The following is a 121,896-nucleotide window of genomic DNA, read 5'->3' as shown; positions in this document are numbered from 1 at the left end:
AGTTTTCGAAGTTATATAAAGTTAAATGCATACAATGATTAGATAACTATTCCTCTGGGATTACTATCTTCACCTACATTTTTTTGGTTTTAGGAAAAAACCAATAAGCCTCCGGCTTTCTTTTTGGTTAAATGAAAGACACTAGACAAACAGATTCCATTCCTGACCCCACTAAACAGCACTTAGTAGCCAAATCGCCCTCTCTGGTAGGCACAGAGTGGGGACTCAAAATTGGTTCTATTTTTAGTGAGCATTATACAAATGTAAACATGTAAAAGTTTGCCTGGTATTTCATGGGGTTGCTGCTATGCCTCTAACAGTTCAATTGCATGTAGTTTTAAGACCAGATTTGTGGCAGTATGTGTGTCATTAACATTTTTCCTGCCAAGGTTAAAACAACCAAATATAAATGAAAACAAAAAGCAAGGTCTCCTTTGCATTCAATCACAATGATATTCGACATAAGAGAACATGTCACTAGGCAAATCATTCAAACTACAGTTGGGAGACACTTTCTAAACACTGTGGATTTGAGAACAAGAAATTTAACAGTAGTGCAAACCTCTCTGTTCACTGGAGGATCAGAGAAGATGGATCCTCACAACAGGATCCATCTTCTCATGAATTAAAGTCATTGAATTTTTTTTTTTAATGGGAAAGCAGTTTCGAGATAAAGTATTGCTATAAATTATGACGAATATAAGTATCTCTGACTTCAACCCTTTCCCACCAGTGTGAAAAGTGAATAAAGACAGCAAGAGTTTTTAGAAAGTTAACTTATATTAAAAAAGCATATAAACAATTTTAATACTACAAAGTAGTATTTCAATACAAAGCAGTTCAAATATTAACTGTTCTTTAAACTGTTAAACTTTATTATAAATTAAAATTTCTTTACAAAAAAATTGCACATAATATTTGACCACTCTTAGGTTCTGATGCACTGGGCATTTGCAATAGTTTCTTTAATCTTCAAGTTAAACAGTCTCGGCAAGGAGTCCAGAACGTAGAAAGGGCAATAAACAACCCTGATAGAGCATTCAAGTGCAACTAGCAGACTTGTGGCCATGGCAGTTACACTTTCCTTAAGATGGACTGCTATAGTTTTAAATCCTGAAATGAAGAATCTCAAAAAAATTTTAAAAGCAAAAAACTAAAAGGGACTGCCTGCTTTTTTACTGTAAACACAGCCCTGGATATTGTAATCCCAAACAGGAATCTCTCAGGCATCAGAGAGTGTCAAGTGAATCAGGAATAAAACAATATAAAGGAAGAGGGGAGAAAATAAAAAACAAAAACAAAGCAAAATTAAAATAAATGTCAGTCACTTTGAGGAACTATACTTACGTATATGATGTTATGAGAATCTGGCAGGGCCTAGAAGCAGGCCAAACAGGAAGTTCATTTATCCAACCGAAGAGGATCATGTTCATTGCTTCCGGTTTTGAGGACAGGATATTGTAGGGAACTTGATATGATCAATAATGCTTGTCTGCCTTACAGACCTTAGCCAGGGATCAGCCTAATCTTGAAGAATCATTCAAATAATTTTGGCAATTATTATAAGGACTTAGAACTGACTGCACCCAGTGTTCAGTGATTCTTGCTTTCTGTTTTGTTACTGTTTAAATTTAAGAGCTCATTTAGGCTGACTCCAATCTCTTGGCACTTGGAAACTAGTTTTCTCAGGTTATCAGTTTTACCTCCTTCTGATGCTTCAAACAAGAGTTGCTGTAAAAGACAGGGAAGCATAGAAGTAAGACTTAGCTAGAGTCTGAGCATTACCACATCAATGGATATGGCACATGCAGAAAATTTACAGGAAAACATCGAGATAAAATAAAAGATAAAAAGCATTACATCTTTCCACAGTGATGCACAAAGAGGTAACTTCTGTAAGGCTCTCTGATACAAACGGTGGACCTGTAAGATATACACACAATTCCATCAGAAAACATGATGAAAAACAGCTTCATAATTCTATCTGTTTAAAGAATGGTACTTCACAGTAACATTTGAGACAAAATGGTTATGTTGAGTTTTGAAGTTTTCCAAATATTTAGTGCTCTTAAAATGTCAACTACTTTTTTTCCCCACCTGATTCTTAGTGTGTGTGAAATGTTAACTTCTGTGCTTTAATTCTTTGAAATTGAGAAGTAATAAAAGGGACAGAAAAACTTTTTTAAAGTGACCCATCTGAGATTTAACCATGGCTTACCTCTCTTTGTCCCTTTAGAACAATCTCAGCAGCAATGGCTCTAAGAAAAAAAAAAGGAATATAGAAAAAGGAAAAGAAAAATTTATATATCTTTGAACAAAATGAAACACCACCACTGGCAGAATACTGACTGTGGGAATCTGAGTACAAAACTTCCTGAAAGTTAACAGCCTAAACTTCCAAGAAGGAAAACCTACAGTGAAAAGAAAAATTCAACAATTTTTATCAACTTTACAAGAATAAAGCAGACCAGTGATTTGAACATAAACAACGTTCACAGGGAAAAAAAAAAAACTCTCATAATTACTAGTCAAAGACTAGTTACTAGAACTAACACCTTTAAAAGAAAGAAGAAATCAGACTATAACAGGGTAGACACACCACATTTCAAAAGAGGCAGTTTTAAAATGTCTGTAACAGATTTGTTTGACAACGGTATTTTTACCTAAATGTTCTCCTTCAAAGAAAATTAGAAGTCTACACTTTTTGCTTTTACAGGTAATACTTAATGGGCACTCACTCTCATTAAACTTCAGTTTGTAAGTGCCAAAAATAATCTAAACTAGAGTAGCAATCTGTCTAGGAAAAAAAGAAAAAATATACATATATGTAGATGTCATTTCAGATTTACCTGTCTGGAGCAACCCTTATAAATAAAAGCAATAGCTATAAAAACATGTACATGATTGTTGCATTACATTTTCCAGGTGGCCAGGCATGTTGGGATATTATATGTAAACATCTTGGCTTGAAGTTTCAGAATCTGAACATTGCTTTCTTCCCATTCATGCTGAAGTAACCTGTAAAGTACATTCAGGAAAATGAACAAAGCATTGCAAGTGTAGGGAACCCCAAATGTGCTCTATGAGTAGAATGATGGAAGTATAAATTTTGATTAAATTCCATAAAGGCTACCTGGCAAATATTATAGAATGCCTCTTACAAAAATTGACCTGAGACTGGAATGTGCAAACTACCAAAAGGTCAAGTAAAAGTCTATGCTCACCTTACCAAACTACAATAAGTTCCATGTATTTCTATAGGACATGAAAGCATTCCCTCCAAATAACAGTCCCTGTTTCCCACCCCAAATTTTGTTAAAGTAATGGCTTGATATATACTAATGCAATTTCCTGGTATTTTTCTTTCTTAGAGTATAATCAATCTTGACTGTTTCTTGAACTAAAATGTATGTATAGTAACTATTAAAGTTCTCTACTTTCCTGGAAAAAAAGAACAGGGATGACCAGAGAAAATAAGTAACAAAACACAAAGGTAGGGATTTACCAACAAAATCAACAAGTAAACTACTTATATTCTAAACTGCCTATCACAATAGAAAATTATGCTAAAATATGACATTTTCTATTTCACATGTTTTATCAAAGGTGTTTCATAACTAAGATTTCTGTAATGAGCTACTACACATTGGCATGCTTGCTAAGAAAATTATAAAACACTACTGTCATGTTTGTCTCAATTTTAGCTTTTAAACTTTTAAACAATTTTCCTCACATACATGCTAAATACAATGTAAATCCTTTAAAACATAAGGGAACATTTCATAAATACTTTAGGCATCTTACGATCCATAAAATGATTATGAGCTACAACTGATGCAGTGGCAATGACTGCACAAGTGGAAGCCAATACATTAGCGTGCAGCATACCTTTTTGAATTAAAAAGCATAATCCTTATGGATGAAAATGTTTTTGCTATATCAGGGCAGAGAAACTACAAAGAAAGGCTCAGAAATCTACTTCTGATTGAATACATGAAATCCCTAATCAAAAATGTGGTATGAGGGCTCAAGGTCAGGAATCTCCATTTTAAATGAGCAACCCAGGATTCTAATGTTTGCCAATATTTGAGAGCAACTGACCTACGTGAAAATATGAAAACTTCTTAAATAGTATTCCCTTGCCATGGAAAACAAGCTTACTGCTTATAATGCACATGCTAAGGACAGATGGTGTGTGTTTAGGGAACACAGATGAACTTTACTTGAAAGGAATTATTTTCCCCCTTGTAACCTGAAGTTTCCTGAAGCGACCAGAATTTTTACACTGACTTTTGAATCAATAGCTAAATACTGACTTAACAACTCTGAAATTATGAGGACATAGTGGAACAACAGACTACTTTTATCAAGTTTTCAAGAATAATTTTATTTGAAGAGCCTATACCATTAGGCAGAGGATCAAAAAATTGTTACTTTTCCTTACCTCAGTGCAAGTCCAGAATTAGCTGGCATAATTGAACAAAACCGTTCCAAGGTTTTGGAATGCTGGGTCTTTGGAACACAGCTCAAATAAAAGAAAATAACCTGTAAAGGTTGAGGGGGAGGAAAAATGAATGCAACCAAAATGTGAAATCTAATTACCTATGTGTTTTAATGTGAAAACCAAAATGGTCTTTAAGATATGAATGTATAAATTATAATAATGTATGATGTGAGTTACAGTTCCTACCATTAATTTTTATTAGTGACTTTCCAAATGTGAATTAGGAAATATGGTCTAGTGATGAGAGCCATGGGCAGAACACTGACAAGAAGCCAGGAGTCCGGGTTTGCATTCCTGAGTCTACCTTTACTTGCTGTATAGCTCGGCAAGTCATAGGGCTAATAATACCTGCCACATCTTGCTCATGGAATGCCCGTGTGTAAATGACTTAATGTCCATAAAGTGGTTTGAGATCCTGGGATAAAGAATGGCATAGAAGTACAAAGCATAATAATTGATTATCCTGATTAGCAAAAAAAACCACCCCACCAAAAATAAATAAAACACATGTATGTTTTTGGTCTACAATGAGCTTTAGCAAGGAACTTTTTAGCCTATAATGCACTGAATGAAAGTGGTCTCTGAAAAAAAATTTTTTTAAAGATAATCATATAACTATATCATTAATTAGATTCTACTTTTAGAATTCTAAGCAGTACCTAATTTTAAGCTTTCTTATGCCTTGTGTATAGCTATATTTGCTTGACAAAATATTAACAAAAAGAGCTACAATGTATAAGTCCATTGTTACTTATTTTGAAGTTACTAAATTTTTCATTCAGTAGAATTTTCAACTACTCAAGCAAAACATTACAGATATCACAACAGAATCTTTGATGTATTTTTTTCATTAATATATATTACACCTTAACATTCCTTCAATTTTGCTTCAATGTTAAATTTTCATAAGTATAACATAATTAATGCACATTTTATTTCAATTGAGCCTTTACGGGCTCTACTGCTAGTCTCTGAATAGATAAATAAGAAACATGGTCAAGAGTAATAGTAAACGTTAGGAAAGTCGTCCTAGGAAAAGCTCTCTTGATATATAAAATGGGAGTTTTGCTATCATTTTTAAAGTCCCTCTGTTTTGTACAAACATCTAAAGAAAAAAGTTTTAAGTTCTTACCCTATTATGAAATTCATAGTTGGACCAGTAATCGGCTCTGCTAAAAGGAATGGGGTATCGGGCAGGGACTGTAACCAAACATCTATTCACTAAATCAGTAAAAAATTTGAATTCTTGAACTTTGTTTCTGGATCCAGCAGCTCTATTATTGGCAAAGACAAGATAACTGCCAAAAGAAAAATATTACAATTTAGAATATCTAAGCCAGTAGTTCTCTCACCAAGAAAGCTGGTCACCCCTTTCCCAACCATACCTCTTTATCCCCAAATCCCATTCTTAAGAAAAACTAAACTTACTCCATCCAAATCTTCTGTACTATATCACATTTCATGGCCACCCCTAATGCTGCCTCATATGCTTCCACTGTCTCCTTAACACTTGATTGAAGAGGATGACAAAGGCTGTTTAAAAAATGAAGGAAAACATACGTCTACCATTCAATTCTATCAAGTGAACGAATGACAAAGTATTTTAAACATTACAGATATTATTACAATAGAATCCTCCTCTTGACCTTTCTTCTCTAGTATGTATTAAACCTTAGCATCTCTTCAATTGTGCTTCAATGACTTTAACATCAAGTTAATTATAACACAGTGTAATTCAATAATAAATAGCAAATGCAGGCCTAGTATGCAATATCTCTCCACAGTGGATGTCTCACCAGTAAATCAGCCACAAATAAGGAACTTGGTGGTTAAACATATCATCATCAAAATTCCCTTTACATAAACGTGATGGAATGTCAACTGGTCCTGGAATATTTAAGAGATATCTGAAAAAAAATCCAAATATTGTTTTAAATTACACCTACACACACAAACTACATTTTTGTTTCGTAATCCTTAGTTTCAAGTTAAATTTCATTGAAATATTTTTTTTAGAAAGCAATGAGACTTCCTTTTCATATGCATACCATACCTAGGATCACACACTTACTCAAAATGGTTTTGTTTGTTTGTTTTTCGAGACAAGAGCCTTGCTCTGTCACTCAGGCTGGACTGCAGTGGCACAATCTCAGCTCAGGGCAACCTCCACCTCCCAGGTTCAAGTGATTCTTCTGTCTCAGCTTCCCGAGTAGCTGGGACTATAGGCATGCATCACCACACCCAGCTAATTTTTGTATTTGTAACAGAGATAAGGTTTCACCATGTTGGCCCAGCTGGTCTTGAACTCCTGGCCTCAATTAATCCGCCTGCCTCAGCCTCCCAAAGTGCTGAAATTACAGGCATGAGCCACTGCGCCTGGCCACAATTTTATTATTTTATACCTACATGACAAACTCTCCTCCTACAAAGATTTTTTTTTTTTTTGAAATGGAGTTTCGCTCTTGTTGCCCAGGCTGGAGTGCAATGGCACGATCTCAGCTCACCACAACCTCTGCCTCCTGGGTTCAAGGGATTCTCCTGCCTCAGCCTCCCAAGTAGCTGGGATTACAGGCATGCGCCACCACACCTGGCTAATTTTGTATTTTTAGTAGAGGTGGGGTTTCTCCACGATGGTCAGGCTGGTCTTGAACTCCTGACCTCAGGTGATCCTCCCGCCCGCCTCCTAAAGTGCTGGGATTACAGGTGTGACCCACTGTGCCTGGCCCTAAAATGATTTTTTATTCTATCCCCAAGATTAAACAAAACATCATAATCTTCTAATTAAACCTAGTTTAAAAAGAACAAATGAGTCTACCAAGTATTTGAAATTTTCCCATAAAATCTGTACTTCCTTCTTAAAAAAAAAAAAAAGATTTACAGGGCCTGGCACTGTGGCTCACACCTATAGCATTTTGGGAGGCTGAGGCAGGTGGATCATTTGAGGTCAGGAGTTTAAGACCAGCCTGGCAAACATTTTAGGTGAAACCCCATCTCTACAAAAAATAGAAAAAATTAGCCAGGTGTGGTGGCGCATGCCTGTAGTCCCAGCTACTCGGGAGGCTGAGGTGGTAGAATAGCTTGAACCCAGGAGGTGGAGGTTGTAGTGAGCTGAGATTGCACCACTGTGCTCCAGCCTGTGTGACAGAGTGAGACCCTGTCTCAAAAAAAAAAAAAAAGATTTACGAAGCCTTGTATCTGAAAGTAATCTCTCTCACATACAGCCATACACACATAAAACTCATTTAATTCTAGACGTGTCATCAAAGTATATTCTATAACACATTAGCCCATAAGGTACCTGTCAAAAGAGATCTATGATCAAATAAGGTTGGGAAATACTACAAACTATAGCCCTTTCTTGAAAAGCCACAATATTTGTTAGGATATTAAAGACTTGAAGAAGCCAATCAATAAAGAATTCTACCAGACTAAGTCCATTCTCCTCCCAATGTATTTTAATCTGTGTGTATAATACTTACCACTATCTTTTTTTTTTTTTTTGAGATGGAGTCTCATTCTGTTACCCAGGCTGGAATGCAGTGGTGTGATGTTGGCTCACTGCAACCTCCGCCTACTGGTTCAAGCAATTCTCCTGCCTCAGCCTCCTAGTAGCTGGGATTACAGGCATGCGCCACGACACCCGGCTAATTTTTGTATTTTTAGTAGAGACAGGGTTTCACCATGTTGGTCAGGTTGGTCTTCAACTCCTGACCTGGTGATCCACCCACCAAGGCCTCCCAATGTGCTGGGATTACAGGCGTGAGCCACTGCGCCCGGCCTACTTACCACCATCTTTAAGAACAGTATTTTTAAAGGAAATACATTGATCCCAAAAATGACAATCTGTCTTGAATTTTAAAATAATAATTGTAAGGGAACAAGTTTTAATAAATTGGACAGGCCGTATGGGGGACAAACACCAGAAAGAGAAGAAATAGAACATCTAGAAGTCAGGTTCTCATCCTGACTTTGCCAAGAAAAGCTACATTACCACAATTCCTTAACTTTAAAGAATTTTAGTTTCCTCAACTGAAAACTGAGATGGTCAGAAGAGATTACTTCAAATCTAATCTAAGTAAATGAAATCCCCAAATTAATTTTTCTGGCTATCTACTTAATCTTCAAATTGACTTGAAACACATGAAAATTACCCTATCTAGTTCTTTTGCCTGTCATCTTTACACTAAATGTCATGTAGAGAGTTGACGGAATTCAACTCCAGGTAAAAATTACAGTGCTAAGTATTTTGCTTCACAATTTCTACTTACAAAATTTTAAAAATATTTTGAACCAATTAAGAACAGATTTCTCCTATTAATAAACATTGACAATTTATAAATTTTAAAAACTTGTATCAATATACAGTAAGTATGGCAATGCCAAAAATTATCTCATCTACCATTATTTTCCTAATATCTAATAAAAAAGACTTTCTAAATTAACAGAAATGTACAATCTTTGTGTAAACAAAAGTTTCACTATTGCCTAAATAAACTATAAACAGGACACCTTTTTCTCTTAATTTTCAGTGAATTATGACTATTTCCACAAAAGAATTTAATAAAGTTGACTAAATAATATTTAGAGCCAATTCAGTTTCAAATTTTCATTGACATTTATTTATTCTGCTTAATTAAGCTGGCATCGAGATCTGATCTTTGATTAGTTACCAAGACAGAAATTGGCAGCATTTTCTTTCAAACTAAACCAATTACTTCTGTGCCCAAGGGAAGATCAGAACCAGCAAGTCTCTAGATTTGCCTGAGCCTTGAATTAGTCCTTTCCCTGAGCTTGAGATGTTAAACCAAACTAATTTAAATGAGGAAGAAATTGAGTATGGAGAAGCTGAAAAAATCTCTAAATTCCTTATAGAAGTTTAACTGTTTTCTATCAATTTGCATTTAAAATTATTTCATTTGTAATTATTTGTAAATATTAATCTAGATGTTACAGAGCAGAAAGAAGGGCCCTTCGAAGGGCACTAAAATTGCTATGTCAATAAACTGGCTACCATAAGAGGACATATATAAAGATTCAAGTCTGGGAAGAAATAGTGTCCCCAAATGCCAAATAAAACTACCATATTCACAAAAAGTTCTAGGGTGGGCCAGCCGTGGTGGCTCACGTCTGTAATCCTAGCACTTTGGGACGCTGAGGCGGGCTGATTGCCTGAGCTCAGGAGTTCAAGACCAGCCTGGGCAACACAGTGAAACCTCGTCTCTACTAAAATACAAAAAATTAGCCAGGCATGGCAGCATGCGCCTGTAATCCCAGCTACTCAGGAGGCTGACGCAGAATTGCTTGGAACCGGGTGAGAGCTTGCAGTGAGCCAAGATCACGCCACTGTACTCCAGCCTAGGAGACAGAGCAAGACTCAACTTTTTAAAAAAAAGTTCTAGGGTGGATGGACCACTTAACAAAATTTGGGCTTTAAGATTCTATTTTCACTCATCTGCATTTTCCATAAGAAATTTTTTCAGGAGATATTCAGCTTAGGTCTTTTCTTCTCTCAGTTCTTCCTAATACAAAATAATAGAGTATGTCGTGATAAAATATTTTCCTTTTGATGCTGTTTTACTTAGGATGAGCAAACCATGCCTATTTTTGTAAACAGTTTTACTGAAACACAGCCATAACCATTCATTTACATTTCATCTATGGATGCTTTCTCAATAAAACATAGTAGAATAGTGGTAATAGACCACATGGCCTGCTAACCTAAAATATTTACTTTCTGGATCTGAAGAAAAAAGTTTGCTAACCTCTATAAAGAGATGAGGAGGACAAAGGAAAGAGAATTTTAAAAGTCTCCTCCCAAAAATCATTATTCATAATCTGCCATGACTCTGTTGGAATAGGAACTCTCAGTGAAGACAGTAAATACAGCTCTATATGAGCTATTAAGAAATTAATGATTGAGAAATTAATCCACTGAGACTTCTTACTCCCTAACATTTCAGAGGCTAGAGCAGTTCTCTTTAGAATTAAAAAAAGAAAAAGGTACATTATTTATATCCACTTTATATGACCAATCAAATAAATAAAAATACAGTTTGTGAAAAAATCACTGAGATTGCCTTGGGATAATTAAATACTATAATATTAAGTGCTAAAATTAACAACAATAACAATAAAGTAAAAGTATGAGTTACTATGGTTTTAATATATGCCTTACTTTGTATAGTGTGTTTTAAAGAATTTTACATCTTGCCTCCATTTTTATTGTTCTATTTATTCTGTTTCGAGTATTCTGTTAAGTGGGTATTCAAGTACTAAAATGTCAGTTTAAAATGTAATCATGTAAGAACAAACTGTAATCTTTCTACTGAACTGTGCTATCTCTCATTCCTCTATAAACTAAGAATTCTACAACTTACCGAAACAGATCCAAGTTATTATACTTCTCAAACCCCGGTTTAAAGAAGGATGCAATAAATTTCCGCAAAAATGGAAGAAGATTATCGCCTCGATTCTATTTTAAAAAGAGGGAGGGGGATATATATATGTCAGGCTTACAATGTTTAATTAAAATGTCACAAGGGAGAAAAAAGCCTTTAAAAAGTACTTATTAGATTACGTTTCTTGGGAGGGTGAGGGGTGAAGGGGATAAGTTTCAGACATACTCAGAAAACTTTTATTATATTTTACTCTCTGAATTTAATTAAACTAACGATTTAAACAGCTTAACCTCTAATACTACCATAGGCTCACATTTCATCCACCAATTATGTATTAGCCATCTAGCACTGTGGTAGGCGTTGGGCTCTAAATATGAGTAAACATGTTCCTTGCCTTCAAGAATTTTAGTATAGTATACATAAAGCAATTAGAAATAAAATTACAAAGCACTGTAATAAGTGTTATGATGCAACTATGGCAGTGAGAGAAGGAACACCTAACATAGCTTGCAAAGGGTAAAAGGACCAGGAAACACTTCCTGGTGAGGCTGACAGGGAAATCTGAAATATAAAAACATCATATTTAAGAATTATGCATCATTTTTTACCTGTAAGATGAAGAATTTGCACATATGATAAAAAACCTCTGCATTCTGAGGATTTTTTTCAAATGCAGTAAGCCACACTGCTCTCGCTTTGTCAAGCTGATTTGTTTGCAAATATAATGCAACGAGGGCTTCCAGCAACTGGCAGTTAATGGGACATGATTCCAATAAACATTTACAAAGCTCCATTGCAGCCTCATACCTTAACAAGAAAAAAAAATGGCTAAAGACATAAAAAGATCACTTTTTAACACAAGGTTAGCTACTTGGCAATTAAGTTGTACCTCTCCAGGAGTTGGTGCAGAGCAATCATGTTTGTGTAAAGTGGAAGGCAGGCCTCTATTCTTTCCTCAATAGTAAGGCTCTCATCTGTGCAAGCTTTCACTGCATCTACCCAAAAACATCACAACAACATGAATCATGTCAATTATAAAATGAAATATTTGACTGTGTTACTTCAACTCTGAGAGACCAATGCGAAAAGATGACCCATTCCTTTGATTAACCACTCATCATCTTATTCATCTTTACTGAGCTTCTGGCTTTTATTCAAAGGAAGTACTTCAGGCAATCTCCAAAATCCTAAAATTCAATTCTTTATCCTCAACTTTCCTGCTAAGAATAAAGCCATCCCATATGAGCTTTTGCATCTATCAGTGTTTTCATTTAAACAAGTATCTCTGAAATTATCCTAAATTCTTTAAAACCCATCTCAAAAAACTTACAGAGTAAATTATCTTTTCATCTTTCCATGACCACTGCAAAAGGTCTTGCTCTGCTGCCCCACAGCCATTTGAATGTCTCTCCCTAAACTAGATCCTTTCCTTACTCCGTCAAAACACACTTTTCCCCTTGTAAAGAGTTCTTTCTTGATCTTGTTGCTTCTTATTAAATCGTACGATGTTTTAATTTGTACAGCTATCACCATTTCCTCCTTACCCAATGTTACCATGACTTCCAAGATCTGTGGAGTTTAAAAGTGAATGCAATCACTGTGAAACTGCGCTCCTGAAGTTCATTTGTAAGCACTAATATCTAACCAAACATAAAAGCTCACCTCTACCTTCATTTTATTTGATTAACATTTGACAGTGTTCTTCCCCTTCTTTCTAATTTCTTCTTGCCTCTGCTTCCAAGAAATTGTTTATATTTCCTCTCAGCCCCATTTTAATGACTCTACTCTCTCTTTTACTCTTTACTGTTATGCTCTTAAATCTCATTTCCGCAGAGAAAATATCTCAGTTTCAACTACTACATAATTCACTTCAAAAGCACATATAAAAACTGTAAAGCACACTGTAACACAGTAACTTCTATGTGAATAACACTCAAATCCACTTATGTCTTGGTAATTGTCCACTTAAGATCCACTGGTCCACTTCCTTTTTTTTTTTTTTTGACACAAAATCTTGCTCTGTCGCCCAGGCTGGAGTGCAGTGGCAGGATCTCAGCTCACTGCAAACTCCGCCTCCCAGATTCAAATGATTCTCTTGCCTCAGCCTCCTGAGTAGCTGGAACTACAGGCACATGCCACCATGCCCACCCAATTTTCTGTATTTTTAGTAGAGACAGGGTTTCACCCTGTTAGCCATCTATCTCCTGACCTTATGATCCACCCGCCTTGGCCTCCCAAAGTGCTGGGATTATAGGTATGAGCCACCATGCCACCCCCACTCCTTTTTTTTTTGAAACGGAGTCTCACTCTATTGCCCAGGCTGAAGTGCAGTGGAGCCATCTTGGCTCACTGTAACCTCCACCTCCTGGGTTCAAGCAATTCTCCTGCCTCAGCCTCCTGAGTAGCTGGGATTACAGGCACGAGCCATCATGCCCAGCTAATTTTTGTATCTTTAGTAGAGACAGGGTTTCACCATGTTGGCCAGGTTGTTCTCAAATTCCTGACCTCAGATGATCCGCCTGCCTTGGCCTCTCAAAGTGCTGGGATTACAGGTATGAGCCACCGTGCACGGCCAATGTTCACTTCCTTATTTCCTACCACCAACAATCATTTCCACTTGCATGATCAATTACAATCACAAAAACTACTCCTACCATCAAAATCAGTCTTCCCAACTGACCAGTTTTCTGTTAATGACACTTTCCTTTTCCCAGTCTCAAAACCCTGAAATCTTTGATTATTCCTCTCCTCTTCCCTGACATTTAATCTGCCCCCTATATTTCTATGGGATAACTTAAAATGTCTCTAACAAATAGTCTCCTTCCCAGGATACTTTACTTGTACTTCAGTTACTGCCATTCAGTTTCCAGTTGGTTTTCCTACCATTGGTATAACTTCTCTCCAAGCATATTCTTTCTTAAAGAACCTCTACTGCCATCAAGTCTACTACATTTGTTTATTTAGCTCCCATAACAGTAATGTCCTTTCTTTTCTTTCCTTCCTTCATGAGGTATTTAACAAGCATTTACTAAGCACTTAATATTTTGCCAGACATCCTTATAGGCCCTTAGGAGTAAAATGATAAATAAGGGTCTTACTCTGTTGCCCAAGCTGGAGTACAGTGGCATGATCCCAGCTCACTGCACCCTCAGCCTCCCAGATTCAAGCAATTCTTGTGCCTGAGCCTCCCCAGTATCTGGAACTACAGGTGTGGATCACCACATCTGGCTAATTTTTGCATTTTTAGTAGAGATGGTGTTTCACCATCTTGGCCAGGCTGGTCTCGAACTCCTGACCTCAGGTGATCCATCCGTCTGGCCCTCTCAAAGTGCTGGGGTTACAGGCGTGAGAAACTGTGCCCGGCCCTAATCTCTTTTATGTAGCATACAGTTTAGACTATATACTAGCACACAGTTTTACGGCCTTGTATGTATAATAATTATGACAAATATATAGATTTTATCTTCTGACTAGGCCATTATACTTCTTTTAGGAATAGGCTTTACATCTTGTATGTATTCCACAACAGGCATATTGTTTAATATAGAGAAGCAACCAAACTCAATGATTGATGGAGAAAATATTAATTGGTTGAAAAGATACAAATCTTTAAACTTCTACCTTAATGGATTGCCAAAAAAAAAAAAAGTACCTAGTTCTCTGATTCAACCAATTCATCAAATCTATATAATCTATATTCTCTATACATTTAACAGATACCTTCTGTTACCCATAATCAGAAAGATAAATAATGTAAGATAGTGCAGTTATTGGTTTTCAAAGATGCCAGTGTCCATCTTCTCTGATTCAATACTTAATTTGGCTAATAAATTGTGAAACTAAAACTTGCAATATAGAGGTATAAATTTGTTCCACTTAATTATGAAGAATCACAATGGGTAGTTAATGTTCTAAACATTGATGTTATAATATAATAACTGATATTATAATTTATAAACATTTATACTTACCTTCAAAAACTGCTAGCAACATGTCAGGATTAGTCTTTACATCTTGAACTGCTTGCCATGGCATTACAAATGATTCTGTGTTAACAATTCTTGAAGGATTATCATTAGATGGATCATAAAATTTTGAAGGGAGAATGTTGAATTCAATAAGATGTATGTAGGCCAACCATGCCAAACATCGATCGCTTGTTTTAAGGTATTCAGCTACTATTCCATCATTAGCCGATTTCAATGCATTCTAGGTAAAATTTAAAATTTTTTCATAAAAATATTATTTAGAGATGTCAATAACAGATTAACATAATTTTAACATACTTTGCTAAAGTTTATGAAATAATAAAACGATCACATTTATTTGTACATTTTAAGTGTCATGATACTTAAAATCTAATAAGATAAAAATAAAAGAGTAAAAACAAAAAAAATTTTTTAAACCACACCCATATGTATTATTTTCATCAGAATGATTTTTTTCCCTTACGGTTTGAATCTTGAAGTTTATCTGTGGGTACTTAACATAAAATATTTTCATTGAAACTTATAAAAACTCTAAAGAAGATATTATACCCATCAGGCAAATGAGGAAATAAAGTCATAAACTTACCCAATGTCACTTGACTTATAGTAAGTGGAAAAACAAGGATTCAAATCCAAATCCTGCGCTTTCAACCATTAAATAATGCTATGGATAACGCAGACCTTTTAAACTTTTCCTACAAAATGCAATTAAATGCTGTAACAAATGCTTACCTGTAAAATTGCCAGTGCACTTTGGCATCTTCCAGTAAATATATGCAGCTGAACTCTAAACAAAAGAGCCTCTAAAAGCCGAAAGGACAAAGTATCGGATGTTTCCCGCTTGGCTGCTCCCATCAGAAACTCCAACATTCTCTCACATACGTAATCCTTTTCTTCAAAGGTGCTTTCTAGGTGTAGAAACTGCCCAAAGGGGCTTTATGTTATTAATCTTGCCTTATAGAAATAAACGAAAACTGTAGACTTTTCACACTTCCTAGGAAACCATCTTTTAGCAAATCTGCAACTTCTGCAAAAAGGATAAGTGCAAAAATGTATAAATCCATCTTCCAGTATGATAACCTAGACTCAGACTCCCTCTTCTATCATATATCGGAAAGTGGAATCAGATGAAAACTAAAACAATACAGATGTACTCTTAAGAGTCATTACTAAAGCAATTTCATTTCTTTTCTCCCTGATTTAAAGGGTAAATCACAGCAAGATCATTCATCACATTTATTATCACATATAATTTGTGTTGCTTACTGTATAAAAGTTTTGAGAAAGATTTATATTAGAAATGTGCTGGGCACAGTGGTTCACCCCTGTAATCCCAGCACTTAGGGAGGCTGAGGTGGGTGGATCACGTGAGTTTGAAAGCAGCTTGACCAACATGGTGAAGACCTGTCTGTACTAAAAATACAAAACTTAGCCAAGCGTGGTGGTGCATGTCTATAGTACCAGCTACTCAGGAGGCTGAGGAGCTACTCAGAACTGCTTCAACCTGAGAGGCGCAGGTTGCAGTGAGCCAAGATTATGCCATTGCACTCCAGCCTGGGTGACAGAGGGAGACTCCATCTCAAAAAAGATTTAAAAAAAAAAAAAGAAAAGAAAAGAAATGCATGGCAAAACATATTAAAGACCAAACAACTTCTAAGAAAAACATTATATCTTTTGAATATTCCACACCCTATAAAATCTTGTGGTGATCAATGGCATTCACTTTGGTACAATGTTCTAGGTTAAAAAAAAAAAAAAAAGAAAAATCAAGCATCCTTTACTATCCAAATCTGTTCAGTATCTAAGTTCAGAGGGTAAGAAATAGAGTAGCAAGCTTATTAAGGGGTATCACATTATCCTAATCTATTTGGTTCACAACTTCAGCTGATAAGTAAATGATGAATCTGATGGCAAAAGATTTATTTAAAAATTTATCTGAAACTAATGGCTCCCAAGTTCAGATGATAAAAGTTCAGATAAATACTTTATTTCACAAGTGGATCAATTATAATTTTAAGTCTGGGTAAAAAAACATCCCATTCTTGGCTGGACATAGTGGCTCACATCTACAGTCCCATGATTTTGGGAGGCCCCGGCAGGAGGATTGCTTAAGCTCAAGAGTTCAAGACCAACCTGGGAAACACAGCAAGAGCCCATCTCTACAAAAAAATTAAAAACTAGCCAGGCATGGTAGCACACACATGTGGCTCCAGCTACTCAGGAGGCTGAGGTAGGAGGATCACTTGGGTTTGGGAGGTCAAAGCTGCAGTAAGCCATGACTGCACCACTGCACTCCAGCCTGAGTGACATAGTGAGACCCTGCCTCAAAAAATGACAACCAAAAAACCATCCCATTCTCTTGGGAGAAAGAGGAAGAGGCCATTTTTTCTCAATCAAATGTTTTTAGCTTGGCAAGGTTTGATATTAGTGTTAATTACAGGTTGGGATTATTTCCATAAGCAAGGGAAAGAAATAATAAAAAGACAAAACTATTTCCTGGCATTCATTATAATCTTACAGAGGCAATTTAAGAAAAATTAAAAAGAAACATTTTTTTTAGGTGTCTTACAAAAGCTACACTTAACTGTGCCCAATCTAAAACTGTGTAAGAACAGGTAAGTGTGACATTTTTAATAAGTTTACATTTTTTCTTTACCAATGAAGTTAACAACAACAACAACAAAAATCACCTCTTCGCTAAATATTTTCTTCTTGCTTAGTCTAAATCTTGATCCAGAAGAAGTGGCTTTGAGGTTATTAGAAACTGAAAGTAACATTATTATATCTATATTCAGATAAGGCATATGCTCTATTAAGCTACATATTTAAGATGATCCAAAGGATTATACACACACACAGACACTCACACACACGTTATCTTTTCTACTCACAGTCCAAAAGCTTTGATAATCTGGAGCATATTCAACGGCTGTTTCACACATTTCCTGCACCTCGTCCTTGGTTCCTCTTTTTGAGAACAATCTGAGGTAATGGCACCAAATTTCTGGATTGTCTTTGTTATTTTCCAATGCTCGTGCCAGAACATTTAAAGCAGAATCCAAGGATTCTGAGCACTCGCTGTATATATAAAAGAAAAGGCAGGAGTGCTTTTTAGAACCTGCTTGAAAATTTAAATAGGGCTAATTCAATGAGTCAATTTAAAAATTCCACTTTCTATTAGAATTTACCAAGAAGCCAGGATCGCTTATGGAAAAGGGTACTAGATTAAGATTTTAAATCCTGTGCCTAAAAAAGTTTCTGATTTTCCACAGACCCAACAATTTTTTTAAGTCAATGTTCAGTAAGCATTTACCACAGATAAAAGTATAGTGTTATAAAACCACTATTATCAACTTCAAATATGCTTTATGTCCATATTCAGCAATACCTTTTATGATTTACACTGCTCAGGAATGGGAAAAGTTAAACAACTCTCTCTCAAGGCCAGCTACTGCAAGTACAAAATATCAAAGCTTTCAATATAATAGTTCTTTTCAACGGTCAAGGGCTTGCTATCTCTTGGAGAAGATAATTCTTTCTCATGATCCTATTCATAAAATAATGTACGGTTCTTTTGGCCTTCACTCACTAAATGAGTCAGAAAAGAAAACACTGTAACTTATCCCATTAACATGGAAATGACACAGGAAAGTTAAATAAGCACCACATCCAGGCATGCGTGGTTTGTTAGCACTCTGCAGCATTGCCTTATTTAAAAGCTTTTAAGATAGTCAAATATGTTCTAGAAATGTGTAAAGAAAAAAAAAAAAAAACCCTTGAATTATTATAACTATAAAGTTAAAATTATGGGAAGATTATTCTTGGCTAATTCCTACTATCAAGAAGTTAGAAGATGCCATTTGCAATAGGAACTATTGGTTGTATAAGATATTACTATTTACCTTACTCAAATACATGTAATTTAATACAACACAGACAAAAAGAAAATTCACAATTTGGAGGTTCTCAAATAAGCTTTAAATATCCATTACAAATCAACAAAATTTAACCTGTTCTGCCATTATTTTACCATAGTTTTATTAAGACTATGACTACTATGATTTTTAAAAAAAACAATAATCAATCATTCCACCACTCAGAATTTACTGTTTTAACTAATCCTACTTTGAAATAAAGGCATACTGGAGTAAAAAACTTTGGTATAATTTATTACCCATACACTGACCCATGCACACAAACTCAAGATCTAATCTTAAACTTGTCTAATAGCTTTTAAACAATAAAATGCTTTTGGCTTTGTCAAAAAACAAAGACTCCATTGATACTAAGAAAGAAACCTGACTGATTACCATAGGCGAAAAAAACCTCAAACATAAAAATATAAATGTGCAACTGTTTACACAAAGATTTGAAGCTGACCTACCCCTCATTTTGATTTAAGTACTTGTACGCGAGCTTGAGCCAAAGTTGTACATGAGAAGGATTTTCAAGCACACTTGCTTCTAAATTAGCAATGTCATCAGTCTCATTTGTAAAGTATCTGACATCATCTGGAGTGACAACTGTATCGAGAGCTGGAACATTTATTTGGTTCTCTGGCTGGAAAGCTATTAAAAAAAAGTATCATTAGCTTCATATTTTCTTTAGTCTACAGACACAAGAAGAAAAAACAATTGGTCTCATCTTTAAAATAACTTAAACACCTAAAGATTCTAATGACATACATTAGCTTATAGCTTTACGGTAGAGCTATCACATAATTTATCATTCTAACCAGGACCCCTCTGAGTGGAAAGAGGTGCTATTAAAAATTACACCAGAACAAAAGGAGTAATTAGGACTCTGCTATTTTAAGGCTAAGTGACATCATCTTTTCAGTCCACTTATCGGCAACTATGATTCAATTGCTTTTTCATTATTATCAAATGAATTCACATTCGTTAAACTGCAAATTATAATTAAGAAATTAAATGTAGTTTATAAAGATATCTAAACTAGAAAAAAAGTGTTACATTAATGTAAATAAGCACATAATAGTATATATCTCTTGGATACTTGCTAATTCACAAATAATGCAAACTTGAAATTAGAAAGTAAAATGTGCCTAATATACAGGCACTCATTCATACATTATTTTGTTCATCAGTTCAGTCATTTGTCCATTCTCATTTTATGAGCCTTCTGCATGTCAGAAAACATATTCAAAGATGAAGTAAAATAGAACACCTGCCCTTAAGGAGAACATAGGCTAGGCAGTGGTTCTCAAATGAGAGCTACTCTCCCTGCCAACTTATGTATGTTTGGAAATATCTTAAGCAGTCATAATTATTAACTAAGCAGTGCTCCCTGCATTTACTGGAGAGAAGCCATGAACACAAATATCCTGCAATTTTGGAGGCAATCCTGTATAGTGAATAACTATGTTGCCTAAAACACCAATAGCATCGTTTAAAAAAAAAAAAAAATTTAAACTAGGCAAGCTGATTCACCAAAGGATTGGCAGATAAAGATGGAACACCACAATTTAATAATTCTGGATCTTAAATTGCATAACTTCTTACTTCTTACCATACTTAATTGGTCCTGTAGACTGTTCCTCATCACTACTGAAACTATTCTCTGAAACAGGTTTTCTCCAAAACTTTGGCTTCCACTTCCTTTTATCTTTGTAGGTTGTAAATGGAGGAGCTAAAGTAGACAGAAGATTGGTAATTGATTTATAACTAGGTTTGTTTTTTTTTTTTAACATTTTGAAGGATACCCAACAATATTTGAAAAGAACTACATTCACTCCAACTTAGAAATAATAATTTTTTTTTTTGAGATGGAGTCTCATTCTATCGCCCAGGCTGGAGTGCAGTGGTGTTATCACAGCTCACTGAAACCTCTACCTCTCAGGTTCAAGTGATTCTCCTGCCTCAGCCTTCCGAGTAGCTGAGACTGCAGGCACATGCCACTACCCCCGGCTAATTTTTGTATTTCTAGTAGAGATGGAGTTTTGCCATGTTGGCCAGGCTGCTCTTGAACTCCTAATCTCAGGTGATTCGCCCTCCCTGGCCTCCCAAAGTTCTGGGATTACAGGTGTGAGCCATCATGCCCAGCCTGAAATGATATGTATTTTATATTAAGAACATAATACCAAAAAAATTTGTCATACAGAAACTAAAAAGTCCTTTTCAGAAAGAGATACAATACAGACACACACACTTATATATATACATATACATATATATATATACTTACTATGACCTTTACTTTCATTGATATTGCTAACAAGGAGAACAGCCATCTGGTCCATTGACATTCGATCTTTATTTACTCCAAAAAGTTTCTCAACATATTTTTCTGAAATAAAAGCAATGCAATCTTCATGACAAACATCAATTACAGAGACTAGGATAATTAAAATGTATGACATGAACTAATTTAAGAATTAAAGGTAAGCATATGGTACTAGTCAATAACACCTACAGCCTTTGAGAGGGCAAAGCCTGTATTATCTTAACTACTATGGCAAATCTACCACATCATATACCTGATTCAGGCAAGAAAAAAAAAAGTAGTTCCCAAAATGAACTAAATTAAGTTAAAGTCCCAAATTGGGAAAAATAAAATAGATTCAGTGACATTGCAATCACTCTGGGCTGTGACAACACCAAATTTAGTAATTATTATTTCCTTTACTTCCAAAAGATTTGTAGCTTACAGTTTATTATTTGGCACCAAATCTGAGAAAAAGCTTAATAATATTTGCTCACGATGTGTCACAGTAATCTCTGCTTTCTACAATGTCAAAGTGTATAAAGGCTTATTTCATTATAGAATTAGAAACAACAGCCATCATGATTTCCAGCCTTCCTCTATTTTTAAAAACAGTTAAGTAAAAATAGAGTCCTACGTTAAAATCAATAATAAAGTTTCTATAAAAATAGCTTAATATTTTCTTTTAAATAAATGGAACTAAATACTTAAATGAGCTCTGTCCAAAGAATTTTCTGTAATGTTGGAAATGTCCTAAATCTGTGCTGTCCTATTGGCAAGCACTTGCCACATGTGGCCCTTGGGTACTTGAAATGTGGCTAGTACAACAGGAAGTAAATTTTTACCTTAATTTTTAAGGTAAAAGGTATTTAGTGGCTATTACACTGGAAACAGCAAATCTAGATAAAGATCATAGGTATATGTACTGAATTACAGTATTTTACAATGTCAACAACTAAATATAAAATTTTTAAGTTGCCTAATTTTTATTTGGGAGAGAGTAAGAAGTCTTTAAAAACCTGCTGACGCAGTAACTTCGTCATCAGTACTTGTCTCTGAACAACCAATCAAAGACAGATTATATGACAGAATGTCCTGGAATAACTGTTTTCGGCTAAGCGTATAGTCTTGTATATGTTGCCTAAAATTAAAAAAAACACACACACACAGAAAAGATTATCATGTATGTATCAAAATTAAGCAACTAAGACCATTTTTCAAATAACAAAATGTTTACAAAAACTACTCACCACTGACAATCATCATCATTACATGTTCCTGTTAAATCAAAACGGCAAAAACACTGATCTGGTTCAATCATGTTACTGTATGATATTGAGCTCAGGGGAAGTTTTTCCTTGGTTCGATAGTATGGACTAAATCTAAGGAGAAGAGAGTAAACAGGTATATTATGCCCCATAAACATTCCTCAGAAAACTAAGAAAATATTAGTTTTTCTTTCTCAAGTTAAAATTTCCATACTTACTATTTATGAGCTTACTATTTATCTAATTAAATTAATGTCAAAATTAATTCAAGAAAACAGCCAGGATGTCGTGACAGAAACAAGCCATTTTTTAAACCAAGAACACAAAATAGTTGAAATAGAAAAAACCTTGTATTCTAAGTCGTTTCTCACCACATGATAAAATACTATATAATAATAGTAGTTCTTACACACATTATCAGCCAAGACAAGAAAACTGGGAAAAAGTCTATACTACCTGGAAGGTGCTTTACAATTTTAAGATAAAATTATGCAACCCTTTTAATATTCTCACAACTTCTAGAAGTCTAAAAACTTTGGAGGACCCACAAAGTTATTAATTTGAAAATGTCTAAATAAATTTTATGGGCCGGGCGCGGTGGCTCAAGCCTGTAATCCCAGCACTTTGGGAGGCCGAGACGGGTGGATCACGAGGTCAAGAGATCGAGACCATCCTGGTCAACATGGTGAAACCCCGTCTCTACTAATACAAAAAATTAGCTGGGCACGGTGGCGCGTGCCTGTAATCCCAGCTACTCAGGAGGCTGAGGCAGGAGAATTGCCTGAACCCAGGAGGCGGAGGTTGCGGTGAGCCGAGATCGCGCCATTGCACTCCAGCCTGGGTATCAAGAGCGAAACTCCGCCTCAAAAAAAAAAAAAAAAAAAATTTTATGAAGGCTGGCCAGTGCACTTTAGACTGAATAGTAGTAAAATTATAAATCAAAAATTAAAAAAAACCTCTGAAACTCCAACTATTTTTCCTAAAATCCCTAACGAACAGAAATCCAAAATTCTCCATGTATCTACCAATAGCCAGAAACTGGAATTTGATAAGAATTGACAGATTCAAGAGTGTGATTTGACGGGAGGCGGAGGTTGCAGTGAGCCGAGACTGTACTCCAGCCTGGCTACAGAGCAAGACTCCATCACAAAAAAAAAAAAAAACACCATAGAGTGTGGTTTGAGTCCAACAGCAGAACACTTAATTTTTATGTTCCTTAAAAAGATGTGTCTGGTTATCAGTAACAACGATTCAACTGCTTTTTCATTATCATCAAGTATCCAAGGTAAAACGCTGAAAACCAAAGAGAAAATCCTGAAATTTAAGCTTACTGAATTTTTCTTTTATATTTTATACCTGTAGGACTTAAAAACTAGAAGAGGACTATGGTAGGGTCTAAAAGGACATGGCTTCACTTCCATTGTTTTACTCTGTGCTGTGACAAAATCCACATCTACAGAAATCTCCTGCAAAAGAAAGTAATTCTGTAAGTCAAATGAGGCTGTGGTGAATTTCATTTCAAATTTTATAGAAAATACAAAATGTTCCATTACCTGACCATGCAAAACCTCTGTAATGCCTGTGGTAGTTTTTAAAATCAGTTGTTTTAGGCTATCAGCTTTTGAATATAATTTTTGCAATTCACCAATTTTTAGCCCTAGAAAAAGTTCTGGTTTTTCTACTGTATTTTTATTAAGTTTATTTATGCATTCTTTGTTAGTGGTGTCAGTGTGCTTAAGGTTAGGTTTAGTAAAATAATTGGATTCTAAAAAGGATCTTCTTCGCTCTCTATTTGAACCAGACAAAATTTCATCATCAACATAATTTTCTTCAGTGTCCAGGGTTAATTTATCTTGTGTCAGATCATGAAGTGAAGGTTGAGGTAAAGAAAATTCAGGTTCCTCTTCCACAACTGGAGAGATATTTTGTTGTTCCTTTGCTTTAAGGGCCCGGGCTTCTTTTAATTTTTGAATTTTCAGGGCATATTCATATTCCAGCTTTTGTAACCGTCTTTTCTCCATAGCAATTAGTTCTGCTGAATGCTTTCTTGGACTTGATACTGGAGAACTGTCCAGTCTCATCATTTTGTTTGGCTAAGGGAGAAAAATGATATAAATATTTTATATCACTGTGATTTTATAAACTTTTGGTAAAATAATTGTGCTATCCCCACCATACAATGCCAACATTACAAAACTAAATCAATATAGAGAATAAAACAGAGTTGAACATAAATAAGTAGCCAACAGTTTTGCCAGCTAATCTATGACTTATGAAAAAAACAAAGTCAAGACAAAATAAAAAAGCAGGCATCCAAAAATGTGGATGCCATTTAAAAACAAAGCTTTAATCTTAATCTGTTGGAATTTACGGTAAAGAGTTACTTGACATATACATCTTACTCTCAAAACTATCATAAAAACTTTCTGCTTTCCAAAAGTAAAACATTTCTATAAAAACCTCACCCCAAGGCGATCTTGTTCCAGCTTATGTTTTCCTATTTCTTTACTAGCCACTGCCTTTGCCCGAGCAAGCTCTTCTCCATATTTTAGAGTCAAAGCTTTCTTAATTGTAACACGCTGTTGAACTCTGTGAATCTGAAAATACAGAATAATCCTGAAAATGTAAATGAAAACCTTAAAGCAGGAAATTTCTTCTTCTCAAACACTGCAGCTTCAGAGCATTCGACTGAAAATAAAAATACTCCAATATTATTTCTCAATGAGAACTATAGGTTACACATATTTTGCTGGCTTTAGTATATGGAGGTTTCTTTGTCTTACAGAAAATTCAGCCTATAAAAATGTGTAGTGAATGGAAGACTACGGTATTTTAATTTAAAATAATTACTTGTTCCTGAAGCTTCTTCAAAAACATTCTGTTAACATTCAGAATTTTTTCAGTTGCTTGAAGCTGTTCAGTAAGTTTTGTAATCTTTGCTTCAGCATTTCTAACAGATTCTTTCTTCTTAGCTTCTTGCTGCACTAGATTCTTTAAAACAGATTCATCTTTCATCAAGAGAATCCTAAACAAGAAATAAGAAAATTCTTAATGTTTCCCTACAAGGGCAGACTGACACTGTCAGAATAAAAAAATTTTCAAAGTATTAGCATAATTTTTAAAACTGCATCTATGATGAGACACAGATAAGAATTTAAAGGGATGAATATTTTTATATTAATTACAAAGCTTTTTAAATTGATACTGCTATATTAATAACAGTAACTATGTGTCTGATTTTTTCAAAAAATATTTAAGCTTGAGGTAATGTGAATTACTATTGAAAACTTACAGTAAATATTCATGTTGAGCCAGGCGCAATGGGAGCCAATCTCCCCAGTTCAAGCGATTCTCCTGCCTCAACCTCCCAAGTAGTTAGGATTACAGGCATGCAATACCATGCCCAGCTAATTTTTTTTTGTATTTTTAGTAGATACGGGGTTTCACCAGTTGGCCAGGGTGGTATCGAACTCCTGATCTCAAGGGATCCACCCGCCTCGGCCTCCCAAAGTGCTGTGATTACAGGAGTGAGCCAACGAGTCTGGTTGGTGTTTTTATTTAAACATTAATTTCATTACTTTATGTAAATATGCCATTCAACAAAATGATAAAAACTCGACAGTTCGTAAAAGTTTAAGTGAGAAAATATATAATCCTATAGTATGCTTATTAATGACATACACCACAAATATATATTTCTCTACCACAGGAACAATTAGATATGTGAAGATAACGAGACTCACCTATGTTTTTTCAGTTTTGCTTCTGCATCTGTAACCTGCTTAGTAACCATTGCTATCCTACCAATACCATCAATTTCCACATCAGAGTTTGCTGGGGATGATGAACTTGTCTTCAGCTGATCTGATTTAATCAAACGCTGTTTCTCACGACTAAAATAATCAAAAAGGATATACACATTACACCCAAGAATAAACTTAAACTATTTTTAAAGTATATTCTATTTCATGCAGTAACAACATTAAGCACACCAACTAATAGTAAAGATAATGACTAATGTGCATGAGCCAAGTTAGCATTCAAAGTTGATAGTGGAGTTCCTCTCTTTGAGTGTTTTCATCTTTTTTCTGAGCTGGTTATGTCTCAGCACATCACTCTATTCAAGTCTATATATGACCATCCAGCTCCCTCTTCTGTGTGAGTTATAAAACATTAACTCTGTATCTTGGATAAAACTCACTTCCCAGTGCCAATAAACTCTATTAGAGAAGTTTTGAACACATCACATACCTTTAATGTTAATTAAATAAAATTACACTTACTTGGCAATCTCTTCCTTTAACAATCTATATTCAATCTTCTTTTCTTCAGGCAAAGCCTCGGGTGTTCGCAAAGGATCATTTTCTTTTTCAGATTTTGGAGGTACTTTTGGTTTTGAAGCTTGCTAAAAAAATACATTTGAAGTCAACTAGATCATCTGCTTTCAAAAATTCCCATACTAAGATTTATATTTTACATTGCAACCCAGTATATACTGAATTTATTTAGAAATACCTGAATGTCATCATTTTCTATTCTTTTTTCCTAAAACAATGCTGGTTGATAACTATTAAATTGTATACACCACCAAGGAGTCAAGATCTATAGTCTGAAAATCACCGAATTAAATCATAGCTAAACAAGTATTATAATAGGGAAAAAAGGATAAAAGTTGTATTTATTACATATTTTAATAAAAATTGTTTTCTGGTAACATAACACAATTCTAAAACAACAGTCTCCTCATTACACAGAACAATTATCCAACTAATGTTACTATTTTGAATAAGGGAATACTTAATACGAAACAAATAATGGCAACTTTTAATAGTAAAATCAATCTACATTGACACATGCTTCATTATATAAAGTCCTAATAGCACAAATACTTAAAATATTTCCACAAATCAATGTTATTAAACATCTATAACTCTATCGTTTAATTTTTCAGAAAAAAACTTTAATGACTGTCAACAGGTCATCTTTCTTTCCACCGTTAATTACTGTACTTACCTCAGCAGTTCGTCTTGCTTCTTTAATCATGGACTCTAATCCACCAAAAACACTATTTGTTGACTTGGAAGCCTCTCCATCAGATTCACTATCATCTGAATCATTTAGTGTTACAACCACTGATTTATGCTTTGGAAGCTGCAAAGACAATATATTTATTACTCGTGATAACAAAAGGATGTCATTTAACCTCTTTGAATTTCAATCCACAAAAATAATGGGCTCCAAGTAGACAGTCTATGGCTCCTTCTAGTTGCATTACATAATTCATTGTGTCCACCAATACTGGTTATATGCCAGAGACATAATATGTGGTCTATTCTTTAAGTCTTCCTATGCCATAATTACTCTCCTCATTAAAATTTTGTTTTCTCTAACTTTCTATATAAAGAACCATAATACGATTTCAATTAACTCTTTTAAAACTAAAGAAAAATTATTTTGTTAATTTTATGTAATAATTATCAAATTTCTGTACTTTGTGAATACATATAGAGGGTAAATTGCCAAAACTGGCTTATCTAACAGAGGCAAGATTTCAACTTGGCTTTGTTCTATTTATTTTCTTTGAGGTCATTAGAAAACTAGAAAGAAACTACCATTTCAACTGCCTTAATAAACATCATAATTTCTTCCATCATAGTGTAGTCATTGATTGGAAAACATACACAAAGTATACAAAGAGATGGAAGAAATAAACATACAATTTGTTAAAATTCTTACTCCAAACAAAGATAGAAAATCTGAATGAGCCAATTTCTATAGGAAAAAAGTTGAAAAGTACATCACTCTGATGAAGACAATACCTCCTCCAACACATTATCACCAAATTCTACCAGTTTTCAAGTGAAGGTGTTGCTCTTTTACCATTAACACATTAAAAAAATAAATTTTTTGCATTTATATGTGAATATATGTGTGTATATAAATAAACCAAGGCATAGGAAACAGGACAGCAAAACTTTATAGAAATTTCTCACAACTGTTTGAATAAAAGTAGCATTAAATTTTTGTTTTTACCGAGATCACAGTTCGTGGAAGACGAGGTCCTCTGTGAAACTTTGGATTCTGTATCCTAGGCTGAGACACTGTGTTAATACTGACTATTGATAGATTGCTTCTTGGCACAGGATGTGAATTGTTCAGAACTGGAGGTGAAGGTGGGTCACTATTACTGGATGTTTCCTATATAAGGAAGAGACACATATGAAACATTCCTAATAAAAATAAACTTCTGCCACCTTTAAAAATCTTGAGAATGTTAGAATTATCCCTACTTTGCTGAAAAGCTCAATGAATCCCAAGTAACCAGAAAAAAGTAGGACTACCCTAAGCTAAGCTCAAGAGCACCACCTAGAGGTTCAGGTACCTAAATTACCTCTGGCTTAAAAGCTCTTTTATTTGCTAGAGATTTAAGTAGCTCTTCTCGAAGCAGCATTTCTTCCTCCTCTTCTTCATCTGCAAAAGGTGGTTTTGGAGGCTGTTCTGGATCTTCAGGTGGAAGAGGTGGTAATGGTGGTAGAGGAGGTAGAGGTTCAAGAGAAACACACAAGCCTTCCACATAAGGCTGGCTCAAGGGTGGCAGAGACTATTTTTTTTAAAAAAGAAATAATTACAACACAAATTTTATCAACTCAAATGTTTATTTCTGCAGTAATATTAAACAAAAAAATAAACTTTATATTAAGATTTTAGCTGTAAGTATAGTAATCTAAGTATATGTTAACCTCAAAACAAACCCAGAAATCAATAACCACGAAGTGCTAATTTTGCAATTAAAAAAATCAACAATATTTGAAACATTTATTAACTTCAAGGAAAATTATAGAAAATTCTCTGTTCCCATTCTTACATCTATTTAGCATTCTAGAAGATATAGATATCAAACTATACAGGGTCTTTCCTTCTAGATGACTACCTGAAAGCAAGCAGAGATACTGAAACCCAAGACATAATATTTCAGTAAAAAATAAAAAGTAGCAATCAAGGGATTCTGCGAATAACAGTTCAGAGTACCAGAGATACCTAATTAAGTATCAAGAAGAATCACCACTACTCTCTTAAATGGCTTCTTAGAGAGTATCTGTAAAGGAAACTAATTTTACACAAATCCCTGAATTTGGGTATGTGTTTGCATCAAAGATCTTCCAGTATTTCTCTCCAAATTTAGTTCATTTATCCATTTCCCGAAAGAAAACATTACAACAAAGAAAATGTTTTTTCTCTCACCATTGGCTCTAACATTCCCCTCACCATATATGTTCTAGAAGGACACTAGACATCTTTCCTGAAACGGAAAGATTCCCTCTTACAATTACTAACAGATACTCAATTTGATCTTTAGGCCCTCTCAATCTAAAAATAACTTCAAAATTTTTAATGTGTGATCCCCTACTTCCTTTTCCTTTTATTGTTTTTATGTCTTTGTTTTGTTTTGTTTTGTTTTGTTTTTAGTGGGAAGATTGATACTTCTTTTAAGAAGACAGGGAAAAATAACTTCATAGGCAATGCTTTTCTTTTGCTGGATTGTCAAGTTAAAAATAACCATTTTTATGAAAAGAGGAGAAAGAAGAGTATTAACTTTTAGAAGCACCCTAACACATGTAAATCCCAATTCCTTAAAAAAGAGATAGTCCAAAACAGTAGATAACATGTTTTTGAATATATTTTCTAGATAGCTACTAGTTGAGAGTAAAGAGAAGAAGGAAACATGATAGGTACTGAAAAGTCAGCATGAAATTAAAAACTGGCTATGAAAAAAATCTACCAAATGGATAGCTTGCTGGTGTAATCACCTGTTTATTCTACATATTTCACTGCTATTAATTCTGATAAGCAATTCTGATTTTTTAAGCCCTCTTCAAACCTAACCATTCATTTGTTTCTAAAAACAAATTAGAAAAGATCAGACAAAATAATTTTCTTGGAAATCAACTATGACTTACAGAAACCTGAGGTGGTGGAGGCAAAGAAAGAGATGTGGCTGGAGAAAAATATCCCAATGAACATTCAGAGAAAAATGATGATTGCACTGGTGAAGGAGCTATAAAAAAAATTTTTGTTAAGAGTTTAGTAACAGAAATACGCCATCAGGAATATATTAAATTTATGTTATGTTTAAAGAAATACATCTAGGTGGAATGCAAATTAGACCTTATCAACCTCTGATAAAATCTTTAACCCTTATGAGTCCATCTACAGCCTTTTAAATTGTCGTATCATCATAAAGTCAGCCATTCACTTTAAACAATCAGTCCCTCAAAACTCTCACTTTGTTCCACTTTTAACCCAATGATGGTATCAGTGAAGACAGCAGGAAAGGCTAAAAGCATACTTTAAAAAACAAAAACACAAGCATACTTTTTAAGAAATAATGAAACAAAAAATTCCCCTGAATCCTGCCAAAATGCCTTAGCCAAAGGAAAACAATGATGTGGTGACTTCATTGTTCCCTTCTTGTGGAGCAAAAGAAAGTTGAGGAAATGGACTATATAAGCTGTGTAGAAAGCAAATAAAACTAGGAATAAGAAGAATTAATTAGTGTATTTAATAAGGTGCACATTTTTTCACATTTTAATTTAAAATAATTAAAATTGACGCATCTCAGCATTTTTCTTCCTTGGTGGCAGATAAAAATAACTGTGTATTTTATCGTCAATGACTTATTAGCCTCACTGAAATATAGCAGTTTCAAAGACTACTCTTACTACCCTATCCACTAACTATATAATCTTAGAAAACATCTCACATTTCTTCTTTATCCCAGGTCTCACAAGTAAATATAGATATTACTCACATGCCTTATATGGGGTTGACTTGAGGCCCAAAGGAGATCATCTGAATATACACTAATCTTTGGAACATTTTACACAACTCTGTGGATGTGGCTGCTGTGTCACCTTTGTGTCATTAGGTGGCAGAGAGAAGAGGCCATGTTTATTCAGTGTTCTGCCCCATGAACGTTTGAATGTTTAATAGTCTGACACTTGATGGTGCTCTTATTTTGTGGACTTAGCATGTTTTCCCTTCCTAGTTACTGGGAGAGAAGGTGGACCTAATGAGTGCAGTGGTCTCTGAGGAAAGTCCATCAGGCTACATTGTCCTCATCCAGATTTATCCAGTCCTGATTCACTGCCAGGTGCCAGAAGCAGCTTCTCAGAACTTTCTAACCTTTGTGTTGGGCTGGCCAATAGGGGGTCTGAAAGGATAGTGGGAAGGTAGAGGGTGCCCTCAGCAAGAGCAGCCTTCATTCATGAGTTTTAGAAACTAGTGGTAGGAAAGACAGAAGACCATTACGTACTGGTTCATGCTACCCACCATGTCAGGACCAACCAGGAGGACAAAGGACTAGGGAAGGGTTTGCTGGTGTTTGATTCAGTTAATAGTAGTAACAGTAGACACCTTTATTGTGCTCCTGATTTGGTGTCAAGATTTCTTGTTATTTACTTATTTTTGAGATGGCATCTAGCTCAGTGCCCAGGCTAGAGTGGAGTGGCATGATCTCAGCTCACTGCATCCTCCACCTTCTAGGTTCAAGTGATTCTCCTGCCTCAGGCGCTTGAGTAGGTGGGACTACAGGAGCAAGCCAACACTCCTGGCTAATTTTTGTATTTTTAGTAGAGATGGGGTTTCACCATGTTGCCCAGGCTGGTTTCAAACTGTTGACTTCAGGTGATCATCCCACCTCAGCCTCCCAAAGTGCTGGGATTACAGGTGTGAGCCACCACGTCCGGCCATTCTTGTTTTTAACACAGGAAAGAAGTTGACACAACCTGTAATTGGCTTACAGTGTGAGCACTGGCCAGAATGACCAGGTGGACGGGCCCCAGCCCAGATCAAGATGCAGAGACCAGAATGCAGGTCTAGCCCTGTGCCAGGTGGCTGGTTGGAAGAGAGATGCGGATACAGGCTCCACCTGCTCTAGGACCACCAGTGGTCCTCAAGGTGTTTGCAGCCTCAGAGCCTGGCTTTCCACAAGTCCACCCGCCCCCAAGGCCATGCAGCTGCAGTTCCTGCTCGGCTTTCATTACAGGGATGGACAGGCTGGCACTGGGACACCCACTGCCTCTGGTCCTGGCCTCTGCCTTGGTGGCACTGTGTGCTTCTGCTAGCCAGGGGCAGCTACTGGGACCACTCCATCATTTTAGTATTCTAATTTTTAAGTTATTCTGCCATTGTGGCATCCTGATGAAAAAAAAAATCTTTTGGCAATTTTTGAACTGCCTAACACCTAAGATCCTAAACTGGTTCTTCACTGTATTTGAATTATCTTGTTATTGTTTTTTTGTTCCCCTCTAAGGGAAAAACTCTATATGAAAAACATTTTTTTTTAAATATAGGATAAAGTGAATTAAAAGATTGTTTAATGCACATTTCTTCAAGTATAATATGTCTGTGTTGGCAAAATTTGAGAATAAAATGGAAAAAAACATATGTATCTGCAGTTAATGTGGCAAAAAATTAAAATTTGACAAAGCTGCATACCGAACATGTTCTCTATATAATGTTTTACAAGATCATTTAAAAAGCATAGATCATAAAGTTATTTTATAGAAACAGAGTATTAATAATATTGTCAATATTTGGGAATTACAATGAATCATCTCCAAGAATCTGAAAATAAGAAAATTCAAGATTGACAAAAGCAAACTAAATTATGATCTCAAAACATAATATAATGTAAGACTATCAAACACCAGCTTAAAACAACCTGAAAAATGAGCATTTTCATAAACACTAGCCAAATAACACATATTTCGTTTAGTCTCTAGATACACCAATGTAGGATTCTAGTTTTGATTTGGTCTCACCACGTGACTACAGGGAGAAATACACTGATCATGTGTTCTTCCAAATTCTCCAGTTCCTGGAATGCCAACTGCATTCCATTTTCGCCTCAGTATTATGTTTTAAATTATTTGTGAAGGAATAGGTCTTTCACAGCCAATCACCCCTGAACATCAACAAAATCAAGCCTCTAGCCCTCAACGTTAAGTCAGATTCTAGAGTATGAAACCTAAAGAAGAGTACATCCCTGACCAGTTCTAATCAGTCTTTCATGAGATGCCACTAGTATCACTTTCTACCTCAAAATTCCTAACAAATTATCACACTAGAAAGAGACCAGAAGCCAAATAGCAAAAAAGGTCTTTTGTTCTTTTTTTTTTTTTTTGAGACGGAGTTTCGCTCTTGATACCCAGGCTGGAGTGCAATGGCGCGATCTCAGCTCACCGCAACCTCCGCCTCCTGGGTTCAGGCAATTCTCCTGCCTCAGCCTCCTGAGTAGCTGGGATTACAGGCACGCGCCACCATGCCCAGCTAATTTTTTGTATTAGTAGAGACGGGGTTTCACCATGTTGACCAGGATGGTCTCGATCTCTTGACCTCGTGATCCACCCGCCTCGGCCTCCCAAAGTGCTGGGATTACAGGCTTGAGCCACCACGCCCGGCAGTCTTTTGTTCTCTAAAGCAGAAAGAATCTTGGATATAAAGATCAAAAGTTTGTTGTTTTTCTAAAAGTAGTGTTCTCATCTTTCCCATTCTTCACTTTTTATATTTTGAGACAAAATCTTGCTCTGTCACTCAGGCTGGAGTGCAGTGGTACTATGTCAGCTCACTGCAACTTCCTCCTGAGTTCAAGCAATTCTTATGCCTTAGCCTCCCAAGAAGCTGGGATTTCAGGCGCACACCACCACACCCAGCTAATTTTTGTATTTTTAGTAGAGACAAGGTTTCGCCATGTTGGCCAGGCTGGTCTCCAACTCCTGGCCTCAAGCAATCTGCCACCTCAGCATTCCAAAGTACCGGGATTACAGGAGTGAACCACTGCATTTGGCCCAATCTTCACTTTCTAGAGCAAATAATTAACAGAGTTTAAACAATTATTTACCTCTTTATTTAATTTACAGGCTATCTAGAAACACTCTGAAATAAAGGTTAATATTACTTACTTGAGGTTTGCTCTCTAAATATTTACAGCAACAAATAATGTCTATCATCATACAGTTCATCAGCAAATCTCAATTTCATTACACATTTCTTTCAAGGTTTTGAGTAGCGTAATGACCATTCTCTATTTAATACATGTAAATACACAAAGGTTTCAAGTTTGGGCTCATACCTGGAGAATTGGTTTCACTATCTGTATCCATAGCAACTTCTTCATAGTTATCATACTGATAAATGCCTCCTCCACTATCAGTAGGTTGCTTATCTAAGGATCGCCTCAGGTCAGGATCTGAAGACTAAGTATACAACATTTTTTTTTAGTTTCAAACCATTTTCTGTCTTAGGTCATATATCACAAAGGAACTGATAGTTATCTTCTGGGGAACAGTATCAAAAATCATGGTGATTGAGTTAGATGTGCCTATCACATCTTTGGGAAATTCCATTTAAATGACAGCTACACTGGTTGACATTTTATAACTGTATCACCAGATAGAAAATGGAATTTCCAAAGTACTAGCTATACAGATGAAATCCCTCATTGTTAGCTCAGCCACTAAATAATTAGCTCTCCCTGTATAAAAATTAGCTCTCCCTGTACAAACTCTTATACACTTATGACTTCTGCATGATTAAGAAACTAGAGGAATATATTCAAGTTTTATGTTATCAAGAATATATACAGAATATTTCCCAAAAAATTCAAAAACATTTAAATTATGAGTAAATGATACCTGAAAACTATAAATTCTGGCTAAATGTGTTTATCTATTGTATGTCGTTCTTTTTTGTGTTGTTCTTTTTTTAGTTCTATGTTTCACTCGGAGACAGTTTATAATAAACTAAAAACTAGCAAAACCTCTCGAGAAGGAGGTAAAGAGTAATGTGCATATAATACCATGTTTATCTCTAGAAAAAGATTCTATTGGCTGGGCGTGGTGGCTCACGCTGTCAGGAGTTCAAGGCCAGTCTGGTCAACATGGCAAACCCCCATCTGTACTAAAAATGCAAACAAATTAGCCAGGTGAGGTGGCGGACGCCTGTAATCCCAGCAACTCAGGAGGCTGAGGCAGGAGTATCGCTTGAACCCAGGAGATGGAGGTTGCAGTGAGCCGAGATAGTGCCACTGCACTCCAGCCTGGGAGACGAGCAAGATTCTGTCTCAAAAAAAAAAGAAGAAAAGTTCAATAGTTCAATGTATAAATATTTATAATATTCCTTGCTTAAGCAAATCTAATTCCACTTAAATAATTTACTCTTTAACATCTCTCTACTCTTCATTAATACATTCTCAAGTGTACTGCTTTTGGGTGGAGAGGGTAAAAGAAGGGAGAGAGAAAAAGAGATTATGAGTGTGTTCATATACAGAGTAAATGTTCAACAAATGCTTGACCACTAAATACAAAATAGCCACATGCACTAAGGTTATTACTATATGATTTAAAATTTATTAAAATAGTCCAGTCATGACACACTCCTAAATCTACATTACTAACAATGAAAAACTAATGAAATTCTACTCTTGCACTTAAGAAATAGCCATTTTCAGAATAAGTTTTCACCACAATTTAGTAATCCTACTTTCACCTAAACAGAAAATGATAAGCTAAAAGCAGTCTCTGTTTATCATAATTTTAGCCTTCATTTCTTCTACTTCTAATACCTACAACTACAAAAGACGCTTTCCCAATTATAACCTACCTTCCTTTTTTCCTTGAGTTATTTATATAATAAGCTCTCTTATTTGACTGAATCTATGAAATAAGACTTTAAGGACCCTTAAGAGTAATGTTTTGATTTTATATTTTTGCATTTCTTACTTTACTTCTTGATCTCCTCTTGCCACCAACCAATTTCATGAATCGATTGTATTGTTCTTCCTGATTTGAGAGATCTCGAATTTTTCTGATTTCTTCCTCTCTTTTCCGTCTCTCTTCTTCTTCAGCTTGTTTCCGCTGATCCTCTTCTTTCTGTCTTTCCTGTTCTTTTTGCTGTTGTAGTTTCTTCCATGCCTTTGTTTGCTGCTTCCTCAATGCTTGTTTAGCTTTAAATGAAAAATACATAAACATCAGTATCTATTAGGAGATAAAAGAAAAAGAGTCTTAAAAAATATTTTCATTATTGATTCATCAATGATGATGCTCCTCTTAAGTTGTTTATACAAGATTGTCCTCCATTTTAGGGCCCTATAATTCCCCAAACTCAAAATACTGAATTAAAATCTCAAAACTATACTTATACATGAATTCAACCAAGAGAATTTAATAGGCTGGGTGCGGTGGCTCACGACTGTAAACCCAGCACTTTAGGAGGCTGAGGTGGGCAGATCACCTGAGGTCAGGAGTTAGAGACCAGCCTGGCCAACATGGTGAAACGCCATCTCTACTAAAAATACAAACATTAGCCGGGCTTGGTGCCAGGCACCTGTAATCCCAGCTACTCAGGAGGCTGAGGCAGGAGAATTGTGAGACTCCGTTTCAAAAAAAAAAAAAAAGAATTTAACAGAAATAGCAAAAATGATCACCTGTAGTGCTAACTTTTTTGGTCGAATGTGTTTTTGTACTTGTTTTAACTTTCTGCTGCACAGTTTTCGTCTTAGTCAACTTTTCTTTGCTTTCTTTCATCACCTGCTGTTCTTTTTGTTGCCATTTTTTACTGGCTGACTGAAGAGCCAAAAGGCGAAGCTGTAATTCAGATAACTCCTCTTCATCGTCACCAAGTTTCTTTAAAGAAAAAAGAAAGAGTTTACATTTTTAAATTCTATTACGTATCTTATACATTTCATCAAGTCAAATCCTTTATAAGATAAAAATTTAAAGTTTGGCAGCAAATAGGACAAGGCAAATACAGATAAAGTAAGTAATTTACTTCCCATAGCCCAAGACTCCTAATATATGAATAGAAGATCAGTGTGCAGAAGGTATGTGTATATATGTAATGTAGGATTGGCAAGGTAGTACAACTGATAGAATAGGATAATGCAAAAAATAAAAGAGTTATTAACTAATATTTAAAGGGGCTTCCCAAACCTAAAGGAATAAACGTCTGATGGCAACAAATGCAAGGAAGAAATTAAGATCCAGGAGAGGTAAGGAAAGCAGAAGTGGTTCCATGGTCATGTGATTTGCTAGTCTCTCAAGTAATAGAAAACAGACACACTGAATGTCAAGAATCAAACTTACAGATTTTCTTTTACTGTGTATATTTTTTAATTCTATAAATTACTATTGAAGGGAAAAATCTATAGAGATTTGTTAACAGCTGACTGCTATGTGTTCTAAGGCTACAGATATTTATCTGAATATTTTAAATATTTTTGAACACAGAATTTTCTTCAGCAAAGCTAAAACAGGACAATAATGTTAAAAGCAGATGTCTGGTAACTTTTTTCCAATTAGATAACTTAATTTCTGCATTTCATTTTTGAAATAGTTTTAAAAATTAATCTATTATCTACATTATAGCAAAAATAGAAATGAAAAATGTCAGGCTCCCTAGAGGTTCTTAATTAAATTGAGTCCATGGATTTTAATAAAGGGTAGGGTGATTCCTTTGGCTTCCCCACCCTTGAAGTTAAACATAAAACACTGTTTTTTCTTTATGTGTGTGCATAGAAGGGAAAGGAAGAGTCGAAAAAGATTCCAAAAGGTTAAGGCCCACTTATCTAATAACTTTTTCTTATAGGCAAACTGTAATTATATTTTCTCCTCAAATCCAATTAAATTATTTCTATTGTTAAACATAAAGAAAATATGGATACTAACTAATGATTTCACCTGAATATGAACTACTATAAGCCCTAAACTACTATCATACACTTCAGTACTTCGGTTTAACCAAACCAGGATAGTTACCCTTTCCACTGTTGATAAGTACAAGTAAGCAATAATTTTAAAATTATCATGATTCTTTTTTTAAATTTTAAGTCATTTAAACATATCAAATTCTATTGCTTAATACTGAAATTCTAGAGCTGTGCTGTTCAACATGGTAGCAATGAGCCACATGTGGTTATTTGAATTTAAGTCGACTAAAACTAAATTAAAAAATTTGTACCTAAGGCACGCTAATTACGTTTCAAGTTCTTCATAGCCACATGTAGCTAATAGCTACCATATTGGAGAATACAGCTATAAAATATTTCCATTAATGTAGAAAATTCTATTAAACAGTACTCATCTAGAGAGTTTAACTAAAATAAAGCTATCCTCACTATTCCATTGAGATAAAATCTTGTTTGTTTGTTTGTTTTTTAATTATTTACTTTTTTTCGACTTGGGATCTCACTATGTTGCCCAGGCTGGCCTCAAACTCCCAAGCTAAAGAGATCCTCCCACCTCAGGCTTCCAGAGTGCTGTGATTACAGGCATAAGCCACCCCACCCAGTGAGGCTTTTGATTACTTTTTGCAACTACTCCCTTAGGAATGAAAGAAACCACTGATTCTGTCACCCACCTATATGCTATGTGAGGTAGCTATTTGAACAGCAAGAGCACAGAACTAAGCTCATTAGTTCTCAATAGTCAGACAACCTCATTTACTTGCTCTGACACTTAGTTCCTATGTAACTTTAGGCAAGTCACTTAATCTACTCATATGATTCTTACTTCATCTCTGAAATGTATATATATCGACTTGATTCACAGGGTTATTGTGAGGGTATTAAAAATATGTATGTGTGTGTTACATATTATCATTCCTAAATTCAGGGCCATCTTTTTCCTAAAGCTCCTAGGCTACTTAAATCATTTCAATTTATGCAGAAAAACCAACGGAAATCTCAAAAGAAAAAACTACAGCTATTTCAGGTCTCTAATTCAACAAACTGAAAAGGCTTGGGTTATTGAGTGCCTGTTATACGTCAAATACAGTGCTTGATGTTTCTGTACTTCATTCTACTGAAGCCTCACAACAACCCAGATAACAGAAGACATTAAGTTCATTTTATAGAAAAGAATGCAGAAGCAAGAAAAAGCTAAATAGTTTATACAAGGTCACTCAGCTAATAAGAAGCGGAGGTAGAATTTGATATCAGGTGAAGGTCTACCTAACTCCAAAGCTTACCCACACAGGATAACCCACAAGAAATAGAGAAAATATCTGGATCAAAATTAAGTTTCAAAAAACAAATGATAAAAAAAAGGTCCTGCATGAATATACACAACACTTTAATGACACATAATTTGCAGAACCCAGGGAAAAGAGACTACAAGATGTAGCTCCAGAATTTCTTATCTTTAAGGCTTATGTCCAAATGGAGTTACAGGAATGATGAAAGAAAACGAGTGAAAAATAAGACAGAATTTCCCTTACAAAAGAACAAATTAAAGCAATGCAAAAATGGGTGTTACACAGATGATCCAGTCTCACAAAGCAGTATCTTACCTTTTCAGACAGAATATCTGAGGTACTAATTCTTCTTGTTAAATTTTGTTCTTTATCTTGCAATCCTTTAAAATAAAATAATTTCTTTTGAATACTCTAAAAGATAGCTACAATCTAAAATAAAATAATCCTAAATAATATCTGGTAATTATTTTAAAGGATATCATTAAAGGGTCTCATTTTCTCAGTCTCTCAACCAAAAGAAAATACTATGAAAGAGAATGAAAATCTGAATAAACTTCTTAGCCTCAATACTGAAAGTTATAAGGCAAAATGATTCAAAATATTAAAATAAAACCACACTTTAATAAAATGACTTCTGGACTAGAAATAGTCATTTCAAATAATAACAGAATTTATAAAGCAGAGAAACAAGCAGCCACACTTCATTAGCAAGCGGATTATCCACACTGACAGAATATAATGATGACTAAATTAATCCAATCCTCTATATTGGGATGAATTGAAAGTTTGCAGACTGTATTGGATTTATGCATTAGAGAACTGGTCTTTTATTTATTCAATCTAGAAAAGCATCAGTAGAGGCAGCTTAAATATCAATAAAATTGAGTCCATCCATACATTTTTTTCCAGTAACCTAGCTTTGGGCCCAGATGACTGACGAAACAATGTACAAAATCTTACATTTGTAAATTAGCTAATCTATAACATCTTTACACATCACATAATAAAGATATACAACATTTACAATCCTGTTGAAATACTTTCATAGCTAAACTGGATTATGTTAAAAATTCAGAAATCTTTCCTTAAGAGATGACAAAACTGAAGTTGCAAAGCTAGGATTTAAACTAGATCTTAACTCCAAGCCTAGTGTTTTTACCATAATACCACACCTGTCAGTGTTCCAAACATCCTAATTTGACTGCTCAAGTGAACCTACTGGTGAAAGAATATTCAACATTCAATAAATAGAGAAATGACTAATCAAGCACCTCAGTCAACAAAAAGAGAAGGCAATGACCAAATTTCAAGACAAATGAGTTCTGTTAAAAGGCTCATTCTAGGCCGGGCGCGGTGGCTCAAGCCTGTAATCCCAGCACTTTGGGAGGCCGAGGCGGGTGGATCACGAGGTCAAGAGATCGAGACCATCCTGGTCAACATGGTGAAACCCCGTCTCTACTAATACAGAAAAATTAGCTGGGCATGGTGGCGCGTGCCTGTAATCCCAGCTACTCAGGAGGCTGAGGCAGGAGAATTGCCTGAACCCAGGAGACGGAGGTTGCGGTGAGCCGAGATCGCGCCATTGCACTCCAGCCTGGGTAACAAGAGCGAAACTCCGTCTCAAAAAAAAAAAAAAAAAAAAAAAAAAAAAAAAAAAGGCTCATTCTATAAATGTGAATTTGTTGCAACATGATACATTAGAAAATCATTTGAGTAGCCAGGCATGGTGGCTCATGTCTGTAAACCCAGAACTTTGGAAGGCAGAGCGAGGCGGATCCCCTGAGCTTAGGATTCAAAGCCAGCCTCGGCAACATGATGAAAGTCCATCTCTACTGAAAATACAAAGAAGTAGCTGGGCATGGTGGTGTGCCCCTGTAGTTCCAGCTACTTGGGAGGCTGAGGCAGGAGAATCACTTGAACCCAGGAGGTGGAGGTTGCAGTGAGCCAAAATCACACCACTGCACTCCAGCCTGGGCGACAGAGCGAGACTTTGTCTCAAAAAAAAAAGAAAAGAATGAGAACATAACACAAATTTTACATTTACTTATGTGTGATTTGTCTCAGAGAAACACTAAGAATGCAGAAAACTGCATCCAAGTCATCTGAGCCATGTACTTCAAGTATCTATCAACTACCCAAGTTCAGTGTGTGTGTTATAAGCCACATCCATCCACATCTGGTATTACAATTTACTGTCTGATTTCAGGTAACACTCCTTGTTCTACTTCATAACAACTCATAAGTAGCAAACGTTCCACTTACATAGGTATACTTTAGGTCTATTTTACTGAAAGCTCACGTTTAATATTTCAGACTTCTTTTTTTCCCATTTCACATGCAAAGCTGTCCTATCATTTTTCATTGATTCCTATCTTTTTTTTATGTGCCACGGACAAAGTTTTTGAGTGTTGTTCCTCTAACCCACTTTCTCCATACACCTCATTGTTTTTATTGTACAATTTAGCAGTGTGGTAATACTGGGGAATGCATATATCCCATTATAACAAAAATAATCATACTTTTTAAAACAACAGAATAGTAACAACTATTAGACAAAAATAAACAGGGAAACATTAAACAGCCTTCCGATAATAAACAGAGAAAGCACTAAATTTTTCTCCCACATGAGAAACTTATGAGTTTCATTAGGTCATGAGAAATCTAATAGCTGATTAGGATCTCACTTGTCTATACAAAATGGCAGCACCTCCTTTTAATGTAGCATAGAGGCAAATATCTATTAACATAGCAGGCACCTTATGACTACATTGCTACCTTAAAAATAATTACAATAAATTCAATAAATAAATAAATACAAATTTCAGACAATAAATATAACTTTACACAAAGATTATAAACGCAGGTTTAAACTGATCAAATGGGTAGCTAGACATTGTTCTACCACTGTCAGAGGTCTGTACAATAAAATTATCTCAATTTTTACTCAAAACCTCCAAAATGAACATCGTTCTTGTCACATAGTAATTAAAATATTACCAACTGAAACTCTAATGTGAGCTAAAGTCATCAGCATATAGGTGGCAGTTAAAACCATAATAATGAGAATACCCCAAGAGAATGGGACATTGAGTACATGACAAATTAAGAAATTACACAGGAAAAATTATTTAAAACAAACAAAAGACAGAAAAGGAAAATCAGAAGGTTATTTTTAAAATCCAGATAGGTATAGTATTGCAGAAATCCCAAAATTTCAAAGTAAGAAAACCATCACTTAATATAGTAGAGAAGTCTACCCCCAATGGAATATTCTCAACAATACAGCCAGAATGATGCTTAAAAATATAAAACAGATTATGTCAGTCCTTTGCTCAAAACCCTGTAAGAGCTCCCATTTCACTAGAAATAAAAAAAAACAAAGTTCTTACAAGGCTCTCACTTTAAGATCTACCCCCTCCTGCCATTTCCAATCCCTTCTCTCCCATTATTCATTCCCCTCACTCTCTCTTCTGTATTAGCACAGGACTCCTTGTTCTTCCCCAAACATGTCAGGCATCTTTCTGTATCATGGTCATTTCTCTAGTTCAGCAATTCTCAAACTTCAGCATGTAGCAGAATCAACAGGAGGGCTAATTAAATACAGATTACTAGGCCTCATTTCCAGAGCTCCCAATTCAGTAGATCTAAGGTAGAGACTGAGAATTTGTGCTTCTATCAAGTTCCCATATAATGCAGTCCCCAGAAACCACACTTTGAAAATCACTGCTTTAGTTATTCCTTTTGTGTAGAAGCCTCTTCCACCAGATATATATTTGGCTATTCCCTTACATCTTCAAAGTCTTTCTTTAAATCTCACCTTCAAATAGACGCCTATGCTGACTACCTTATTAGTGCTGCAACCTGTATCCTCTCTATCCCTTTCCTACTTACTCTGCTATATTTTAATCTTTCATAACAGTTAATTTACTCATCATGTTTACTGTTTTATCTTCTAAAATGCAAGCCCATGAAGGCATAAGTGACTATCTATTTTGCTCATCAATTTATTTCCAAGAGCCTGGAATAAAGTGCTCAACTAATTTTTGAATGAATGGAAGAATGAAATAAAAAACATCCACGAAAACTTGCAGTTAGGTCATAGGAAACTACTATGAGTAGTTTCAGTATTGTGATGTGGGGGAGAAAAGCAAACTGTATTGGGCTAACAAGGAAATGAGAAGTAAGATGAAAAGCTGGTGCAGACTAGATGTCTCAGAAGTCTTATTGAAAAGAGGAAGTTTAAGAGAGAATGTAGGATGAGGAAGAGGATTTCCATTTTTGGATGGAAAACTCAAATATATTAAGAACACCCTAAGGAGACAATGGTTAAAGATAAAGCAGAATAAATAAAGCAAGGTCCCAGAGAAGGCAGAAGAAGTTAGAGCCAGAGCCAGGAGAACAAGTGAAAACAAAATGGCCATGAGCAAGAGAGTCATTACCCTCAGAGTGAAAGAACTGAAGTAAAAATTGATATGGGTTACAAAAAAGTTTACGGTCAGGAAGCGAAAAGCTGGAATTGAGTGCTAACACCTCAAATAAGAGGCAAGCTTATAGGCTGACAATAATAAATGTTGAGTAAAAGGCCCGAAAAAACTATAAAAGCATAGAACAGTTGTCAAGAAGTTCACCAATAACGTAAGTTTGACAGTAGAGTCATGCTAAGGATTGGTGGGGAATTATACATGTAAAAATACTTATATATATATAATTTACTGATTCAGATGACATTTTAGCTTCTTTGATTTTTCTCCAATCACTCTTCCATCCTGATGCCAGTTATTTTTCTAAAACACACATCGGATCACATCATTTTCTTGCTTAAAATTAGTTAACAGCCCACCCAATGTTTAAAGGACAAAATTCAAATTATTTAACAAGATATTCAAGGCCCTTCCCAATCTAACACTAAACTGTCCTTTTATAAATTTATGTCCAATCACTCACTAAAAAAAATACCGTATCTCTCATACTGCATACATATTTCATTAATCTCAATGCCCTTAAAAATCCTTCTGTGCCTCTATCTGTTCATTTGCTTCCTTTTGACTTCCCCAAGGGAAAAGATTCATTTTTCCAGAGGCATATCAAGCGTCTACATCTCTATGAAATCTTTCTAAATCCGGGTGAGGATATTTAATCCTTCCTGTATTACTCTAGCCTTTCACACACAACACTTATTATACTCCATGTTAGTTATTTGTGTGTCTTTTCTATTCATCTGTGCTACACTTTCCAAAACCGCCTGTATAGAATCATAGTACTAAATCGAAGAGGGGAAAGAAAAGCATTTCCCTGAGAACGTGCAACCCAAAATGATCATCACTCAGGCTTGCAACCAAATTCACATCATAAGGGCAGCCCGTGATTCCAGAAAAATTCAAAAGACAATGAGCACCTCATATTAAACCAAACCAAACCAAACGAAAATCACTGACTGTTCAAGAAAAAAAAAAGTACCAAAACAAAAACAAACATCAGAAATCAAACCCTCAAAGACCTGAGATATCAAAAATTAGCAGGGATAGGAGATAAAACAAAACAGACCTACTGTTAATTTGTTTCAAGAAACAAAGATAAAGCTGAAAATATAAGCAGGGAAAGAATGATCAAAAAGATCTGAAAACAAAACAAAAATGAAAGAGTAAAATATAAACTGTAACTGAAATTAAAACTCAATAGGTGGGCTTAAGGCAGATTAGATACAGCTGAAGAGACAATCAGTAAAATGAAAGCTATGTCAGAGGAAATTTTCCAGAATTTGTTAATTACAAAGTGACAGAAACTTAGAGAAATTGAGACATGAAAGATAAAGTATGAAGACTTAACATACATCTATACAGAGTTCCAAAAAAAAGAGAGAGAATAGCGCAATATTCTAAGAGATAATGATCATTTTTTTTCAGAACCAATGCAAGATCCAATCCAGATTCAAGGAACAACAAATCTCAAGCTGGATACATAAAAAGAAATCAACAAACAGCACATCACAGCTGAACTACAGAATATCAAAGACAAAAACAGGCTCTTTAAAACAACCAAAGAAAAAAGATTATCTTCAAATCGGAAACCATGAAGACTGACAGATGACTTTTCAAAATCAACAATGGAAGCCAGAAAATATTGTCAGTAAGAATATAATTAGGGGCTGGATGTGGTGGTTCATGCCTGTAATCCCAGCACTTTGGGAGGCTGACGTGGGTGGATGGATTACTTGAGGCCAGGAGTTCGAGACCAGTCTAACCAATGTGGCAAAACCCCATCTCTACTAAATACAAAAATTAGCCAGGTGTGGTGGCATATGCCATAGTCCCAGCTACTCAGGAAGCTGATGCATGAGAATCACTTGAACCCTGGAGGCAGAGGTTGCAGTGAGCCAAGATCATGCCACTGCACTCTAGCCTGGATGATAGGGTGAGACTTTGTCTCAAAAATATATTTATAAAATTAAACAACCTAGAATTCTAAACCCAGGGAAAATATCTTTTAAAAAGAGTAAATAGAAATAGTTTTCCACCCAGCAAAAACACATTAAAAACAAAAAGTCTGAAGAATGTACTTAAGCACGGGGCATGGTGACTCACACCTGTAATCCCAACATTTTAGGAGGCCAAGGCAGGAGGATCACTTGAGTCCAGGAGTTTGAGATCAGCCTAGCAAAAAAAAAACCCACACACACAAAGAGAATGTATTTATACATATATAATTACAAACATAATATAAAGAGTAAGCCAAGCAAGTGCTAAATACATAGGCAAAGGTAACCAAACATCATTCTTTGTATTTCAGGGAAAGGGTAAGGTTCTTAATTAACTTTAAATACTGGTAGGACTATAAGACCAGAAATTTAGTATCTAACTTCCAAACTAGCAAATGAAAAAAAAAATTGTGTGAAGAAAAATACGAGGCTAGAAAGAAAAAAAGAAAACCAAATATCAATAATCATAAAAAATATGAGTACACTACATATGTTCAAGTTAAAAGACAAAGATTGTCATACTAAATTATAAATTAAATCCGGCTCTAAACTATATAGAAGTAATATTTGAGACATGAAGATATAGAAAGACTGAAAGGGTGGGAAATTATATAAAGACAAAGATGATATGGCTATTAATATAAGACAAAATAGTTTTTTAGTCAAAAACATTAAAGTCACTACATAACGACTCAATTACCCAGCTTCACAGTACTTAAAGCAAAAAGCAAAAAATCACAAATTCACCATCACACTGGCAAATTCTGACAAACTGTTCTCAGTAACTGATCAAGCAAATCAAAAATAAAGACATGAACAACATAAGCTCAAGCAATCTATACATTCCTTTCAAACATACACAGAACTCTTATAAAAAATTGATTACATTCCAGACAATAAAGGAAGTCTCTAAGTATTTCAAAAGATTGGTTATCATAGCAATCTTATTTTTTGACAGTATCACTGATTTAGGTATCAACAAAAAAATACTGCTAGAAAACCTACATGTTTAGAAAAAACATACTACCAAGTAGCTTACAAGTCAATGAAAAATAAAAATTAGAAATATTTAGAATGAATGAAAAAGTTTAATATCCCAATTTGAGACAGAACAAGTCGAAATTTATGGCCTAAAATGATCTTAACAGGAGAGAGGCTAAAAACTACTGAATTTAAAAACCTATGGACTTATTTCAGGGGAATTTAGAGAGCAGGAAAAAGATACAATTTATAAATACTACAAATAAAAAAGTAAAGGATTCTTAATAATTTTTATAACTTCTATAACTTACAGGAAATAGATATATTACAAAAAATATATAGTTTACATAAACTGCCTTAACAGAAATAGAAAACATGAACAGTTAGATTAAAACCTTTTCAGAAAAAAACTCCACCCAGGCCCAGACACTTTTATGAGTAAGATCTACCAAGATCTTACTTGAACAATTCCAATCTTCAACTATTACAGAGAATAAAGATGAAACCAGCGCCAACTAATTTTATGAGTATCATAACACTTACATTAAAAACTGGCTTCTATAGATCAACGAGATAGAAAATTAACAAGGACATCCAGGACTTGAACTCAGACCCGGAACAAGTAAACTTAATAAACATTTATAGAACTCTCCACTTCAAATACATAAAACATACATTACCACCTCACACCTATTAGAAAAGTGACTATATAATTGGAAGTAAATCACTCCTCAGTAATCGCATAGCATTTCATAGGTTTAAATGAAATATTGGTTGGCTGTTTGTTTGTTATCTTCTTCCCTTATCCCTTCCTGATTACATCATTAAGTATAATTATCATTATAAAAGACGTTTTTAATAACCATTACTAAATTGCGTTCTAGCCTGGGCAAGAAAGCAATTCTCCCATTCTCTCTCCCTCTTTCTTTTCCTTTTTCCTCCTCCCCATTCTCTCTCTCTCTTTCTCTTCCTGTTTCCACCTCCCCATTCTCTCTCTCTCTTTCTCTTTTTTCTTCCTCCTTTTCAAAAAAAAACTGGCAAGGAAAAAGAGGGGGAAAAATTACAGGCTATGAACACAGATAAAAAATTCTAAACAAAACTCTAGCAAACCTTTATTTATAATGGCCAAAAATTGGGAAAACCCAAACATAAATGGGAAATGGATAAACTATAGTATGATGGGATACTCAACAATAAAAAAGAATTACTGACAAATAAAACTACATGAATAAATTTCAAACACATTATGCTAAATTAAATAAGCTATAATCAAAAGGCAACATAGGCCAGGCGTGGTGGCTCACGCCTGTAATCCCAGCACTTTGGGAGGCCAAGACAGGCCAATTACCTGAGGTCAGGAGTTTGAGACCAGCCTGGCCAACATGATGAAACCCCATCTCTACTAAAAATACAAAAAATTAGCTGAGCATGGTGGTGTGCACCTGTAATCCCAGCTACTCAGGAGGCTGATGCTGGAGAAATGCTTGAACCTAAGAGGCAGAGGTTGCAGTAAGCAGAGATCGTGCCACTGCACTCCAGCCTGGGCAACAAGAGCAAAACTCTGTCTCAAAAAAAAGGCAATATACTATATGACTCCATTAATGTGACATTATGGAAAGGTCAAAGTATAGGGACAGATCAGTGGTTACCAGGTGAACTAAGGGCTGAGGGAGGAGTTAACTACAAAGATACTTGGAGAAGCTATTTGAAGTTGATGAAACTATTCTGTATCTTAATGGTGGCTGGTGATGGTTACCCAACTGTCTGCATTTGTCAATACCTGAAAAACTATAAACTTATACATTTATAATGTTAAAAGGTAAATTTTGCTGTATATAAATTATATCTTAATAATAATAAGAAAAAACAAGCCAAATCCATGATTTTAAAATGGTATATCATAAACTATATTTAACCCAAGCATGCTAGGCTGGTTTAATACTAGAAATAAATTATGTAATTCATTATCACTTACGTATATTTCTATCATAGAGGCCAGCATGTCAGGCAAAAAAAAATAAATAAATAAAAACTAAAAGCAAACAAAATTAGTCATTATTCAATAATATAAATGTCTACATAGAAAGTAGAATATAATTTACAGATAATTAGATTCATTTCAATGAAATACACTACCAAAACAAGTGGTTACTCCTTTAGAGAAAGAAGAGTCATTATTAACTGAAGTATTTAATTTCATTACCTTGACTAGAATCAGTAGTGTCGGATTTCAGGGAAAGCTGTTTTGTTCCATCTTTAACTTTTTTCAACCGGTTCTTATCTCCTGGTAAAGTCAATTTTTGCCTGAGTGGTTTTAATTCAAATGCCTGAAAAGTTTTGACTTGTGTTTTCTCCTCAGGAGCTACATCTTTACTTGAATCCTTTGTAATACTGACATTATCAGTGCTAGTTTGGTCCTCAAAGTTCAATGTTTTAGGATCTTCTTGCACATTCTCTTCTTTGCTACTCAAAGCTAATTTTTCATCTTTATTGATGCATTCTAGTTCCAACTGTATTTGCTTATACTTCAAAAGCAAATCTTCAAAAGTTTCTTCCACACAGTTTTCATTTTTTGATGAATAATTTTTTCTTGATGGAGACCTTCTGAAACTTTTGGCTGAACAGCATATTAAGGAAACCAGTGTCCAAAAATTTTCCAGTTAAATTTAACAAAAAAAATTAGATGTTAATTTTCTCCCATTTTAATTTTTCAAGAAAGATAAACCAATATTTTTAAATTACTAAATTTCATTTAATGTATATGCAGCCAATGCTCACTTTCATTATGTGCCCATATTTGAATTTAACAAGTACCATATAAATACTCCACTTACAAAATCACTAGTGTCGTAATTACCAGTAGTATCCACAGGTAGTCCACCTAGTTAGATAGATTACAGCATCCTTCCTTCTGTAAGTTCCAGGAAAGTCCATCATTAGCTGGATGTTAAAGATTCTTTTCTTAAGGAAGAGGGGAGAAACTGAATGGTTTGTCACAAATGTGGACAATTTACATTTCAGGGAGCCAGGTGCGGTGATCACACCTGTAATCACAGCACTTTGGGAGGCCAAGGCGGGTGGATCACTTGAGGTCGGAAGTTCGAGACCAGCCTGGCCAACTGGTGAAACCCTGTGTCTACTAAAAATACAAAAATTAGCCAGGCGTGGTGGCACGGGCCTGTAGTCCCAGCTACTGTGGAGGCTGATGCAGGAGAATCACTTGAATCCGGGTGGAGGCTGCAGTGAGCCGAGATCACACCACTGCATTCCAGCCTGGGCAACAGAACGAGACTCTGTCTCAAAAAAAAAAGAAAAAAGAAAAAAAAAAAAGAAATTTACACTTCAGATAATCAGGAGGAAATGTTTCTTCTCTTTAGTTTCTTCTCATGTCTCAATTTTTTAAAAACTAAGAGATAAAAAATGAACACTGACAATTAGTAGACTGATTTATGAATGAGATATTTTCTTAAAAATCTAACAAGCTTTGAGCTCACCAAGTATACTAACAACTAACATATGCAAAACTGAACTAATTATGGTTATAAAATTCTTAAAAATCACTTTAGGCCCAGCACAGTGGATCACACCTGTAATCCCAGCACTATGGGAGGCCAAAGCAGGTGGATCGCCCGAGGTCAGGAATTCCAGACCAGCCTGGCCAACATGGCAAAACCCCGTCTGCTGGGCGTGGTGACAGGGGCCTGTAATCCCAGCTACTCGGGAGGCTGAGGCAGGAGAATTGCTTGAACCCCGGAGGCGGAGGCTGCAGTTAGCACAGATGGCACCACTGCACTCCAGCCTGGGCAAAAAAAAAACAAAAAAAACTTTAAAATAGTACTCAAAATGTATGTCCTGTTTTTCCCCCGACAGACAAGGGGAAATGTTATGAAAATAACCTGAACCAACTGTTTTGGTTTTCTTCTCTAACATAGTGATACACAGAAAGTAACTTCTTCATTAAAAACAGCTACAAAGTTTCAAACTATAATTATCATTGTACACAATTCATACATGACAATTGTTACACCTCATTTTTCCAGACTAGACATTGCCAGAGAAATGACAAGTACCTCCTATGGTTTTAATATATCACTTATAGATTTTTTGTTTTTTTGTTTGTTTTGAAACAGAGTCTTGCTCTGTCAGCCAGGCTGGAGTGCAGTGGCACGATCTCAGCTCACTGCAACCTCCACCACCCAGGCTCAAGCAATTTTTCTGCCTCAGTCTCTGGAGTAGCTGGGATTACAGGTTCATGTCACCACACCGGGCTAATTTTTGTATTTTTAGTAGAGATGGGTATTCACCATGTTGGCCAGGCTGGTCTTGAACTCCTGACCTCAGGTGATCCACCTGCCTCATCCTCCCAAAGTGTTGGGATTACAGGCATGAGCCACTGTACTCAGTCTATAGATCATTTTCAGTTGGTTAGGATTTAACATTACAGTATCCCAAATATGGTTATTCTGTTTTAACTCCTCACAGGACAAGCAGCAGAAAAGATTTTTAAACTTTCCTGATGACCAATTCTAAAAATGATAATTACCGTCATTTGAGAAACAAAAATAAGTACATTTGAAAATCTCAACAGTTCTACAGCACAACTGTTCTAGTATATCTTTGGTTCTCTGATCTCTTCAAAGCCAACTTTCTTGAAAGAAAACTAGTTTCTCTGCACCCTTCTTACCAAATAGAATCTGGTTTCTGTCCCATTAATCCACAGAAACTACTGTGGCCAAGTTTCCCCATAAATGTTTTCAAATCTTATTTTTTTTACCTGATTCCTCTGAGCATCTGACACCATAAACCACTTCTCTCTTGGCTTCTGTAACTCCCCTTCTCCATTTGTTTCCCTATTTATTTTTTGTCTTTTAAGTCTCCACTGAGTCCTTTCTCTCCAACTTGTGAAATAATGGTGCTCTTCAGGGAGCGCTATTTAGCCACTGTCTCTTTTCATTTTGAGCATTCTAATGCACCTCCACAGTTTGACCTAACACAGGAGAGTTTATCCTGGTCATAAGATATTTCTCTATCTCCTACAAGAAATCTTTCATACATCTGCTGCCAGAGTAATCTTTCTAGAACACAAATATAAGATCACATCCCTTGTTTAAATTTCACTTAAAAAAAAGTCCAAAATCCTAAGAATAAATATAAATAAATGACCCATGCTTTCCTTTCCAAACTTACTTTTTCCCCTGCTCATCACAATTTTTCCATAGCTTTGTGTCTGTCTGTTCTTCAACTTAACCCCAATTCAAATGTCACCTCTGTGAAGCTTCAGTTTCTCACTTCCTCTTCCCCTCTTATGTACTCTTTGTACCAAATTTGTAATTATCTGCATTTACATCTTACTTTTCACTGGAGCCATTTTAAGGTACAACTGCAGTTAAAAAAAAAAAAAGACTAAAGACCTTGGAAATATCCACAAAGGGAAATGATTCAATATACTAACAAATATGCTAAATAGAAAAATAAGGGAAAGTAATTGAGTTACAACCATAACTGACTAATCTCCTTTAAGGCTAAAGAAAATCTATCCCTATCTACATAGAATAGCTAAGATCAAATCAACACTTAAGCTTGTCAAGATGCAATTTCTAACTGAACCTTGGTTTAAACAAAAAGAAGTGGTAGTCAACCTTTTCAGCTGCAGCTGAAAATGGAATGACTTTTTACTGATAAGAGACACTGGCCTAATTATGTTAGTTCTCATCGAATTTGAAAGTTTAAAAGAGTAGTCATTCAAGGTAAACATACTAAGATGTACTGACAAAGTGTCTATCATTAAGAAAAACTAAGAATGAAAATAAGAACTGCAATAGAATCTGGTTTATTCTATTTCTTTAAAGTTGCAACTAGCATATCTTAGTTATTACAGTGAAAGGGGTTATGGCAAAAACAGAAATAAATAAACCCTATACTCAGGCTACTTCACTTCTAAATTACAGAAATATGCCAGAGTAATCTGCATTTTTTCTTTATACAGTATTTGCAAAATAAAAAAGGGTGTTGTTATAATCACATGGTGGAAATATGAATTAAACTTATTACAATCTTGATATTAAATAGATTTGAATAAAGTGTTGTAACAAATATTTTGTTTGCTCACATTATACAAAAGTAACTGGGAACTACGTTTTCCTTCTCAAATTCTTTTTTTTTTTTTCTTTTTTTTAATGGACCAGGACATCCAACCTTCTCAAATTCTCAAAAAGAACACCACTTCTAGGATGGATTAGTGATACTTCATGAAAACAATGAGCAGAGGATCAACACAAGCATCCTCTTAAGTGCAGCATCTGGAAAAGAAAAACAGCAAGGTAGCTCATTTATGAAATAGAAGTCACACAAGCAGACGGGATATATTCTGGTACTTCTTTTTGCAACATCATATGCCAGTTTACTAATCAAAACATACAAGCTTACCAATTAATGAAGGACTATGGTAGAGGCCAAAAACACACAGAAAGAGGACAAAAGCAAAAAGCAGGCAAGCCCACTCACCTACCCCTTTTCTAATATAGAATAAGGATTTTAAGAAAAAGCTTTGAGCTCCCATAGGACTAATTATATACATACCTCAATTTCGACTTTTTATACTAAACTGCAACTACTTATTTTCATTTGTTTCCCTAATACAAACTACAAGTTTCATCTTTGTATCTTTAAAAAACATATAGACCAGTGGCTCCTGCCTATAAATCCCAGCACTTTGGGACTCCATGGAAGAGGATCTCTTAAGGCTACAAGTTCGAGACCAGCCTGGGCAACATAGCAAGACCTCGTCTCTCCAAAAAAAATTTAATTAAAAAAATTTAAAAACCATATACATATATATGCTTCAATAGCCTTTCTGCTTCTGGATTCAATATAGACCACAAATCCATGGATTAAGAAACATCCTGGGCAGAGGTTTTCTAACCTTCTTGTGTGTGTGTGTTTTGGTGTTTTTTTTTGTTGTTGTTTTTTTTTTGAGACAGAGCCTTGCTCTGTTGCCCAGGCTGGAGCGCAGTGGGGCAATCTCTGCTCACTGCAAACCCCTCCCCCACCCCTGGATTCAAGTGATTCTCCTGCCTCAACCTCTTGAGTAGCTACGGGCATGCCACCATGCCTGGCTAATTTCTGTATTTTCAGTACAGACAGGTTTCACCATATTGGCCAGGTGGATCTCGAATTCCTGACATCGTGATCCACCCGCCTCAGGCTCACAAAGTACTGAGATTACAGGCATGAGCCACCGCACCCAGCCACATCTGCTGCCTTTGCCTTTTTAAAGAGTTAAATATCTATATGATTTTCTCTCTCTCTTTTTTTTTTTTTTTTTGAAACGGAGTCTCCCTTTACTGCCCAGGCTGGAGTGCAGTGGTGCAATCTCTGCTCACTGCAACTCTGCCTCCTGAGCTCAAGCAATTCTTCTGACTCAGTCTTCCGGGTAGCTGGAAATACAGGCGTCGAACACCACGCCTGGCTAATTTTTGTATTTTTAGTAGAGACGGGGTTTCACCATGTTGGCCAGGTTGGTCTCGAACTCCTGACGTCAAGTGATCCGCCACCTCGGCCTCTCAAAGTGTTGGGATTACAGGCATAAGACACCGCGCCCAGCCACTACATGGTTTTCTCTGAAACAATCCTGAAACGCTCCTAACCCAACTTTTGGTTGTAGAAGTAAATTTTTCAGAAGACTAGCATCAGAAGCTGCTGTTTCTTACCCAAATGTACATTCCCTGCCCTCTTTACATCATGACATTTGAGAAAGACCTATTCTAGTCCTGAGTGGTCTATAAGAGTAATTCTGATTTTCTCCCAAATAAGTGTCACTACTTGTTTCATATATAATGATGAAATTAAAAACCATTACCCTATGAGAATTACAACCAGTAATGAAGTCCTTAAACAATTTTTGCAATGATCACAGAATAAGTCAAGATAGTATTCCACAGACCCATTACAAAATAGGAAACCTTCAGATGATTGATTCCTCTCTACAAATCCTGAGTAAACTCAGTAACGTTTAAAAAAAGAAAAAACTGAGAATAACGTCAGAAGTAGCAAAAATCTGGTACTTTACTATTTCCTTTCTCAACTTGTCCGTAACCTACACCCTCCCATACACATTCCTCCACTCTAACGTATTAAAATAAAAATGCTGATAAGTTGATCTTTCTCTCTCTGGCCCTCATTTAGTCAGCAAGAAGAGTTATACAATGTGCAAAAGTGAACACAGAATAGACACGTTAAGGAGGTAAAGCGTTCCAAAAAGATCAAATGAATCAAAAAGTTCTGAATTAACAGACTTGGTAAAGACAACAGTTCCCACCCCCCCACTTTAAAAGGCAGCAACTAGAATAAATCAAGATAAAAAAAGAATCACAAAAATAGTGCAGGACTGTGCGGAATGAAACTTTACAATTTTCAGTGTCAAACTGCAACATGACAAAGCAACAGCATTCCTCAAACTGTTACGAGTATTTTTTTCTCCATCTAATAACCTAAGTCAACTTCACATAAAATACAAAGTGTCTGTAACAGCAAAATTACAAATGCTAATAAAACTTGAGCTTCTAAGGTATTATTACAAATCAGACTTAACTGTCTTAGATTTCATTAGCTTAACCCAATCCACAGCAAGTTAATGTTAAAAAGCAGTATACCCAATGCAGCAGTCTTAGAAACAATGCTATCCTGTGACACATGGGGAACTACGAAAGAACAACTTACTTTCAGTACACTGACTCAGGGAGAAATAAGCGGTTCTGATGGTTCAAAGTTACGCTCGTCTCACAGACCTAGTAATGACGCGAAAGGGAACTTTAGTGACACACCCAGTGCCGACCGCCACGTTAAGGATACAGCTCTTCCGAGGTGGAGAGGGCTCTCGCCAGCTCTGACTGCTACTGAATCCGGATCCTGCTCCTCCTCCCAGAGACGGTCTGCACCCCGGCTTGCCTCCTCGCTCACCCACTCCTCGACCCCGACTCCAGCGACTCCCACCCCGGTAAGGCCTGCCTCGAAAGCGGAAACGGTCCAAGGCGAGGTGGCTCCGCTCCCAGAAAGACGGCCGGGGACTGCTTTCGGACAGTGAGCTCGAAGGCATCCGCACAGAGGGCGGATGAGACCGGAATGGTTCTTTGGGTCGGTAGCTGCTGGGTCCCCTGAGGTGGCCCCGCTCAGACGCGTGCCGCGAGCGTGAGAAATTCCTCAGCTGCTGCTGAGAAGAGGACGATGACGAGGAAGAGCCACCGCCTCCGCCAGATCCACCGCCCCGGGCCGAGTGAGGAGGCCTTCGCCGCGGATACGGTAACAGCCCGCCGCCACTGCTGCTGCTGCTGCTCCGGCTCCGTATCTGGCTGTTATTATCGTCGTCACTGATTTCCCCATCTTCAAGCTCCCCCTCTTCCTTCGGCGAGAGGCCACTGGAGGCCGGGGCCGGAGTATCTGCGGTCGCCATCCGGGCAGCAGCGCCTTCCACACAACCTTAGCCCTCCGTCCGGGGATCCGCCCGACAACTGCCTCGTTTTCCTTCTTTCCTAACGGACCGGGTCGGTGCGGTCTTACCCTACTCGGACACCTAGCTGCCTCGGCTCCCCAACTTCCCCGCACCCCAGCTCTCTCTCACCGGACCGTCGCAACCCAGTTCCCTTCCCGAGCGCCCCCTTGCTCCTCAGCAATCGGGGTTCTTCCGCCTCGCGAGAAAGGGGCTCAGGTAGCGGCTGTGTTCGAAACGTCACTTCCTGCGACACGCAGGAAACAAAGGCACCCAATTCACGCGATAATAAAACAACGCGATATTCACTGGGATTTGTAGTCTCTCGTCTTTCTGCGGCTTTACTTTTCCGGTCTACGGATCACACCCACCTCAGGATCTGGCCTGGTACAGCTGGGTGCATGCAGAAGTAAGCGGAAATGCTCTTAGTTCCAGCCTTGAGAGAGTTTTATTGTAAAACTCTTTATCGTTATTTACAGTAATCGGAGGGGAAAACACCTCTTCCTTTAATTGCTCTGAGGACCGCTGCCAAAGAAACGCAGTACACCTGCTCCCTCTTGGGGGCGGGGAAAAAGAACAGGTTGTGTCCGCCATGTTGGTGAAGTCAAACGAAGGCGACTAGAGCTCCAGGAGGGCCAGTTCTGTGGCCTTTAGTCCGCCATATTAATAAAGAGAAACGGAAGGCTGACCCTCCCTCGCCTCCGCCCCCACATACACACCCCTTCTTCCCACTCGGCTCTCACGACTAAGCTCTTAGGATTAAGGCACGCCTGCCTCGATTGTCCAGCCTCTGCCAGAAGGAAGCTTAGTAGCCAGCGCCTCAGTAGAGACCTAAGGGCGCTGAATGAGTGGGAAAGGGAAATGCCGACCAATTGTGCCGCGGCGGGCTGTGCCACTACCTACAACAAGCACATTAACATCAGCTTCCACAGGTAACCTGGGCAGGGAGTGGGGGTGACGGAGACGGGAGTTCCAATTCTCGGTATCGCTTGTGTAGAAGGAACAGGAAGATTCTAATTCTATTAACTTTCCCACCTGGTAGCGGGAAAGCATCATATGTCCTTTGTGTTTCTCAAATCTGTCCAATTTTACCCTGCTTTCGGGGAAGCTTTGCTCATTTTCTAAAAGAAATCCAAGTACTGTCTGGTGATTACCCCTTAGTAAAAAAGTAACAAGAGGATATTGTAATTTTTCACTTTTACTCCTGTGTTAGACCGGGTCTTGACAAGAATGACGCCGTAAGGGAGAGAGAGATCTTCCCAATCAATCAGCAAGCACCTTAAAAGCCTGCTGTGTTCCCGTTAAAATTAGGAAATTCTCACTAGATGAATTGACATGGGAGGCATTTATATTTCTAATCTAATTAATCGAATCTAATCTAAGTAATTCTGCGGAGGAATTGAGTCATCTTTGATAGCCATGTGAATTAAGCGATGTTAATTAAAGTGAAGAAGATAACCTTTTTGTTCTTACTAGAACAGAGTAATAAAAAGAACCTAGGTTTTCTTTTGTTTGCTGGAAGAAAAATCAAAATTCCTTAGTTCTGTCAAGCCAGAATTCTTAAAAGCATTTTGAACTATGCCTGGAAAATAACAGGTACTAGGTAAATGTTTACCTTCTCTGCAAGTGCCTGCCATGTGCCTGAAGAAAAGACACATTAAAAAGTTAAGTGACGCTAGTTCTGACTTTATATATTTTATATACCTAACAACGTATATGTTGGTATGTAGAAATTATATCCTTGACCTTTTTCCCTACCTCACTATTACGAACTGTACTTTTATTAAAAGCTGCCACTTAAAAAAAAAAAAAATCCTTGTGATGTTTCTGTTTTTAAACCAATTCACGAATATGTAGTGCTTTATTCATTCATCCATCAAATATGTACGGAGTTCCTAATTGCCTGACATTGTGCAAAGGATCCGGAAAGTTCTAACCCTCCTGGAGTTTAACATTTAATGGTAGAGAAAGACATATATAATTATAATTAAGTGCCACAAAAGAAACATTAAGAGACCTAACTTAGTCTTGGAAAGTCAAAGAACACTTCTCTAAGGATATGACATTTCAAATGAGATGATGACAGATTTGGTCCTATATGCTGCTTAAGTATTTTCTGTTTTATCCTAAGAGTACTTGAGAAGTCCTGGAGGGTTTAAGAAGAATGGCATGATTAGATTTGCATATTAAAAAGTCCTCTGGCTGCAGTGTGGAGAATCGTGGAGTTACTGAAAGTGCTGGTCAAGCATCATCAGGGATGAACTTGATGAGAAAGGAACTTATTACAGAATATTAATTTACCTATTTTTTCTTTCACAGGGAAATCTTGCTACAGTGTCAACTAAACTAAACCCTGTACTCAGTTGCTAGCACAATCAGCATTGGATTAGGTAAGGTGAGAGTTGACAGAGAAAAACTAGTTAGGAAGCTGTAGTAAATAAAACAAGGAAAGTCTACCCAATTTTTCAGACTAGGGTGGTATTAGAGTAGAAATGGAGTTGAGGAGACAGATTTGAGAAATGTTAGAGGAGAAACTACTGAATTTAGCAATTTCATTGGATAGATGAGAGGGGAGTCCAGGCACCAATAACAATGTTTAGCCCATCGTGGTGGCTCACACCTGTAATCCCAGCACTTCAGGAGGCCAGGGCACGCTGATCGCTTGAACTCAAGAGTTTGAGACCAGCTTAGGCAACATGGTGAAACCTTGTCTCTACAAAAAAAATACACAAAATTAGCTGGGTGTTGTGGTGCATGACTAATCCCAGCTACTCAGGAGGCTGAGGTGGAAAGACTACCCGAACTAGGGAAATTGAGGCTACAGTGAACCATGATCATGCCACTGTACTCCAGTCTGGACAATACAGTGAGACCCTGTCTCAAAAAAATAAATAAAATAAAAAAAGCGATGAATGGTGGTACAATAACATGCATAAAATTTGCCTGCTATGAACTTAACATTTTCATGTGTAACCTCAGAAATTTAGATCTTAAATTAGTATTCATTATAATAAAATTACATTCCTATTTTGTAAATACAAACCAGGCTTAATTAATTCACTCCTTTACTACTATTAGTAGACTTCTTTTTTTTGTTTGTTTTTTTGAGACGGAGTCTCACTTTGTTGCCCAGGCTGGAGTGCAGTGGTGAGATCTCGTCTCACTGCAACCTCCACCTCCTGGGTTCCAGCTATTCTCCTGCCTCAGCTTCCCAAGTAGCTGGGATTACAGGGGTGTGCCACCACACCCAGCTAATTTTTGTATTCTTTAGTAGAGATGGGGTTTCACTATATTGGCCAGCCTGGTCTCGAACTCCTGACCTTGTGACCCGTCTGCCTCCGCCTCCCAAAGTGCTGGAATTACAGGCGTGAGCCATTGCACCCGGTTGTTAGTAGACTTCTATATCTCCATGTGCAAGTTTTTTGCTTAAACTTACTGTATGTTTCTTACCTCTTAGCCCACTCTAAAGTTTCCCCAGTAATCTAACATGACCTCTATGTCTCTCTACATTAATTTTTCATGCTGTATGATCATTTCCTCCTTGAAATACTCTCTACTTTTGAATTATTTAACACTAATTTTATGATTATCTTCTTACTTTTTTGGGCTGTCTTCAATCACCTCTACTGCTCTTCTCTCTACACCTTAGCCCAGGTCTTCACATTCATATCAAAATAATTTCAGCTGTTCCTGTGGTCTCAACATCTACTTGTTGATGCCTCCCAAATCAATATCTCCAATCCATCTCTTTCTAATGAGTTCCAGACTTACAGGCCAAGTGTCTACCTAGTATTTCTCTGGTCTCCTTCCAGTTACCCAGATTCATCATCTATATTGACAAACTGCCCTTCCCCAAATATACCCCCACTTCCTGTACTCTGTTTCTCAGTGAATGAAGACACTATCAATCCGGAAGTTTGAAAGTCTTCCTCCCTTGACTTCTCACCATTACCTCTTAATTAGATTATTACAATAGGCTCTTAACTGGCTCACTGCTTCCATCCATGCACTGCTAGCCACTCTTCTATAATTAGTAGTATGTTGCTAAATATTTAATAAATAGTTCTCTAGGGAGGGGGAAAAGCCCTGATTTGTAGTGTTTCCCTGCTTTCTATGATATAAATATTACTGCCAAGTCTAGTTTCAAGCTATCAATATGACATCACTGATCATGGAGTTGGGAAGAAATGTGCAGTCTCACACTATTCTATAGTATTTCCACCATACAGATACAACAGGCATAACCTTAAGAGTAAAGGTAACAGTAAAATCACGAGGAAATTTGGGAGTTTTGGTTATTTATTACCTTTCCTTTTAATGTATTTAACTGTAAATTTATATAATTTAATTTTTAATGATAGCTGTGTTTAACAACTGGCTCACAAATTTTCTGTTAGCAATCAGCTCTCACAATTAGCCTTTTAATGACTTATCATTGCCATTTTGGATAAGGTTCAAAATTACTCTTTGATTTAGAAGGCCCTCCAGTATTGTTTCATGTTATAACAATATTCTCTGTCCCCAAGATATTCTTAACACTCTTTACTGTCGCACCCTAACTTCCCTAGCTGATCCCTATAATTTTTAAGGCCTTCTGACTAGACTAGCTCTTCCCTGTTTTATGGTTTCATACAACCCTATACTTACCCTTTTATAAGACTCATGGACACTTATAGTTACTTTTATTATAATAATAGAATTTATTTAGTATTTCGCATGTACTGTGCACTGGGCTAAGCATTTACTCACATTTTTTCATTTAATCCGTATGACCACACTAGGTGCTATTCTTATCCCCACTTTATAGATGATAAAAAGGAGACCTAAAAAGGTTAACTTGCCTAAAGTCACCCAGATATTATGCAAGGGAGCCAAGATTGGTGCCCTGGTTTGAGTCCAGAGACAGTGGCCTCTCTATTGCATAGAGCAATAGATGCAATACAGTTCTATTGCATCCAGCTATTTGATTCCCTACATTCCCCATTACAGTATACACTCATGGAAGAAAAGTACTATGTCTGTTTTGTTTACTACTATGTCTTCAGTGCCTAGGACAGTGCTGGGAATGTAAGAGGCATTCAACTAACTATCGAAGATGCACACAAAATAGCACTGTTTAAACTACTGAGTGATTTTCCAAAACATCCAGTGATTATTATAAGAGACTGGTTCTATTACTGAGGTGAGGCTAGGCAGAGTAAATAAGTTATCAGAAAATCTCTATTTCCAGCCAGGCATAGTGGCTGATGCCTGTAATCCTAGCACTTTGGGAGGCCAAGTCAGGTGGATCACCAGAGGTCAAGAGTTCGAGACCAGCCTGGCCAACATGGTGAAATCACATCTCTACTAAAAATAAAAAAAATAAAAAATAAAAAAATTAGCCAGGTGTGGTGGTGGGCACCTGCAATCCTAGCTACTCGGGAGCCTGAGGCAGGAGAATCGCTTGAACCCGGGAGGCAGAGGTTGCAGTGAGCAGAGATCGTGCCACTGCACTCCAGCCTGGGCAACAAGAGCAAAACTCCGTCTCAAAAAAAAAAAAGAAATTCTCTATAGGAAAAAACCTGTATGTGAATTGTAGAGTGACATACAGATGCTAGTATCTTCAGATCGGCGTACGTATAGGATTGAGGGGGATGGGGACAGAAGATGTGAGAGTGTTGACTAAATCTGAACATTCATTTCTTTGTGCTCCTCATTTCTGGTAATGTGAGCAAACCTAGTAGATGCAATATACCCAAAGCTGTTACCTACTGAGGTTGCATTTGGGGGCTTCTGAACCACATAATCTTCTAACTTGGATTTTGTGGTCTTTTTCAACACTAGTCATTTCATAATATTTAAAGGATAATGTAGTCAAACTAAAGAGTTTTACACAAACTTACTGCATATGAATGTTGATTCTTATATTTGCAAGTTACCAGTAGAATTTTTAGAGATAGCCCCTTATATTTGTCTCTTCCTTAAGAGGTACACCCTGGATGCATATTAGTATACAGTTGACCCTTGAACAATGCAGGGTTTCGGGGCTCAGAAGCTCCCTCACCACACAGTCAAAAATCGGAGTATGACTTTTGGTTCCCCAAAAATTGAGCTACTGGGCTGGGCACAGTGGCTCACGCCTGTAATCCCAGCACTTTGGGAGGCCCAGGTGGGCAGATCACAAGGTCAAGAGATCGAGAACATCCTGGCCAACATGGTGAAACCCCGTCTCTACAAAAAAAAAAAAAAAAAAAAAAAAATTGAACTACAAATAGCCTTACCAATAACATAAACAATCAACACATATTTTCTATGTTGTGTTCTATACAGTATTCTTACAATAAAGTAAGCCAGAGAAAAGAAAATGTTATTAAGAAAATCCTGCTGGGCATGGATCTTAAAGAAATTCAAGAGCTGATCACACCTGTAATCCCAACACTTTGGGAGGCCAAGGCGGGTGGATCACCTGAGGTCGGGAGTTTGAGACCAGCCTGGCCAACATGGTGAAACCCCATCTCTAACTAAAAATACAAAATTAGCTGGGTGTGATGGCACATGCCAGTAATCCTAGCTACTCAGGAGGCCGAAGCAGGAGAATTGCTTGAACCTGGGAGGCAGAGGTTGTAGTGAGCTGAGATTGCGCCATTGCACTCCAGCCTGGGCAATAAGAGTGAAACTCTGTCTCAGAGAAAAGAAAAGAAAATCCTAAGGAAGAGGAAATATATTTACTATTCATTAAGTGGAAGTGGATCACTATAAAGGTCTTCATCCTTGTCATCTTCACATTGAGTAGGCTGAGGCGGAGGAGGAAGAGGAGGGTTGGTTTGATGCCTCAGGCATGGCAAAGGTGAAAGAGTTGGATAGGGAGGCAGGAAAGGAAGGCACACTCGGTCTAACTTTATGGAAATACATCATAATTTCCCCCTTACTCTTGCTTTTTCATTTCTCTAAAAATGGTTCTATATTGTACCAATCCTTCTTCCCTGTTTGCTTTTATTTCAGTGATCCTAGTATAGAAGGGTCCATATTATAAAAGAAGTCAAAAGCAGTCTTGAATAATCAGAACCCTTCTGCCAGATTTTCTAATGTCAATTTTCTGGCACTGCTTCTTGTACATCTTCTTCCTCATCATCTGGCAGTGGTTCAGAAGCACTCACCTCCATCAGGCAGTCTTCTGTTAATTCCTCTGGTGTGGTTTCTTAAATCAGCTCTTGAAGTTCTTTAAGATCCATATCTTGAAACCTGTCATTGTCCACCTTTTTTGCCATATCTACAATCTCTTTCATGATTTCCCTTATCAGCTCTGTTATAAAGACTGTGAGGTCATGCACAACATACCCACATACTTTCTTTTGCAGGGATGAATTGTTTTGGGCTTCTTGTCTTCCACCACTTTTTCTGTAACAATTTTCAATGGTGCAATCCTTTTATACTTTCATGATGTTCTCTATCTCTGTTAGGGTTTTCTTCCATAGCATTGGCAGTCCTTTCCATAGAGTACCATATGTAATGATCCTTAAAACTTGTGACCCTCTGATCTAGAAGTTGAATTAAAGACATTGAGTTTGAGGACAGGTAGACCACTTTGACACTTTCTGTGTTGGACATTGTCAAAAATGGAAAGAACACTAAAAGGCAGTACCTTACTAACAACATACTTCCTAAATTCAATGGAACCAATCCAGAAAAAAGAGTTCTCATTGTCCAGGCCTTCTTATTTTACAACAAAAAGACTGGCTGCTGGTGTTTATTTTTCCCTTTCATGGCTCAGGATTTAGCAAGTTTATAGATAAAAGCAGAACTGATACAAACCCAACTGCATTTGTACAAAACAGAGTTAGCCTGTCCCTTCTTGCCTAAATCCTGTTTGCTTTTCTTTCTTACTAATATATATCCTTTGTGGCACTTTTTTCAAGAAAGGGCACTTTTGCCTACATCAAAAACCTGTTCAGACAGATATCCTTTCTTCTGAATGATCTTAATGGCATATGGGAACTCATCCACAGCCTCTTGCTCAGCAGAAGCTGTTTCTCTGTTATCTTGACATTTTTTAAGCCAAATCTCTTTCTAAAATCATCAAACATCCTCTGATGGCATTAAATTCTGCAGCTTTAGATCATTCACCTTCCTTTTGTTTTATCATATAACCACCTCACTTTTTCTCGAATCATATTACAGTTCTATATAAACTCTAATATGATTTCGTTCTAAATTTTTCTTTCTAAAAAGAAAAAAAAAATCTACCTGTCATCCTGGAATATAGGTATGCCTTTCTTACAGCAATTGTGCACTCACATAAAAGCTGCATTTCTGCTATGGAATAGATATTTCACAAAAAGTGCAAGGTTTTTGCACCTGCTGGCACAGCTGTAGCAACAGCTTGATGAATTTTTTTTTTTACAATGGTCCTGTTATTTATTTTGAAATAGCAAGCAACCACAGCTGCAGACCTAAATCTATGCCTCTCTCTATATGTATATATTTATATATATATATGGGTATCATGGTATTATTTGAGGCTTACGGTATTACACTAAATACAATGAAAAATATGCAAGAACTACTAGAGATCACATTCTGCCGTGATACACAATTTACTGGAGAGACAAATTGCTCAGAGATAATTAGCATCACACAGCACTTTAAGTGGGTACTCACAGCACTTACCGAGCTCAGCACAATAGCAACAAAAGATGGCTATGAAATTGTTACAGTAGTACAGTATATGCTACAGTTAGGAAATTGTTACAGTAGTACAGTATATGCTACAGTTAGTTTTATGCAATTATTATTACTGCATCTTTACATTTGTTTACATTCTTCTGGACTGAATGGTGCCATGTATGGTCTCTGCATAAATGTTTTATAATTTTAACTTTTTAAAATTTGTGTATATTTTGTGGTAGTAAATGATAAAATAGACTAGTATCTACATATATTTTATGTATTCATAACATACCTTTTTCTTAATTTTTTTGATATTTCCAGGCTACACGGTTTGTCTGCAAGTTTTTTCCAATTGTTTCAAATTCCAGTATATTTATTGAAAAAATACACATATAATTGGACCTATGTAGTTCAAAACCCATGTTGTTAAAGGGTCAACTGTGTTTTATATTTGAAATATGAAAGGAAAAACATTGCTACAAAGCATTTTGCCTTTTTGTAAGTAGTCTTTCTGCTGCACTACTAATTGAAGAGTTGACTTTTTAAAAATATTTGCTGTTTAACTACATAAAATACAGTATATTATTAAATATTCTGTATTTGTATTAATTTAGCAAATTTTGTTGAATCCCTACTGTTTGCAAAGCATTGTGCTAAGTGTCAAAGATAAATACATGACAGGATGTGATAATAATGATCCCTGTCCTCAAGAAATTTGTAATCTTTATGTTACTGGAAACTAAAATGGAAAAATTACAAAACAATGTGGTAAGTGTCATAATGACGTGACACAGAGGAAGAAGTACCAGATTCTGCCTAGGTTTGCCTTGACAAAATTTAATCTTTAGATAATCTGATTTTTCTTGACTACATATATCAGCAGCAGATTAAAGTATGGTGAAATTATTCCTGCTTATAATGGTTCTACTTAAACTTGATCTAAATCAGTTTAGTCATGCTTTATTTTACTGCCCAGGTTAAGGGCTAATTGGAAAGAAATGTGTCTTTTTAAAAACCCTGAAAAATAAAACCACTCAAGTCAGGTTTTGACTAATTTTTTTTTTAACTTATAAAAGATTACCATGAATTGGTTTCTGTTCCAGTGTCTGGATATTGTGAGTTTAAATTTTTTTTTATGTAAATGGGACACATTTTTAATCATCACCTTCTAAATTTCTTTTAATCATTTAGGTGCAACCAGAATTATGATAGTTGGAATTTGAGTTGCCTATTTTTTTTTTTTTAAGGTTTCCTTTGGATCCTAAAAGAAGAAAAGAATGGGTTCGCCTGGTTAGGCGCAAAAATTTTGTGCCAGGAAAACACACTTTTCTTTGTTCAAAGCACTTTGAAGCCTCCTGTTTTGACCTAACAGGACAAACTCGACGACTTAAAATGGATGCTGTTCCAACCATTTTTGATTTTTGTACCCATATAAAGTCTATGGTAGGTAATGTTACTCTCCTTTTTTAAAAACCATTTTTAGAACCCATTCCTTTTGTTTATGCAGTTATTAACTGAAATTCATTTATAGTGATATGCCTCAAGAAAGTTACAGACTTCCTCTTGTACAGTAAAGGTGCAGGCTCGAATCAGAGTTCAGGTCTCCTGACTCCAATATTCTTTCCCCAATCCAAATTGTTTTACTATATTGGAATTTTACATTATTACCAATTATTATTAATAATTAGACCATTGGTAAAACTGAAAAATCATATGAGCAATGAAACCTCCAGCATCACTCTGCTCTGATTTAAAAATGACATACAAATAGCATGTGCAAATTACTTTAAGAGCACCACAGCCAGAGTTATGCCAAAGAATGTAAGTTCAGAGGGAGGCAGGCATAACAGAAAACTTCAGAGAGCTTGGGCATTTAGGGTGGGCTTTTGAAGCCCTGGAAGTTTAAAATAGAGGAAAGCGAACTTGGCCTTGCACAGAACAATTACAATTGCATAATGAGAACAAAAACCAGTGGGTTGAGGGATGAGTAGAAAATAAATGTTAGAAAGTGATATTTAAAAGGAAGGAATGAAGAAAAAGTAAAGTAAAATAAAAAAGGAAAGATTTAAGGTGCAAGATGAATAAATTAAAACAATGTTTTATCTAGTTAGAGAAGATCTGACCAGAGAGGAAAACCTAGCTGGGAAAGACAGGGTCACCAAAGGTAAGAAAGGGTAAGATGAATACAAATAGTTTAGCTTTGAAAAGGAGGACAAACATGTTTTCCTCTGAGAGAAGAAAAATTACTGTTTCTCTTGTTTGTAACAGTTAAACTTTTAAATGTTATGAGTTATTATTTGAATGGGAGAGGAGGTTGTGGTAAGCTAATTACCACTGATGTTAGAAAAGCTCCAGGAGGGCAGGAACTTTTGTCTTTTTCACTTGTGAATCTTCAGCACCTCAAACAGTGCCTGGGACATAGTATATACTCAAATACTTACTGAATTTGAAATGAACCTTATTTTTGATATTTTGATCATTTATTTATTTAATAAATACAACTAACTTCCATTATGCCAGAATCTAAGCTTAGTGCTGGAGACATAAAGATCAAAAAAGAGTCCCTGTCAATTCCCTAGGCAGAGGGACTAACTGTAGGTTTCATGAGGATATTTGTCTTATTTGTTCAGTGTAATGTCCCCAGGAATTCATAATATGTATTCCAATAAATGTTTAATGAATGAAAAACACAGACTTATGAGGATATGATATAATCTGGAAACTCAGTGGCTTAGTATTGCTGGAGTATAAATCAAGATGGTAAATTACAGAATGTGGTGAGATCCTAAATTGTATAGTATGCCATGTAAAAATTTTTTTTCCCTTTAGATAATGGATAGGCAAAGAATAATTTGGCCAGAGTAGAAATGTCAGATATTCTAGAAAAATTATTCTCATGGCAGAATGTGGATTAATGAGGATCAAAATGAAGTGGAGAGATCAATAATGAATAATATAGTCAGAACAGATATGATACGGGCCCAATATATGTAGTGACATTAAGAATGACAGTGTCAGTCTTATTGTGGAACAGAGAAAGAAAAAAAAAGAATGACAGGAGAAGTTTCATGATAGGAATATTTAGGAGGTAGAATTAATAGGACTTGATGACCATTTGAATGAAAGAGAGAAAAGAAAAAAAAGTCTCCTGATTTGGGCAAATGTTCCTAGCCAGATTTTAAATCCTTGAAGATGTAACCATGAAGAATTAATAGGTAAATCTATTTAGAAGCTTGATACTTAAGAATATATTTCTACGAATCCTTCAGTTTTCAATAAGTAGGACCCTGGGTCTAAAATATTCATCAAATTGAGAAAATGGTGTTTAATTAAAAGGGGATCAAATTAATATCATAAATAATAAAATATCTACATATATTCTGAATTGACCTTAGTAAGTAAATTGCAAAGGATCTTTAAAGTCTCTATGGAATCATAGTCAATAATTTGGAAGAAACCTTGGAAGTCCATTGTCTATTTCCAAATCAGTGTTTGAATCTCTCTGGATATAGGACAAAATGAAATAGGTGACTACAGTCAATTCAACCAGTTAAAAAACTTAATCTTGGATTACATGAGATGGCTGCTGCCATTTCCTATTAAAGTTTTAAAATTGACGTTTAAAAAAGCAGTTTAAATACTCTGTTATCCAAAACTGGACAGTATTTGCTTATTTGTGATGTTTCATAATTTATGTTCAACCCTCTAATTTTATTCGGCTCAGAAACTCAAGTCAAGGAATCTTTTGAAGAAAAACAACAGTTGTTCTCCAGCCGGACCATCTAATTTAAAATCAAACATTAGTAGTCAGCAAGTACTACTTGAACACAGTTATGCCTTTAGGAATCCTATGGAGGCAAAAAAGAGGATAATTAAACTGGAAAAAGAAATAGCGAGCTTAAGAAGAAAAATGAAAACTTGCCTACAAAAGGAACGCAGAGCTACTCGAAGATGGATCAAAGCCACATGTTTGGTAAAGAATTTAGAAGCAAATAATGTATTACCTAAAGGTACATCAGAACACATTTTACCAACTGCCTTAAGAAGTCTTCCTTTGGAAGATTTTAAGCTCCTTGAACAAGATCAACAAGATAAAACACTGCCAAGTATAAATCTAAAACAGACCAAGAGTACCTTCATTTAAGTTTAGCTTGCACAGAGCTTGATGCCTATCCTTCATTCTCTTCAGAGGTAAATTATGGCACTTATGCCAAAATACATTATTTAATAAAGTTTTACTTGAAGTAACATTACTATGTAATTTGTGAAGACTTGATTACAAAAGAACAAAAAACTTTTTATGAAAATTTTATTTGAAAATGAATGGAAGTGCCTTATAGTAGAATTACATATTTAAAAATTTTGCTAGGAAAGTGTTTGTTTGAAAGGTGTTTTTGTCTTTTTAAACTACTGTTAAAGAACAGCTTATGTTAAGTAATATGTTTAACTTGTATTAGAAAAGAATTTTTTCCCGTACCAAAGTTGGCATATTGCATTCTAAATAAGATGCTAAATAGGAGTTAACCAACATTTAACATGACCTTAAAACTGCTGGGTTTTGTATTAATTAAATTATAATTGGCACTGTGATTTGAAAAATTTATAGAAAAGAAAAGGTACTGGCTCACGTAATCCCAGCACTTTGGGAGGCCAAGGCGGGAGGATCACAAGGTCAAGAAATTGAGAGTATCCTGGCCAACATGGTGAAAACCCGTCTCTACTAAAAATACAAAAAGATTAGCTGAGTGTGGTAGCGTGCGCCTGTAGTCCCAGCTACTCGGGAGGCTGAGGCAGGAGAATGCTTGAACCCGGGAGGCGGAGGTTGCAGTGAGCCGAGGTTGTGCCACTGCACTTCAGCCTGGTGCCTGGTGACGGAGTGAGACTCTGTCTCAAAAAAAAAGAAAAGGTACAGGGCAAGTTTTTAAATTTAAACTTTCTGTATTTTTTTTAACCAGTAAAAGTGAGATTATGATGGCCTCTCTCATAAGAATATTCGATTTTAAAATAGGTTGTAAAATATTTTGAAAATATTTGAATGTGAGGTACCATTGAGTCATCCAAACTAGGTTAAGCCTCAAGTACTTCAAATTAGTAAAATCTAGTAGGTGATTATATTCACCTAAGAAAACATGTAAAATAATTTAGAGTTCAGGACCTAGCTTTTATCTTAAACTAATAGATAAATGTATACTACTTTTTTTCTCATAATAAAAATCTTACATTTCCATTCAAAATTGGTGCTCCCATATTTGTTGATAACCAAAACTCCTAAGCTTTTTTTTTTCTTTTTAACTACTTTCCAAATACATACTATACCTCAAAAATAGCAAGCATATCAATATTGTGGGCTTTTTCTTTCCTCTTCATAAACCCACAGTAAAATTTAATCACAGGAAACTACTTATATCTTCACAATTTGTATTAATAACTTAAAATGTTATCACTTTATCGTAGACATCAGCTTGCTTTTTATCTCCTCTTTTAGTGAGTCAAATAGAGCAACCAGCATGCCTGTGTTCCCAGCTACTTGGGAGGCTAAGGTGGGAAGGTCACTTGAGCCTAGGAGGTTGAGGCTGTAGTGAGCTGTGATTGCACCACTGTACTCCAGCCTGGGCGATGGAGTGAGACCCTTGTCTCTAAAACAACAACAACAACAACAACAAAAAAAAAATAGAGCAACCATAGTGCATAAGGGAAATTAAATGTTCCCAATAGAAATATGTGTATGTCTATGATAGTGGTATGCAAAGGCTAATTATTTTACAAAATAAAAGTATCAGAACTATTCTTACTATTGCCACTCGAACTAAAGGGTTTGCTTTATTTCACTAATGTTTAAAAGGAACCCTTTGCTTCAGACAGCTTTGTTGAAATCATGTAAAAATTTGTTAATATATAATCAAGTTATTTAACTCAACTTATTTAATTCAAGCTTGTGATACTAACATATGAAGGTAGCATATACCAAGTCATAAATTTTTGTAAATCTTCCCTGTAAAGTAAGAGCTACTTTATGATTTTTTTACAAAAAAACTGTTTTTTTGCCAGCCATTTACGATTGCATTTGCTTGGATCCCAGCAACAATTCTTTTACAGTATTAGCACTCTTTTTACTAAGGAATGCCTCCTAACGAAATGCAAAGGTAGGAAAAAGTCTCTTATGATTCCCATGAGGTATTTAAAACAGGTATTTATGAACATCTTTTTGTGGATGTTATAAATCTTGCTAGTTATTTTATCTTAACTATTGGATGTAGTTCCTTGGAATTGTCATTATATATATATTTTTTCTAGTATGGTTTCAAATAACTTTTCACCAGCATATAATTTACTGACCATATCTACTTTATAACTCAAAATAAGTTGGACAAATAATCTTCTGAATAAAAACTATTTTTTCCAAATATAACCACTCTCATGTGGTTGACCCTTCACCCCTGCTACAGAACACTTATTTATGTAGCCCAGTTCCCATCTACAATAATATCTTGAAATTTTGATAAATTTTTTAAATCATAAAAATAAAATATTGTAAAATACAACAACCTTTTGACAAGGTTACTTCATCTTCATTCATTATTACGTGACAGTATTAAATAAACTACTACTCTGTAATTGTAAACTATTCTGTTTTCTCTGTCATTTTCATGTTACTGTCCTGATAACTTGCTCCAAACTCTTTCCATCAAATTGTTTTATTACCATACATTTGTCTACCTTAAAACTAGCTTCATTCACAGAGAATAACCTAAAAGGAGTCTATTAAAATCCTGTTTTCAGTTTGATAGATCTTTTTTTATCACTCTGACCGTAAAACTAACTGAAATTATAATAGCTTTTTTTCCTCTGCTAGTCACAACACAGATCTTCTGTTCATTTGTTCTCTGTCTACTGGGCACCAACCTCTACAAAGAACCAGCCAAAGGCTAGGTACTTGATATAAAAAGGAATATGACATAATTTTCTGCCCTCAAGTTGCTCTATCTCCTGAGAGAAACAAGTAATATTTATAATATAATATGTTAAATGCCATAAAAGAAATAGATATAAAGTCCTTTGATAAATGCTGTTGAATTGGAATTCAATAAAAACTGTAAACTGTAGACCTTTTTATAATCAAATGCTTTTATTTTGAAACGAAACAGATTCCTCCTTATATTGACTTAGCAAAGGAGGTACAAGGACATTAGCATTTGACCTGAATTACGGTTTTTTATTGAATGAGCTATAAGACAACATTTTTACTGTTTAAAATGAACACTGAACAAATTTATTAATAGTATCTTTGTTAAAAGTAAAACATAGCTCTAAATAAAGTACTATATCAAAACCCAGTACTGGAGTTCATTTGAAATTTGATATTTTGTGTAAAATAACAAACCTATTAACACAGATTTTTTAAATAACTCAGAATCTTATAAAGCACTTCAGTACTTATTTGTTCTCATTTTCCTTACAAACATTCTGTGTGGTAGGTGGTATTATCTCTGATTTACACATGAAGACATCTTTGTTAATGTAATTTATTTATTCATTCCAGCATTTACTACGTGCCAACTTGCACAAGGAATAGAAATGTCTGTGATCTAGACAGTTCTAGATTGAACATAGGTCTCCTGCCAACAAATCCTCTCTGCTGTTCACATTACTCTTTATTTAACATATGAACCAGGTTACTAAAATAGGGCAAATCATGTGTCTTAAAACATGAAAATAGTGAAGTCTTTGAGGTCACTTGATCTTTTCTAGGTAGGCTTTATAATGTTGTATTTTATCTCATTTCTCAGTGTTAGAATACGGGTAGATTTAATTTTGCTATATAGGAAATGGTTCATCTTTGTACCAAAATATTGGATTCTTCTGATATTTAGACAGTTGGAAACTTTCTAAAATTAGAATTTTGTAGTGTATACTAAACAATTGCATATTCACAAAAATGTATTCTGAGTATGGTGATATTAAACATTTTTTCCCCAAGGAAATTAACTGTCATGCCTGTTATTTCTAAAAAATGTACATAAATATTTCTGTGAAAGTTCTTTTAAACTGACCCCCTAAAAGACTTCTGTGAAGTCCTTCTCCCTAAATTGAAGCAAACTGTAAACCAAATAAAGATCATGTAAAGCCTTGAAGAGGAATTATTTTCATTTTTGTTGCTCAAGGTATATCTAAATGTACATTATAGTTTATATGCACTGTTTTAGATACTGGTTAGGCAATCTAGACAAGATATATGAAGGGCTGTAAAAATGGTAAGAGTCTATCTCTATCCTGACCATAATTTGAGGCTCACACAAAAATTTATTTGCAGGCTAGGTACAGGGTTCATGCCTGTAATCCCAGCATGGTATGGGGCTAAGGTGGGAGGATCACTTAAGGCAAGGAGTTCAAGATCAGCTTGGGCAACATAGCGAGACACCATCTCTAAAAAATAATAAAATAAAAATTAGCCAGGCACAGGGGCGTGTGACTGTAGTCCCCTAGCTACTTAGGAGGCTGAGGCAGGAGGATTGCTTGAGCCCAGGAGTTCAAGACTGTAGTGAGCTATGATTGTACCACTGCACTCCAGCCTGGGCAACAGAGTGCAACCCTGTCTCAAAAAAAAAATGCAGACATAATTGTCAAGGCTCTATTTTACTAACAAAAGGGAAAGAAGATTATACTTTATTTTTTCTGATTAAAATATTGTTCAAATACTGTAATTCAAAAAATACTAACTTACTAAGAGAAACTGATCAAACTAGGATGTGCCAGACATGGTGTCTGTCCTCAAGGCTACTGGAAAATAATATTCCATTTGTTTATTCCTGCCCTCACTTCTCCCTTACTCTTTCCCTAAGGCCCTTTTAGAATGAGCTCAATCTAATACCACAAATCCATCTTCAAATTGATCCCTAGTTTTTAAAATCTGTGCTACAAACATTTAAAAAAACAAAATATTTGGGTTTATTGTCAAGAAGGCACATATTGTTTGGGTGCAGTGACTCACACCTGTAATCTCAACACTTTGGGAAGCCGAAGCAGTAGGATTACTTATAGCCAGGAGTTTGGGACCAGCCTGGACAACACAGTGAGACTCCACCTCTATTTTTATGTTAAAAAAATTTTAATGAGGTATGTGCCTATTTCTCAGATGAATTTTCAGTTTTTTTACTTAGCAAACACTCCAAAATGTGCTATTTTAAACTCTTCTCCATTTTCTTAGACGTCCTATTTTCATGTTCTTCTTAACCACCAAACAAACCTTTACAAATTGCCCTTCCTTTAGCTTAGTCACTGAGCAAACTCTTGTCATCTTTCAGTTCTTACCTTGGACGCTCCCCTCTCTTATGTGACACCATCCCTAAACATACCAAAGTGACATAAGTGCTTTTCTCCTTGAGTCCTGTTTATATATAACTTGGATAAAGTCATCATCTTATTATAATGTAATTGTCTACATGTCCATTTTCATCTGCTATACTCCTTCAAGGCAGAGACCGTGGTGTATGTGTCTTAGCACTCAAACCACTCAAATACTAGCACATTTCAGAAAATCTAAACCAATTCCTTTGGATAAGATTCAAAAGGATTGTAAATAAAATGTGATAATTTCCTAGCACACAGTAAGTGCTTTTTGCCATAAGGATAATTTTTGTGATTGGTATTGAATATAAATGTGTACCCTAGAAACAAACTTTATATCTAAGAGCACTTAAATAGGTATTTATATTGTGAAATTTAAAGATCAGTGGAACAATGAACTTTCAGTTTATTCTATGATTGCCATAGTAAGTCTCAAACTGCATGTTTTCTACAGGAAAGAAATCTGGTGAACACAACTGTCGGAACCATTTTAAAAAATGTGCTTGTTTCTTAACTTCTTAGAGCCATTAATAATATATTCTATCCTATGTGGAGACAACATTTCTCACCCTTAAATTTGATCAGAGGTATCTTTGAGTGGTAGGGATGCCTACTAATAACAAAGAATAACTACTATTTAGTTAAAAAATATAGTTTAGGAAATGCCTAACCAGAAATGTCCCATTGCCAGAAAATGGCTTTTAAAGTAAGTAGAAAAATAAAGACTTTGTTGAAATTTTTAAGATTGATAGTCTATAAAAATTATAACAGTAAAATCACAATTTTTTAAAAGTATACAATAGTCCCCCCCACTTATCCTTGGGGATACATTCCAAGACCCTCAGTGGATGCTTGAAACCATGGATAATACCAAACCCTATATATACTTATGTTTTTTCCAATGCCTATATACCTATGATAAAGCTTAATTTATAAATTTGGCACAGAAAGAAATTAGCAGGAAAACCTAGTAAAATAGAACGATTATAACAATATATTGTAATAAAAGTAAAGTAAGGGCACTGTGATACTGCAGCAGTCCATCTGGTAACTGAGATAGCTCCTAAGTGACTAACCAAAGAGTAGTGTCTATTGTATGGATATGCTGGATAAATGGGGGATTCATGTCCCAGGTGGGATCAAGCTGGATGGCATGAGATTTCATCATGCTACTTTGAATGGCATGCAATTTAAAACTTACGAATATTTCTGGAATTTTCAATATTTCCAAATTGTTACCAGTAGAAGGTGTCCAGGTTCTTGGCATTTTGAGCAAAGAATTGTACGAAACATGCAAAGCAAGGAAAGAATGAAGCAACAAAAGCAGAGATTTATTGAAAACAAAAGTAGATTCCACAGGGTGGGAGCCGCAGGAGCACAGGCACTCAAGAGCCTCCTTACAGAATTTTCCAGGGTTTAAATACCCTCTATAGGTTTTCCATTGGTTACTTGGTGTACATCCTATGTAAATGAAGTAGTAGCCCACAGTCAGTCTGATTGGTTGTGGAAAGCAACCAATTAGAGGCTGAAGTGAAGTTACAAAGTTACACTCCTATGCAAACTTCAATTTTCTGTATGCCATGCAGAAGAAAAGGGGAGTTTGCAAAGGGAGTAGCTTCTGGTCCTTTTGTTATTTAGGTGTGGAAAGTTTGGGATTTTCTTTTTGATTTAGCTATAGGAAGTCAGCATGAATAAGCCTTAGGTTCCCTGCCTCCAGACCCTATTCTCCTGTCTCAAGATCACCTTGAACCCTAGGTAACTGAAACTGCCTACTACTGCATATAAGGAAGAACTACTGTATTTTAATTACATTAACTCCTCTAAATTATTTTGGTCTTAAGCTAGAATAACTTTTATGGAGAACAACATCAATAATTAGTCAGTGGAAAAAAAAAGAAGGGAAAATATTCACTGACACTACTATTTAATATGCATTTTTAGCCAGATCTAATAGTCACGAGAAAATAATCCCTAACGTCCAGGAACTGACCTGACACAGCTATACCTCAGTGTTGGGAGATAGCTTGACATTCACAGCTAGGCTATGATCTTCCTATAGAACACCAACTAATCAGAGAAGGTCACTCCATGACTGTGATGAAGCAAGGCCAAAAAAAAAAAACACCAGTTTATAATTTTGTCTAAGCAGAGACAAAAACAATGGCACTGTGCAAACCACAAAAACATTAGCTTTTATTATTAATAATTGTACTCAATAGTCTGGTAACATTGATATTGGCGAGGAAGCTTGGTAAGATAATCCAATCATTTACCTATGCAGAACAGACTGAGACAAAAACAAAGTAGGCACATAATAAATTTCAGCATAAAGACCATATATGGATGTGATCTAGTACAAGAAGGCCACTACTATTTAGTCCTTCTTCACAGATTTGGTTCTTAGTTAATTACTTAATTAGATGGCATGTATTTTGAAATTTAACGTGAGTTTTTTTTTTAAGTACTCTTGGGGGTTAAACACAATTGTATACTGTGTCTGAAATGGACCTGGCTCCTCTTCTTACACTGTCAGCAATTAGCTGAAAAAAATTGATAAATACTATGTAATTGCAGTTACTGTTAACCCAGGCAAACAAGTTAATTTCAAATAAAACATGAAATCAGGCCAGGCATGGGTGGCTCATGCCTGTAATCCCAGCACTTTGGGAGGCCGAGGCAGGTGGATCCCCTAAGGTCAGGAGTTGGAGACCAGCCTGGCCAACATGGCAAAACCCCGTCTCTAATAAAAATACAAAAATTAGTGGTCATGGTGGTGCGCGACTGTAATCCCAGCTACTCTGGAGGCTGAGGAGAGAGAATCACTTAGAACCTGGGAGGCAGAGGTTGCAGTCAGCAGAGATCCCGCCACTGTACTCCAGCCTGGGCAACAGATGGAGACCCTGACTCAAAAAAAAGGAAATCAGCCACGACTCAGATTTTTAATGCTAACAAGACGTTTTGTTTTCTAAACGCACACAGTTTAAATACAAGAGTGTGAAGATAGATATATTCACAATGTAAGTGGTGTTATGACAATAATTACGAGAGCTTAATAGTAGAAAACTACGTTTAACTTGACATCGCTAGCAGCCAGCAGTCTAGCACATTATAGATACTAAACAATGTTGTTTTAAATAATTTCCCAAGTCACAAAATTCCCTTCCTACAAAATAATATACTTACCTCCCTGAAAAAAAAAAAAAAAAAAGAAAGGAAAAAAATCCATAATACAGTCATAAACTCTTCATAGATCAAAAAAGCATTCAATTGTTATGCTTGAAATAGACTTACTGGGTCTAAATTCACTTGTTTCATTTTTGTATTACTACCCTGGTGGCGATTTCACTTTTCATCATTAAGGACGTCCCCAAACTCAAGGACGTAAACTTCCAGCATTTGGATAAGCAGTGCAGACGTAGCCGGCGGGGATGCCAGCAGTGTTTGCCTACGTGAGCAAGGCGATGTTCCTCGAAGCGGCTACAGCGCATGCCCGAAGTGGGCGAGGCGGAGGCGCGGGCTTAGCTCCTGGGGTCTCAGCCAAGGCCGGCTGTACCTCGACCCTGGGGCAGCTTGGGCAGCTGTTGGACGTGGCCGCGTTCAGCTGCGTCGGGCTCGCTTCCCAGACTTGCCCAAGTTCGGGTGTCTTAGCTGTCCCTTTGCCGCCGCAGGCCTGCCCCGCCCGCGTGAGAAGTCTGTGACGGGTAGTGGCCGGAGCTCGCCAGCGCCGGGACCGCTGATTGGCTGCGTCGGCTTCCTCTATCCCCTTCCTGGTGTCCCGCGTTAGGCGCCGAGCAGCAGGCAGCCAGCCAGCCGGGAGCCAGGCCTCACAGTCGGCTGGGTTGCGCTTTGCTTTTGCAGTGAGGTATTGACCTGCCCATATGACTTGGCGCTCTCCGCCAGCAGGAATTTCCGGAAGGAGTTTGAATTTTTGTGATTTTTTTGAATATTTGGTTGGTGGAATATGTTGGCATTTATGTTTGCCTCTAAATAAGCGTCTTGATCACAGCGTAAATGACTTTCTCTCCAAAACGCTAAATATTCTCTCCCGGAGGAGCGCAAATCCTTGTTTTCCATGACAGATCTCGACGACGATATATGCAAAAGATATATAAAAATGATAACTAATATAGTTGTATTGAGCCTGATCATTTGCATTTCCTTAGCTTTCTGGATTATGTCAATGACTGCAAGCACCTACTATGGTAAGTATGAATGTTCTAAGTTGTTTCTCTGTGATCTAGTCAGTGGAATTAAAAACCATACCATTGTGAAATCCAAAACTCATATCCTCTGATGGTTATGAATGGTTGTGTTCACTTAACTTACATAGCCTGAATTTAACTTACTAACGTGATAATATAAATAGTGCCTTTAATAAATGCTTGTTGTGATAATTCGAGTTATACCTATTAATTTTTTTAATTGTTACTTTTTATAAGATGGAGTCTCTCTGTGTTGCCAGGCTGGTCTCAAACCCTTAGGCTCAAGTGATCCTCCCACTTGGTTCTTCCAAAGTGCTAGGAATACAAGCCACCAGATCTGGTCTAGTTATGCCTATCTCAAAATGTCTTTATATATTGTGTAACTATTCCATCTGCCTTGGTGAAAGGTAAGTGAGGTGAACATAGCTTTGTAAAGCAATTACAGTTATGCTTTTAATTTTGAATAAGAATATTAGTAATGGGCCGGGCCTGGTAGCTCACACCTATAATCCCGACACTTTGGGAGGCCGAGGCGGGCAGATTACCTGAGGTTAGGAGTTCGAGACCATCCTAGCCAACATGGTGAAACCCTGTCTGTACTAAAAACACAAAACTACTGGGTGTGGTGGTGCGTGCCTGTAATTCCAGCTACTCGGGAGGCTGAGGCAGGAGACTCACTTGAACCCTGGAGGCAGAGGTTGCAGTGAGCCAAGATTATGCCACTGCACTCCAGCCTGGGCAACAGAGTAAGACTCCATTTCAAAAAAAAAAAAAGGAGAGAGTATTAGTAATGGTTTCACATGTTCTGTAAAAATAATAAGAATTAAAGATGGTACAATATTTACATCTGGAGAGCTGAAAGACTTATCTGCCATTTGGTTGCTTCAAAAGAATAGACTCCTTTTAAAGCCTAAAGCTACATTGCTTAAATATAAAGTACTCTGAACCCAGATCTTTAAGCTTTTGAAGGTGCTTTAAAGCATAAGTCTCCATGTACACAAACTTCCTTCTCCTATAAAAACAAAATACTGGTCAATTCACAATAAAGGAAAAACTGAAAAGGAGAACGTGAAAGTGAACTCTCTTAAATGGTTATATCATAAGGGATTGCCATTTCAGAGTAGTCTTTTTGCAAAGAGACACATTAATAATTGGAAAGGGTTTTCCTGGGTACAGAAGCTCTCAGGGCTGTTCATTCATAAAAATTCACGTGGGAGATCCGAGTTTTAGGGGAGGAGTATAAGAGAAGATTCTTGTTAGTGCTACTATTTACTATGAATTGAACTAAATAGAATAAATCAGGATTTGTAAACTGAAGTATCCCTCTGGGGCCAGTCACCTAATACAAATGAATGAAACTGCAAGTTTTTGTGTATTAGACATGTGGTAATAGTTTTCACTTCCAGAAATAGGATATTTCTCATCTTTTATTGAATACTTGGCCCTCCTTGTCTTTTAGTTTTCCTTTTTTTTTTTTTTTTTGAGACAGAGTTTTGCTCTTGTTGCCCAGGCTGGAGTGTAGTGGTGAGATCTTGGCTTATTTGCAACCTCTCCCTTCTAGTTTCAAGCGATTCTCCTGCCTCAGCCTCCCGAGTAGCTGGGATTGCAGGCACCTGCCATCATGCCTAGCTCATTTTTGTATTTTTAGTAGACATGGGGTTTCACCATGTAGGCCAGGTTGGTCTCGAATTCCTGACCTCATAATCCGCCCACCTCTGCCTCCCAAAGTGCTGGGATTACAGGCGTGAGCCACCAAGCCCTGCTTATTTTCCCGTTTTTGATAGAAACAGATACAAGCAGTAGTTCAGTTTTCTTTACCATAAGGAAATCACTTAGCCTTGGCGTTTAGGAGTCTATCAGGAGTGATGGGAACTTTAAACGGGAAAGCCATGGCCTGTTTAAAGGAAGGGACCTTTCTTTACCTTTAGTCAATTCTGCCATGTGGGCCAGAACTTGTCAATTTTAGAAGCCAAGAATCTGGATTTTTATATGATATCTCCTACGCTTTAAATATTGACTCACTCTGCTAGCCAATCGTCTGTGAGCTGAATGCAGCCTTTGGAATAATCAATTTCTAACCATTGAATCAGGTGTGCTCTGAAAGGCAGAGAGAGGAATAAGATCCTGTTAAGAAAAGAGTTTGTTCTAGGTAGTTATTGAAATTTAATATGTGCATCCTTTAAAAAAAAGAACCAGAGATTCATTTCAAATATCTAGATATCCATTATTATCATAAATAGCAGTAAAAGGTTTTTTAAACTTGTACATAACCTATTTGGCCATTCCCCAATAAGACTGCTTATCTGAAAATATGCATGCATGTCTTACCATAAATACAGTTATGCTCCACATAATGATGTTTTGGTCAACGATGGACCGCACATACAACGTTTTCCCGTAATATTATAATACCATATAATTAGTATTCCTATTATCAATGGTATTGATACACAAATACCATTCTGTTATAATTGCCTGCAATATTCAGTACAGTAACATGCTATACAGGTATTTGTCTTTGGTGACTTCATCTCGGTGTTTGTACTTATGACAGTATTTTAATCCAAAAGCAGTTACAGAAGTTTACTGCTAAAACTAACTTGTGCAGACTTCACACAATTTGTGCTCCACCTTTATAATTTTTCAGGTAACTTACGGCCTATTTCTCCATGGCGTTGGCTGTTTTCTGTTGTTGTTCCTGTTCTGATCGTCTCTAATGGCCTCAAAAAGAAAAGTCTAGATCACAGTGGGGCTCTAGGAGGTATGTTTTTATTTTGAATGTTTACAGTAACTAATAAGTGCTTGCTTATATAATTTAAATTTATATTTTCTAAATTCTGAATATATGAGACTGACTAAAAATCATAGTGTTATATATTTTAGACAATGATAAAGTTATATCTTGCTCAGCATTCCTATTATCAAAATTTCAGAAACTAATGTACACTTGCAGTGTAACATACAAATTAAACTTTGTAATTGATACAAAGTAGATTAATGGGGATAGATGAACCTTGACTATTCTGCTCCTTGAGTTTGATTAATTTAGCAGAAACCCTGGAGCACTCCTCCTAGATGTAAAATAAAGCATTTCGAGAGAATAACTCTTGGAAATTGCTGTTAGTAATCTCAAACAGAGCAGTCCAAACTTAGTGTTCTAGATTCATTTTCCAAAACTGAGTTGGGAACAGGCCTTGTATTCATTCTTTTAGTAATTTTTTTTTTTTTTTTGAGACAGTCTTGCTCTATTGTCCAGGCTGGTGTGTGGTGGCACGATCAGCTCACTGCAACCTCCTCCTCCTGGATTCAAGCAATTCTGGTGCCTCAGCCTCAGAGTAGCTGAGACTATAGGCGTGTGCCACCATGCTCAGCTAATTTTTTCTGGTATCTTTATTAGAGATGGGGTTTCACCATATTGGTCAGGCTGATCTCAAACTCCTGGCCTCAAGTGATCACCCGCCTGGGCCTCCCAAGGTGCTGGGATTACAGGTATGAGCCACCATGCCTGACCCACCTTTTAGCCAACTTTTATTGAACACTTACTACTATGTACCACTGTTCTAGAAACTTGGGATATATCTATAAACAAAAAGGACATGGCGTCATTTCTCATGGCACATATTCTTTAGGGCAGACAGATAGTAAATAAAATAGATATAACTATTCAGGTATTCATAAAGTTTATGACAAAAGTATTAAAAGATAATTAAGTGTTAAATGCATATGTTGGAAGATGTGGTGCATTCTTCTGTAGATGGTGTTAGGTGCTTTTCTCTAAGGAGGTCATTTTACACTGGTATCTGAAGAAACTAGCAATGAGATCTGACAGAATCATGTTCCAGGCTGACAGAATAACAGGTGCAAAAGTCCAGATATCTATAATCCTGGCTTGAGAGTAAGAAGAGTAAGGCTCATTTGACTAGAAAATAGTAACAATAGGAAAAGAAGTGAGAGATAAAATTGAATAAATAAGCTCTAGCAATGTGCTTTCATGGTCCTGTGGTTTTGTCAGTTTCTCAAAGGTCAAAACTTTTGTACTCTTTTTCTTAAAGAGGTTAACCCCAAATTATATAAGCTTTGGGCTCCGCAAAGCCTGGATCTATCCCTTATTTCGTTTTTAGGGCATAGAGAGAATTAAATGAGATAATTTAAAGTTCTTACCTCATTGGCTGGATACATAGACAACATTTATTCAGTGCTTATTATTATTAGGCAGAGTTCTTCAAAATCATGCCAATTCTATTCATAATTAAGAAATATTGTTTAAGTTCTATTGTGAGATTTCTTTTTCTTTTGTGGGGTAGTTGAGAATTAAAGTTAACTGGACATATTGATATCTTTATATGAATTTTATTTTACCATATAATCAGTAAATATTAGGAATGGTTATGTTTTATCTATTCAACAAATGTTTATGTCACACTTACTATGTACCAGGCACTGCTGTTATTACTTTGGTAGTATTAATTCATTTATAACATAATTTGAACAATCTCTGCTTGAATATAATAACAAGAAGTTATGTTTGCTAAAAAAAAAAAAGTTCTTTCTGGGCTGGTTAGGTGGCTCACACCTGTAATCCCAGCACTTTGGGAGCCCAAGGCAGAAGGATCACTTGAGTCCAAGAGTTTGAGACCAGCCTGGGCAATATAAATGAGACTTCACATGATGGTGCATGCCTGTAGTCTCAACTACACAGGAGGCTGATCGTGCCACTGCACTCAGCTTGGGCAACAAAGTGAGACCCTGTCTCAAAAAGGAAAAAAAAACCCATGCTCAATTATCCTTGCCTTAGAATGTATTATTCTTATAGAAAGAAAGGTCAATTCCTTCTTGAAATTCTGTCTTCCTTTGGCTTCTGTGCTGTATATTGTCCTGCTTCTCTGACTTTCATGATCTCTACTGTTGTTTCTTTCCTGCTGCAGTTTCCTCTCCTGCTTTCTAGCCCTTGGGCCTCTACTCCTCCCCTATATTGATTTAGAATTAAAAAATTTGTATTTGGAATCTAATACTGCCACCTGTTATCAGTGCAAACTTGAGCAAGCCACGTAACTCCTAGGAGCCTCACTTTCTTAATCTCTTACGGAATATCTCCAAGAGTAATACCTTATGGGCTTATTGATGAAGCTCAAAAAAGATATTATGTGAGGCAACACATCTTTGTAAACTATACAAAAATGTTCATTGTTAATTATTACGTACTTTCAACCATATTTTTATATGTGAATGACTATTAAATTGGCATTGCCACAAACATTTAGTTCTTCGTATCTCTGCTCATATTATTCCTCCCCCTCTCACCTCTCTCCTACCTCATTATATATGCTGATTATTATAGAGAAATATGTATCGAGGTTTGAAGGATGAATAGACAGTTCTGGGCAGAAAACCATGAAAACTGCCAAAAATTGAAACTAACACTTGCAGAGTAAAATTAAATGAAGTATTCCTGCTTAGAAAGTTTCTGGTTCTAGGCTTCTTAGTGCTTAATCAAGTATTCTTATTGAATAGGATTCAAATCTAATAAAGTCATTTCTTTGCTGCTAGCCCTAATAAATGAAAATGATCAAATGTAGTAGCAGATGGAAGCAAGTCATTAACTTGCTTTCAGTAGTAACTGATAGTTCTAAAGTCAGGTAGCAAAAATATAATATGTATGTTTCCAAAAACTATCCTGGTGGTATAATATGCCACTTGATCTCCTTGACCATAAAGGACATCTACTAGATTATAAACCCCTTGAGGACAAAGAGTATTTTATGCTTCTGTGTTCCATGTTTCTTCAAATAGTGCTAGATACATAATAGATGATTAAGAATATATGTTTGATTTTTTAAAACCTTTGCTTTTTTCCTAATTATTTCATTCTATGAAATATCTTATTTTTTTATTCTTTTTTTTTAAATTTATGGCCAGGTACAGTGGCTCACACCTGTAATCCCAGCACTTAAGGAGGCCAAGACAGGCAGATTGCTTAAGCCCAGGAGTTTCAGCCCAGCCTGGGCAACATGGTGAAACCTGTCTCTACCAAAAATTAGCCAGGCATGATGGCGGGTGCTGTAATCCCAGCTACTTGGGAGGCTGAGGCAGGATAATCTCTTGAACCCAGGAGGTGGACGCTGTAGTGAGCTGAGATTATGCCACTGCACTTGAACCTGGGTGACACAGTGAGACCCTGCCTCCCCCAAAAAAATTTTTTTTAGAGGCATGGTCTTGCTCTATCACCCAGGCTGTAGTGCAGCAATGCAATTATAGCTTAGTGCAGCCTTGAATTCCTGGGCTCAAGCAATCTGCCTGCCTCAGCCTCCTAGGTAGTTGGGACTACAGGAACACACCATCACATCCAGCTTTTCTTACTGTTTGGAACTTTTTGTTTCCTTAAAGATTAAAAAAAAAAAAAAACTAATGCTGTTTTAAAGTATATCATAGTAATTGGGAATATTAGCCTAGAGTATGACTGCAAGTCACTGAAACTCTCAGTGTTGTACTTGTCCTGTCTATAAAATGCGAAGGAATAATGGTATCTATAGCAATGAATTATCATGAAGTGTTATCCATGTAAAATGCTTAGCACAATACCTGGCATACAAATATTTTATAGATATTAGTTATTATTACTGTTTTCCTTCCACTACTACCATTCACAGTGATATAATTTGACCGCCATTTCCTCAACCAAATCTCATCTTGAATTGTAGATCCCATAATTCCCATGTGTCATGGGAGGGACCTGGTGGAAGGCAATTGAATCATGGGAGCAGGTCTTTGCCGTGCTGTTCTCATGATAGTGAATAAGTCTCACAAGATCTGATGGTTTTGTAAACAGGAGTTCCCCTATACAGGCCCTCTTGCCTGCCACTAAGTAAGACATGACTTTGCTCCTCATTTGCCTTTAGCCATAATTGTTAGGCCTCACTAGCCATGTGGAACTGTGCATCAATTAAACCTCTCTTCTTTATAAATTACCCAGTTTCAGGTTTGCCTTTATTACCAGCCTGACAATGGACTAATACAAAGGAATTTCACTTTGACAAATCATGACTTTAGTGTGTCTAGGATTGAGAAGTAAGAATTACAGAACTTCCTCAGGATCTGGGTATTTAGAACCTTCATGACAGAAACATATACCCATTGTTGAGAGGAATGGGCAGGGGTTCAGTCACACTCAGTCCCTAAGCTGCACACTGAAGTAGAGGGCTCTGGTCTCTTGGAGAGAGAGCGAGCATTGCCAGAATCAGGAGAGGGTCACATGAAGGGGATTTGTGGGAAAGTGTTTGTGGAAGAGCACAGCAAGAGGGGGTGTTCTCAGGAAGGGCCAGTGGTGGTACACTGTGTGGTTTCCCAAGGGGGATCTGACCTCTTTTTGGTTACTATAATTCAGGTCTGGTTTCAGTCTTTCTCAAGTAGAAGCCTCACTCTGTCATGTATGCAGAGTTGATTAGAGCCTGGAAAACTGGTTGACTGTTGCTCATTGTCATAAAGGATTGATATATGACCCAGAATGCCACTTTATTAATCAGGCAGAAGAACACAAACCTCACTGTTCGGGCATGCCCTATGCTTGTTTTCAGGCCACCTGAGAAGTCAGATTATAATTAGAAGGTTGCTTTGGTGAGTACAAAGTCTGAGAAAGAGTAATGCAAGTCCACAGTTCAAAGGTTCTTCTTTGGATATGGTTCAAGAAGTCTACCAACGTCTGGTTCTTTGGGCCTTCACTTTATACATTTCAGGCTAGCCAATTAAATTATTATAGAATATGTATGAAACAATAGATTACTTTTGAGTTTATTAAATTGCTATGAAATTCCAGTCCTGCCCTTCTCTTTTATGTCTCCTGGAGATTACCCAGGTCACCCTGGTTGGAATTTGGAGTGTAACTTAACTCTCATTGTCAGAAATTTGTAGACAGTGTCATTTTACTCCCCTGATGGTATCTGTTAGGTACAGAATTTATCTGTTTTAAGCTCAGAAGGCAAACATAATCCTCAAGTCTTCAAATTTTTGGGGAGTACCCTATTGTCATATATATGAACACTTTATCAATGATATTTAGAGATTTGCAGGATGGAGAAGTGGAAAAGATATGAACAGGAGATAACAGTTACTAATCTAAAAATGTAGACATAGGTGGGAGTTGCCAGAAGTTCCAAGCTATCTTTAGACTGCATGAAAGAAATCATTCCTTCAAAGCTTGTTGTCTTGTTCATTTCCTCAGTGTGAAGCTGTCATCAACATGAACATTGATCACTTCATGTGTATTTTAAGGTGGTTGAAGTAAAAAGGATATAGATGCCATCTGTAACATCTCAGTGTAGGCTGTTTAGGGCTCTTCTACTCGGGGTTTGTTTAGAGATGGTGGAACAGTTGTTAACAGTGAATATTAATATTCATGAAGAGGAGGAGGGGAGACACTTTGACTTTCAGTTTGTATACTTCCATATGTTTTGACTTTCCCCTTCAATACTTGCATACTACTTTTGTAATGTTTTAAAAATCAATTGAAAAAACTTAAAGGTTGGATAACAATATTATAACATTTATCAGTATTATTGTTGAGCTTTTGCCACTGGAACTGTTACTGTTATTAGTATCAATGACATTAGGTAACACTTTTTAAGGAGCTTTTACTGGATAATATAATAAGCTTATTACAAAATGTGTTTATTAATATATTTATATAATAAGCATATACAAAATATGCTCCTGGATAATATAATAAGCATATTATAAAAATTATCCCTGACTTTTTACAGCAAGCCAGTGAAGTAGGAATTATGATTATTCTTATTTCACCAATGCAAAATTGAGACTTAAGGAGGTTAGATAACTTATCCTAATCTTGAAAAAGTAGGTGGAGGAGCCAAAGTTTGAACTCTAGACTGTTCAACTCCAGAGCTGAAGCACTTTATCATTATTAATACTTTATACCAAGTTATCCTATTTCTTGTACTCTCAATTAAAAGGTACCAAAGTTAAAATACCAATAATTGAGCATCTCTAGAAGAGTCAATGAATAACTATCTCATTGATTATGATAGCTGAACCTTGAGCTAAGCAATGGAAAGGGTTATTATAGCAAAAGGAGGCCAGGTGCAGTGGCTCACTCCTGCAATCCCAGCACTTTAGGAGGCCAATGCTGGGAAGATTGCTTGAGCTCAGGAGTTTGAGACCAGCCTGGGCAACATAGTGAGACACCATCTCTATTTCTAATTTTTTTAAATTAAGATGATTTTTAAAGATTATCTAAAATAATATCTTACATTCATATGGCATTGTTTGAAAGGAGATTAAAATATAGTAAAAAAAAAATGTGTACTCAAAATGGCATTCAGTTTACTGCTTGCTAAGAGCTTAATTGGTAAAATGCAAATTGTTAGAAATGTACATTTCAGATTATAATATAAAAATAACTGGGAAAATGGCTGGACACGGTGCCTAACACCTGTAACCCCAGCACTTTGGGAGGCTGAGGTGGACGGATCACCTGAGATCGGGAGTTCGAGACCACAGCCTGACCAACATGGAGAAACCCCGTCTCTACTAAAAATATGAAATTAGCCAGGTGTGGTAGTGCATGCCTGTAATCCCAGCTACTCGGGAGGCTGAGGCAGGAGAATCACTTGAACCTGGGAGGCAGAGGTTGCAGTGAGCCAAGATTGCGCCATTGCACTCTAGCCTGGGCAACAAGAGCGAAACTCCATTTCATAAATAAATAAATGGGAAGAAATTTATTCTTTTTTCACAGCATTGATGTATGAATTGAGTATAATTCTGTGTTTATATATGTTTCTTTCAGGGCTAGTGGTTGGATTTATCCTAACCATTGCAAATTTTAGCTTTTTTACCTCTTTGCTGATGTTTTTCCTGTCTTCTTCGAAACTCACTAAATGGAAGGGAGAAACAAAGAAGCACCTAGACTCAGAATATAAGGAAGGTAAAATTAATTATGTTTGGTGTTAATCAGAATAGTACACTTCATTTCATCCTAACATAGGCTTTTAATCAGAATGTTGTTTAGAATGTCAAAATACATAAATTTTATGTGAGAATTCCTTATGGTAGCCAAAGCGAGTTTATCATTTATTTCACAACAATAGGAAATAACAGCAGAATATTAGAAGCACTAGAGTCTGTCGTAATTTTTCCAGATTTGTTAATAACAGTATAGAATCTGGGCAAATGTACTGTTCTACTTTTACTATTTTTAAAAAGTTTGTTGTTGTTTTTCTTGTTTTAAACTTTAAAACATAAACACCTATAACTGCATGGTTTTTCTTCTAAGGAGAAAGCATTTATTTGTCCTTTTCATCTGTTTGTTTCCAGGTGGGCAAAGGAATTGGGTTCAGGTATTCTGTAATGGAGCTGTACCCACAGAGCTGGCCCTACTATACATGATAGAAAATGGCCCTGGGGAAATCCCAGTCGATTTTTCCAAGCAGTACTCTGCTTCATGGATGTGTTTGTCTCTCTTGGCTGCATTGGCCTGCTGTGCTGGAGACACATGGGCTTCAGAAGTTGGCACAGTTCTGAGTAAAAGTCCTCCAAGGCTGATAACAACCTGGGAGAAAGTTCCAGTTGGTGAGTCCTTTTTTTCTTTTTGACCCATTGGTAGACATAATTGGTGAGTCTTGACTTGGGATTCTTTTAAAAAATAAACCAAAAAACCTCTTGATTTAATGTACTTCTTATTTTAGAGCCTTTTAAGAACTTTATTTAGTCTCTTTAAATAGTAATTGGAAAATTTCTATAGATTATTAAGCTGGTAATAATAAATAATCTTTGCAGGAAATGTTAGCAAGACCTAGATAAGTAATATAGGAACATAGAGATTAATTTGCAAACATATGAGTAGGGAAGGAGAAGAAAGGGAACAATAGAATATTTATTGAGTGCCTGTTATGATACCAGTGCTTTAACCTATATCTCAGTTCTCCATTATCAACATTGTCAACAACTACATAGGTTGAGCATCTCAAATCTGAACATCCAAAATCCAGAATGCTCCAAAATCTTAAACTCTTTGACATGATGCTCAGAGGAAATGTTCATTGGAGCATTTCAGATTTATGATTTTGAGATTTGGGGGTGCTCAACTGGTAAGTCTATATGATGCAAATATTCCAAATCTGAAAAAATTCAAAATCCAAATTCTGGTCCCAAGCAATTTGGGTAAAGAGAATACTCAGCCTGTACTGTTTCTTCTTTTTGTCCTCTGATGCTTCTCTTCCTCTCTTCCCCTTCTTTTCTTTCTCCCCTCATCTTATCTCCATCATTGCCTTCTCCTCCTCTTCTTTTATCTCCTCTTCTTCATCATCATTACAAGAGCTAGCACATTTTAAATACCTACTACAGAGCACTATTCTTGCTTTACACGGATTGCCACTTAGTACTCCTAATAATCATATGAATTAGTTTTTTTATTATTTCTATTTTATAAAGAAACTAAAGCCCAAAGAAGTTAAATAAATTAACTACAGTCATATGGCTTAAGAGTTGCAGAATTGGGCCTGGCAAGGTGGCCCATGCCTGTCATCCCAGCTACTAGAGAGGCTGAGGTGGGAGGATCACTTGAGCCCAGAGATGGAGGCTGCTGTAAGCTATGATCACACCATTGTACTCTAGCCTGGTTGACAGGGTAAAACCTTGTCTCTAAAAAGAGAGCGTAAGAGAGAGAGAGAGTAGCAGGACCAAGACTGAAACCAGGCAGTCTGGCTTCATTGAACCATTCTGCTTCACTGCTTAAAATATCAAGAGTTACTGAGGAGAAAATACTATTTTCTGAATAGGCTACAGTCTTTAGATTGCATTAAAGAGAATGCTTTCTTTAAATCAGTCTTGATTAGATAGGTACTTTGCTGTCCCTGACTTTATGTGTTTGCTGGTTATTAACCAGATGATTTTCTGCATGTTTCTTCTTCAGGAACCAATGGAGGAGTTACAGTGGTGGGCCTTGTCTCCAGTCTCCTTGGTGGTACCTTTGTGGGCATTGCATACTTCCTCACACAGCTGATTTTTGTGAATGATTTAGACATTTCTGCTCCCCAGTGGCCAATTATTGCATTTGGCGGTTTAGCTGGATTACTAGGATCAATTGTGGACTCATATTTAGGGGCTACAATGCAGTATACTGGTAAGAACATGCCTTCATCCTTGCACCTTATTGATGTGTTAAAGAAATAGGGAAGAAATAGAGAAAAGAAAGAAAAAATGTCAACAATGAAAACAAATCCAAAGACACAGGATGTTGACAGACCAGAAATGATAGGACAGAGTCTCTTCCACAATTTTGGCTTTCTTATACTTTTGTATGAAATTAATTGAAAGAGAATTAGTCTTGCATAGTAATGATTTGAAGCTGTGTGGGAAAGATACAATAGCGCAGAGAACAGACGCTTTTGTGTGGGCCATTTCCTAATCCTAGGAAAGCAAGATATTTGGGATCAGATCATTTTAATACAGTTCCTTCCATTCATTTTCCCAGTCAATTTGAGGGATAATTGTATTAATCTGACTATACACATGACCGACTTTATTACTGTGATATGCTTGCTATCCTTGCTGCTGAGTTTTTGCCTCACTCAGGATATATGGTAGATGGCTGGGTGCAGTGGCTCACGCCTTTAATTCCAGCACTTTGGGAGGCTGAGGTGGGTGGATCACTTGAGGTCAGGAGTTCCAGACCAGCCTGGCCAACATGGTGAAACCCATCTCTACTAAAAATACAAAAATTGCCAGGCGTGGTGGTGCCTGCCTGTAATCCCAGCTACTTGGGAGGCTGAGGCAGGAGAATTGATTGAACCTGGGAGGCAGAGATTGCAGTTAGCCAAGATCATGCCACTGCACTTTTGCCTGAGCGATAGACCAATATTCCATCTCAAAAACAAACAAACAAACATATATATATATATGAGTGGTAGAGTATGTTTTTCTCAAAATTTTCTGTGCTTTGCTTCTAAGGCTTTCTCATCCTATCAGTGTACTGACATATTCTGTTAGGTGTGTATTTACACTCTCATCAACCATGTTTCTCCTTTGATTGACATCAGGAAGAGGTTGGAAGGCTAGAGAAGGGTTCTCTCAGTACGTTCCTCCCAGTACTCTTCATGCCTCAGGAAATATATTTGCCCTTTCTCCCCTCTCTCAATCAGTCAGAATATTTGTTCTCAGTATTGTTAGTCTCATTTAGATTTTAAGGATGAAGCAATCTGATCTTAATTCCCACTAAAGGGTAAATAACTCTACACACACACACAAACAGTAACACATGTTTTTTAAAGAGCGTAGGTATTATTCTAAATTGGTTTCTAGTTGGGGAAGTTTCTGATTGCACTGAGTCGGTTGAAAAGAAATGCATGCAGTAGGGAGATTCTGTAAATCTTCGTGTGCCTCCTTTGTGCCAGCCCCATACTCAACCCTGTGTTTAGAGTGCTGTGGCCACAGACATGATCCCTATGCTCAAGGACCTCATAGATCAGTCTTGGAGGGGAGCCACTAGAAAGGCAGACCCAACCTGCCAGTTTCATGCCCTCTCTGCTTTTCATGTTCTCTCTTCCACTTCTGAAGCAACTCCAGAGGTACTGACAGAAAATTACTGAGGTGTACTGGAACCCATTTATTCAAAGAGGCCATTTGTAATCAAGGGTTCTGTATCTCTCATCATATAAATTATCCATTAAAGTCATTTAGCAGATCACTTAGAACCTTTCAAAGATTGTATGCTTTGGAGGAAAAATCTATTTTGTTCTTTTTTTTAAAATCAAGTAATTTGGGTTTTCTACCTCACTTGCTTCTTTTTCCATTTCAGGGTTGGATGAAAGCACTGGCATGGTGGTGAACAGCCCAACAAATGAGGCAAAGCACATAGCAGGGAAGCCCATTCTTGATAACAACGCAGTGAATCTGTTTTCTTCTGTTCTTGTTGCTCTCTTGCTCCCAACTGCTGCTTGTGGTTTTTGGCCCAGGGAGTGAACTTTATTTCATTCCCACAGGTTGAAACTGGTGAGTCCAGCTAAATTTGCAATTCCAACTTTCATCCTAAGAATAATAATTGTAATGGCAAGGCAGAAATGCCAGCTCTTCCTATATTCCATTGTAATGCGATTTCATATTTTCCTCTCATCAACTCCCCTGTAATAGCTAGCATCTTTCTAGTGAAAGAGAAGGGTTTATAGAATTTGTGCATTTTTTTTCTGCTGAATGGAGGTCTTGAGCAGTGAAGCTATATTGTTCCTACATATTGCTGTATATTGAATTGAAAGTTCCTATATAGTCAATATCAAGTTTTGTCTTATTTTGTTTTGTTTGTTTAAACCAGTGTAGGGAATAAAAGTGATGATATTTAAAATAGTTCTCTGCTGAAGAAGAGAAATGTCACTGTGCTAGTTGCCCAAATGTTGTGTCTGTTTTACATAGTTTAAGCTGATGTGTATGGAAGCCTAATCAAGTATAGTATCCTGAACTTCTCCCATTACATTGCTATTCACAATTGGGAAAAGGGTGGGGATTGGTTCCTAGTGAGTTTTGTGGCCTAGTCCACATTCGTTCTTCCTTCCTCAGGGTTAGTGATGGAAAAAAACTAGATATCCTTTTCATATGACCATTAGAATGTGTGAAAAAAGTTATTTTAACTAAAAGGAAAAGAACTCTATCTTATATCTAAAAAATGTACACCTTATGATATGTTTCAGTTGATCTCTGAACAGAAATTATTTTCAATTTAATATGTTGAATGTATTTTCTAGCTTTCTTTGAATTATGTTTGGCATCCTGGCTTAACACTGGCATCCTGAACAGTTAGAGTCACCAGGAAATTGCTGTATTTCTTTATAAATTTACTATCATACAAATTACTTGAAAATGCTATGATTTTCTATTATTACTTTCTAAGTGTATTCCCTCTTACACTGTAGCCTCAACTAAAGCAAATTCTGCTTTTCAGTTTTGTTCCTCACTATGGTGTGCCAAAGAAGTTTTGACATGGTACAGATTATTTTACTAAAAGTATTTTAAAATGTTTCTCATGATTTCCGTACCTTCTTCCTCCTGCCCCTTTTGCTTTTTTAAAGAAATTGGGGAAGGATTTATGAACACACCACCACCAGAGTGTGGGTAATGCTTAGAATTCTTTATTGGTGGCCCTACAATGGTGATGACCTAGAACTGACTTAGTTCAGGACAGAAAACAAAACAATCACACCCTTAATTTTGAAGCCAGTCAGATCAGGGAGTTGCAACAATTGGCCTAGAACTTTGGGTATACATTGGAAGCACTAGGACATGTTTGCCTTGTTTGTTTGTTTGTTTGTTTGTTTTCTGAGACAGAGTCTCACTCTGTGACCCAGGCTGGACTCCAGCACAGTGGCTTAATCTCAGCTGACTAGCCTCCACCTCCCAGGTTCACGCAATTCTCTTGCCTCAGCTACCCAAGTAGCTGGGATCACAGGCGTGCACTACCACCCCCAGCTAATGTTTGTATTTTTAGTAGAGACAGGATTTCACCATGTTGGCTAGGCTAGTCTCGAACTCCTGGCCCCAAGTGATCTGTCCCCTCAGCCTCCCAAAGAGCAATTACAGATGTGAGCCACTGTGCCCAGCCACCAGGGCATGTTTTTAAAAAAGTACTGGTGTCTGGGTTTCACACTGCAGAAATCTGATTTATCTGATCAAAGGTACAGCCCTAATATTGGGACTTTTTACAGCTCGGACTATATGTTAGAATCATCAGGTAAGGAGTTTTTAAAACACTATTGTAAGGGCCCCTTTCTAGACCAAGTCAGTCAGAATGTTGGACAATGAGGCCCTTGCATGTGTATTTTTACAAAGCTCTCTGGGAGATTCTAATGCTTAACCACGTTGAGAAGCACTGAATAAGAATATCCTAGACTGGGCGCAGTGGCTCACGCCTGTAATCCCAGCACTTTGTAAGGCCAAGGCAGATGGATTACTTGAGGTCAGGAGTTCAAGGCTAGCCTGGCCAACATGGTGAAACACTGTCTCTACTAAAATACAAAAAATTAGCCAGGCATGGTGGCATGTGCCTGTAATCTCAGCTACTCAGGAGGCTGAGGCAGGAGAATCACTGGAACCCAGGAGGTGGAGGTTGTAGTGAGCCGAGACGGCACCACCGCCCTCCAGTCTGGGCAACAGAGCAAGACTCCATCTCAAAAAAAAAAAAAAAAAAAAAAAAAAACGATATTCTAAGTACTAGAACTACTGAATAAGAATATCCTAAAGCACTGTATTTAAGCACTTGAAAAGAGTGGGACTTTTCAATTTTAGGGAAGTAACTATTAGCAACAACACAGCATGTTATCTTTATGGATTAATAACTTCTGGTAATTACAGTGTCTTACAGCTACATCACATATAAAATTATTGTGTCAGCTTTCACACAACCTGCACATTGTTCTAACATGCCCTTTTTCTTTTCTTGGAGATTCATCTTCATGACATACAAAGGGACAAAAATATTTATTGGAACTGTCTTTGGGTTTAGTAGAATCACTGTATCATTAACGGTTTGGGGTCCTTTATTTGAACACTGAGATCTAGTTGTGTTTTGCAATCAAAATTTTTGAGATTTTAAAAAACTAATAGTGTCTACATAAAATATTTCACGCAAAACTACTAAAAAAATGTCTGGGACAGCAGCTCATTATCGAATATGCAATTTTCATGGTGATTTATGAACATCCCCACTAAGTATGATAACTGAAGATCATAAAGAGCCTCAGATCAAGTCAGGTCAGGTTTTGTCACCAAACCTGTGAAGAAACTGGTTTTGATAGCTTTATAGACATGAGAATTGAGGATAAGAAATTGTGTCTCTGTCCTTTTTTTTTTATTTTTGTAAGTCTTATATTCTACTGTAATATCTTTTGAATTGGATATTTAACTAATTCAACTTATTTTTCATCTTTGCAGAATGGGCAGTTCATGTTAAAAACACTTTTCATGGAAAGAACTCTATATAACAGTATAATAAAACTGTCTGCCTTGGCAGCATAAAGGTGTACTATTTCTTATCATACTGATACATGATAGAGGAAAGCAGATATATGTGGTATGGGGCAGCTCCTGAAGGAGACTTCCAGGAGTAGCATGTTGAAAACTCATTAAATGGAGCCACCAGGAGAGCAAAGAATTGATACAGCAGGTCATTCTATTCTTAGTTTTTCTCATTACTTGAGTTATCTATTCCTCATATATCTCTTTCCACGTATCTGCTATACACGTAGGATGCTGGCTGCAGAAATACCAATCTTACCCCAATTAGATAAAGGACTAGTATAGAGAAAAAGCATGTGAAATAATGTTTTAAACTTTGCCGCATACCTACGATATGAACAGCTGCTGCCTGTTATACACAGTGGGTATACTAGAGCCCAGTCGTATGATCTTCCTGATGTTTTATCTAATGTTCCCAGTTCCATCACAACAAGAATGATCTATACTAGCCACCAGATCCCAGGTGAATTGTGGTGTGCTTTAAAAATGAAAACACAATTATGTGGCTTAATTATTTAATCTCCTTATGGAGTATCTGTATTGGTTGTTTTTTGTTTGTTTGTTTGTTTTTGAGACAGAGTCTCATTCTGTCACCATGCTGGAGTGCAGTGGCACAATCTCGGGCAATCTCGGCTCACTGCAACCTCTGCCTCCCAAGTTCAAGCGGTTCTCCTACCCCAGGCACCCGAGTAGCTGGGACTACAGGCATGTGCCACCACGCCCAGCTTATTTTTATATTTTTAGTAGAGATGGGGTTTCACCATGTTGGCCAGGATGGTCTTGATCTCTTGACCTCGTGATCCACCCGCCTTGGCCACCCAAAGTGCTGGGATTACAGGCATAAGCCACCGCATCCAGCAAGTATCTGTTTTTATAACTCCAAGTAGTTCTCAATATTTTAAAAATACTTAAGCATTCAATATATATTCGTTGAATTAAGTTATTTGACTCTAATTAACATTATTTCTTTTAAGAGTCACTGGAAGGTGATAATCAGTAACATATCCCTGGAGGAAAATATAAAATGAAAAACCAGTTTGGCTACCAGAATTTCTGCGAACTGGAGTGTTTCTAGCATTTCTCAATCACGCGAAATAATATTAATGGTTTTGAAACTAATGAGTCAGGAAATTATTGAAGAAGTGAAGGAGTAGTAGGGCAAGGCTTGAAATTATTTTCCCTGACAAGACTAAACTCTCCATTTATCATAACTACCCTCTTAAAAAAAATTTTTTTTGTAGATCTAGTCATGAATTCAGCCAAGATTGATTGATTGATTGATTTTTGAGACAGGGTGTTACCCTGTTGCCCAGGCTGGAGTGCAGTGGCGCAATCATAGCTCACTGTAGCTTCGATTTCCCCAGTTCAACTCATCTTCTTGCCTCAGCCCCCAAGTAGCTGGGACTATAGACATACACTACCACACCCGGCTACTTTTTGAAAAAAACTTTTTTGTTGTAGAGATGAGTCCAGACTATGTCCTGTGTTGTCCATACCGGACTTGAACTCCTGGGTTCAAGTGATCTTCTCACCTTGGCCTCCCAAAGTGTGGGATTACAGGTACGAGCCACCCACCCAGCCAAAAATTTATTTCATAAATATGGCAACTCTTTTTTGAGTTTAGATTTTTTTATTTTTATTAATATTTAATTAAATAATACACTGAATCTATTCCTTTTTAAAAATTACAACATTAGGCCAGATGTGGTAGCTCATGCCTGTAATTCCAGCATTTTGGGAAGTCAAGGTGGGAGAATTGCCAAAAGCCATGAGTTTCAGACCAGTCTGGGCAACATAGCAAGACCCTGTCTCTACAAAAAATAAAAAATTAGCCAGACATGGTGGCGTACTTCTGTAGTCCCAGCCACTCAGGAGGCTGAGGTGGGAGGATTGTTTGAGCATGGGAGTTGGAGGCTACAGTGAGTCATAATTGTGCCACTGCACTCCAACCTGGGTGACAGAAATTCTATCTCAGAAAATAAGTTGGGCTATATTAAAATTAATCATTTCTGGTCAGCAAGGCTCTATTAAGAGTGAAAAAGTTACTTCCAGAGTGGTTGAAGGTATTTGCAGCATGTATGTCCAACAAAGGATTCATATACAGAGTGTAAAACAAACACCTGAAAATTAATAAGAAAAGACCCATCAACTCAATAGAAAAATGAGCAAAACACTCAGTCAATTCATAAAAGAGGATATCCAAATGGCCAATAAACATCTGAAACGGTGCTTAACATCTTTAGTCATCAGCAAAATGCAAATTAAAACCACACTGGGTACCCCACCTACCAGAATAGCTAAAGGGAAAAACAATAGAAAATACTAAATTGTTGGAGAAGTTGGCAGTTCAACTAGAACTCTTGTACTGCTACAGGGAATATACATTAGTACAACCACTTTGTAAAAGTGTTTAGCAGTATCTGCTAAAGTTGAACATGTACACATTGACCCATTGATCTCATGTCAAGGGCATATTCTCAAAAGAAATACCTATGCCAGTTCTCTTCCTGAGTTTTTACAAGTCATTTCTGCTGCAGTTATTGATCATAAAAGTTGCAAGGCCAGTAAAACTCAGGTATAAGGAAATATATTCCACCTCTTGATGGAAGGAGTATCAAAGTTAGATGCAGAGGGGAAAGGTGGCAGAGAGGTATGATGCATTGGGGGTTGTATTCTAACACTATACCACATTGTTGCTTTCTCAGCTCCTGGGTATCTATCTACCCTCTTTATGCTAGGCAGTCTCACCTCTCCAACAGTGATCTTGGACAAGATTTAAGACAGCTTCCCGATAGGGTTTCACCAGCTCATTCACAAGCTGCGTGGGAAAAATCCCTTGCTTTGACAGCCCCTGAGAGTGCTAGTCTGTCTCAGTGTAGCAGCACCTTTCTGGTTCACCATCAGAGAGGCAGGCATTTACTTGTTTTCTGGAATCTCTGGCCATGAGTCAGCCCCCAGGGTAATAGTCCATTTTAATATTCTCAGGCATGAGTCAGGCACTGACCATCTCTCTCTCCAACTAAAGGAAACACTCTTCAAAAGTACAGTTAATGCTCCCTCACTCCTCTCCAGGTTGGAGATTTACAGCCTGACTACCACTCCCTCTAAAGAAACTATACTCTGACAAAAGCTTTTTCCTTTCAGATCCCATTTTATGACTCTGACCTGCCTAAGGAGTCTACAAGCTGTGCAACACCTTGTAGACTTGTGTCTAAACCATTCTTTTTATGAGTTCTACACAGAGAGATGTATGTCTCACCCTCAATTCAGTTTCCTGTTGTCTATTATGCCACTTCTTAAGCAAAACTAGGCAATGAAAGTAAATTCTATCCTAAAACCCTGTTTGTTAGCAGTGTACACATGTGATGTGCAACTAACGTACACTATACACTAGTGTATATGTATGACACTAGAGGATATGACTTCAATACCCCACTTTAAAAAAAAAGGATAGACGGTGGCTCAAGCCTGTAATCCCAGCACTTTGGGAGGCCGAGGCGGGTGGATCACGAGGTCAAGAGATCGAGACCATCCTGGTCAACATGGTGAAACCCCGTCTCTACTAATACCAAAAAATTAGCTGGGCACGGTGGTGCGTGCCTGTAATCCCAGCTACTCAGGAGGCTGAGGCAGGAGAATTGCCTGAACCCAGGAGGCGGAGGTTGCGGTGAGCCGAGATCGCGCCATTGCACTCCAGCCCGGGTAACAAGAGCGAAACTCCGTCTCAAAAAAAAAAAAAAAAAAAAAAGGATAGAACAACCAGGCAATTTATGCAAAGTCTACAGCTAACATTATACTCAATGGTGAAAGACAAAAGCTTTTCCTCTAAAATCCAGAAACAAGGCCAGCATACCCATTCTGGCCACTTCTATTTAACATAGTATTAGAATTTCTAGCCAAAGCCATTAGACAAGAAAAAGAAATGAAATTATCCGGATTGGAAAGAAAGAAGTAAAACTACCTCTGTTGGCAGTTAAGATGATCTTATATGTAGAAAACCATAAAGATTGCGCAAAAAAAAACCCTATTACAATGAATAAATTAAGTCAGCAAGTTGCAAGATACAAAATCAACACAAAAATTAGTTGCATTTCTGTACACTATCAATAAACAATCTGAAAAGGAAATTAAGAAAAAAATTCAATTTACAATAGCATCAGAAAGAATTAAAAACTTAGGAATAAATCTAACCAAGGAGGTAAAACACTTGTATGCTGAAAATTATAAAACATTACTGAAAGAAATGAGAGAAGATACAAATAAAATGCATCTTGTGTTCATAGATTGGAAGACAATATTGTTAAGATGTTCATACTACCCAAAGCAATCTGCAGATTCAATGCAATCCCTATCAGAATTCCATTGGGGGCCAGACACAGTGCCTCATGCCTATAATCCCAGCTGTTTGGGAGGCCAAAAAGGGTGGATCACTTGAGCCCAGGAGTTTGAGACCAACCTGGGCAACATGGAGAAGAACCATTTCTACAAAAAATACAAAAATCAGCTGGGTGTGGTGGCATGATCCTGTAGCTCCAGCTACTCAGGAGACTAAACTGGAAGGATCTATTGAGCCCAGGAGGTTGAGGCTGCAGTGAGCCATGATTGCACCACTACACTCAAGCCTGGGCAACACATCAAGAACCTGCCTCAAAAAAAAAAAAAAAAAATTCTAATGGCATTTGTTGTAAAATAGAAAAATTTATCCTAAAATTCATATGGCATCTCAAGGGACCCTAAATAGCTAAAACAATTTTGAAAAAGATAACAAAATTGGACAACTCACACTTTCTTATTTCAAAAATTATTACAATGTGACAGTAATCAAACTGGTGTGTTCTGTCAAAAAGACAGACAGATAGACCAATGGAATAGAATAGAGAACCCAGAAATAAATTATTTTATATATGGTAAAATGATGTTCAACAAAGGTACCAATAATAGACAATGCCAAGGGATAATTTCTTCAACAAATGATGCTGGAATACTGGGTATCTGCATGTAAAAGAATGAAATTGGATCCTTACCTTGCACTCTACAAAAATTAACTCAGAGTGGGTTAAAGACATTCACTAAGATCTTGGCTGGGTGCAGTGACTCACTCCTGTAATCCCAGCACTTTGGGAGACCAAGAAAGGTGGATTGCTTGAGTCCAGGAGTTTGAGACCAGCCTGGGAAATATGACAAAACCCTGTCTCTACAAAAGGTGGAAAAAATTAGCTTGGCATGATGGCTTGCACCTGTGGTCCCAGCTCCTCAGGAGACTGAGGTGGGAGGATCAATCACTTGAGTCCAAGAGACAGAGGTTACAGTGAGCCAAGATCATGCCACCACACTCCAGCCTGGGTGACAGAGCGAGACCCTGTCTTAAAAAAAACAAAAACAGAAACAAAAAAAACAACCATTAACATAAGATCTAAAACTTTAAAACTCCTAGAAGAAAACATAGGAGAAAGTTTCATGACATTGGACTTTGCAATGTTGTTTTTGATATAACAACAAAAGCACAGGCAAGAAAAGCAAAAATAGATAAATGAGACTACATTAAATTTAAAAACTTTTGTGCATCAAAGAACACAATGAGAGTGAAAAATACCCTATAGAGTGGGAAAATAATTGCAAATCATCTCTAATAAGGAGCTAATATTTAGAATATAAAGAACTACAACTCAACAACTGAAGAATCAAAAAATCTAATTAAAATATAGTTATAGAACTTGAATAGATGTTTCTCCAAAGATGATATACAAATAAATAAGCATGTGAAAAGATACTCAACATCACTAATTATTAGAGAAATGCAAATCAAAACCACAAAGAGTTGTCACCCACACCCATTAGGATGACAACTATCAAAAAAATAACAAGTGTGGACAAGTATGTGGAGAAATGAAACTTGAGCACTATGTTGGGATGTGAAACAGCATGACCACTATAGAAAACAGTTTAGTGGCTCCTCAAAAAAATAAAAATAGAACTACCATGTGATCCAGTGATTCTACTTCTGGATATATATCCAAAAGAATTGAAAGCAAGGTCCCAAAGAGAGAGCAGGGTCTCAATCCCATGCTTATGGCATTGCTATTCGCTACAGTCAAGAGATGGAAGCAACCCCAATGTCCCTCCATGGATGAATGAATAAACAAAATGTATTATATACATACAGTGAAATATTATTCAGCCTTAAAAAGGAAGGAAATTCTGTCACATTCTACAACATGGATGAAACTTGATTGAGGACATTATGCTTAATGAAATAAACCAGTCACAAAAAGATAAATGCTGTATGATTCTGATTATATGCGGTACCTAAAGTTCACAGAAACAGAAAGCACAATGGCGGTTACCAGGAGATAAGGAAAAGGGGAAAAGAGATGTTTAATGGGTACAATGTTTCAGATTTGTGAGGTGAAAAAGTTCTAGAGATCCATTTCACAACAATGTGGATATACTTAACACTATTGAACCGTACACTTAATAATGGTTCGGATTATAAATTTTATGTTTTTTACCACAATTCAAATAAAATAGGTAAATACAAAAGAAAACACTTCCTAACTATGGTCAAAGAAAGTGATGTGACAACAGAAGAGGCAGAGAGATGCTGGTTTTGAAGATGGAGGGAGGAGGTTATGAACTAAGGAACATGGGTGGCCTCTAGAGGCTGGAAAAGGCCAAGAAATGTGTTCTTCCTTATAGCTTCCAGAAAGGATCACACTGCTGCTGACACCTTGATTTTAGGACTTCTGACCTATAAAATTGTAAGATAATAAATTTGTGTTGTTTTCAGCCACTAAGTTTGTGATAATTTGTTACAGCAGCCACAGAAAACTATACACCATGTCAGCTTTGAGTGGCAGAGTAATATAGCACAGGTTCTGGAGCGCAAATGCTTAGGTTCAAATCCTAGCTCTGCCACTCTCTAGCTTTGTGACCCTGTTTACTTAATCTTTCTGTGTCTCAGGTTCCTCATCCATAAATTGGGGGGTTTGTTTGTTTGTTTGTTTGTTTCCTGGAGACAGAGTCTCTCTCTGTTGCCAGGCTGGAGTGCAGTGGTGCCATCTCACCTCACTGCAACCTCTGCCTCCTGGGTTCCAGCAAATTCTCCTGCCTCAGCCTCCCGAGTAGCTGGGATTATAGCCACCCACCACCACGTCCAGCTAATTTTTGTATTTTTAGTAGAGACAGGGTTTCACCATGTTGGTCAGGCTGATCTTGAATTCCTGACTTCAGGTGACCCATCCATCTCGGCCTCCCAAAGTGCTGGGATTACAGACGTGAGCTACCACACCCAGACCATAAATTGAGGTTTTTAATAGTACCTCATGAAGTAGTTGGGAGGATCAAGGAAGTTAAGTTAAGGTACCTAGTACAGTTTCTAGTAGACATTAAGTAGCCAATACATTTTACCATTATTATACTATTCGACATGACTAAAATGTCATGCAACTGCCGGGTATTTCTGTTCCTTTTATATTTATTGTTGTTATTATTCTGTGAAAAAAGATGATTCCCAATCTGATATGAATAAAGTGTTTGTATAATTCATTATGCAAAATGTAAGAAGGATAATTTTTTTACACCAAGCTATATTAACCAAACCTCATTCTTAAACTTTTGGAGTCATTTTTCTCCTAATGAGATAGAGAGGATACTAATAGGCACAAGGCCCACTATGCTTCTTTAGCCTTTTCAATATTTACTCTCCTACACATGCCACATGTATTCAGGCCATCTGGACTATTACTGGTCCCAGGATATACTCTGTGCTTTCTAATATCACCACATTGTTCTCTACATTCTTTTTAAAGGGTTCTTGGTTCTGTACTGGCAGAAAGTTCACTGGCATCTGTGGGAATGTATATGTTCTTCTGCATTTAGAATTAGATCCTAAAGTGATTCAGGAATGGTAAACTAACCTGTGTGCCAATTTACAAATTTCTTTCCTCTCACTTAATTGTCACCTCCACCCCAATCTCCAAATGCCCCTAGAGTCCTTAAGAGGAGAAACAGGAGATATCGCAAAAATTAGGAAGTCCTCTCAATGTGTAGATCACTGTGTTGCCTGCTCAGCTTCCCTCTGGTAGAACTTGAGAGGACACATGGTGTATGAGCCATCTTTGTGCCAAATTTAATTGCTGTCCCACTTTCCCTAAGAGCTGGATGTATTTCACCAGTTTTTACGTAAGTAACACGACATTTTGGAGGGTTGGGCTGTTGGAGGATTTTTTCACAACCCACCCATCAGAGGTGGTGTGTGACTTCTGAGGCTAGGTCTTAAACTGAGGCCTCTTGCCAACAACCAGCACCATGTGAAATAGATCTCCAGTCACTGTCAAACTTTCAGCCTGGCCAAAATGTTAATTGCAACCTCATGAGGGACTTCAAGCCAGAACCACTCAACTAAGCTGCTCCTGAATTCATGACCTACAGAAACTACATTCATGAGAGATATGGGTCTGCAGTTTTTCTTTTTTGTAATTTGGCATTAGGGAAATGCTGGCCTTACAAAGTAGTGAGTTAGAAAGTAGTGTGCCCTCTGCTTCTGTTTTCTGTAATAGTTGGTAAAGAACTGGTATCTTTTGTTCCTTAAATCTTTGGTAGACTTCACCAATGAAACTGTCTAGGCCTGGTAATTTCTGTTTGGAAAGTTATTAATTATTGATTCAATTTTTAAAATAGAAAGCCCTGTTTAGATTATCTGTTTTTCCTTGTGTGAATTTTAGTAGATTGTGTCTATGCAGTAATGGACGATGGCCAAGTCAAGGGCAGAACAGGACACAACCATCAGAAAAGCCCTGAAGCAGGAAAGAGCGTGGCATGTTAAAGTAAGGGAAAGGTGGCTCCTTCATCCGAAACCTAGAGAGCCATAGAGGGAGTGAGACAAGGAGATGGGAGCATCAGGCAGAAAGAGACCAGACCAATGAGCTTTGCCTTGTCAGAATTTAGGACTCTATCTTAGGGCAATGGGAAATGCTGACAGCTTTTACAAATCTCCTTGAATCTGAGATGTAGCCACATTCTGAAGTCCTCTTGATCTTTAAGATCTGCATTCTGCAAAGCCAAAAAACCTGTCTGGGAAAATTCAGCAATGACTAATACGAGAGTAGATCAACAGCCAAACATTGATTATAATAATAATAATTTTTTTTTTTGGCACAGGTATTAAATCAGTGGTTCTCAACATTGGCTGCAAAGTGGAATCACCTGGGGAGTTTTGAAAATTCCTACTTCCTTGAAACCCCAATTTTAGAGACTTGATCTAACTGGTCTGAGATAAGGTAGGAGGATTTCTAAATGCTTCTCAGTGATTCAAATGTGCAGCCAAAGTTGAGAACCATTAGTAGGGATGCTAGAATGCTCACAGTTTTAATAATTTGTATTCTGCCATGTATGCATTCATTTTCAGAAGGAAGTTTTAAAAAATAGCCAGTATGTTTGCCCTGAACTGTACTTAGTGCTTCAAAAAGGTAGACTTTTTAAATTGTCATTGACAACCTCTCAAGAATTTTCTTACATACAATTATTTTAATCTTATTTTCCCCCATTGGATGGATAAAGAAATTGAGATACAGAATTTGAATAATTTTTCCAAGGCTTCATCACTAATAAACAGAAGAGCTGGCATTTGAACTCAGGAAGTATGGCTCCTAAGTCCTCATTTGAATCTACTCTTCCCAAACCTCTATTTATGGAGTCAAAATGAAGATGACAGTCTGCCTGCTTTCTACATTGCCAGCACAAAGAAAGAGAACTGCTTCTTGTAATTCAGGTCCTCCAAAAACCAGGCCCAAGCCCAACAGGAAAAAGTCATAAAATAATAATCTCCACCAAAAGAGAAGAAATTTTATATTTATATATTTTTTAACCACATAATGAAATTCAAGTATTACAAAGAAAAATTACTAGAAACACAAAACGTATTAATCCCCAATTAAATATATTGGTAGGTAAATTGAAAAAGAAGTAGGTCACTGTAGTGGCCTAGAAGGTAAAATAGAAAACTCTCTCAAGGCATACAGTAAAAAAAAAAAAAAAAAGTGAAATGGAAATTTGGAGAGAAAAGATAAGCAACTGGAAGAGAAAGTTGAGAGGTCTAATATATAAAATATAGGCATTCTAGATACACAAAAGAAACATTGCAGGAGGGCTAAAGACCCAATTTTATGAATTAAAAGAGCTCCCAGAAATCCAAGGTAGACTAAATTGATGAAAAATATTATATACACAATCAGGTAAAATTCCTGAACTTTAAAGAGCAAATATTATTTGCTACCATTTAGAAAGAAAAAGTTGTCAAAAAAGAAAAAGAATCAGACTTGCATTGTACTTCTTATTTTTAATGCTGGAAACTTGAAAGCAGTGGAATATCATCTTTAGAGAAAAGGCAAGATTCTCTACCTAGCCATGATATGTGAAGTATATCCTAAGCCCCCTAACTGACTGAATGGACCCCTGTTGACCAAGGAGACCCCAGAAAAACTAAAAATTCAATTTCTAGACCATAATGAGACAGGAAGTCAGCACACCTCAGTAAACCCTTTTGTTCATTAACGTACCAGATCTTTCTTAAGAGTTAAACAGAAAGCGCCCTGGAAAACAAAGAATGGAAAACCCTTCCACTGACTTCAGCTTCAACCACAACCTGACACTATGGCCAGACTCCCCTCCCTTTTGCGGTTTAAACATGGCAGGTTACCAGTTTCACAAAGTTTTTCTTCTTGATAAATAACCACTGACTATGGACTGTTTCTGGCCAGTTTATAGAGGCTACTGACACAGCACCTCTGTGTCCTAAGTTTCACATTTTGATGTATAGAGCCCAATTTTACTGCATTTTAATGTTAAGTCTCCACCCCAAAGTGAACATGGAACACATGTAACATGTATGCTTGCTTACCATGCATGCCCGTAACCCCCTTTCATGAGTGTTTATAGTTTCTCCTAGCCTGTTAAATATGTGTTTAGCCAACTCATTTAGCATAAAACTCCTGTCCCACCCTACCTTCCTCAAAGTGCCTGCTTTTGGTCTTAGCTAGAGGCTCTGCTTCCCAGCCTATAGGCTGCAGCCCTAGTCCAGAAGTAAAGTTCTTTCTAGATTTATAGATCCCATGATTTTTAGGTTGACGGATATAATTAATCTGTCAAAGAAAAAAATGGTCTTTGAGAATGTGCAGTAATTCAGAGGGTAGATCACTCATAAGACTCATCTAAGAAAGATATTAAAGAAAATACAACAGTCTGTACAAGCACCTCAAAATAGTGAGAAGAGAGAAAAAACAGAATGAGCAAAAATACACCCTGCCATGTATGTGCATAGTTATATGTAAATTAATAAGAATATACTGGGTGTATTAGTCTGTTCTCACACTGTTACAAAGAACTACCTGAGGCCAGGTGCGGCAGCTCACACCTGTAATCCCAGCACTTTGGGAGGCTGAGGTGGGTGGATCACCTGAGGTCAGGAGTTCAAGACCAGCCTGGCCAACATGGCAAAACCCTGTCTCTACTAAAAAATACAAAAAAATTAGCCAGGCATGGTGGCGGGCAACTGTAATCCCAGGTACTTGGGAGGCTGAGGCAGGAGAAACACTTGAACCCAGGAGGCGGAGGTTGCAGTGAGTTGAGATTGTGCCATCGCACTCCAGCCTGGGTGACAGAGTGAGATTCTGTCTCAAAAAAAAAAAATGCAAAGATAAAAGCTGTTTAAAAGATTAAAATGATAAAGTTAGCAAAATAATAGCCAAAATATCACAAGCAAATGCAAACAAAAAGAAAGCAGAAATGGCACCAATAATATAAGAGTAAATGGAATTTAAACTCAAAAGCACTGAACAGGATAAAGATTGACATTATGTAATTTTTAAAAGGCACAATTTGGTCAGGCATCGTGGCTCATGCCTATAATCCCAGCACTTTGGGAGGCCAAGGCAGGCAGATCACTTGAGGTCAGGAGTTTGAGACCAGCCTGGCCAACATGGTGAAATCCCGTCTCTACTAAAAATACAAAAATTAGCCAGGCATTGTGGCAGGCGCTTTTAATCTCAGCTACTCAGGATGCTGAGGCAGGAGAATTGTTTGAACCCAGGAGGCAGAGGTTGCAGTTAGCTGAGATCGTGCCACTGCACTCCAGCCTGTCTCAAAAACAATGAATAAAATAAAAAATAAAAGGCTCAATATATGAAAAAGGTTTAATTTTGTTGTGTTTATTTTATTTCTTTATTTTATTAGAGACAGGGTCTCACTCTGTCACCCATGCTGGAGTGCACTGGCATCATCCCAGCTCATTGAAACCTTGAACTCTTGGACTCGTGATTCCCCTGCCCCAGCCTCCCAAGTAGCTAAGACTACAGGCATGTGACACCATGCTCAGCTAATTTTTAATTTTTTTTTTTTTTTTTTTTTTTTTTTTTGTGGAGACAGGATCTTGCTATATTGACCAGGCTGGTCTTGAACTCCTGGCCTCAGTCAATTCTCCTGCCTCGACCTCCTAAAGTGTTGGCATTACAGACATAAGCTACCATGCCTGGCCTGAAAAATGTATAATTTTTAAATTCTATACACCAAACATCATGCTAATCAATTATGTAAAGCAAAAGCATTAGAAATGCATAATATAAGCCAGGTGTGGTGGCTCAAGCCTGTAATCCCAGCACTTTGGGAGGCCGAAGCGGGTGGATTACCTGAGGTCAGGAGTTCGACAAATGCATAATATAGATACGTATTTAGTGGAAAACATAAATATATTTCTCTTAGAATTGATCAATTCTAGGGGAACTGCAGAATAAATTACCTTGCTTTAATAGCTACATTTAGAATCTTATAAAATCTTACATTTCTATAACAGACAATATTCTTTTTTTATATGTCCTTAGAACATTTACAAATACCATGTATATGCTCACAAAGAACATTTTTAAAAAATAACAAATTTTAAAAGGTAGAAATATTAGCGACTACTTTCTGAGATCATAACACAATAAAAATTAGGGGAAAACCAAAGGTAAGTTATAAACTATTTTGGAAGCAGTGAAAAGAAGACTGCATACCAAAACTTATAGGTCATTTGAAAGCTGAATCCAGAATGAAATGTTTGCCACTAAATAAATGTATTATTACATAAGAAAAACAAAAAAGGAACTAATTTTTCATCTTAAAAATTAAAAATTAACAAAATATACTGGGACACATGGATTTTAAAAAATGATCTACTGGCCCAAATCAGTGAAACAGAGAACAAACAAAAAGAATAGAAAGTGTGCATAATTAAATAAGCTGGTTCTTTGAAAACAAATAAATTTGAAAATTCCTCATGAGTCTGATAAAGTAAAATTGACACAGCAAAAATAGACACAATTAGGCATGAAAAAAAGACATACTGCATATTCAGCAAAGAGGAAAATAATTTTAAGACTACAAGGAGACTTCAAAAAGTTCATGGAAAAAAAATAGATTAAAAGATACAAATAAGCAGGAGGATCACTTGAGGCCAGGAGTTTGAGATCAGCTTGGGCAACAAAGAAACTTTGTCTCTAGAAAAAGAAAAAAGATAAAAATAAAAATTACAAATTTCATTTCTCAAAATGAGTTCCATCAAGTCCAAAACAGTTTTGTAAGCAATAATACCAGCCATTTAGTCTATCCCTAAAGAACTGAGGGTCCTGGGAATTTAATCATGTTGATGCAGTCTTTTTTACATCATTTACTTAAGGAAAACTGGGTGTCCTTTCAGACTTTTTAAGATAAGGATACAAAAATAAGTAAGAAGGAGCCACATCAGGACTGTGAGGTGGATGCCTAATGATTTCCCATCAAAACTTTCACAAAATCGCCCTTGTTTGATGAAAAGAATGAGCAGGAGCATTATTGTGGTACAGAAGGACTTTGGTAAAGCTTTTCCAGATGTTTTTCTGCTAAAACTTTGGCTAACTTTCACAAAGCACTGTCATTATAAGCACATGTAATTGTTTTTTAGCACTCCAAAAGCCAACATGCAAAATTCCTTGAGTATCCAAAACAACTGATGCCATGCCTTTGCTCTTGACCAGTTCACTTTTGCTTTGACTGGACCACTTCCACCTCTTAGCAGTCATTGCTTTGATTGTGCTTTGTCTTCAGGAGTGTACTGGCAGAGCCATATTTCATCTCTAGTTAAAATTCCTTGAAGAAATATGTCAGAATCTTGGTCCCACTTGTTTAAAATTTTCATTGAAAGCTCTGCTCTTGTTTGCAGCTGATCTGGTGCAACAGTTTTGACACCCATGAAATGACAGTTTGCTCAATTTTTCAGTCAGAATTGTGTAAGCTGAATCAATTGAGATGACTATGGTGTTGGCTATTGTTTGTGCTGTTAATCATCAGTCCTCTTCAGTTAGGGTACAAACATGATTAGTATTCTCATAAATTGGATAATCTTCCACTGCAGACTTCATCTTCAGTATCATCTCTTCCCGTCTTAAAAGAAGCTATCCATTTGTAAACTGACGATTTCTTTGGGGTATTGTCTTCATATACTTTTTAGAAAGCATCAATGATTTCACTATTCTTCCACTCAAGCTTCCCCGTAAATTTGTTGTCTGTTCTTGCTTCAATTTTTGCAGAATTCATGTTGCTTTGATTGGGGCTCTTTTCAACCTCACGTCGTATCTTTCTTAGTGCCCCAAATTAGATCCTGTTCAGACATGTTATAACAAGTTACTACAATTTGTTTGCTTTGGTGCAAACAAAATTTGAAATTTGTGCATAGGTTTTTTCATAAAATGCATTTTCCATGAAACTTTTGAAGTCTTACTACCAGCAATTTTACAGCAACAAATTTGAAAGCCTTAAGCAAATGAATAATTTTTTAGTAAAATATGTTACCAAAAATTGGTACTCTGTATAAAATTGCCATCTTTACAAAAGAGATAGTGCTATGGACTAAATTCTGTCCCTCAAAAATTCATATATTGAAACCCTAACCCCCAATATTTGGAGATAGGGCCTATAGGGAGGTAATTAAGAGTGGGGACCTAATCTGATAGGGTTGATGCCTTATAAGAAAAGGAAGAATCACCAGAGCTCTCTTTCTCTCTTGCTTTCTGTGAAGACACAGTGAGAAGACAGTCATCTGCAAGAGAGTTCTCACCAGGAATTGAACCAACTGGCACTTTGATCTAGGACTTTCCAGTCTCCAGAACTCTGAGAAATAATTTTTTGTTGTTCAAGCCACCCAGTCTTCAGTGTTTTGTTATGATAGCCCAAGCAGACTAAGACAGATTTTGGTTGCAGAAGTGGGGTGCTGATGTACAAATATCTAAAAATGTGGAAGTGGGTAATGGATAGAAGCTGGAGAAACATTGAGATCCATGAGAGAAAAGGCCTGGATTGCCGAGAAGAGACTGTTGGTAGATGCTCAGTGGTTCCTAGATAGCCATGGCAACCCAGTTTCTCCCCTCTCTTCTTCTTACCCGTCGTTTTCAGAATAATGGTAGAATGTGATGGGAATGCAATATGCTAAGATAGGGAGGACCTTCCCCAAACAGCCCAGGCCTTGTTTCTATCCCTCTTAGGAAATGTAACATCTTGAATTAGGGAGAGACTGACCAGGACAGCTTGAGCTTTGTTCCCTTCTCCTCTGTAATCAGGGTATCCTTTAAAGCTTTGCCCAGTGATTTATTTTTCTCTGAAAGTATATGATCCAGAATTGGCTACCTTTCTGTGTCCCTCAGCTGTGGTACAAGTGGAGCACAGGTCATTGAGACTCGATCCCTCCCAGGCAGATTTTTTTGAGTCTTGGGAGAAAAGCTCATGATGGATCCTAGGCTACTTTTGCCCTTTGCTGCCAATCTGTAAGTAAAAAATCTGTTTCATGTAACCTATAGCATGTTAATATGTTTTGTCTCATGGACTCGGGCGATCCTGCAGCCCAGTATGCAGTGAGTAGAAGTATTCAGATTCCTATTCCTGGTGGTTGGCATAAGGGAGGATCTTTTCTGTCCTCCCCACAGTGGGAGTCCTCCCTTGAGATGGGTTATTAGTAAGACTGCTTGACAAAATTGGTTCAGTGAGCAGAGTCCAGTCTGACAGAACCACAACTTTATTGGAGAAGCAGGAGGAGTGATATGCTCTAGTACTCAGCCCCAGATGGAGATGTCAGCCTAGGGATATAGGGTTTAAACATGCAACTGATTGATTTATGGGGAAGGAAGAATGACACATGGAATATAGGTTATATAACCCCTGCACCTTGCCTCACAGATGTGAGGGAGCTGGCTACATGGACTGAAGCAATAGGAAGAAATGTGGAAACAGGGGAGCATGTGCTCAGTTCCCTGGTTGTTGGGCATTTATGTAATCACTCATTCCTGGACCTGGACAGCTAAGGAACTGGGTACTCAGATAGACCCTGAGGCACAGGGAACAAGAAAGAAGTCCTCAGATGGTCCCTGAGTAATCTAAGATGGAACCAACAAGTGCAACATGGGCCTTCACAGGAAGGGAAACTTATGATCTCAGGGACAGATATGGGCAAAAACCAAGAAAGGATATATTATCTTGGCTATCTTAGATAGTTGATCAAGGAGAACAGAATGTTTTGCTCTCCTGAAAAATAAAATGGCACAAGTAGGGATGGGACCCAGGTCTCCAGGTTCCTATTGGAGGCTAATGGCCCTATATGTCTGTCAAGATAAAAGGGGAAAAAATAAACATTATATCAGGAAGTTTTGGGAGAATGTGGTAATCCATGGTGCTTATTTGCTGGTAGAGTTTATCTCCCTATAGCCGGGGCACTTTGGGCCATTTCAGGTGTTAGCAACCATGGTTACAACCACTGAGTACATTATGGGCATTGACATTTTGGCTGCTTGTGACACAAAGCATCACCACCACCTCCTGACAGCTAAGAATTCAAGCCTTAGCAGTGGGGCATATCCACTCCGGCCTGCCACTCAAGTGACTTAAGCTCCAGTGGGTTATTCAACAAAAGCAATACTGTATACTAAGAGGAGAACAGGATATTATTGAGTTAATTCAAAATTTAATATGGACAAAAATGTTACAACCCATCCTGTTACAATGTAACAGCCTAGTTTGGTCAAAAAAAGCTTCCAGGTATGAAGATTAACAATGGACGATTGATTAACAGTTAACATGTGCTGAATGCCAAGGCCACTTGGGCAGGAAGACAAAAAATAAAAGAGTATCCCAGATACAGTCAGGTAAAAATGTTTAACCTTGGCAGTACCCACTCATAAAAAGGAGGCTCAATGGCTGGTAGGCCTCTTTGGCCACTAGACACAGCATGTACCCTACTTGGGTGTTCTTTGGGTTCCCTTAGTCAAAGTGACTAGCAAACTTAACTTTGAATGGGGCCCTTTGGAGCAGAAGACCCTGGAAGTCATTTAAGAAGCCATGGCTCAGGCACTACCTTGAAAAATTGTAGAGCCTGCCAACCTAATGAAATTACAAATGTTCACAACCTCCATGCATGCTGATTAGAGTCTGTAGCAACATAAAACTGCCACTGAGGCCTCTGAGATTTGAACATGTAAGTTACCTGAGACAGCCACCAGATATGCATCTTTTGAAAGGCAATGTCTTGCTTGTTATTGGACACTGGTGGAAACTGAACAACTTATGGCAAGGGTGCCACATGTGACAATGCAACCTGAACTTCCCATTCTTACTAGGGTGCTTGTAAACCCCCAAAATAAAATTGGATAGGCTCAACAAAGCTCAGTTATCAAATGGAAATGGCACAGTCAAGATCGGGCCTAACTGGAACCCCAAGGGACCAGTAGGCTCTATGAACAAATGGCTAGCTTACCAGAGAGGACTAAGGAATGTTGAAGGTATGCTTTGTGGCCACTTGAAGCACAAGATTCAGAGAGTGCCTACTGACAGTAATGACATGGTTTACTGATGACTCTACAAAACAACAAGCAGATAGGGTCCACTGGGCTGGGGCTACCATCTCACCAATGTATGGCCATCTTTTGACTGAGATTAAACATGAACATTCTGCCAATGGTCTGAACTAGGTGCAGTGGTTATGGCCATGCGAGTCACCCCTACAATCATATCTTGCTATATTTTCACTGATTCATGGGCTGTTGCTAACAGCCTAGCCATCTAGTCAGCAGAATGGCAACTGAATGACTGGACTGTTAAAGAACCCACTGTGTGGGGACAAGAACTACAGCAACAGCCTTCTACCTGGAAGGGACAAATATACAGATTCTCCTCCACTTACAATGGGGTTATGGCCCAATAAACCCATTGTAAGTTGAAAATGTATTTAACACACCTAATATATGGAATTTTATAGCTTAGTCTGGCCTACCTTAAATGTGCTCAGAGCACTTACATTAGCCTGCAGTAGGCAAAATCATCTAATATAAAGCCTATTTTATAAGATGTTGAATATTTTGTGAAATTTATTGAGTACTGTACTGAAAGTGAAAAACAAAATGGTTGTATGAATTCTCAAAGTATAGTTTCTACTGAATGTGTGTTCTTTTGCACCATTGTAAAGTTGGAAAATCATAATTCAAAACATAATTAGTCAGGTATGTCACTTGAGTAGATACTGGGACTACCATAGCTGCCCTTGCAAAGAATCTATGCCATGTTTTTGGATACCCTGTGGGACTTCTTTCTGATCAAAGAACATCCTTCACTCCCCCAGCAACAAGACAATGAATATACTCTAGTGGGATATGATGGACTTTACATACATCCCATCATCTGCAGATGAATGGAGCTATTAAACAATGACACAGCTGACTCACAAAGCAACTGAAGAAAGAGCATTAAGGAGGTCTTGTAGTGGGTTGGTACTTCCATTTGACTAGGGTAGTATGGACACTAAACTCTGCACTCTATCGCAAGAGAAATACAGCAATGCAGCATATGTTGGCAAACGTGGAGTTTGGCTGGGGTGGAGGTGAACCAGGTAGCTGCCCAATTAGGCTGCACCTATGAAATTCCAATCTTAGTGTTCCTGATCATTCATTTTCCTTTTTCCCCTTTAGAGTGTACATCTTGGGGTGGTTAATGGTTCACACAACAGTATTTCAGACAGGGTTCCCTAATTCTAATCTGGAAGTATAAGCTTTCCCTGGGATTCTCTCTTCTATGGGAGCCCACAGGGGTGGATGACATCAGAATGTCAAGTTTATACAGAATATGACTTCCTTTCCTGGACTAGATGGCTGAGGCCAAAAGATCTGGGTCAAACAACAAGGGCAATCAATGGGTGTCTGCAGAGGTAGTAGGCTCAGGACAGGGACAGACAGACTGAGTCATTACACCAACTAAGTGCAACCCCTGTCTGACAGGCAGAGAACATCTGAGGTTGAGGGAAGGAGAGAGGGGAACTAACCTGTCAACTTGTTCTTTCTATAGGATCATGGAAGCAGAGTCCTGGAAGCATGAGAACTTTTTGTGAGATTTTCCCAAGCTGTGAACACTACGATGTAGTATTGGATTCGCCATCCTGGACCTTACTCTGTCACTGACCAGAGTGACTCCCTTGTCCTCCCAGTGGTCAACTATGCTGGCAATCCTAACACAATGGATTCTAGGCTTCTTTTGTCTTCCTCTGCCAATATGTAAGTAGTAAATCTGCTTCATGTAACTTGTTGCATGTTAGTATGTTCTGTCTCACTGGCCTCAAGCAATTGGTAACACTGCAGCCTTGGATGCAGTGGGTGGAATTGTTTAGAATCCTATTCCCAGTGGCTGACATTGTAATGATCTTTGTTGTCCTTTCTGCAGTAGTAGTCCCCCTTTGAACTGGTTATTAGTAAACCTGCTTCACAATAGAAATATGAGCATCAAAGGAGATTCTCTTCCAGAGAAGAAAAGAAGAGAGCTGGAGAAAAGGCCTCCATCTTCTCAGAGAATATATAAATAATCATGAGCAGAATATTGGCAGAAATACGGTGTTGAAGGCCATTCTGGTGAGATTGCAGATGAAAATGAGGAACATGTTATTGGAAACTGGGGAAAGGTAATTTTTGCTTTAAAATGTTAAAGAACTGGCCCAAACTATGTTCTAGTGTTCTGTGGAAGAAAAACTTGCCAGCAATGAAACTGGAATCTTTAGCTGAGGAGCTTTCTAAGTAAAATGTTGAAGGAGCAGCTTATTTCCCCCTAAGTACTGTAGTAAAATGCAAGAGGAACAAGATGAATTTAAAAAAGGAATTTTTAAATAAAAGGAACAAAAAGTTAAAGATTTGAAAAATTCTCAACCATCCACATTGCAAAAAACAAAACTTTGTTCTAAAGGGAACATCAAAGATATGGCTGGATTATCACTTGATAAAGAGTTTATGGGATTCTATTAATAGAAACACTGCCAGTTTGAACTGAAGGACATGGAGATGGGATAAAATAAAGGCTGCCAAATTTTTGGAATTCTACAGGACAAGATCATAGAGCTATTCAGCTGTAAATACTTGCTCTTCTTTAAGAAAAGAGAAGAATAACCCAAAGGTGATTTCAGTGATCAGGAGTGCTGCCACTCCCACTACAGGCCCAGGAGGGAAGGATATTTCCTATCGGGTTTCAGAAAGTTGGGTACTTACAGAGAACCACATGGAAGGGGCCCTGGCAGAAAGCTACAGGGGCAGGGCCCTGGAAGAGCTCAAGGGGTATGACCATCCCACAGAGCCATGGGGGTGATACTGTCACCCCATGGGTCCAGAAGATGGGACCATCACTTCAGTGGGTCTGGAAGATGGAGCATCAAACAGAAGAGGATTATTCTTTTTTTTCTTTTAATTTCAACTTTTATTTTAGATTCAGGGGGTACATGTGCAGGTTACATGTGTATGTTGCATGATGCTCAGTTTTGGGATATGATTGATTCTATCACTGAGGTAGTAAGCATAGTAACCAATAGTTTTTCAACCTTCGTCCCCTCCTACCCTCCTTTGTCTAAATTTTTGTGTGTATTATTATCATCTTTATGCCCATGAGTACTCAATATTTAGCTCCCATTTATAAGTGATAACATGCAACATTTGTTTTTCTGTTTCTGCATTAATTAGCTCAGAAAAAAATGGGCTCCAGCTGTATCCATGTTGCTGCAAATGACATAATTTCATTCTTTTTTATGGTTGCAATAGTTTTCCATGGTGTGTGTGTACCACATTTTATTTAGAGGATAATTCTTTAGCCTTAAGGTCTAATGGAGTTTGCCTTGCTAGGTTTTGGAATTGTTTGAGACCTATCACCATTCTCAATTTCCAATTTCTCTCTTTTGGAATGGGAATGTCTATCCTATGCCTGGCCTATCATTGCATTTTGAAAGCATGTCTGGTTCACAAGTTTATAGTGGGAGAGGAATTTTGCTCAGAATGATTTATACCGCAAGTCTCACCTATATCTGATTTAGATGATGTTTAGATGAGACTGAACTTTAGACTTTAGAAATCATGCTGGAGTGAATTAAGACCTTTGCAGCTATTGGAATGGAATATACATATTCTGCATGTAATAAGAGTATGAATGTTGGGGGTGAGGGGTGGAATACTATGAGCTTTTTCTTTTCTCCAAAATCCATATGTTGAAGCCCTAACCCCTAACATGACTATATTTGGAGACAGGGCCTAGAAGGAGGTAACTCAGGTTAAATGAGGTCATAAGGGCAGAGACCTAATCCAATAGGGCTGATGACTTATAAAAAGAAGAGACATCAGAGCTGTCTCTCTCTACTATGTGAGGATACAGTGAGAAGATGGCCATCTATAAGCCAGGGCTCAGATGATCCTCCCACCTCAGCATCCCAGATAGCTGGGACAACAGGTGCATGCCACCATGGCTTGCTAAATTATTATTTTGGAGACAGAGTCTCACTATCACCCAGGCTGGAGTGCACTGACATGGTCACAGCTTACTGCAGCCTTGACCTCCCAGGCTGAAGCATCCTCCCACCTCAGCCTCCTGAGTAGTTGAGACTACAGGTGCACACCACTACCCCTAGCTAATTTTTAATTTTTTTGTAGAGACATGATCTCCCTATATTACCCATAATGGTCTCAAACTCCTGCTCTCAAACTAGTCTGGTATACAAGCAAGACTTGTTTCAGGAATGCAATAGTGTTTGAACATCAGGAAATCTACCAACATAATCTATTACTGTAACAATTAAAAGAGAGAAAAATATATGTTGACATCAACAAATGCTAAAATATTTATTTGACTAAATTACTAGCCATCTGTATTAAACCATTCTTGCATTCCTACGAAGAAATACCTGAGATGGAAAATTTATAAGAAAAGAGGTTTAATTGGCTCACAGTTCTGCAGACTGTTCAGGACACATAGTGCAGACATCTGTTTCTGGGAGGCTTCAGGAAGATTTGACTCATGGTGGATGGCAAAGTGGGAGCTTGCACATCACATGCTGAAAACAGGAGCAAAGAGGGAATGAGTGGGGAGGTGCCACACACTCAAACAACCAGATCTCCCAAGAACTCACTATCCCTGAGAACAGCATCAAGTCATGAAAGATCCATCTCCATGACTCAAATATTTCCCCCCAGGCCCCACTTCCAACCTGGGGGATTATAATTCAGCATGAGATTTGGTCGGGACACATATTCAAACTATGTCACCATTCTAACAAAAATTCTAAGTGAACAAAAATAGAAAGAAATTACCTAAATATAACAAAGACCACTTAGCAAAATACCATTTCAAAAAATAGTTTTTTAAATGACAGGCCAAGTAAGCAATTTACATTCTCAGAGAGAGAGAGAGAGAGAGAGAGAGAGAGAGAGGGGCGGATGCCAGCGGGTCACGCCTGTAATTTCAGAACTTTGTGAGGCCGGGAGAATCGGCTGAGCCCAGGACAACATAGACCAGCCTGGATAACATAGGGAAACTCCATTGCTACAAAAAATAAAAATAAATTAGCCAGGCATGGTGGGATGCACTTGTGGTCCCAGCTACTTGGGAGGCTGAGGTGGGAGGATTACTTGAGTTTAGGAGGTTGAGGTTGCAGTGAGCTATGATTGTGCCACTGCACTCCAACCTGGGCAACAGAGTGAGATCCTATCTCAAAAAAAAGAGAAGAAATGGAAGAAACCCCATTAGAGGTGGTGAAGAAATACAGTGTATGATTAATATCTGAGGCTTTAGTGCTTGCATTTGGAAGGTGGCTCTAATGTTTCTTAGTGTGATCTTGGTCAAGTTACTTAAACCTCTCTGTCACCTGGTTTCTTAATCTGTAAAGTGGGATGATACTGATAATGCTCATAAAATTGTTATTAGGATTAAGTAGTTAATACATGTAAAAAGAAGCCTAGTACATAGAAAATTCTGAATAATTACAACCATTCCCATTATCATTAAATAGGAGAGTGGGAAGTTGAGGGAGAACATAACTATTCATCTAGTTTTTAGTAATCAAGAAGGCAAAGTCATCTACTGACAGTACCTGTTAATGGGTTTAAATTGGACTGGGAATACCAATTAAAAGACAGATTGTCAGACCAGATAAAAAAGCAAGACTTAACTATATGCTTTCTATAAGAAACCCATAGACACAGACTAAAAGTAGAAGGATAGAAAAAATATATACCATGCAAACAACAATCAAAAGAATGTTACAATATTTATGTTAATGTCAGACACAGTAGACTTCGAAACAAGGAATAATATCACGAATAAATAGGTACATTACATAACAATAGTGGGATTAATTCTCCAAGAAGATATAACAATCGAAAATGTGGACGAACCTAAAAATAGAGTTTTAAATACATGAAACAAAAACCAGTAGAACTTTTGGCCAGTCATGGTGGCTCACACCTGTAATACCAGCACTTTGGGAAGCCAAGGCAGGTGGATCACTTGAGCTCAGGAGTTCAAGACCAGCCTGGGCAACAAAGTGAGACCCTCCGCATCTCTATAAAAAATACAAAAATTAGCTGGGCATGATAGTACATGCCTATGTCCCAGCTACTTGGGAGGCTGAGGTGGAAGGATAGCTTGAGCCTGGGAGGCAGAGGTTGTTGGAGTGAGCCAAGATCCTGCCATTACACTCTAGTCTGGGTGACAGAGCCAGATCCTGTCTTTAAAGGAACAAACAAACAAACAAAAAATAAAAACAAACCTAATAGAAATGAAGGGAGAAATAGACAAATTCACAATTGAAATTGGAGACTTGAGGAGACAGAAAATCAATAAAAATAGAAAAGATCTGAACAACTTTATCAATCAACTTGACCTAGCTGACATTTATAAAAGACTTCACTCAACAACAGCATAATGCACATTCCTTCCTTCCTTTTTTTTTTTTTTTTTTTTTAGCTGCTCAAGCTGGAGTGCAATGGCGCGATCTCGGCTCATTGCAACCTCTGCCTTCGTTCAAGCGATTCTCCTGCCTCAGCCTCCCAAGTAGCTAGGATTACAGGCATTCACCACCACACCTGGCTAATTTTGTAGTTTTAGTAGTGATGGGGTTTCTCCATGTTTGTCAGGCTTGTCTGGAACTCCCAACCTCAGGTGATCTACCCACCTTGGCCTCCAAAGAGCTGGGTTTACAGGCATGAGCCACTGTGCCCAGCACATTCCTTTCAAATACACATAAAATGTTCATGAAGATAGACCAAAATCTTGGCAATGAGACACTTAAACTACAGTCATCTGGCAGCATCCAAAAAGGATTGGTTTCAGGAACCTGAGTGGAAACCAAAATCTGAGTAGTGTTAGTGTCTAACCTATGCCCATCCTCCCATATACTTTAAATGAGAGTTCATAATACCTACTACAATGCGAATGCTATGTAAATGGTTTTCTACTGTATTGATTTTTATTTGTGTTACTTTTTATTGTTATATTGTAATTTTTAATTTTAATTATAATTTTTTTGAGACAATGTATCACTCTGTTGCCCAGGCTGGAGTACAGGGCACGATCTCGGCTCATTGCAGCCTCAACCTCCCAGGCTCAAGCAGTCCCCCCACCTCAGCATCCTAAGTAGCTGGGATTATAGGTGCATGCCACCATGCTTGGCTAGATGTTTTTCTGTTTCTGATTTTTTTGTTTTTGTTTTAGAGACGAGGTCTCACTGCATTGCCCAGGCTGGTCTTGAACTACTGGGCTCAAGCAATCCTCCCGCCTTGGCTTCCCAAAGTCCTAGGATAACAGGCCTGAGCCACCCGCCATACCTGATCTATTTTTATTTCTTAAAATATTTTTTTATCTGTGGTTGGTTGAATCCTCAGATGTGGAACCAGTGGATACAGAGGTCAGACTGCAAATTAAAGAATAAAAATCATATGAAGTATGTTCTCAAGCCATAACAATCAAATTATAAATCAATACCAGAAAGAGATATTTTGGCAAATCTCCAAATATTTGGAAATTAAATGACAGATTTTAAAATCACTGTGTCAGTTTTCTATTGCTGCTGCAATAGAATTATCATGTTTTTAGTGGCTTAAAACAACACAAATTTATTATCTTACAGTTCTGTAGGTAAGAAGTCTAACATGGGTCTCACCAGGCTAAAATTAAGGTACAGGCACAGGGTGCTGGGCATGGTGGCTCACATCTATAATCCTAGGACTTTGGGAGGCTGAGGTGGGGCAAATCACTTGAGGTTAGGAGTTTGAGACTAGCCTGGCCAACTTAGCAAAACCCTGTCTCTACTAAAAATACAAAAATTAGCCAAGTGTGTTGGCACACACCTGTAATCCCAACTACTGGCGGGGCTGAGGCATGAGAATTGCTTGAACCCCAGAGATGGAGGTTGCAGTCAGCCAAGATCGCGCCACTGCACTCCAGCCTGTGCAACAGAGCGAGACACTGTATCAAAATAAATAAATTAAATTAAATTAAGGTATAGGAAGGGCTGCATTCCTGTCTGGAGGACATAGGGGAGAGTCCTTTTCTTTGCCTTTTTCAGCTTCCAGAGGCCATCCACATTCCTTAGTTCATAGGTTCTTTTTCTACATCTTCAAAGCTCACAATGCTGGATCCCATCACTCTGATCTTGCTTTTGTAATTATGTCTCTGACACTCACTTCCACTTTTAAGTACCATGTAATTACAGTGGAAACACCTGCATAATCCAAGATAATCTCACTATTTTAGGGTCAGATGATGAGTAATTTCAATTCTATCTGCAACCATAATTCCCCTCTTTGCCATATAACCTAACATATTCACAGGTTCCAGGAACTGGGATGTAGACATCTAGTGGCTGGGGGATGGGGAGAGCATTATTCTGCTTTCTACAATAACCCAACCACCAAAGTGGAAGTCTCAAGGGAAATTAAATTATATATATAATTTAAGATATATTAAAGATATATTTATATATATTAAATTATATATATTTTGTCAC

The 121,896-nt window shown here is 37.1% G+C and overlaps 3 protein-coding genes and 1 non-coding gene across 6 annotated transcripts; 3 read left to right on the top strand and 1 right to left on the bottom strand.

Moving 5' to 3' along the window:
• Nucleotides 1-852: 852 nt before the first annotated feature.
• ZFC3H1 (zinc finger C3H1-type containing) lies at nt 853-56,552 on the bottom strand. Its single transcript, XM_012441309.3, has 35 exons — nt 55,719-56,552; nt 49,072-49,485; nt 39,728-39,792; nt 36,867-37,065; nt 36,163-36,386; nt 34,515-34,638; nt 30,340-30,437; nt 28,773-28,982; nt 28,415-28,579; nt 27,395-27,532; nt 26,665-26,786; nt 26,125-26,274; nt 25,232-25,406; nt 24,847-24,978; nt 23,935-24,474; nt 23,738-23,847; nt 22,364-22,495; nt 22,133-22,254; nt 21,096-21,197; nt 20,421-20,540; nt 19,276-19,459; nt 17,783-17,969; nt 15,624-15,812; nt 14,874-15,111; nt 11,792-11,897; nt 11,511-11,709; nt 10,882-10,976; nt 6,301-6,411; nt 5,933-6,037; nt 5,637-5,802; nt 4,445-4,545; nt 2,917-3,018; nt 2,219-2,258; nt 1,861-1,923; nt 853-1,731 (listed from the first exon to the last, which is right to left on the bottom strand). The coding sequence occupies exons 1-35, from the start codon at nt 56,314-56,316 to the stop codon at nt 1,594-1,596; spliced, it is 5,964 nt and encodes a 1,987-aa protein (XP_012296732.2). The 5' UTR covers nt 56,317-56,552; the 3' UTR covers nt 853-1,593.
• Nucleotides 31,259-31,381, top strand: LOC135275536 (small nucleolar RNA SNORA17). Its single transcript, XR_010343158.1, has one exon. It is a non-coding gene; the product is annotated as a small nucleolar RNA SNORA17 (small nucleolar RNA).
• A 242-nt stretch (nt 56,553-56,794) lies between the features above and the next one.
• THAP2 (THAP domain containing 2) lies at nt 56,795-72,333 on the top strand. Its single transcript, XM_012441310.3, has 3 exons — nt 56,795-57,284; nt 66,246-66,441; nt 68,723-72,333. Exons 1-3 carry the CDS (start codon nt 57,214-57,216, stop codon nt 69,140-69,142), a joined length of 687 nt encoding a protein of 228 aa, XP_012296733.1. The 5' UTR covers nt 56,795-57,213; the 3' UTR covers nt 69,143-72,333.
• A 5,801-nt stretch (nt 72,334-78,134) lies between these two features.
• TMEM19 (transmembrane protein 19) lies at nt 78,135-115,167 on the top strand. 3 transcript variants are annotated; one of them, XM_012441312.3, is made up of 7 exons: nt 78,135-78,545; nt 81,193-81,306; nt 88,342-88,479; nt 88,869-89,123; nt 90,466-90,675; nt 92,350-92,543; nt 114,939-115,167. In XM_012441312.3, exons 1-6 carry the CDS (start codon nt 78,416-78,418, stop codon nt 92,511-92,513), a joined length of 1,011 nt encoding a protein of 336 aa, XP_012296735.1. In that variant the 5' UTR covers nt 78,135-78,415; the 3' UTR covers nt 92,514-92,543; nt 114,939-115,167. The 3 variants fall into 3 exon arrangements, with proteins under 3 accessions (XP_012296735.1, XP_012296734.1, XP_064233061.1); XM_012441311.3 differs by lacking the exon at nt 114,939-115,167 and adding an exon at nt 95,469-95,559; XM_064376991.1 differs by lacking the exon at nt 114,939-115,167 and having other exon boundaries at nt 92,350-95,559.
• Nucleotides 115,168-121,896: the final 6,729 nt, after the last annotated feature.

Source organism: Aotus nancymaae, unplaced genomic scaffold (genome assembly GCF_030222135.1).
Source record: "Aotus nancymaae isolate 86718 unplaced genomic scaffold, 86718_ANA_hifiasm-v0.15.2.pri h1tg000016l, whole genome shotgun sequence".
NCBI classification, from domain to species: Eukaryota; Metazoa; Chordata; class Mammalia; order Primates; family Aotidae; genus Aotus; species Aotus nancymaae.
Note: the sequence above shows the minus strand (reverse complement) of the source record. Positions and strands in the feature narration are given on the sequence as shown.

Coding starts and splice junctions, on each gene's coding strand:
- TMEM19 (XM_012441312.3), top strand. CDS start 78,416: ATGACAGATCTCGACGACGATATATGCAAAAGATATATAAAAATGATA. Junction 88,480..88,868: donor AGACTCAGAATATAAGGAAG/GTAAAATTAATT, acceptor GTTTGTTTCCAG/GTGGGCAAAGGAATTGGGTT. Junction 89,124..90,465: donor CTGGGAGAAAGTTCCAGTTG/GTGAGTCCTTTT, acceptor TTTCTTCTTCAG/GAACCAATGGAGGAGTTACA.
- ZFC3H1 (XM_012441309.3), bottom strand. CDS start 56,316: ATGGCGACCGCAGATACTCCGGCCCCGGCCTCCAGTGGCCTCTCGCCG. Junction 36,387..36,866: donor CAAAAAAGTTAGCACTACAG/GTGATCATTTTT, acceptor TTTCATTTAAAG/CTAAACAAGCATTGAGGAAG. Junction 27,533..28,414: donor TTCCACGAACTGTGATCTCG/GTAAAAACAAAA, acceptor TTGTCTTTGCAG/CTTCCAAAGCATAAATCAGT.
- THAP2 (XM_012441310.3), top strand. CDS start 57,214: ATGCCGACCAATTGTGCCGCGGCGGGCTGTGCCACTACCTACAACAAG. Junction 57,285..66,245: donor ATTAACATCAGCTTCCACAG/GTAACCTGGGCA, acceptor TTTTTTTTTAAG/GTTTCCTTTGGATCCTAAAA. Junction 66,442..68,722: donor GTACCCATATAAAGTCTATG/GTAGGTAATGTT, acceptor TATTCGGCTCAG/AAACTCAAGTCAAGGAATCT.